General features: G+C 36.8%; 3 protein-coding genes and 3 long non-coding RNA genes across 7 annotated transcripts; 4 read left to right on the top strand and 2 right to left on the bottom strand.

Annotated features, from left to right (window-relative positions):
* Nucleotides 1-59,369: 59,369 nt before the first annotated feature.
* On the bottom strand, nucleotides 59,370-79,816 carry LOC140163653 (uncharacterized). The gene is made up of 11 exons (XM_072186968.1): nucleotides 79,624-79,816; nucleotides 74,334-74,460; nucleotides 73,496-73,622; nucleotides 70,781-71,090; nucleotides 70,336-70,539; nucleotides 69,824-69,974; nucleotides 69,374-69,697; nucleotides 68,482-68,671; nucleotides 67,827-67,898; nucleotides 66,534-66,755; nucleotides 59,370-59,780 (listed from the first exon to the last, which is right to left on the bottom strand). The coding sequence occupies exons 1-10, from the start codon at nucleotides 79,662-79,664 to the stop codon at nucleotides 66,553-66,555; spliced, it is 1,749 nt and encodes a 582-aa protein (XP_072043069.1). The 5' UTR covers nucleotides 79,665-79,816; the 3' UTR covers nucleotides 59,370-59,780; nucleotides 66,534-66,552.
* Nucleotides 79,817-88,666: 8,850 nt separating this feature from the next.
* Nucleotides 88,667-98,857, top strand: LOC140164788 (uncharacterized). The gene is made up of 3 exons (XR_011860579.1): nucleotides 88,667-89,078; nucleotides 94,903-95,041; nucleotides 98,808-98,857. It is a non-coding gene; the product is annotated as an uncharacterized lncRNA (long non-coding RNA).
* Nucleotides 98,858-112,039: 13,182 nt separating this feature from the next.
* On the top strand, nucleotides 112,040-113,641 carry LOC140163652 (V(D)J recombination-activating protein 1-like). The gene has a single exon (XM_072186967.1). The coding sequence runs from the start codon at nucleotides 112,040-112,042 to the stop codon at nucleotides 113,639-113,641; it is 1,602 nt and encodes a 533-aa protein (XP_072043068.1).
* A 53-nt stretch (nucleotides 113,642-113,694) lies between these two features.
* LOC140164785 (uncharacterized) lies at nucleotides 113,695-120,651 on the bottom strand. Its single transcript, XM_072188151.1, has 3 exons — nucleotides 120,494-120,651; nucleotides 118,598-118,808; nucleotides 113,695-117,837 (listed from the first exon to the last, which is right to left on the bottom strand). Exon 3 carries the CDS (start codon nucleotides 116,110-116,112, stop codon nucleotides 114,658-114,660), a length of 1,455 nt encoding a protein of 484 aa, XP_072044252.1. The 5' UTR covers nucleotides 116,113-117,837; nucleotides 118,598-118,808; nucleotides 120,494-120,651; the 3' UTR covers nucleotides 113,695-114,657.
* Nucleotides 120,652-120,928: 277 nt separating this feature from the next.
* Nucleotides 120,929-127,226, top strand: LOC140164784 (uncharacterized). Of its 2 annotated transcripts, none has more exons than XR_011860578.1 (4): nucleotides 120,929-121,051; nucleotides 123,638-123,822; nucleotides 125,249-125,434; nucleotides 126,332-127,226. It is a non-coding gene; the product is annotated as an uncharacterized lncRNA (long non-coding RNA). The 2 variants fall into 2 exon arrangements; XR_011860577.1 differs by lacking the exon at nucleotides 126,332-127,226 and adding an exon at nucleotides 125,835-125,955.
* A 10,956-nt stretch (nucleotides 127,227-138,182) lies between these two features.
* On the top strand, nucleotides 138,183-140,732 carry LOC140164783 (uncharacterized). The gene is made up of 3 exons (XR_011860576.1): nucleotides 138,183-138,339; nucleotides 139,314-139,432; nucleotides 140,508-140,732. It is a non-coding gene; the product is annotated as an uncharacterized lncRNA (long non-coding RNA).
* Nucleotides 140,733-141,435: the final 703 nt, after the last annotated feature.

The following is a 141,435-nucleotide window of genomic DNA, read 5'->3' as shown; positions in this document are numbered from 1 at the left end:
ATTAGGCATAAAATAATGATTATTGATGAAAATATTGATTTTCAGACCCCCTAACAGACCCCTCTCTCCAAATACTTGTTTTGGCCAGCACCTTCTCATTTTTTGGCCGATTCGGATGAAAAAGGTGTCAAATTGCGCAGGAGATCATGCCACATCAAATAAGCTGGTTCCTTAAGAAATTTGAAACATCACCCTTTTTAAACTTAAGGCTGTTTAACCTACCCCTACTTTTATGCCTTATACTTGTGACAATTTCATTCTAGTACACTAAGTAATAATTTGAATCTACAAAGAATTTCATGTATGGGGACACATGTTTTTAAAACTCAATATGTTATATCTCTAAACACACACACTTTTTTATTTAAATTATCGTATTCAGGATCTTCCTACGATTCAAGAATTAACAATATGGAAGTTGTGTGCCAAATAAATATTCCTGTACATAACTGGATACCAGCACATAAATACGTTATTCTTACCCGATAACGGCAGATCTATGCTGCCCTAATACGAGATGACCTGGATGGGGATTTTATTTTTTAAGTATAAATCCCCGAATCCTGGGAAATTATATGCTTAACATACATGTACATGCTGTTGATTGCATTGCCAACTCACTTGGTTTATGCAAGTTCAGGAAATTGAATACATGAATCCAAAACCCACCCAAGTCCATGGGAAGTGATTTTGAGAAAAAAACTGTATCATTTTAATGCCTTCAGTTAGATTTACCTGGTCAATATGGTAAGTTGTACGTGAAAATGGGTGAGTTAAACTGTATTAGGTATGACGATTAGCATTTCAGGGACTTCGTGGGGTTCATTTTAAATTCTGGACTTCTGGGTGTTTTTTTTTAATCATATACAAAGACAATAATGTTGGAATGAGATTACCACTAGTAAGATAATACAAAATAAAGCACACAGTTATGTATAATGTTGATAAGCATTCTGCCATGTAATATAAACCACACACTTTCCTTGATTAACCCCATTTTTTTTCAAAAGTCACTCTCCAGCAGTGAATGTGTTACAAGTGGGCTTTTATACATACTGGACTTCAATCAGTGTGTTACAAGACTCAAATGATGGACTTGGGCTGATCCTTTCATACATGCTATTTTTCACATGCTCAATAGACACAGAGGATGAATTTGAGTTGTTCTTTCATACATACAGGCCTATGTATAGCAACCATGCTCAACTCAATTTGGCCAAAGTATGGACTTGGGTGGCTTTTGTATTCATATATTCAATTACATAATGTCACAAAATGCTACACACACCAATCGTACCCCTTGTGCACAGCAAACGGTTAATGCATCACAGAGGGCTGGACAGAAAAGTAATTGCACATGGTATTATGCCCGCAAAACTATAATATTTTTGCCAAACATAAATCAATTTTGGGACATTGTCACAAAAGTATCATTTCAAAAATAACTGCTCTCCGTTTAGGTGAAATTTGTAGAAATTTGTAACATTTTCTAAAAATACACATATGTATTTAAAAAGGGGGCACAGTCGCCATTAATATACAAGTGGCCGCGAAAGAGACTTATGAGAAATGGTCATTTGGAACTAGTAGGCCTATGTGGTCTTTGCAGGGGGTTGCGTGGTTGATCCTCTTTAAATGAGTTGGGTTAACTCACCCCCCCCCCAAGAAAATTTCAATTTAACCCCGTAAAGTAACCTCCAAAAATGTAAACCACTGCACCACCGCAGAGTATAAAGTTAACAATTGGCCCGGTAAACACATAATTGTGTGACCCTTAAGGGTATCCGTAGGGAGAACACTTTGTTTTACGGCCAGGTCTGGCCAGGTGCATGTTTGTTCGCAGTCTACAGGTGTAACTAGGTTGTTGTATATTCTATAATTTTCCTGGTGTGTTAACTGTGATTACATCTAGACACCAGTTTATTTTTTATTTGAACGGGACCCTAATTTAATGAGAAAAACGCCGAAAAAGAGAGGCCCGGCAAAAGCCGATTTGCAGACAATTTTGTAGCTACAGACAGCTCGTATTCCATATAACAACTACGGAAACCAATCAGTGCCAGAAGTGTTGATTTATATTTCATCCACTTAGGTTTGGCTTAACCCACTAAAAGGTAAAACTTTAAGGCTGATCATTTTAATTATAAATGTAGTGTGTGTGTAAAAGTATATTTCTCAAAATGGAGGAGAGCGCCTATGACTATTGTCCGTTCTGTCTACATGGTCTATGATAATTATTTTCTTACCGAAATATATTCACTTAACACAGACCACGGTTGCCAAACAAATGAGGGCAAACCGCGGGTCAAATCATTGAAAAGTCGCCCAATATTTTTTTATCAACCGTTGGTTTCTATGAGATAAAAAACTACCAGAAGTCGCGTAAGCCAATGTTGAGAAGTCATGCAATATTTTTCTTAACCATCAATTGGTGTCTATAGGACAGGAAATTGTCGCGAGGAAAATCTTCAAAACTCATCCTATTGACCTAGGCCTATTACATCGCGGGTTTGGCAACCCTGCAATATATACAGTTATATAACATCGCACCGCATTGTGAGGTGAACGAACTGAATGTTGACATTGTATTCAGGATTTAAAACAAGAACTGTCTTTAACCAGACAATGCGGTTGGTATAAAACATAGCGTGTGATATCATGATATCAACTTCAAAATCTAAAAACAAAAGTAAAGAAATAATTTAGGGCGAAATAAATAAACAGCGTACAGCAGGTGCTATCTTGTCAATAATGATAAGAGGAACATGAAAAAAACCAGCAGAGAGCATGCACCCCAGTAAAGAGTTAAATAAAGCAAGGAAAAATCATAATGTGCAGAAGGCCTACTTTTCGGATGATATTCACAGAAACAAAAATAAAGAACTAAAGATCTAAAAACAAAAGTAAAGAAAATGAGGGCGAAATAAATAAACAGCGTACAGCATGTGATGATAATTATACACTTCGACCAAAAATTAAAAAATACTTAACAAGCGACATAAATAAACAGCCATCTATCAAGAATGACAAGAGGAACATGAAAAAAAAACACCTAATATATGAGAGCATGCACCCCAATAAAGAATTGCTTTAAAATAAAACAATGAAAAATCATGACATGTGAAATGTATGTTGATACACTTATAAATAATACTCAAGAGTAAAAAAAAAAACACCTTATCTACCGATATTTCCACAGTTAAACAAACTCAGTGATCACTTGTACTAAAACAAAAATAAAGAAATACTTCACAAATGATAAGAGGAACACATAAAAATAAATAAGCGAGCATGTCCCAAAAAAAATTAGTAAAAGATAAAATAATGATAAAACGTACAAGTAGTGGCAAAATATTTGTCGCAAAACTTATTAAATGCTCATTTGCTCTAAGATATTTAATGTTTGCAATTTACTCCTAGTTTATCATTTATTTATTATTTATCTGGGCTTATATGGTCGAATCCAACGAAAAGTGTACACGGCATGTTCAGGGCCATAACTTAAAAGTATTAATCAATTGGCATTCATTTTTGTATTGTGTTTATTCGTTTGATCATACGCTTCGCGCCATATATAATAAGACCCCTTCTGTGAAAAACTTAGACACAGAGACCCCAAAACATGCTATTTTTACCCATTTTTTCAAAATATTTCTTAAAGTATTTTTAAAAACGTCTAAATCAGTTATGAAAAGAAGTCATTGGATTGAATCTAAATTGATTTCCTGAAAGGCGTGTATTCAAAGATTGCCTGTTCAATTTTTCACATATTTGTACATAATTATGAATTTTTGTGATCATTTTTTGAGTGGTATTTTTTACATTACCTACGAATACAATTTTTCATAGCACTAGATATATCTTTAAAAATGGAAATCACTAATAAATGCGCAATTGATACAAGCTTTGATATGTCCAATACTGAAATGCATTGCATTCACGCATCTTCATTATTGTGTTTAGCTGCCAGAAATTCTAAATGGCACAAAGGTAGGTTTGGTAAAAAATATGCATTACCTCCGAATACATGTTAAAAGCTGTGTCATTTCCACAAAGTGAGAGAATAGTAAACAATAGTTAAGCAATAGGTGCAGGGTAATACACTCTTTATTTCTACCAAGTTTCAATAGCCTGCGTTTAAATATTTCTGAGATGTCAACAATAAAAGCAAGTATTCGTAGGTAAATTTCGGTAACCGAATGTTACCTACGAATACAATTTGACATCATGACAGTATTGTGAAACACCGCCATTCATGCCAATGCCCATATTGGTACATAACGAAGGCCTGTATGTTTGCTATCAAATCATATGTCAATGAAAGTTGCGAATTCACATGCATGCCCACCATGCAAAACTGAATACGGCTTAATTGTTGAAAAATATGTACTGAAATAGACGACGGTCTGCTCATTTGAAAGAAAATCAGATTCAAAGAAGATTAGAAGGGATAAATACTTGGATTTGTCAACTGTCATGTGTGCTTCATTTTAAATGTTTACCGTCCTTCTGGTGTCTGAGTAATTTGTGTCCAAATTGATTTATTCGAAGGTAACTTTTGACGTTTTCGCTAAGGTTACCTACGAATACCATGGAAAAACGACTGTTCTCATTGTCTCATGATCTAGACAACATAATGATGGACCCTGGTATAAAGCTAATTGTAGTTGCCCTCAAACGAAAGGCCACAAGACGTAACTGACTCCAAGATGGACTTCACAAGACTGCAATAACGGTTTTAAGCGAGTTGTGTGCAATTAAGCAAATTAAAGTCACTTTAGTGCCTTTGTTTCTTACTTCAATACTCTTTCAACCGCTGTGAACCGACATTATTAATACATGATAGGGTCTAAAGTATCAATAAACGCACATAAAGAAAATGATACATTCAAAGTGCTTTATAAAATGAAGTTTTGATTGGGATATCCACCAAAAGTCTAATTCTTACCTACAAATACTGAAATGTTACTTACGAATACAGCATAATACATGACATGTGTAATGAAGTGTCGCTACCAATGGAAATTAATTGTCAAAACTTTAAGCGGTACCCCAGGACACTATTATTACCCATATACGGATTCATTCAACAATTATTTATTATGTAAAATTGCTGATTAACTACTTGTATATCAAAATGAAGTGGTCAAAATCTTGCTAAAAGCATCAAAAAATTTTGATCTAAGGTAATAGCATTTATTCATTTGGACGTACCATCTGAAAGAGATCTAAAAACTACCATTTTATTAATTCATTACCATAATAGCAAACTTTAAACCTCTAAACTCAATATAGATATTGTTAAATCGCTCATGTTACCTACGAATACCCGGGTTTGTTCACCTTTTCATTGTATAAAGCGTTAGGTGTATGCTTATAATTCCTAATATTCTTGAAAACATGATCCTACTCGTTCTTATACAATGTGTAAATTGATTTATACTCATTTGATAAATAAAATACAGAAACTGACCTAAACTTCATTTTCAAAAATAAACTAGCATAAATTGACTAAGATCATATTGATCGCGTTATAAAAATAAAAACAAATATTTTCTGGTTGAGCTAGCATTTTCCTGACACCCTGTGGTCTACATTACACGAAAAAAGCGTTAATGGGAATATTCCATTTGTTTTAGGTTGATTAGTATTGCGATAGTGAAAGCATCCTAGTGGTATTCGTAGGTAACATTGGGTTTTGATATCACATTTACTATCACACGTCCTGGATTTATTTTTCAAGATTAGTAATGGCACTTTTGGTTCCTATAAGGCCAATATGTCATCAATCAATGGGCAAAAGGAAAAAATTGTGGAGACATTTTTATTTCGGACTTTTATTTTTGGCCCGTGGACACTTTTGGTTGGATTCGACCATATATCTTTTATTTATTTATCTATTAATTTATCTATTTATCAATTTATTTCAATATCATTATTATTAAGTGCCTATTTATAATGATATTTAAATCTATCAACATTATGCTTACGTCATCCAGGAGTTATTATCCCACTTGAAATCGCCATATAAACACAAATTAATAAAGAAATACCCAATGGGTGAAATAAAAAGCATGATCTATCTTTTCAAGAATGAAAAGAGGATATAAAAATATAACAGAGCATGTCCTATAAACATGATAAAGAATTATTTAAAATCGTACAAATGTGAAACATGTAATATGACATATACTTTAAGGGATCTGGAATGAGCGTTTTGAGCGTTTCGACAGTATTTTTTGTGGGAAATGAGAGCACATCAGACATATCGAATTGCATTCTGAATACGAAGAATGTCTTTCTCATATCAAAAATTTTCATTTTTTGAAATTCACGATATAATGCAAATTTTATGACAAATTATTAAAATTTGATATTTTTCAAATTTTTGATATATAACAGTCCTCGAAGTAAATTTTATAAATCTAATGACATATTCTTAAAGTGTATGTAGCTGGGAGGAAAAGCCGACGATCAATTGAAAATTTTGACCTTTCATATTGAAGATATGGATTTTATTTCCCAAAAGACCTTTTTTTTTTTTGGGGAAATCCATATCTTCAATACGAAAGGTCAAAATTTTCAATTGATCGTCATCCTTTCCTCCCAGCTACATATACTTAAAGAATGTATCATTAAATTTATAAAATTTACTTCGAGGACTGTTATATATCAAAAATATCAATTTTAATGATTTGTCATAAAATGTGTATTACATTGCGAATTTCAAAAAATCAAAATTATTTGATATCAGGACATTCTTAGTATTCAGAATGCAATTCGATATGTCTGATGTGCTCTAATGTCCTACAATAAATACTGTCCAAACGTTCATACCCCAGCCCTTAACATAAAACAAAATAAAACGGTCATGATAATATGACATTAAGGGCGAACACCACTAATGAAGCGTCTTGGTTGAAATGCACGTGAAAATTAATGTCTTTCTTTGCTCAATTTGAGGCCTTTTTGGCTCTCATAGTTGCCTGATGTACCCCGTTACATTTTATTAAGAAACAAGGTAGTATAGTTTCTCTCCATTGATTTTGCAATAGCGTCTCCAGGAGGGGGGCTCAGAGGGGCTTTCAGATTTATGCGGTGGGGGGGCTTAATGGCTAAAATCGCCAAAACCGCCTGATTTTACATATCCCTCTAGCGTTGGTTGTCAGTAGATTGCAGTCACTCCTCATCAAGTGTTGACAAAGACAACAGTGGTTGTTGAAACGTACACAGTAAGTGCATTTTCTTGGATCAGATACTACGAACTCTGGTTTACTAGTTTACTCTACCGATCCTGATGAATTTGTTCAATCAATAACGATATCTGGGGACCAATCACAAGCCAGATTCATTTAAAGATGCATTACATCATGACCAATTTTAGTTAGGCCAGAAATTGGCCTAACTCTCCATAGAATCCCATGTTAAAAAGTTATCCGCAATCCAAAGTCAGTAGTCCACTTGGGAAGCTAACAAACAGAGGGCGTACGGTGACTGAAAAGATTAGATGTGAAAATCTATCAATTGTGCACAAATAATAATCAGAGTTTTAAGCTTAAATGCAATAGCCAGAAGCACAATTGGCAAGTGGAGTACGGAGAAGTCTAGCTACACCCTGGAAGGAAAAAAAACAGTATTTGAAACGAGGAAATGTGCAATATGACTTAATGTAATACATTAGAAAAGGCTTAAAAGGCAACTATTAGGCCCTGATTCATATTTAATCATCATTTAGGCCTGTAAATTAGATTGTCTGTGTAAATTTAGCAGGATCTGACTTTTTATGACGACTTTCAAAATGTGTTACATTTCAGAAACACCAAGCTGTTTGTGAGGTGGCGTTAGCTGTATGGGTTATAGGTTGAACTTTTTACAATATTTCTGGAAAAAAATCCTGAAATCCATATATTAATTTTTACAATGGATGTCGTCATCTGACCTTCTGCTTGCAGAAAGGGGAAGTTTTGAAGAACTGAGTTGTTTTCCCGGCCCCTGTCTGTACAGAAAGTCAGTGGGGTTATTTACTGGTGTGCACCCTAAAAGGCCCTTGTCATAACCAATGGTGGCGGCATGATTTTTCCCGTGCATGAGGGTTTAGGGAAAATTAAATTATATGTCTAAACTTGAGGTTGCATGTGTAAAACATGGTCTTTTTTTAACGCATGTTTGGGGTATTGAAATGATATTTTTTTGGCTTGCACAATCATGGTAAAGATCCATGTCATACATAAGAGATTCTAGGACATACAATACTTGGTAGGCCTAATGATAATGCGTCAACTTTGTACCTGTTAGGGAACTGAAATCAGACTGAAAACACAAACGTCATTCGAGGCTCTGTCTCACCAGTTGCATTTACAAGGCCCTTGTTATAACCAGTGGTGGCGGATGATTTTTTTCTGGGGGTGGAAGGGTCACACAAGGTTCTGAACAGAAACGTCACATACGGACCAACCCACACTACCGAGAACCGCGAATGCCGAGAACCGCGAAAGCCGAGAACCGCTCTAGTGTTACCTTTATTTTCCGCGCAATTATCAGAGAAACACATGACCAAAATAATGATGACGGATTTTGTCTGCGCCCCCTCATACAAATGACCCTGATACACAACTGAACATGTAAAATACTTGTACCGCATAAAGGATTTTTATCAGGGGCGTAGCAAGAGCTTCGGTGGCCAATGGACAAGGAGCAGTTCGGGGTCCTTTTAACATATCTTCTATCAGCCCTAAGTCCTATCGATGGCCCATCTTAATAGCCCAAGTCCAGCTCAAAGAATAAGGGCTGTATCACTATACAGATATTTTTCAAAATAAATAATACCATCACACAAGAGTCAAGACTTATTCTTCTAACATGTCTAACACAATTATAAAACAAGATTTTCATGTTTGTATTTTTATTATTTCCGTTTTGGTGCTTTGTTTGGAAATACAGCATGACATTTCTAATTCTTATGTTTCCTATTATAGTGCTCCGTTTTGGTGCTTTGTTTGCAAATACGGCATGGGATTTTTTTAATTCTTATGTTATCTATTATATTGCTCCGTTTTGGTGCTTTGTTTGGAAATACAGCATGAAATTTCTAATTCGTATGTTTCCTGTTATAGTGCTCCGTTTTAGTGCTTTGTTTGCAAATACGGCACGGGATTTTTTTAATTCTTATGTTATCTATTATATTGCTCCGTTTTGGTGCTTTGTTTGGAAATACAGCATGACATTTCTAATTCTTATGTTTCCTATTATAGTGCTCCGTTTTGGTGCTTTGTTTGCAAATACGGCATGGAATTTTTAATTCTTATGTTATCTATTATAGTGCTCCGTTTTGGTGCTTTGTTTGCAAATACGGCACGGGATTGTTTTAATTCTTATGTTATCTATTATATTGCTCCGGGTTGGTGCTTTGTTTGGAAATACAGCATGAAATTTCTAATTCTTATGTTTCCTATTATAGTGCTCCGTTTTGGTGCTTTGTTTGCAAATACGGCATGGAATTTTTAATTCTTATGTTATCTATTATATTGCTCCGTTTTGGTGCTTTGTTTGAAATTACAGCATGAAATTTCTAATTCTTATGTTTCCTATTATAGTGCTCCGTTTTGCTGCTTTGTTTGCAAATACGGCATGGGATTTTTTAAAATTCTTATGTTATCTATTATATTGCTCCGTTTTGGTGCTTTGTTTGGAAATACAGCATGAAATTTCTAATTCTTATGTTTCCTATTATAGTGCTCCGTTTTGGTGCTTTGTTTGCAAATACGGCATGGAATTTTTAATTCTTATGTTATCTATTATAGTGCTCCGTTTTGGTGCTTTGTTTGGAAATACAGCATGAAATTTCTAATTCTTATGTTTCCTATTATAGTGCTCCGTTTTGGTGCTTTGTTTGCAAATACGGCATGGAATTTTTAATTCTTATGTTATCTATTATAGTGCTCCGTTTTGGTGCTTTGTTTGCAAATACGGCACGGGATTTTTTTAATTCTTATGTTATCTATTATATTGCTCCGTTTTGGTGCTTTGTTTGGAAATACAGCATGAAATTTCTAATTCTTATGTTTCCTATTATAGTGCTCCGTTTTGGTGCTTTGTTTGCAAATACGGCATGGAATTTTTAATTCTTATGTTATCTATTATAGTGCTCCGTTTTGGTGCTTTGTTTGAAATTACAGCATGAAATTTCTAATTTTATGTTTCCTATTATAGTGCTCCGTTTTGGTGCTTTGTTTGCAAATACGGCATGGGATTTTTTAAATTCTTATGTTATCTATTATATTGCTCCGTTTTGGTGCTTTGTTTGGAAATACAGCATGAAATTTCTAATTCTTATGTTTCCTATTATAGTGCTCCGTTTTGGTGCTTTGTTTGCAAATACGGCATGGAATTTTTAATTCTTATGTTATCTATTATAGTGCTCCGTTTTGGTGCTTTGTTTGAAATTACAGCATGAAATTTCTAATTCTTATGTTTCCTATTATAGTGCTCCGTTTTGGTGCTTTGTTTGCAAATACGGCATGGGATTTTTTAAATTCTTATGTTATCTATTATATTGCTCCGTTTTGGTGCTTTGTTTGGAAATACAGCATGAAATTTCTAATTCTTATGTTTCCTATTATAGTGCTCCGTTTTGGTGCTTTGTTTGCAAATACGGCATGGGATTTTTTTAAATTCTTATGTTATCTATTATATTGCTCCGTTTTGGCGCTTTGTTTGGAAATACAGCATGAAATTTCTAATTCCTATGTTTCCTATTATAGTGCTCCGTTTTGGTGCTTTGTTTGCAAATACGGCATGGAATTTTTAATTCTTATGTTATTTATTATAGTGCTCCGTTTTGGTGCTTTGTTTGGAAATACAGCATGAAATTTCTAATTCGTATGTTTCCTATTATAGTGCTCCGTTTTGGTGCTTTGTTTGCAAATACGGCATGGAATTTTTAATTCTTATGTTATCTATTATATTGCTCCGTTTTGGTGCTTTGTTTGAAAATACAGCATGAAATTTCTAATTCTTATGTTTCCTATTATAGTGCTCCGTTTTGGTGCTTTGTTTGCAAATACGGCATGGAATTTTTAATTCTTATGTTATCTATTATAGTGCTCCGTTTTGGTGCTTTGTTTGCAAATACGGCACGGGATTTTTTAATTCTTATGTTATCTATTATATTGCTCCGTTTTGGTGCTTTGTTTGGAAATACAGCATGAAATTTCTAATTCTTATGTTTCCTATTATAGTGCTCCGTTTTGGTGCTTTGTTTGCAAATACGGAATGGAATTTTTAATTCTTATGTTATCTATTATAGTGCTCCGTTTTGGTGCTTTGTTTGAAATTACAGCATGAAATTTCTAATTCTTATGTTTCCTATTATAGTGCTCCGTTTTGGTGCTTTGTTTGCAAATACGGCATGGGATTTTTTAAATTCTTATGTTATCTATTATATTGCTCCGTTTTGGTGCTTTGTTTGGAAATACAGCATGAAATTTCTAATTCTTATGTTTCCTATTATAGTGCTCCGTTTTGGTGCTTTGTTTGCAAATACGGCATGGGATTTTTTTAAATTCTTATGTTATCTTTTATATTGCTCCGTTTTGGTGCTTTGTTTGGAAATACAGCATGAAATTTCTAATTCCTATGTTTCCTATTATAGTGCTCCGTTTTGGTGCTTTGTTTGCAAATACGGCATGGAATTTTTAATTCTTATGTTATTTATTATAGTGCTCCGTTTTGGTGCTTTGTTTGGAAATACAGCATGAAATTTCTAATTCGTATGTTTCCTATTATAGTGCTCCGTTTTGGTGCTTTGTTTGCAAATACGGCATGGAATTTTTAATTCTTATGTTATTTATTATAGTGCTCCGTTTTGGTGCTTTGTTTCAAAACACAGCACTTTTTCCTCTCCCTAAATCGTGCGGTGTATCCGTTCATTTGTCAAATTTCGTAATTTCGCTTTTCGCAAGTAGCTTTCGTAATTTGTGGTGTGATCAAGCAAAATCAGTATGAAGTCGGACATATACAATATTCAGTTTCAAAGAGGATTGTAAACAGCATTTGCAAAGCCACATTTTGCAGAAAACCCCATTGAATTTGGACAACCAGTTTAAAAGATATGAGCAATTAAAGAGTTTCCAAAAAATAAAAGGAAATACTTTGTTTGGCTACACTGCAAAAAATATCAATGTTGAGTAATTTTTTACTCATTTGTTGAGTTGTGACCAATAATGAGCTCAATGTTGAGTAATTTTTTTATTCAACTGTTGAGCTGTGACCTTTTTACTCAGTTTTTAGTAAAATATTTTTTGCAGAGTATAATCTCCAAACCAATATTTAAGATTTCCGACTGATTTTGCTTGATCACATTGATTTTGATTTGTACACAAAAAATATATCAAGCAAATTCGAGTCCACAATGCGAGGTGTTATTCACATTCCATAATTTAAACCAAAAAAGTTACAAAATATATTAAGGAATCGGATAGCAAAGTTTGCCCAGTATTTTGTGTGACCTGGGAAGTACATCAGACATTCCAAATTGCCATAAAATTTGTATTATATCGCAAATTTAAAAAATCAAAATTATTTGATATCAGAAGCCAAAGGCGTCAATCCGAAGTTGATCGTGGGGTACACAAATTTTGTGAAATGTGATTGCAAAACAGGCCTCTCGTCGCGCTTGAGCAACGCAGTCGATGGAAAATGTTACAAAATGGGCGCCAAATGAGGCCATTTGGTGGACACTTTTTATACTGATATTGTGTAAAATGTTAGTTGGGAAAAATTGAAAAATGTTCAATATTAAAGTTCAATTGAAGCAGTTTGCAATCAAGTTCAATTCTAGTGTCATGCCTGAACTTTTTGTCGAGGGGGTAGGGGGCAAAGAAAACTAAATGGCCTTGACATAAAAAAAAAAAGTGATTACTACTCTAAATGTAAATATATAACCCCATTTCAAACAGTTCTTTGTAGGAATTTTTTGTTCTTACTGATTGTGTTGATACGCAATTCTCTTAACGTAAACGTTAATTGTTGGAAAAGAGTAAAATGACCTTGTATCTTTAAATAACACTCTTAAAAAAATATAATACGATGTGATTATACACAAATTATGCAGTGTTGAGGGCTTAAAAGATCCTAACGTGATCTAATCGACACGTTGACGCCCCTTGTGTCAATGCAAATTATTTATCAGCAGGGCCGTAGCAAGGTTGAAAAATGTGGGGCGGCCATCACAAATGTGGGGCGGCCAAATTACAAATATATGCCCAAATTGAAATAAAGATATAAAGAAAAACATAACAAATGTCTCAAAAAGTGGGGCGGCCATGGCATCCCCGGCCGCCCCGCTTGCTACGGCCCTGTTTATCAGCCAATCGCCACGATCCATTGTGCAATAATATAAAAGCACTTCAAATAGCAGCCTGCTGAGCTGCGCCCTGAAACCGAAGTGCCCCATCATCAAAAGAAGCTCTCCATACACAAACCCAGGACCCGGGCCCAGGACACAAACAAATACAATAGGACAAGGCCAGCACCTACCGTATATGACCTGCTTAGTGCTAGTGACATGGTATTTGAGATCTTTTAAAGCTTAATAGCTTATGACGTCATGTCAAAGGTTCATTATATCCCGTATGTCTATCTAAATTCATTAATATTTCTATACCCATTGTTGTAACAACTTCATGTTTTCCATTGGGCAGAAAGCCAGAATACGTTTGTAAAAATGTAGTTGAAACATCGGTCAAAGCCGATCTTTTTTAAGGCTTTGATATATCATTTTCAAATTTTAGCATTTTCCGAAGTACGATATTGAATTACAGTGGTTGCTTCAAAATGATTTCAAATCAATATAGAGTGCAGTACTCACAACCTGCAACTTGTAAGTTCTTTTTCAAAGCAGCTTTGATTCTTTTTTTATTTGAAAATCCAGCAAGTCCTAATTTTTTGTGTGCCAAAAAAGATATGAAGAAAAATATTTTTAGATAAAATACAATATTTGTTTCTTCAATAAACGTGATTAATACCCAGACGATGGTGGACTACATTATTCACTGTGGCAACAGCCAATATCGTAAACAAAACAGACAATATGACGGCAACACTGCCTGGACATTGGACGCCCCGTGCTGAGTTGTGTTTTTAGCTCTATTGGCCCCGTTACAGAAAAAAAATGCACAAAATATATTTCTCAGTGAATGTATAAATTTTCACATAAAATAAATATTTTTGAATTCAAAATAAATGTGAAAAAAAAAAAATTATAGCCGGGAGTGAGCGGGACTCGATCTCGGGACCCTATGCACCGCAGGCGAGACCAATAACCAAGAGACCACGGGAGGGGTGATACACAAGGGGGGAAATTTTAGGTATATATCATAAACATACCGTGCGTTATTCATACAAAACATTCAAAAAACAGTACTTACAATGAGGTTCACTGGCGAACCTCAACGGATTTAGACTGATAAAATAGTGCTTAATAACATACGTACAGTTTTGGAATAATTTGAGACATTTTTGTGTTTACGTGTAAAACCAATGACAACGTCAAAATTCAGCCAATCTTGGCCGGCCCCCCCTGATTAATACCCTAGCATTGTCGAACGCCCTCATGGCCCCATGTACCATAGCGACGGCCCTGTATCATACGGGTTGGATTTGACACTTACGTTAGAGAGGAGAGGGAGGGATTAGCCTTCTAACGAAAGGACTTTCGCTTATTATAAGACTTCATCGAACTTTAGGGTTGTTCCTTATTGTGCAGATATCTTATGTATTAACAACTGAAATGCCGTGAAAGCAAGACTGAATTAGCAGTCTTATTATTTGGTGTCATACAATAAAGGTTGCAATAATTCGATATAATTGCATTAGACAGTATTCTTCTTACACAATTTGTCATAAACCATCCGTCAATTAAACCTACACCGTGACATGATGTGTTTTAATATGTATACACCACTAAACATCTATTCGGCTTTAATTTTCTTAAGTGGATGAACACAACCAAAGCGGTTAAAAAGAAATAAATAATTAATGAACTACAATTAAATGAGCTAGACAAAATATCAAAGGGTAATTTTGTTAGCCTGTAGGTCCTATACATGGTATTATCTATGTATATATCCTATATCTTATTACGCCTGTTAATAGCAAGCCGTTGAGGTACAACGCTTTTGATAAAGCGACCTTGGTTGCCACCAGGGTATTGCTGCATGTGAATTCAATCTTTTATGAAAAAACAACTGAATTAACTATATACTAAAAACAAAAATTATCTAAAATTGTTTTAGTCTGGTGCCTAAATAAGCCACAAACCTAAAAGTAGCGTCCGCACAATGTTTCATTGTGTTTTCTATACCTCTGAGACGTACCAATTCAGAATCTCATCACTAGTGCAGTTATTGTTAACTACACTAGTGCACCTGCAGCTGTGAGAGCCCTGATGCTGTGAGAGCACTGGCATGATAGCGATACTGTTTGACCCCAGATGACCTTTGACCTCGGATGACCTTGGTGCACTTTTTTCACGCTCCCCTCATACGAAGGATTACACCTGTCAAGTTTAAGCCCAATAGGGCAAAGTTTAAATTTAGCCCCTACATGACCTTTGACCTTGGTTGACCTCAATTTTGTTTTGCGCATATATTCCCCTCGTATCAAGGATTCCACCCACCTAGTTTGAGCCCGATAGGACAAAGTTTGAAATCCATGACCTTTGACCTTTGACCTTGGATGACCTCCATATGTTTTTCATGCTCCCCTCATACGAAGGTTTCGACCCATCAAGTTTGAGCCCGATCGGACAAAGTTTGAAATTTGACCCCTCCGTAATGACCTTTGACCTCGGTTGACCTCGACTTTATTTTGGGCATATATTCCCCTCGTATCAAGGATCCCACCCACCAAGTTTGGGCCCGATCGGACAAAGTTTGAAATTTTGACCTTTGACCTTGACCTCCGATGACCTTCGAAACGACCCGGTAAACAGCGCACGGCCGATACCCATCCATGTCTGAAATATCGGAACGATGCGTCGAAGCGCGGCGAAACGCATAGCCGGACACACAGACACACAGACAGAGCTTATGATTATTATAGTATAGACTAGTGCACCTGCAGCTATGAGAGCCCTGATGCTGTGAGAGCACTGGCATGATAGCATTTCTGTTTGACCCCAGATGACCTTGGTGTATTTTTTTCATGGCCCCCTCATACAAAGGATTCCACCTATCAAGTTTAAGCCCAATAGGGCAAAGTTTAAATTTAGCCCCTACATGACCTTTGACCTTGGTTGACCTCAATGTTATTTTGCGCATATATTCCCCTCGCATCAAGGATTCCACCCACCAATTTTGAGCCCGATAGGACAAAGTTTGAAATCCATGACCTTTGACCTTTGACCTCGGATGACCTCCATATAATGTTTTTCATGCTTCCCTCATACGAAGGTTTCGACCCACCAAGTTTGTGCCCGATCGGACAAAGTTTGAAATTTGACCCCTCCGTAATGACCTTTGACCTCGGTTGACCTTGATTTTATTTCGCGCATTATATTCCCCTCCTATCAAGGATTCCACCCACCAAATTTGGGCCCGATCGGACAAAGTTTGAAATTTTGACCTTTGACCTTGACCTCCGATGACCCTCAAAACCACATGGCCGACATGCTTTTCCCAATACCTACCTATATCCAAAATTTCAGCCCGATGCGTCGAAGTGCGGCGAAACGCATAGCCGGACAGACAGACAGATAGATAGATACACAGATACACAGATACACAGATAGACAGATAGAGACCGCTTATTATTTTATTAGTACTAGTGCACCTGCGGCTATGAGAGCCCAGATGCTGTGAGAGCACTGGCATGATAGCGATACTGTTTGACCCCAGATGACCTTTGAACTTGGATGACCTTGGTGCAATTTTTTTCATGCTCCCCTCAGTCATACGAAGGATTCCACCTATCAAGTGTAAGCCCAATAGGGCAAAGTTAAATGTAGCCCCTACATGACCTTTGACCTCGGTTGACCTCAATTTTGTTTTGCGCATATATTCCCCTCGTATCAAGGATTGCACCCACCAAGTTTGAACCCAATAGGACAAAGTTTGAAATCCATGACCTTTGACCTTTGACCTCGGATGACCTCCATATAATGTTTTTCATGCTCCCCTCATACGAAGGTTGCGACCCACCAAGTTTGAGCCCGATCGGACAAAGTTTGAAATTTGACCCCTCCGTAATGACCTTTGACCTCGGTTGACCTCGATTTTATTTCGGTCATATATTCTTCTTGTATGAAGGATTCCACCCACCAAGTTTGAGCCCGATCGGACAAAGTGTGAAATTTTGACCTTTGACCTTGACCTCCGATGACCTTCAAAACCACATGGCCAACATGCTTTTCCCAATACCTATCTATATCCGAAATTTCAGCGCGATGCGTCGAAGCGCGGGGAAACGCATAGCCGGACAGACAGATAGATAGACAGACAGATAGACAGATAGAGACCGCTATAGCCTACTATGGTGTGGTAACCGCTCTAGTTTACTTTCATGTACCTATACTGCCAAAGCCCCATGGTTCAGCTATGGTGCGGTAACCATACTTTAAAGCCCCATGGTTCAGCTATGGTGCGGTAACCGTACTTTAAAAACTTGTTGCAACTTGGTTGTGCAATATACTGCAAGCCCAATACTGCAGTCAGAGCTATTTATATACTGCAAGCCCATTGCAACTTGGTTGTGCAATATAGGCCTACTGCAAGTTATGGTACTGCAAGGCCAATACTGCTGCAAGCCCAATACTGTAGCTTTGCAGCAATGCATTCTGGGTAGACATTACAGTGCATTTCAATTTGGGCAAACAGCCAGAAGCTGAATGAAACTTGTCCAGAGTTGCCCATTACACATCTTTGTATCCACTTGCTGCTGTTTTTGCTATCCAGTTGGGGTATTTTCCCCCTAGATGACCTTTGACCTCGAGGGGTCCCTTCGAAAACCACCCGGTCAACATGCTTTTCCCATCACCTATCCATATCCGAAATTTCGGCTCGATGCGTCGAAGCACGGCGAAACGCATAGCCGGACAGACAGACAGACAGACAGACAGAGACCGGCTATTATTTTAGTAGTAGAGATAGATAGTATAGATGTATGTACACAACACAGGGGCACTCACATCGGTAATTGACCCGTACTGGTATAGTGCTGTGCTGTGGGTATAGGGGATGAACTAGTTAGCCTCGTCATATATCAAAAAGTATAAAAGCTATGATTTTAGTACTTGCTCTATGTTTCAATTACTTATTCTTTTCAAAATATCTGAATTTTTAATCCGGTACAAGCTTTAATAATGGGGACCATGCATTTGTATGAGAAAGGAAATCAACCATCTTATCCAAACTCCCGTGTTAATCCAATGCACATTTTGCTTCACCGGGCCGACTTGGTCGTGTTTGGAAGAGGGGTGCCACCAAACCGTAATAGGTATAAATTTAGTACTTTCTGTCAATCAAGTATTGTTTATTTTCTACATGTCAATCTTTAAATTATTAGCATAGTTCTTATAATAACGGTGGACCGCCTTGATGAGTAAATGATAGCAAACCAGTGAAAAATCCCCAAAACTCAGTCAGTGGAGCTCCGCCCGTACATGTCAATGGCGTCATTATCGATTGAATTAGTCGACCGTAGCGGACAATTCGATCGCTCATTGGATTAATATTATCACGTGGTAAGAAATGTGCATTGGACAATCGATTACTAGTATAATGGTTTAGTACTGCATATTTCGGTTTAATCTTCACTATTAAAGCGGGTTTATGGCTGAAAAGGTCATGGTTAATTTGCCGTGGACAAAACTGCACTATGTGATGAGCATTTTTGAAATAAATTTCGATTTGAAATAAAGTCCTATAAACGAAAGTCCTTTCGTTAGGGAGGGAGAGGGTCAAAAATTGGAAGTGTTCAAATATCACTTCAAAGTATATCAAATTATTCGTCTAGGCCCAAGGCCACATGTCATGGAGCAATTTCTAGTTTGCATATAGGGGTCATAGTTTTCCGATTTTCGTGAACTTGATGCAAAATTGTTTGGCTACCAAAAGGAATTCAAAAACATAATAGTTTACATTAGCGCCGATATGTCTAGTTCATGAGTTACGGAGACAAATATTGCATAGGTCAATAATCGCAATAGGATCAAATGGCAAACTATACGCCGTAGAAGTGACGTAGTTAATCGGATTAACTACCATAGCAATAGATGAATACAATTTTGACTATACCGCCCTGCACTACAACTTTCACGCGGTACCGATGCATTGAACCATAGATGTCAAAGAAAGGCTGATCACTCGCACCTGTATGATAGGTATTTTTGAAAAGAGTGGTATTGTATTCATTCTGTTTGCTGACATACACAGGTGATTAGTGCCATCTGTTTGTAGTGCAGGGCGGTCTATTCAAAAATTGTATTCATCTATTGCTATGGTAGTTAATCCGATTATGACGTCACTTCTACGGCGTATAGAGGCCCTGCATGCTTTTACGGGCTCCAAACAAAGGATTTGAACCAGTGTCCTTCACCGTAATCATAGCGCAGTGCAGTCCATGCAATCAAAATGTTGTCATCAACCTATTTGATCGTAGTGCATTTGTAATGTGTGTGTGAGACGAACTGTCGCGGTAGATTGCAAGCATGCTTTTGTTGAATACATTTGAGTAGTCCGCCATATTTACGGTATGATACGTCATATGCACAACTCTATGGTGTTTGACCTTTGTTATCGTCTATCTTGATAACAATACATTGTAGATAGTGCAAACTATTATGTTTCTGAATTCCTTTTGGTAGACGAACAGTTCGCTACAACTTTCACGAAAATTGGAGCAACTTTAATTTTTGACCCCTATGCAAACTGGAAATTGACCCTTGACCTGTTGCGGGACATAACTTCTGAACCGAAGGTCGTATTGAGAAAATAATTACATATTTGTGATCCTTGGGCCTAGACAAATATTTTGATATACAAGGTGTTAAATTATGAGTGCAAGATGACAAGGGTGTCAAGAGTGCCTAACCATCAAAATATCGCACAACGAAAGTTGAACACAAGCACGACTTTTTCTTTATTAATTTTCATGGTTCTCTTAAGGGCTGGGGTATGAACGTTTGGACAGTATTTATTTTGGGACATTAGAGCACATCACACATATCGAATTGCATTCTGAATACGAAGAATGTCACTCTGACATCAAATAATTTTGATTTTTTGAAATTCGCAATTTAATACACATTTTATGGCAAATCATTAAAATTGATATTTTTGATATTTAACAGTACTTGAAGTAAACTTTATAAATCTGATGATTTATACTTAAAGTGAATGTAGGTGGGATGAAAAGCCGACGATCAATTGAAAATTTTGACCTTTCGTATTGAAGATATGGATTTTTTTTTTTCCAAAACACCAAAAAAATTAGGTCTTTTGGGAAAAAAAATCCATATCTTCAATATGAAAGGTCAAAATTTTCAATTGACCGTCGGCTTTTTCCTTCCTGCTACATACACTTTAAGAATATATCATTAGATTTACATAATTTACTTAGAGGACTGTTATATATCAAAAATTTGAAAAATATCAAATTTTTATAATTTGTCATAAAATTTGTATTATATTGTGATTTTCAAAAATGAAAATTATTTGATATCAGAAAGACATGCTTCGTATTCAGAATGCAATTCGATAGGTCTGAGGTGCTCTCATGTCCCACAAAAAATACTGTCGAAACGCAAAAAAACGATCATTTTAAATCCCTTAAAGGTCATATATATTGCTCGGACAACATCATATAATTGGCAAGCTAATTATGAGGACAATGAAAATGACTCTTTTTTTTGGAATTGATATTCCGCAAAAACACAACTTAATTAAGCGATAAGTTCCTTCGAACGAGACAGATTTTACTAGAACTAAAGGCTGTGTCTTCTTTTACTTATAATAAAAACACCATTACCAATCCTACTGAGACTGCGCAAATTGTTACCTCCCGTTTTCAAGACAACTTCACCGTGGATCAGTCTGTTTATGACCCAAATGATGTGATTGACAACTACTGACCATCCTGGTATGTTATTACTATCGACCATGAGTACGGACGGTGCACAGATGCTTGAAATTCTTTCCAAACTTGATATTTCGAAGTCTCCAGGCCCTGATGGCATCAGTTCTAGACTGCTGAAATTATCTGCTCCTGTAATTGGTAACATTCTTGCTAGAATATTCAATATTTCTGTGGCCTTGGGAACTTTTCCCGAGGATGTGGAAAGATAAAAAAAAAACTTTCCCCGAGGACTGGAAAAAGGCGAATGTTGTGCCTATTTACAAAAAGGGGTCCAAGGATGATTTTAGAAACAACCGGCCCATATCTCTGTGCTCTACAGTTGGAAAAGTTATGGAGAGGATTGTTGCCAATAGACTGCAGTCGCACCTGATACTGCATGGTCTTGTCGTAAAAGGTCAGCACGGTTTCTGTCCAGGAAGATCGTGTGCTACTCAGCTTGTCACCATGTACGAACGCTCTCCTCCGAGAATTGATGCTGTGTTCCTTGATTGGTCCAAAGCCTTTGACAAGGTCAACCATATAGCTAAGCTTCATGGATATGGGGTATGTGGTCAAATGCTTAAATGGTTCACCTCGTACCTCTATAATACCTCTATCCAAAGGGTGCAATACCCCCGGTCCCCGCACTCCGTGCATCCGCGGGTATTCATGCTTGTCGGTGAACTTTAAAAACACCCCCTTTTGCATCTCATTTCGCGAAGTTTTTAGGGAAAAGCACCCCTTTTTTAGCGATTTCGCGAATTATTTGCCCTTCGATAATACCCCTATTTTCTCTAAAACGCGAACGATATTTCTAATATACCCTTTTCTGGCAGAAACACGTAGGCTGCTCGAGGAAAATACCCTTTTTTTCAATTTCGCGAACATGCCGAAAAAAACACCCCTTATTTTGTGTGTTTCGCGAATCGCGTTTCTTCATCTGAAAACACCCCTTATTTCGCGAAATTTTCGACGAGCATGAATACCCGCGGATGCACGGAGTGCGGGGACCGGGGCAATACCTTGGTAAATTCTCCGATTGGATTCGTTAACAATTTGTTAACAATTCCCAACACATCGTCCACATAGCGTTTCCATAACCTGGGTTTAATGTCAGGGGGGGCTGTGACGAGCGCTTCTTGTTCAAGCTAAGTTCGCGACAATCGGGCTGACCGGCGAACCCATAGCTATGCCAAAACGTTGTTGATTTATTTGGCCCCGGAAAGAAAAATAAGTGGTGGTAAGAGCGAAGCCAAGAACTTCCATAATATCATCTATAGATAGCTTAGTCCGTTCTTTCAATGTGTTATCACCTTAATCTAGCCTCTTCTTAATGATCTTTAAAGAATCGCTGACCGGGGTGTTGGTGAAGAGGGACACTACATCGTGTGACATAAACTCCTCACCTTCGTCAATTAAAATCTCACCCAGACCCTCCGCTATATGTCTTCTGAGTTCTCTACGTGGTGTTGGGTCTGGCCTACCAAAGGACCTCAAATACGAGCAAGTTCTTTTGAGGTATCGTACATGATAGAGCCACAATAGTCGGCAATAGAGGGTTCCGGGTTTATGTATTTTAGGTGTACAATACATACGAGGCGTGTTTCCCGCAGTGGGGTACAATTTTCAGTACTCGCTATAACCGTGATTTCTTTCTCCATTGTTCATTTCTTTAACATAACAAGGAGCTTATCCTTATATTTGGTTGGATCTGATTTCAGTTTTTAATGTTTTCTCATCGCTCTAAGACCACTGTGGATTTGCCTTTATTTGCTAGTAAAATTTGCTAGATATTGTCATCTTTCTTGAGATCTAACAATGTCTGTTTTTCTTCTTTAGACAAGTTGGATTTTATGTTATTAGACGATTTTAAGGTTTTAGAACCTTGTAAATAATAAGCTATATACATGGCGTACCGTGGCCACCCCAACCCCGGGGGGCTGAAGAAAATTCAATTTTGCCGCCCCTTCCTCAACAGCCCGAAAAGGTTGACCCAATTTTTTCTCGGTCGTTTGCCGCCCCTGTTTTGGCCGCCCTTCATTTTGGCCGCCCCTGCTTTTTACCCGGAAGCTGGCGCCCCAAAGCCCCCAAAAAAAAAAAATACGCGCATGATATAAGCGTCAATCCCTCAATCGTCGCCTTACTGACATTTTTTTAAATCTTTGTAAAGCAATGTACGATGGAGTAGTGTCTTTTATAGATTGGATCAATTAAAATGTCATGAAGGCGTTGAATTAAAAACTCATCAAGAAGAGATTTGCGATAATTAACCGCTCGCGCGGATTGTAACAATCATTAAACAACTTTGGAGGTGTTTAAATCACCGTGGATAAAGTCAAAAAGACTGGTAGAGTATGATTTGATGAACATGTCATATCAATTAAATAAGTCCAACTTGATGTTATTATATATAGCTTGGACTTTTTCTAATAACAAGTTTTCCATATAATGTTTAAGGCTTCCATTCTCATCTGTAGGTTTAAGCGGGAAGAGAAATGCATATGGCCACACGATGTGAATTAAGTATAAGAAAATGCGGAGGCGTTAAATTTTTCACTTTTCTGTATTCTTTTAAATGAATATATTGAAGGAGATCCGTATGATGTTGCTCTTATTTTAAAGGTAATTTATCAGGCTTCAACTGAGACAAGATTTACTTTTCACTATTAACTTTTAATTTTTCATTTAATACAATTTGAATGAAGTAGTTTCGGAACGGTGGGTCCTACACTTTAAAAAAATAAATATTCTAAGGGAGTGTTCAGAAATACTTTGGTGGGGGGGCTGGTAAAAAGTTTTGGTCCTTAAAAGAGGGGGGGACCAAAAAGTTTTAGGTGGTAGGAAAGGGGGGCCAAAAACGTTTTCGGCTTTAAAACCCACAATTTTCGCGCGCTTCGCGCGCATTGAGACCATCTATAACACTTACCATGGGCAAGTTTGGGTTTTCAATGCTTTTGTTTGAAAAAATGATGGCACTTAGTATAGGCCTACACATATCTATTAATTAATATAACATTAAAGATGATCAGCAACATCTGGGTTGTCTAAGAAATACTGCCACTTTTTATTATAGAATTTTATATCTCTTCAAAATAGGCTACAAACATGATTATGTACCAATCTGATCAAAATACAACTAAATCAAGAAAATATTGCAAATAAATTGGATTTCTTAGCACGTAAACTGCACACTTCAGTTTACTCTTTCTCATTGCGAAATTATTTTGTACACATATGCCCATGGGTAGATTTACCATAGGGCAGAGTGGGCACAGGCCCAGGTCTTTGGGGGCCAAAACTGATACCTGTGTACATTTGCGTGACCAAATTAATCTCATATTTGACCATTTTAGCTTTTTGCATAAATTAGTTCCAATTTTACCAATATTTGACCATTCAAGCTTCAATATGACCAAATTTTTTTGCACCGTTCGCACGCATTTGTACTATCATAATAGCCACGGATCCAAATTATGCTGATGTGCCTGATGAACCTCCAAATAATCCTCTATTTCATTTATCCCTGTAAAATCAGATAAACACCCTGATTTGGGACAAATCTAAATTAAGTATAAAATGAAAATTTCCTTGTTGTATTTCATGCGCAATTGTCCCGGGAATGTTTCAAACATTTACCTCCCTCAATGACATGTGACCCAGATATCACACCACTGGAAACAACACTATTAAGTATAATGTTTGTTATACGATAATGGGGGGGGGGTCAAAAACTTTTGTCTGTCAAAAGAGGGGGGTCAAAAAACTTTTGCGGTCCATCGAGGGGGGTCAAAAAGTTTTCGAGCGCAAAATTTGAGGAAGGCCAGCCCCCCTACCAAAGTATTAATGAACACTCCCTAAATAGAACCTTTTTTGTCCTCTCAGGAGAACCCTCCCTCTTGAAACTCTCAAAAAAGGTTCTTTAATTTTGGAGAACCCTTAAAGGTTCTCTAAAGAACCGAAAACGATTCTGTATCACATTTTGGGCCATTTTCGACAGTTTTGGAACCATTTTGGTTCTTTAGAAAACCTCTAATAGTTCTCCTGAGAGAACAGAACCTTTATTTCTTAGAGTGTACGGAGCAGGCATGTGTATTAGGATTAGCGGTACCTTTATAATCCGATATATTGAGATGTAAAGATTTCACAAAAAGTAAGGCAACATGTGAAAAATACGCCTATAGCTTATTAGCGTCAGAACTATTAATAGAACTATTACATGGAATGTGTTTTATGTACGCCTACCGTATTTTGATACACCGTTCGCATGCGCGTATTTTTTTGGGGGGGCTTTGGGGCGCCAGCCCCAGGGTCAAAGTAGGGGCGGCAAAAACGAAGGGGCGGCGGAAGAAGAAGGGGCGGCAAAAACAGGGGCGGCAAAAACGAAGGGGGCGACAAAACGAATTAGCAAAGAATAAAGGGCGCCAAAAATGAAAAAGCATAAAAAAATTTGAAAAACGGTTGCTTTTGGGACGCTAGCGCCTAAAATCCTTTTTTTTTTTCTTTTTTTTTTTGGCTCTTCACTTTATAAAACGACCGTGAAAAAAATTGGGTCAACCTTTTCGGGCTGTTAAGGAAGGGGCGGCAAAATTGTTTCTTCTTCAGCCCCCCGGGGTTGGGGCGGCCACGGTACGCCACTGGTTCGCCTATTTCGTTCAATATTATTTTAAATAGAAAAACTCATTAGGCTAATGGAACTCGATTGTTAGTTTCCTATTGACCTCCTGCATCACTTTTTCAATTTGACCAAAACTTTCATTATTTTCATAAAAAAGTCAATGATCTGAAAATTGAAATGGAAATAATCAAAATTGAAACTCTCAAAATGTCTGACATCCCCTGCTGATCATAATCAGCAGTTTTTCTTAGTTGTAGGGGTAGAGGATGTAGTAAATAATGGAAATTTAAGGATTACCTCATCATGTTTCTAGTGATTACAAAAATTGCACATTTCTTTTCATTTCAATGAAAACAAATTCAAATCTTTTCTCAATCTGTTGCAAAATATCTGTAAAGACGATCTAAGCATTAATACCGGTTTTGAGATGGTATTTCATCAACAATATATACTTTTGGTACTAAAATTCGGAGAAAGCTGTTCATAAAACCATTGATTTGTTGACATAATGGATAATGAAAAGAGACCGAATAATGAATAATGAAATAGCGACCTCGTCCTTTTTTTCAAACATCCAATCGGAAACTAATAATCGAGTTCCATTGGCCTTAAACGCACACAACGTGACATTATTCGCGCTGACTTCAAATCAATACAATTTACTGTTACTTTTGAATTCCTTTTTTTTTCTTTAAAAAATACTACTGCCATGTGTCCGACAAGTTGAGACCCCCAAAGTTGGCGGCGTGACATTTTTCTTGAAAAAATGAAATGATAATGATATTTTCAAAAAGAAGATGAATACTTTTAAGTTAAAACACCCTTCGTATCAGTATAATTACGATATAGGGGGCCTACCATTGCCCCCTGGGGCTAGATCATATGTCGCGTCTTGACCTTTGACACGACATCTAAATAAACAATTAAAGTTCTCTTTATCACAATTTTATCCGGGAATTTTATGTGGGCTGGTCAGGGGCGTAGCCAGCCCTCTTTGCCAGAGTGGGCAAGGCTCCAAAAATTTCTCCCAAGTTAATAAATGGTTAGAGTGAAGCGAGCGTAGCGAGCCGCGTAGAGATCACTGGCGTGGGGTCCGGGGACCCGCCTTCGGCCCCTGGTGGGGGTCCAGGGGGCAAAGCCACTAGAAGCTAATGGGTTTTGGGAATTTTTATACCATGAGGAGAAGCCTTTGCATACATTTGTAATGCTTTAATGTGAACATTTTACCATGTAAAAAATGTTTTTGATTTTTAATTTTAGAATTATCAGAAAGGAAACAAAAATTCATTTACAATGTAAAAACAATATACAATAAAATAAAACTGATATTCTTTATTTGAAGTTGTATTCATTGTCTTCTTTCTCTCATTCCTTCCCCCTTCCTTTAAATTACTTCCCCCTAAACTACTCTTCAGTATCTTCCCCCAGAGATATTCCCCTTTCTCTCATTCCTGCCCCCTTCCATTATAGGCCTACTCACTTCCCCTCAAATCACTTTCTGTTCCCTACCTTAAATTCCCTGTCCTTCGCATTTTTTAATTTCTTCCCCTTTTTTATACTCCTTCCCCCTGTGCATGAATTGCTTTCCCACAATAAACATGCAAGGTGTTTTTTACCTCTTCCCTGGCAAAACATGCTCCGATCTTGCTGATATTTCAGCACAAATAGTAGTACATACCCTGGTAAAGTTCTCACAGAGTTCCAACTCGATCAGAGATAAAAAGTGTTTTTTTTGCCACACCCTAGCGTATAGAGGCCCCTGGCACTCAGTTTTCCCTTCAATTTTAAAAATATATATATAATTTCATATTATTTGTCAGGTTCCTGCTCATCCGTCCATATCTCCTGGTGCCATGATGTTGATTGATATCTATTAGCTTCTATTGTCATTTCTGTCGACGATTAATAATATGGTTCTTTTGTGTTCAAGTTTGCCTGGATATTAGCGATTTAATATGCAATAATGAGCTATAATGAATCATTTATTATGAAGAATTATTAAATCCAGGTATTGTTGGCTTGTATTAATATTACACAGTTTAGTCAGATAGACAGGCAAACAAGTTGCCTATAAAATATTCATGAAACAGACTTGAGTAAAAGGTTTGGATATATAGGCGCCATCGGTGTTTTGCTAAATTAGAAAATTTATAAATAATTCATAATCCAATTTTCGCATTTTAGTAAATGCTAAATTATATCAGCCTAATATTGACAAGGCCTAAAAAATGGTATTGCCTTCCGGCTGGTCTATCAGTACCGGTACCGGTAATGTATGTTCCCAAAATATTAGTTTTGTTTCAAAGCTTAGTTTTTCATTTTAATTTCGCACCAAAACCAGGATTTTCCATTGATACTCATTAAAATGATCAATTCTAACGAACTTGTGAGATGGTGGATTGGCAGACACGGATTGGCGGACACGGATCGGCGGACACGGTACCATAGAAAGTCTACGGAAAAAGCCCATAGCAGTTTGATGACATACTTTTTGCCCTTTTATCTTGAGTTGAAAACTAAAATCCATTGTTATTTCGTAGGGCTACCAATTTGATGTCATTAATTGTAGCAACTAAATAATTATGAACTTTGGGTAATTTCATCTCATTAATTAGACTAATGAGCACGTGAAATATGTTTTATATCGCCAATTTCAAAAAAATCAAAATTACTTGATATCATCAGGACATTTCTCGTATTCAGAATGCAATTCGATGTCTGATGTGCACTCATGTCCCACAAAAAATATTGTGAAAACGTTGATATCAAAAAAATAACGATAAATGTGCAGAACAAGAACGTTTCGATTCATCTTTTATCAACTTGTTACTAAATTTTTCAGCAAAACTAATGTTGCCAAGTAACTTAAAAATCATTTTCATGTTCCTGTAGTAAAGGTGATGATGCCATGTTTTAATAGTAGTAGAATTTTGTGGCTAAACATCAACATAATAATAAAGTTTTTGTTTGGACCACCCCATAGGCGTAGATCCCGGGTAACCCCCCCCTCAATATTTTGTCAGGGGATGGTCCATACAATCATCCCCAAATTTGAACGCCTATGTGTGGGTTTCTGGCCAAATTAAATTCATATTTTGCCATTTTAGCCCCCCCAAATGCACATTATTCAAACGCGACTTTGTTCCACTTTTTATCAACTTGTTACTAAATTTTTCAGCAAAACTAATGTTGCCAAGTAACTTAAAAATCATTTTCATGTTCCTGTAGTAAAGGTGATGATGCCATGTTTTAATAGTAGTAGAATTTTGTGGCTAAACATCAACATAATAATAAAGTTTTTGTTTGGACCACCCCATAGGCGTAGATCCCGGGGTAACCCCCCCCCTCAATATTTTGTCAGGGGGATGGTCCATACAATCATCCCCAAATTTGAACGCCTATGTGTGGGTTTCTGGCCAAATTAAATTCATATTTTGCCATTTTAGCCCCCCCCCCCCCCCCAAATGCACATTATTCAAACGCGACTTTGTTCCACTTTTTATCAACTTGTTACTAAATTTTTCAGCAAAACTAATGTTGCCAAGTAACTTAAAATCATTTTCATGTTCCTGTAGTAAAGGTGATGATGCCATGTTTTAATAGTAGTAGAATTTTGTGGCTAAACATCAACATAATAATAAAGTTTTTGTTTGGACCACCCCATAGGCGTAGATCCCGGGTAACCCCCCCCTCAATATTTTGTCAGGGGATGGTCCATACAATCATCCCCAAATTTGAACGCCTATGTGTGGGTTTCTGGCCAAATTAAATTCATATTTTGCCATTTTAGCCCCCCCAAATGCACATTATTCAAACGCGACTTTGTTCCACTTTTGCACCATTTTTCATCAATTTAGCTTCAATGTGTCCAAAATTTTGGTTTTTCACATTTGTACCATAAACTTATTCTGTGTGCCAAAAGGGGCTGGATTCACTATGCTTCAAGAAAAATAATTTTTTTTTTTTCCAACCCCATCCCCCCAATGTCAAACAGAAATCTACGCCACTGGACCACCCCGTATATAGGGCCCTAAACTTCTTTTACATAAAAACAAAACAAACCAATCCATAAACCTCATACATATATCAATATGACCGGGATGACTAGGCCTACTCCTAGTATCCAACCTCTGTACCAAACCAAAGTCAAGAAAGTGAAAAGAACTCACCGACACTAGCAAGTGAACACGGCATCAAAAGGAACGGTATCGAAAATGTTAGCCAATCCATCCCTCTCCATCTATTATAACTCCAGATCTCCCGCCGCCGCAAACCAGTGCGTAAAATAAGCTCAATAAATGCGAAAGTGAGCGTCAAAATGATAAATATTATAATTGAGCTTCAATATCAAAAGCAATGAATAATATATTACTTGAAAAGCCTGTATTCCAATAGCTTAATGGATCGCTACGCTGCCTCATCAACAGTCATAGGGCCTACGATATGTATAATGAGCTAGTTCTGGTGATAGCCTATATGAAAACGTTGATAATTTTTGGAACAACTCATCCCATTCGTGCGCATGACAACTATATAGATTGTCGAAATTGACACTTTTTTTAATTAATTGCATTAATTCTTACAAATGAGGAAAAAATGCAATTTCATTCACTTGTTTGTACACTCCACTGATAGCAGTGCGGACAGCGAGTCGATGCGCACGTTCATTTTGGAACACACAAAGCGCTGAATAAGGTCGACTTACCAGCCGCCGGAGTGGCTTGGCACATGCAAAATACGAGGGTCATTCAAAAAGTTCTGCCTCCATCATCACATCTCTGTTATCTTACGTGCCAGGATATTGAAATTACACATGTTTGTACTCTTAAATCTTGGCTACAAAATAAAAGTTATGTGATAAAAATGTGATTTATTGTTGTTACGATGTGTTGGTATATAAGCTAATATAGATTTGGTACGTCGGAAACGGTCTGAAAAGAAAGGCTAATTTTGATTAAAAGGTCGCCAACATCTATATGGAAATCATTACAGATTTATTTCTGAATTTTGTTAAAATAATTCAATCAATATATAATGCTTGCAGATAGTTAAGTTTTACTGGGTATCGTGAATTTTGCACAACAAAACCGATACATGTTCAGAACAGCCCACGAATTGACCCTTTTCCATAGGTTGTTGACTTCGATTGGGTCATGCAGCACTTGTTGGTTCAAGTTATATTAATTGGTTCATAAGTTAATATCAAATAAGTCTTATGCACAGTTTTTGTATTTTGTAATCATATACAAGGTTATTAACAAACTGTTCATCTTTTTTCCACGTAATGCATCCATTCCTTAAAATAGGACGTAATTACGAATTACCCTTAAATGTGATCTAGTCCTAATCTGGCACATTTCACTAACCTGCTGAACCCTTTCATGTTTTCTTGTCATATAAAACATGTTTCATTTTGTTTTGAAGTCTCAAAGTATGTCAGGAGCTCAAAATATTTATCCTGAGTAAGCAGTTAAACAACTACATCTTGAAAACATTTTTATGGACATTGTCCAAAGCTACTTGAGGCTTACTAAACGTTTGGCTTCAGTTTTTAACCGTTTTCGATGTACCAAATCGGTATTCCCTTTAACCGACATATCTTAACAAACAAAAATCACATTTTCATCAAATAACTTTTATTTTGTAGCCTAGATTTAAGAGTATTAGTATAGGTAATTTCAATTGGCTGGCAAGTAAGATACCGGTAACAGAGATATGATGATGGAGATGGAACTTTTTGAATGACCGTCGTATTGCAAAAACTTTTATTACCGGTAATTTTTGTGACCTTTTAGCCTCCTGATATAGAGTAACGTATAGAGGGAGATTCGATCTGAGAAATAGCTTAAGGTGGACCGCAGGATCACTCAAAGTGGGAAAGTTTAGACATTGTTTTGTATTGCATCTTTATTTTTGAATTTTTTCTTCGTTTTGAAAATATACCTCAAATTTTGGTCAAAATTATCTTTTTTACCCATTATTTTTAAAACGAAGAAAAAATTCAAAAATTTATGAAAACATTTTCTACACTGTAAATGAGGTGTTTTGATGCTAAACACAAAGCTAAACACCATCTTGTACACACTTTCTAAACATATTTAATTGCTAAACATGTTTAGATAATTAGGTGTTTTGATGCTAAACACAAAGCTAAACATATTTAATTTCTAAACATGTTTAGATAATTAACATCTAACCATCCGTTTTAATACCTAAACACAAGGCTAAACACTATCTTGGACACACTTTCTAAACATGTTTAATGCTAAAACATGTTTAGTATCATCCAAAATGTTTAGCACTTAAACATGTTCATCAAATCAATGTTTTAAATGTGAACATGTTCATATATAATTGAGATTTTAATAGTTTAGCTGGTGCAAATATACGCATGTTATAGTCAAATGAGGTGATTTATTCAAGTGCAGGTTAAATCCATTTGGATTAACTTCAAAGGCTACACTCCCTGTAGGTTCATGACAAAGAGCCAAACAATTCTGCAAAGCGAAACACAATTACAAACAGCAAAACATGCACAAATATTTTCCTGCAATAAAATTTTATTTAACAAATTGATAAAACACAAAATTGATAAAACACGAATTGAATTACATTCATAACTTGGTCAAATTCAAATTGCATTATTAATGGCTATTATTTACTAAAAGATCCATTTACTAGTAATTGCTTATACAGGGGCATCAAAATAGTACCCAGGTATTTTGGCATTTCCAAACAATATTATTAGTACATGTATTAAAGGAGTGTATCCTGATCGACAGCCTCATCCCAAATTTTTTCTATGAAAATTGAGTTTTTGGTATGAGAAGAAAGCTTATATTTTCCCCAGAACTAATTTTTTAGCCCTAAAACTGTTATGAACAAATATGTCTGAAACAGTGGTCGACCACTATAACCAAACCATTTTGGTCCAATACCACTTGGTCCAATTTCCATTTTGGCCATTAAGGCATTTTGTCCAAAATCCATTTCTTATTGGCAGGGACAGGCGATTTGCGCGGAAAAAAATAGCAAATTGCGCGGAACTCTTTTTTCAGTGCAAATCATGTATCCCTGCCCATAGGAAAAGAAATAGCCAATTGCTTGAATTGCGCGGAAAAAAGTTCAGCGCAAATCGCCTGTCCCTGCTTATTGGTCATCCGTTCACTGTGATGCAATATCTTGAGATCAGATGAATAATCGCTACAAATAATCAGGTGGGAATTTCCCACACTTACATTAGGCTAAACAATAATAGTTTGTTTCTGGTTCAACTTCTTCTTGAAACATGTTTGAGACTTAACACATATAAAGCACCAAGAGGAGTTTCAGTTTGGGACACCAAAGTCAAATTGTCATTGAAACACTGTAGCATTAGGGGTCAATGAACTTTCCAACTGAAGATTTGTGTGGTGTTTTATGGCAAAATTGGGGAGTGCATTTTTATCAGTAAAACATTTGAACACCAAACTGAAATTTCTCATGTAAGCTTTTATTGACCTGACATCTTTCATACCTAAAGCATTTAATAGCTTCCATGTCTTGATGTCAGTTTTCAGGGGCCAAATTAATGTCAGGCTAACTTTTTGCAAACTTTGTACATTATGTAATCTTTTAGTTTTAAAGACTTTAATTTCACTGCAAAATATTAAGTGTGGGTAGACTACAACCTCAAAAATGTTTATCTAAAAACCACTCAAAGTTCAAATGTCAAACTGCATATATTGATGTTCTGTTTCTGATATCAACTTGCCGGTAACTCAGCCAAAGATACTTTTGCACACACGTGTGTAAATGACACTTTTATGGAAGGAATCAATGTTCATCCAGCAACACATGTTGTTGCACAAATCCAAGGAGGTTGTATGCTTTGGGGTATGTCTTATCTTGACCATATTGGTAATGTTGTCTCCCACGATTCTGATTGGTTTAACCTTTTTCAGCACTAAGTATCCTTCGTAAGTCCCTGTTGAATGGTTGATGATTATCAAATGAGGAGCATCCCCAAACTCCATCTTAGATTGGATAGATTGAAACTCCCTGGGCTGAAAATGAAATGAAACATTGGGAAAAAAGAAAGAAACAAAAAATCATTAACAACAGTGCAAAGGGCAAAAATAACAATGCATTGTGTCATGCAGTTCAGGATCCTGAAGTAGTGTATTGATTTTCATTGCTACAACATGTTATCAGCTTCAAACCTCATTCAGAAATATTACAATAAATCTGTTTCTTGCCATTATTTCATGTCAGGGATGGCATTAACTCAAGTTTGGGGTGAATCACTCACCACAATTACATTTTCAAGCTTTTTCTCTCATAAACAGAGTCCTAACATTACGCCGCATGTTGAACCGTAAAATTGTGCATATTTTCTACAGAATGACGCAGCACCTTTAAACGAGTCGTAACATTACGCGGCATGTTGAACCGTAAAATTGTGCGTATTTTCTACAGGATGACGCAGCACCCTTAAACGAGTCGTAACATTACGCGGCATGTTAGACCGTAAAATTTCGAGTATTTTCTACAGAATGACGCAGCACCTTTAAGAGTCGTAACATTACGCGGCATGTTGAACCGTAAAATTGTGCGTATTTTCTACAGAATGACGCAGCACCCTTAAACGAGTCGTAACATTACGCGGCATGTTAGACCGTAAAATTGTGAGTATTTTCTACAGAATGACGCAGCACCTTTAAAAGAGTCGTAACATTACGCGGCATGTTGAACCGTAAAATTGTGCGTATTTTCTACAGAATGACGCAGCACCCTTAAACGAGTCGTAACATTACGCGGCATGTTAGACCGTAAAATTGCGAGTATTTTCTACAGAATGACGCAGCACCTTTAAAAGAGTCGTAACATTACGCGGCATGTTGAACCGTAAAATTGTGCGTATTTTCTACAGAATGTCGCAGCACCTTTAAACGAGTCGTAACATTACGCGGCATGTTGAACCGTAAAATTGTGCGTATTTTCTACAGGATGAGGCAGCACCCTTAAACGAGTCGTAACATTACGCGGCATGTTAGACCGTAAAATTTCGCGTATTTTCTACAGAATGACGCAGCACCTTTAAAAGAGTCGTAACATTACGCGGCATGTTGAACCGTGGTATTGTGCGTATTTTCTACAGAATGACGCAGCACCCTTAAACGAAGTCGTAACATTACGCGCATGTTAGACCGTAAAATTTTGTGTATTTGCTACCGAATGACGCAGCACCTTTAAAAGAGTCGTAACATTACGCGCATGTTGAACCGTAAAATTGTGCGTATTTTCTACAGAATGACGTAGCACCCTTAAACGAGTCGTAACATTACGCGGCATGTTAGACCGTAAAATTGCGAGTATTTTCTACATAATGACGCAGCACCTTTAAAAGAGTCGTAACATTACGCGGCATGTTGAACCGTAAAATTGTGCGTATTTTCTACAGAATGACGCAGCACCTTTGAACGAGTCGCAACATTACACGGCATGTTGAGCAGTAAAATTGTGTGTGTTTTCTACAGAATGACGCAGCACCTTTTTTGAGTCGCAACATTACGCGCAGCATGTTGAACCCTTAAATTGTGCGTATTTAGCAGATATGCTTATTATGCACTTACTCGATTTCACATTGCTATGGCAAGCTATTATTCATCTAACATGTCTAAATTATAGCATTTATAAGGGGGGGGTCAGAAACCTATAAGCTTACCAAATATTTGTGTTCAGCCCTGTCATACCCCTACACGATCCTAGTTTATAATACTCACATGCCTATAGCAGACTTCCAAATGTCCGTAAATCAATCATGAACATGGAATTAAACAGGCTTTTATAATGGTTATCCTATCTGATATCACGTCCATGTTCATACACTTTGTCATGGAGCTGAATTCGGCAGCCGCGACCTCCACAATTCTGTAATTAATGTCCATTATAAAATATTTCTCACCTGAAAATATCATAGCTGTCTCTCCCCAAAGTGCTTTCTAACCACCGCTGCGACCTCCTGCACTGATGCGTTGCGTTTGAAGCCAACAAATGGATTTTTTGAGTCCATTGCGATTGCGAACTGATATCTCGGGGTCGATCGTTTGCGAGCTGCATCGTGCAAAAAAGTTTGGGGTTGACATCTCGTCCAATGAAAATTGAGTTACGAATCACGTGTCATACAAAAGTGTTTCATTCCTAAACATCCGTGTTTACAAGTGTTTCCCGTTTAGCAATTAAATATTATTCTCAATTGAATGTGATGTTTAATTGCTAAACGAAAGCGCCTGTAATGTTTAGCAAGTGTTTAGCTCAGCAATTGGTAACATTACCGCTTAGAAATTTAACATGTTTAGAAAGCCTTGAATGTGTTATTGTAAAACACACAATTTTAGAGTATAGATATTAAATACAAGTGTCGAGCCATAAAACGTGTTTAGATAATTGCATGTGTGTAATTACAAAACACTGCATTTACAGTGTAGATGCGTGTCTTTAGAACACAAATATGCAATTTTCATCCATTTTGATATTTTGGGTAAGTTGTTATGGCGGACCGAAAAAAATTGGCATGAAAAATCAATTTTGGTGCTTTTCTCAAAAACTGCTCATTTTTGCAGAAATCTGCCGTGCTAGTTGGAATCCTTGTGTCATTTCCTAGCTGAAAATGTATACTTTTATGTACATATCATCATTACTTTTAAAGATACAAAATAATGTTTAAAATTGCCGACTGAGTGATCCTGCGTGCCCCCTTAACGACAAATAGCATAATTAATTTTAAATAGGAGGCTTGAGCAAATTATATTCAGGATACGACTCAAGAGATGGAAAACACGGCGGTATTGCCCAATCTCCACGCCCAACCTTAATTAATAATGGAATCAACAATAAAAGCATTTTGAGACCTGACAATAGAACTTTTGTACTAAAATTAGCTTTCAATAACTGTTCTGCCTGCACAATGTTTTCGCAAACAATGCAATTCGCTTGGAAAGTATTAAGGGTACATGCCCATGAGTTTTATTCAGGGGCGTGTTTGTAAAACGGCACAGCGCATTAGTAAAAGGAATAAAAAATACTAAAATTTTCACCGGGGTTCGAACCACTGCCAATTTCACTGAATGCTAAAGATGCCTATGCTGTGCCACGGTGACTGTGGTTAACATTCGGCGATTTTCAAAGATATACATATCAACACGTTTCTAGTGTATTGAAAATCATTTTGATTTTGATTTTGGTAGGAATACGGTCATAGAAAGACATATGACTCTACTTGTCTGTTTGTTTTTCATTTAATACAAATTAATTTTGATGAATTGAACTGGTACAACTCTTAGCACTCGTGATAAACGACGATTAATTTAGTAATAATAAAATGAAAACGCTGGGTCATTCACGACGTCATTTGTAATTTATGTCAAAACCTGGGGAGGACCACACACATCCGCGCTGCATGTATACGTGCTCAATCGATACTCAATGATCCAGACAATAGCGTTTGAATATACCGCCCTGCTTGACACATGTCACTTGCGGGAAGATATACTATAGGCCTACCCTAATAGCTTACAATAGATACCCCACCGTAAATAGCTCTGTTCGTTATTTCGCTGTGCTAGTTTATACACGCAGCGTACGGACTTTTGAACCATATTTTGTTCAAAAATGATAGGAAGGGACTGTTTTCAGCTAAAATGTTGGTTATCAGCAGATGCTTAATGATACCGGGAAGGTTGCAGAAAGGTAAGCGTACTCTTTATTTATTCAAAATATGTATATCAATAAATTTAAATTTGAAATCCAAAAAGTAAATGTCAGGTCAAAATTCTCACCTTAGAATTATTGTGAAATAAAATCAAACCAAATTTAGGCTCCGCAAACAACGTCCAATTATTCCCATTGGTGTTTGCTACACGTGCATATAATAAATTATGATTTGGGGCTATAAATTTGAGAAGAGTTAATGCCTCGAGTTTCAAAATACACCGAGTGATGTTTTTTTTTTTTTTTTATCGACAATTCAAGACTCTGTAAAAAGAATCAAGAATTTTCTGGGATAATTGCAACTAAGTGCAATGAAAGTTATGATCTAAGCTACCAGATGCATCATTAATTTCCTGACTATGATATTTAGTTGTGGGAAAAGATTACTTTAATGTTTTGGCGGGATTATTTCCCGCCAAAAATTTCAACCAAAAAGAGCATGTAGTCTTAATAACGTGGATGTACTTTTTGCACTCTCATAACACATTTTTCAGCGTGTTTTCACAACAAAGAGAGACGCGTTCTTCCTCTTTCACTCATTAAATTAAACAGATTAACCTGCTACTTACTGTGGACGCTATCAATGTTGTTTATCTTTATTCAACCTGTTAAAAGGTTACCGGTACTTTATTCAAGGTCTGTTAAAAGGTTACTCTTCGCTACAACTAGAAATTCGCAAACAGCGAGTCAGTGCTCCTCTTAGATGCAACAAAATTTTCATGTTAAAAAAAAAGCGCAATGAGTTATAGTGCGCTACGCACAGGCACAACGCCTAGACGTTGATCCACAAGCCTCAGCACACTTTACAGGTTGTCAGTGACCACTATGGTCCCACATCATTCCATGAACCATTTAACAATTCAGGGACATTGGTGCTACAAGAGCGCACGCCCTAGACATTCCACAAATAACATTCGCAACCAGGATCAGCTCCCCGAGTTTCGTACGGGTTACAATTAGCAGGAAGTTCCTTGTCCAGGGGAATTTCAAGCTAACTCAATTTTTCCACGAGAGCGTACTAGGCACCCCCAGGGTTCGAGCCCGCAACCTTTCGCATCTTAGTCGAATGCCTTATCGATTGAGTTAACTTGACTTGACTGTTAGATACACACCACAATATAATTAAGGGATCAGATAGCGGCGACGTTTGCACAGTATTTTTGTGGGACATGAGAGCATAGGGGAGAGCGGGGAGTGTTCGCCCTATTTTTTTCTGACCAGCCTAGCGATGTCAATTTTAAGGTTAGGGATGACCTGATTAGCCCATGTGAAAGCCCTATGTCTTAGCTATATACGGCCACAATCCCAGAACAATAGGCCTTACAATAGCAACAGGATAGAGCAAACAAAAACGTTTTGCAAAGTGGCGAACTTGCCCCATATTGGGGCAGGTTCGCCCATATGGTGGGGTAAGTTCACCCTAATCACAAAAAAGGTTTAAACTTTACATAACAATAACATATTAGATGCAAACATTTAGCACGAGTATACAGGGTATTGATTCTCTTCTGGGGAGTCCCTAAATTTGTTGCAAGGGTCGGGTCAGGGTAAAATGTATAGGGGTCCAAAGTGAGCTTAAACGTATTATGTTTACAACTTCGGAGAGATTATGGATTAGGACAAAAACGGTGGTATGAGTAATACTGATACCATATAACTTTAAAAAACATGCTTTTCAGTAGTTTTACCTTGTTTAATGGTATAATTAACAATATTTTGCATAATACGCTGATGGGGCAGGTCCGCCCTCCAGTTTGGGGTAAGTCCGCCCGGGGAAGAAATAGGGCGAACATGCCCCATCCTCAAAAGGGCGAACGTGCCCCTTGTGCACATTTTTGTATTTTCTTTAGGGTATGCAAAATACAAATCGAATAAGGAGTTTATAACTGCATTAAATCTTTGACAATTCCCATATGTTCCCAATACAGATTTCCATTAAAACCATCTGTATTTATGTATCAATGATAATAAAACATTACGAATGCAAGAAAAAATTACGTTTTGGTGTAATTTTTTGTTTTGCTGCAGTTCGATGAACACGTCCCTATATGTCGCGTAGCTAATATGAGAAGTTTATAATGACCTACGTCAACTAATTTTGCCATCACCAAATTCCCCGATAGCTGTAGTGCTGAGAAACAAGGGGTGGGCGAACCTGCCCCTAGGGCGAACACTCCCCGCTCTCCCCTACCGTAAAATGGGGTAACTTCGGTCAGCGGGGTAACTTTGGTCGGTCAAATATATTTTCGTAGAGCAATATTGTTTTTAGTCATATTTGGTGTCAATGTGTTAAGAAATATATTTGGAAGAAATAATAGGCGCTCATGTCCAATTTCCTCAAAATTTACGATCTTTGACCAAAATGAGCATTTTTTCAGAAAAAAATCGATATTTGTGAGCAAGGATGTGTGCTTGATTAATTTTACAAGGGGTCAAATGTCATAAAAAACAACAACTTGCCCAAATACAGCGAAGATCATTTTTTTTTCTTCATGAAATGTAATACCCTGACCAAAGTTTCCCCAAATGTGGGGTAACTTTAACCCCTAGGGCACCCTTCAAAATTATTAAAAAATCTTTTTAAACTTCAAGATGTTGAAGGGAATCCTAATGTCATAAAAAGTGATAATTATAAATATAATTGGTTTTGTTTGGAAGCAGTGGTTTAAAAACTCTGAAAAGTGCCCAAAGTTACCCCCATTTTACGGTATATCAGACACACCAAATTGCATTCTAAATACGAGGAATTTCATTCTTTTTTTACTTTTTTGAAATTCGATATATTAGTATAGGGCCCTAATACAAATTTTATGGCAAATTATTATGGCGAATTATTTATATTTTTGACATTTTAACAGTACTTAATCTAATCTAATGATACTTACTTATTTATTGAGCTGGGCAGAAAAGCCAACCATCATTTAGAAAGTTTAGAAAGTTTAGAAATACCTACAAATTTGTACTAATATCGCGAATTAAAAAATAATCCAACAATTATTTGATATCAGGACATTCCTCGTATTCAGAAGGAATTTGCGTGGCTGGTGTGCTCCCATGTCCCACCAAAAATATACTGTGCAAACGTCCCCAGCAAACAAAACATTTTCGACATCCGCAAAAGGTTAGAAAAGGTTGCCAGAACACGTTTAAATGTCGGCTTATATAAAGGGTTATAAAAGGGAATAAAATGCTTTCATAGCATAGCATTCAAAACATTTTTTGATAATCAAATGCAAATATTCTAACATAATTTTATATAAGTGTTGACAAAATATTTGGCATAAAATGTGTACGAAAATTATTTTACAATAACATTTTGAAAACATTTTTAAAATATTGTTGTCGTGCACTTTCATACAAAACCTTTAAAATCGTTTTCATGACCTTTATATAACCCGACATTTAATGTTATTAAAACGTTTTTATCTAAACCAACACCCAAAATATAACCCGTGTTTAAAACGTTCTGAAAACGTTTTTGTGTTAGCTGAGCGTCGCTATCCGAATAATTAGAACGTGCGCTTTATAATCGCCGCCGCATATTGCCGAATAGCATCCAACCATAAGACCAGCCGCGCGCAGGACGACGAAAAACCGTGTTTGTTTTGTTGTCGATCTAAGCGAACCGCTAAACCACGTTGTTAGATATGGACGGTTTATAGTTAAACGTTATTCGGCATTTTGCAAATAATGTAATTTATATACGCTACACACTTCCATATTACAACTACAAAACACAATCAATACTTTTTTTCTTTTATTAAAATTCAAGCACACGGTATACCGTATAGCACCGCGTTGGGTGGTATAAGTTAAGAGGTTTGCCCAATACAGCTTCGATCTAAAGACTGCAGAAAAAGTAACGCACCTGTTATAAATACACCTGTAGCTTCAGAACTAATCATTGTTTTCAAAATACTTTAACATATAAGGACGATTTATTTATGCGTATTTTGATACCCCATTTGTCCATTTTCACTTTAACATCACAGCAACTTTTAAAATTTTGGCATTTTTCTTTAAAAGCATGTGTTGAACGACAATGGACAATGGGATACAGCAAACTTCTTTCTATGTTGAAATATTGTGAACGTTCTGAAGCTATAGGCGTATTTGTAACAGCTGCGTAACTTTTCGTGCAGACTTTTTTTCAACTTTTGCAGTGTGTTACACTCTTATATATTATTCTGAAATGAAAGCTACGAAGCTTGGGAGTTTTATTCGAATACATCTTGCAAAGTTAGTTATTTAGTTTATTTAAAAGCGTGATTGCATCGTTTCAAATCGCAGAAAACAACAACCAACGCGTAGGCTCCATTTTAAATTTGGACATTCTGTAGTACTCCCCAAGAATTCTTCTTCTTCCTTATTAGTACCTCCCTCATATGTATGAGTACCGGTATTATCGCACTGTACAGACAAGCTGTACTTTATTTTTTACTCTGGAACTAGAGTAGATGAGTGTATTTTTGAAGTACAGTCAACAGTACCAGGATGATCCCCTGCTCTTTTCGAATAGCCTGTGACGTTCTTTAATGTGCACATTAATGTCAGAAATACATGTACACGGGACCGACGGCTTAAAGTGCGTCCGAAGCACTAAAGCAAGTAAAGTGAAGTGCCTTGCTCAAGGACACAAAGAGCCAGCCGTCACAAATTCACAGAAAAATGTCTCAGAGTGAATAACTACCAATAATTCTGGTTAGGCCTACTTCATGACCTTTGTCTACATAGACTGAAAGCCTACAGATGTTCGCAGAGCATGATTAAAACTGGTCTTGAAGAGATGCCTTTGTAGAATTTAAGCTTCTGGAAATTGTGCTTATTTAAAGGGGCATTTCGTGATCCACAGCCTCATCCCCCACTTTTCTCAAAAAAAGTTGAGATTTTTATATCACTGGAAACCTCTGGCTACATAATGTTTATGTACAAAATATTTCTTGCAGATTAGGGAGCGATCGTTACATACCTGCCAACTTTTGAAAACTAGAAATAGGGACACTTGCGAAGCGTTCGCGACTACGGCCGGGGGTCCAGGTGGGGGTGCTTAAGGCCAGAGGGTTTCTACACATTTTACACTACAGGAGACACCATTTCTGAGGGGAAATTACATTTAAATGGATTAAAAAATAAGGTTATTTTGACAAAACAAGCCTAGATAACAGCCTTGAAGAATATCTATTATATGCAATCTTCTTCAAGGCTGTTATCTTGACTTGTTTTCTCAAGATTATACCGTAAAATATGCAAATTAGGTACCTAAGCCCAGGCAATGTTAGCAGATTTAGCACCCCAAAAGACCACTTTTGACATAAAAACCTGTTTTAAAAAAAAAAAAAAAATGCTTCCTTCATCCTAAAAAAGTGGTTTCAAATGTTCAGTTTCCTATACTTTTGTACATGAGAGACATTCTTCAAAGTTCTTTTTTTGCCTAATAACATGGCCTACATGTCTGAAATTGATATATATAATGCGCAATATAAAAATGATGATTCATCAAATTTTTGACCCCTCTCCCTCTTTTTTTTTTTTTTAATTTTCAAAAAATATTTTTGGCCAAAAAAGCAAGTTATAGGCCCTAAATTACTTGCTATTCAAGGTTGGAAACCAGAGAAATATTGAAAAAAAAAAAAAATTGCCAATTTATTTTTACAACATTGATAAAGTTGTACATGTTAATTACTTTTGCTTCTATTGAACAGCTAGCAATGTATACTAATTCAATGTGTCCCTGACTGTTCAATAGAAGCAAAAGTAATCAAAATGTACAACTTTATCCAACTTTGTAAAAAAAAATTGGCATTTAAAAAAAAAAAAGTAGCAGTATTTCTATGGTTTCCAACCTTCAATAACAAGTAATTTAGGGCCTATAACTCGATATTTTGGCAAAAAAATATTTTTTGAAAATTAAAAAAAAAAAAATTTTTTATTTTTTAGAAAATCAGGACTTCCTGATTTTATGACGTTTTCGGGGTTCTAAAATCGGGATGTCCCGCCAAAATCGGGACACTTGGCAGGTATGTCGTTATTTATGGCAGGGGGTTATGGGTAAATTTAGGGGGGAACATGAAATTTTTTTTGTGTCTTGAGGGGAGAACCTGAAATTTTTAGTTGAACGAGGAGGGGGGATTGGTAAATTTTAAATGGAGAAAATTGGGAAAACAAGGGGGAACGCGAAAATGTTGAGCGGACGCGAGGGGGGAACGCGAAATTTTTTGTCGATATATTTACCAAAACACCCATCCCCCTGCCGTAAATAACGATCGCCCCTTAGTTCGTTTTGCAAAGATATCGTGAAATTTGAATTTCGTTCTGGTGCACCAGAACGAAATTACAACGCATTGTCTATGGAGCAGTGTAATACACATAATCATGCATAACTCGCAAACGCAAAATCGGAATCAACTGAAATTTTGGGAATAGGCTTTTTTCGTGGATATGTACTGAAAAATTTCATAAAAAGAGGATACTGTCAAAACGCTCATACCCCTTCCCTTAAGCATCAAGCGGTAAGTTCGAGTAAAAGCTGGCAACCCGATTATTATTAATTGTGGTTAATTCGGATACTTATGAATTCGAAACTTTTGTCTGGCAAGCTTTATTTCATCCCCCCATGACCCTAAAAAAAGACTCCCAAAACCCCCTACATGATCATACTGGGGGAAAAAATAAACAAGCTCCAAAATCACTAAAAAGCATGTCAAATTATTAGTCTGGGCTAAGGATCACAAAAAATGTAAGAAAATTGTAGCTTTTTACGTTTCTACATATGTCTCTTTTTTCCACATTGCGGTAATAAATATCAAACAGTCATAATTGGCGGCCATTTTCAAATCATCCCCAAGCCAACGAGTTTCAGGAATGTCCTCTGTTAATTGTTGGTTATACATACCTAGACAAAATAGAATGCTTTATAACCACCACTTGAACAGGATTTATCCAAAGCAAACAAAGACCAAAGCTATTCCAAGGTAGAAGCTTATTATCCTCTTCAACAATAGATTGATTGGTTTAAAAATGAGATACATGTCGCGCCAACTTGAGGTACCTATGAATACGACCTTCATGCACATTTTACACTGTAACTCAGAATACAATTTAGGCCATTTCCACCTCATTCGTGCTGTACCGTCACATGTTATGAGACTCAACAAGTCCAACTCCAAGGTCAATTTGCACGATGTACAGGGGTAAAAAATTAAAGGTGCTCCGATTTTCGTAAAAACGGATGCAAACTACTCAAGTTCAAAGGATTCAGGATAGTTTATACTATCTGCAATGTGAAGGCCAGATAGACGATAAATAAATACCATTACCATTGAATTCGGTGGAATCCTACATATCCGTTTAACTCTTTGCTGTGTAACAAGATAACTAGACAGTGCAAACTATTCTTTTTCTTAAACCTCAAAGCTAAGCGAACAATTTGCCTTAATTTTTCCCAAAATTGGAGCAACTTTGACTTTTGACCTATACACAATAAGCAAATCGACCTTAAAGCATTACATTTCTGGGATCTGTGGGGCCAGACGCATAATTTGACATATTTGAAAGTGTTTTTGGAATCAAATAATTTTTCCCCTATACAATCCTATTGGGTCATAGCTTTCTTGATACTCATGCACAGAATTTAGGACTTGCAACACAAAACTCCTTCCAAATTGATACACTGCATCTGTTAGGGTACAAGTATTCATTTACAAATGCTACATTTTAATTAACTGGTGACAGCAGATAAGTCGGCAGATCAAAGTCTCTCGTTTATTTATATGTGATGCGATCAAGCAGAATCAGTCGTAACTCGGAAATATTGATTCTGAGATATAGCCAAACAAAGGAAATATTTCCTTTTGTTTCCTCTTGTTTTGGAAACTCGACAATTGCTCATATCTTTGGAATTGGTTGTTTAATTTCAATGGGGTTTTCTGCAAGATGCAGCTTTGTAAATGCTGTTTACCATCATATAAGAAACTGACAATTTAATATTTCCGAGTTCCGCCTGATTTTGCTTGATCGCATCACATATGTGGATCAATGCTGTTCTTGCTGCTCCTGATTGCATATTTACTCCTGACTACTTTGAAAAGTCTTATATAGTGAGCAAGGTCATTGTTTTTGGACAGTTATTGAGGAGGATTAATTAAATGGGTTACAAGCCACAAAACATCACTTTTTTAGACAGAAATCAGAAATAAAGCCTCTAAATTTGGGATGCCCTTGGACACCGCTGAAGTATTAAATTGTTGCTGATCAATTATAAGTTAAAGACCCATTTAGTGATCCCAGCGCAAGTGTACAAAAACATTTAAGTTGTTTATAAATTGCTTTAAACTGAAGGATAAGTTATTCAAATTGTCATTTGGTAGTTTGGAATGAAAAATTTGGCAAAAAACAAAGAAAACAGCAGTATTGACAAAGTTAAAGCCCCATTCAAATACATGTAGCTAATTTATATAACTGTCAGTACCGTATATAAATTACAGATTCATGTAAATGCCATATTTTGTCTTGAATACACAGCTTTATGCTGAACTACTAGCAGCTATGTTAGCACATCTATGACAATGATTAAAGGTACCAAACTCTGAATTTTGATGATTTTTACGATCGTCCGGTTGAGTAAATCACTGAATGGGCCTTTACAACTGATAACACAAGACAAACAAGTAATCAATGCACATGTGTCAGGATGTCGATGCATCTTCTCTAATCTAACGCAGTCCCAATAAAACAATTATCAACAATCGGCGTTATTGACAGCGTTAGTGAAGAAAACCTGTTTTTAATTTTGTTTCATCAATAAGCTATTCCAGTTGATATTCATACACCCCCTATGGATGCCTTCATCTTCCACACAGGGAATATGAATTTCAAATAGAGTTACCTGAATGGGCGACTCCATTTGAAATGTACATCCCCTGTGTAAAAGTAATATTCAGATTTCCTTTTGACAGCATAACCATCGCGTATACGCGCGCGACGTCAAGCACGTGCATTGGACCTTGTGCAAAATAATACGCGCTGGACGGCTAGCAGTACGCTTAATTTGTAAAAGGAAATCTGAATATTACTTTAGGAGATTAAGGCCATGTCTTCCATAGAGTTGTATGGGATTCAACTGGAATATCTTGATGTCACTGGTATGATAATAATTGCTACTAAATTGTACAAAATGTCGGGAAATACAATCATATTATCAACATTCATTTGGGTCCATCTATGGTTGATTTAGCAATGTCTTAGGGTATATGAGCTCCTGCCTCAGAAAATCCCAACAAAAACGTGCTCATATGTGACCGTACACCACGAATGAGCCGTAAATGTCCTCAATTGTATTCTGAGTTACAGTGTAAAATGGGCATGCAGGTCGTATTCATAGGTACCTCAATTTGGTGCTACGTGTACCTCATTTAATGAGATACACGTAGCACCAAATTGAAATACCTATGAATATGACCTTCATGCCCATTTTACACTGTAACTCAGAATACAATTGAGGACATTTACGGCTCATTCGTGGTGTACGGTCACATATATGCTGTTGGAAATTTTTATGGGCGGGCACTTTTTGTTTGTGCCTAAAATTCCAGTTGTTCCAAGGCACCCACCCAGTTGCGGCACCAGGATTTTTTTTTTCGGGGAATGGGGAAAAGTGAATTTCAGGGGGAATCAACCAATTTTGCGCTAAATTGCTGCAGAATGTGGACATTTAAGTCATTTGGGGCTTTTACGGGGGAAACAGGGGGAATGTGTTCTGACTGTTCCCCCCATGTCCCCCTCCTGGTACCGCCACTGCACCCACCCATATTGCCCATTGGCAACTTATTACGGTATACATGCAGAACAGCAACCTGTGTTCCCTCCTTTTGAGCTTGCAGCTATTGTGTCCCAAACTGGGCCCAAATGAACCCCCGGAATGAACCACAAAATTACAAATTAACTTAATTTTCTTCAAATTCTTCTTGGCCAATTTCTCAACTTGCCATATTGAGCACCATATTATGAGAACAGAGGGAGCGCCATATGAGAACAGAGGGAGCACCATATGAGAACAGAGGGAACACTGCTCTTAAGGGGACTCGATCTTTTGTGCGTAATTATAGAGGGCCAGGGGATTCACTCTATCATTAAAAAATTATTTGAAGTCAAAGAGCCCTAGGAATAAAAACTGGTGTAATTCACGCCAGATACAATTTCTTTATACGACAAGAATTAATTTTTGTAATCGATCAAAAAACAAACGTTTTATATCAATTTTAAATTTAGCCTGAATCCATAAATATGGTACCTCTCGCCCTTTTTAGGTCAAGGCTATTTTTACCATTACAGGCTGAGTCAAAAAGAAGTAAACTCATGTTTGAGGGCCTGTAACTCGAGATCTGCAAGGAATCTGCTAAAAATAAAAGTACCACTGAAAAGCGCAAATTCTACCTGTTTAAATAATAAAAAGAATTGTTGCAATTGCTCACAGCAAACTAAAGTTATACTCATTTGAATACAACCACCCATTTTTGAAGCTGCACACGGCTGATTGATTTCCATCCATTTCAATTTCGACGAATCAGCAAAGTGCTAACGGGATTTATTGTTGAAAAGACAACTTTTGTTTTTAATTAATATTCTTAATATTCAACAAAGTCCATGACGGTACTATAGTTTGTAGGGATACCAATGCATGTCTTTACGAACGATCCGGCAGAAGCTTGATCGGGGAATGTTGGGTAAAGGATTGAGCTGTTCTTTGGTCTTGCTGTAACGCATGTCTATAACTCTAGCAATGTTTACTTGTGATCTAGCAGTTCGTGGTCTGCCTGAAGCTTCCTGTTGTATGTTCCTTAGTGTCCCATGCACATTGAGCTTGTTCACATTCTTATATACTGCTCCCTTACATGAAATCCGGTTAGCTGTAGGAAATTGGAGACGAAAAAGACGCTGGACTTCAGTGGAACTCTTAGTTTCATGATACTTCGTCGACAGAAATGTGCGCTCCCGTGCGGTAAATTGTGGTGCCATGTTGTCATTTGGCCCGTTTTATTATAATGTAGTGCAATGAGGTAAAATTCATATTGCAAAGAGCCCTTTAACATGTAGGAATTATTGATCGAAACCACACCTCCCACAGAACTTTATTTGCATTTGAATATTGCGCCTTACCAATCAATAAAATAGGTAGGCCCTACTTGGGAAGTGAAACCGTGTGCAGCTACAAAAATGGGTGGTTGTATTCAAATGAGTATAACTTGAGTTTGCTGTGAGAAATTGCAACAATTTATTTTTATTTAGACAGGCAGAATTTGCTCTTTTCAGTGGTATTTTCATTTTGTGCAGATTCCTTACAGATCTCGAGTTACAGTCCCTCAAACATGAGTTTACTTCTTTTTGACTCAGCCTGTATGCAGCGAACCATTGTTGAAGCTATTTCACATACATGTACAAAACATTCTAGAGAAAGAATGAGGACATATAGTGTTGAAATATCTTTTGTTGATTTCGAATGATGTCATGAAGTCGTAAATTTTAAGGTCAAATTCCTAAAACCAAAACAAAACATTGCGACGCAGATAATTCCCGACTTACGCAATTTCATCATCACATCAGTGTCTTTATTATTTGTTTGAAACCTTTCCCAAACGTTTGTGCTGTTTATGCCTAAATCGGCTAATCTATCTTTACAAAACGCGTTTTTTTTTAACAAAAGGCTAAAGATGGCATTATGAGATTTATCTTTTATCATCCGCTCAACTGCCACGGTGGCCGAGCGGTAAAGCGCTAGACACGTAATCGAAGGAAGTTTAGAATCGTTGGTTCGAGTCCCAACGAAGCCTGTGGAAAATTTTTTTCTTCAAAATTCATGATCGCATTCCGAAATGAGTCACTTGTCGGTAAATCATGTATCGTATCCTTTATAAAGAGGGGTTTTTGAAAATATTGAAGGTGGAATGATCAAAATAAAAACCTTCCTTCAATCTCCCTGAACAAACTCCCTGGTCCATGTGAGAGAGAACAGGTTCTGAAATGAAATGGCTCTTTCTGGAATCATTTTGTCAAAACAAATCTGAACACACTGAATTTCATTACAATAAGCTAAATAAATGAGGAAGGTTCCATTTATTCAACACGACTTAGCAAAACTAAATGTCAAGAAGTGGGCCAAGTAATTAAGCACTATAGTATTTATCTCTGTAAATTTGAGACACATCAAATTGGGTCACACTCACACATTTGGGTCTCTACCACTGCTCATATTCAAATTCTACAAATTGATTTCCTTACCTTAGCCAGTGGGTACTTAAAGCCATATATTGTAACATTTGCTGAGCCGATGTTGAAAAGTCAGACTTTTCGATTACCGTATTCGTCCGAGTATAGTTAGTCCCACCCTGATTTAGGTGAAAAATTTTCAAAATTGGGATTATACTCCAACTTAAAAAAATATAATATAATTTTTTTTCCGGTTCTGGAGTGTCCCTGGACCTAGAGGTAAATGCTAAGATAATTCAAGGTTGACTTGGATACAAATATCAATGCATTTTGAAATTATTAAGAGTATGATATGAATACAAATTATCACTTTGCATATTAAAAACACAAACAATTCTTTTTGTAATAAGCGGGGTAATAAGTCAACCACGAATGATCCTAGCATTTAGCTCTAATTCCAGGGACACTCCAGAACCGAATTTCTGGAATTTTTAGAAAAATGTGGGGGGGGGACTAAACTTGAACACTGGACTATAATCGGACGAATTGACCCATAATTCAGGCTGATTATTTTTTTTCTTTGCAACCCTGTGCGTATCACATGCAATACTGAGCTTTTGAAATTACAGAATATTCTGACCTATTTCAGTTTTGAATTAAAAGTTTGTAAATGGTGCCTTGAATAGCAACTGGAACCTTTATTTATCACAAATAATAAACACACCTATATATAATGCACCAGAAAACTGACCTTTGACTCTCTGTGGGACTGAAATAAATGGTATAATTTTGTTATGGGATAGAAGAAATCATGACAAATGTTATAGTCACATTTTCATGCAATTCACTGCACTACATCTTTTTAAAAAGATATTATTATTCAAATTTATCTACACAACATTTAATTAAAAAGCCAGTTTCACCGAACATGTATGGAAACATGTTGGGGACAGTTTGTTGTCCAACAACAGAAAACAAAGTATATAAACCTGGAACTGACAGAATTATGCAAACGGGAAAAAAGGCTTTTAAAAATTGGGAAATAATCAAAGTTAAAACAATAAAAAGTGTACAAAAAAATCAAAAATCAATAACTCTATACATGTATTCCTATCATTGTAAAAGCCAAACAAATAGTGCTTTAATAGGGATTGACCTGTAAACTTATATAGCATGATTTCACTGAAGTTACTTTTTAGTGACTTGACCCCACTTTCAATCCATCTTGAAAAGTGGGTGGGAAGCATATGGCTTGAATTGTCAAAATGGCTGAAAAGAGCAAACAATGGGTCATTTGGCCAAAAGTGGGGGGCACATCCTATGTTCCTCCCCCCCACCATGATATCTTGCTTGTCTTGAAAATGGAAAATAGAAAATTATAAATCTGTCCTTTATTGGATTGATTAAATGCATTGTGCAAAAAGTACCAATTGAAGTTAAAAAAGCAAGAAAAAAGGGAGAAAAAGTATTGAATAAAAAGGATTAAAAAACATCACTGTCATTCTGTCAGTTCCAATTTGAATCTGTTGTGAAAACAGAGGCAGGTACCAGAAATTTTTGGTTTGGGACTTGCCTGGTTTTACCATGTTTTCCACAAGGAGGTAGGGTAAAGCATGATGATTTGCAGCGTTCTCCTTTATAAACCTTTGAGAAATAGAAAATAAATTACAACTACTTTAGAACAAAGAAATTGTTGGTTTGTTAGTTAGATATCGACGCCACTCAAGTTTTGTGCAGGTAAAACCTGTATAATCATACATTTGATAACCACTGTTAGAAACAAGTGAAGTGTAATATCTAACCTACCGCTAATTACAGTACACATATCACATTCATACATATGATATAGCAATCTATAGTATGCACACAAGATATGAGTGTTGTATAATACTTATAGATGCACTTTTAATGCCTGCTTGCATGCCAATACACATACATGACAGATATTCATAACCTCCTTAATGTATGCGATATGTTTAATCCAATCACAGATAACAACTTTTAAAATCGCGGATGCACATGCAGGTCATTGAAAAAGTATGATGACAGCGTCTCGTGACGTAGCTAAAAGTACACTTTACTGCGTTGCCTGACATGTTATGCATTTGAACAATTTACGCAGATGCTGGCCACCGTATTTGGACATTGCATGATTGCGTGCAAATTTAAAGGAAGAAAATGTGACATGAATCAAATTAAATCAGCGAAAAGTGACGGTTATTAATGAGGTTAATGACTTATATAATCAAGTTATTTTTTGGGTATTGTGAAATATCATTAACATTGTCCTTTTGACCTCGGTTCCAAAGCTTGGTTCCAAAGCACAATGTTTAGATATTTCACAAAACCATCAAAAAACAAAAACCTGCGCAGTCATTAACTTCTAAACGCTGTCAGGCAGATAACATTTCCAAAGAATGTTCCATCCTATCTAAGAATACGCAAAATAAGCCTATTGTCAAGACTTCATTGATGGGTTATACAGCTTTATTCCATACACTGTATAATCCCTGTCTTGATACAAGGCAAACTCGAGTACATACTTTACTATACCCAAAGTACCCGACCGTTGTGGTTAACATTTCAGAACAGTGATAACAATTCAAATGACATAGCTGGAAATTTTGAATTCAAGTCAGCAACTTATTGGGATTACCAGCTTGATAGGAAAGTTAAAAAAGCATAGCCCTGTTTGGGTCCCGGAGGGGGTTCTCCCTGGTTGAAGGTATACGGGGATGTGCCACGGTTTTGGGGTACCTTTTTCAGCAATTTTGGTATATCGATGGGTGGGTTTTCAGTGGAGACCAATGCCCATTCGGCGCATTTGGAAAAAAGTGCCCTAAAAGCACCCAATTAGGGTGCTTTTTGTGAAAAATTGGTATACTGATGGGTGGCAAAAACAGCAAAAAGTAGGTATAGAGAAAGTCAGCATCCGAAAGTCTGCGTGGCACATCCCCGTAATTTTTTTTCAAAGAAACCCCCCCCCCCCCGGGTTTGGGTGGTGTCAGAGAGATGGTGTGCATGTCACACTTTCTTTGTGACACTTATGTTATTTCAGATTTCGCTAACACCTCCCTAAAACAACCACCTCTCTTCCAGATATCCCCTGATTTAGGTTACAGATGAAATTAGAGTGGATTAATTAATGGACGATATTTACATGCAAGAAGGACATGCGCAAAAAAAAAAAGATTGTCCTAGATTTCAGTCATCATTATCAGTATCACTATAACTTATTAGTTGTCAAGTTGTAGGCAAAGTAAAGCCAAAAACTCCCCAATTAGCGCTTAGCGCTACGCGTTGGCCGTAAACAAATTTTCCCCAGAAATTTTCAGTATTGTATCGCGATCCAATTTTGTCTTTTTTTGCAGTTTGGTTGTTGCTTTTTTATACACATTTCGCCATGAATGTAAAAGAGACAAACAAAACTATTCATTGTGTATGTATGATTTCTGTTTTGAATATAAAAAAGTACATAAACATTGTGCCTTGACTGTAAAAAAAAATCGCACATCGCACGTCTCATTTTCTCAACAAAAAAACCATAGCACTTAGCTTTTTTACCAAATGTGTCTGAGACAGACTTTCTTTTCTTTTTTTGCCCAAGAGTTGGATATTTTGTCTCGCATACAGTTATTCTGCCATCACGTTGCCTGTTTTTCATGCCTGTGTTCACATTTGAGTAATTACATGTTAATTCAATGGCGACGTCAAAATGGCCATATCGCATCCGACACTCCCACTGTTATGACCCATTAACTAATAAGTAAGACTGACTGGTTGAATTTTTTTACGGGAATACCAACTTTAAAGGCTTATAACTCAACATGTCTGGCAACTTGTTCCGGGTTTTGTTGGAGCTGGTCACATATATCTTACATAAAAGGGTTTTATTATTTTTTGTGGAAGCCATCATGTCCTCAAAAGGATGTGAGTGGCAAACACATAACATGGTCCTTTGTTGAATAGGTCAGTAATGTTTGATTATTGAGGGGGGTATAAGAAGATCGCATACATTGAAACAGTATTCTAAGATCTGCTCAAGTGAGGGACTCTCAATGTTTCTCAAAATGCCAATATCGTACATTTCTAAAATAACTTGCGATAAACCAAGTCCCACAGTGCTGTATTTGTGGCAAAAATCTGAGATCAATCCCAGGTATTTGCCGACTGTTGACTTTCACTATGGCAGGCGCTAGTATACAAATATATACTGCCATGAGAGGTTCTGGTTAAAACTATGGGCCCGAGGTGAAATCAATTAATACTATTTTCCTGAGGGCGAGCCCCGAAGGAAAATAGTATTAATTGATCTCAACAAGGACCATAGTTTTAACCAGAACTTCGAATAAAGGCAGTATATATTTGTTTTATATACTTCATTAATATGTTCTTTGTTCATTGATTGGTTAAAAGAAAATTATTTGATGTTTTGACTATCCAGCTTCTATCCTGAGTGAGCAGCACGACCAATTTAAGCACAACCTATATTTTGCCCTTCAAAAAAAATCGAATAGGCTAAAATCGGGCTAACCAATTACAGCAGCACGAAATCACGCTATGTCAGTTTCGCGTGCGTGAACTGTTCCGTCGCATCAAATGCGCGCACGCGGAAGGCATGGTGAAAAGTACTATTTACGGCTTGGAGGTACTATTTACGGCTCATCCGGGACATTGCAAATACTATTTACGGCTTAGAGATACTATTTACGGATAGGAGTACTGATGGTAGAACTATTTTTGATCATGTGATCCACTTTTAACCAATCAATGAACAAGAATATATTAATGAAGTATATAATATACAAATATTGACTGCTATGAAGGGCATGGTTAATATTATAGGCCCAAGGTGATCTCAAAACCATGATATGACCCGAGGCGCAGCCGAGGGTCATAGCATGGTTTTGAGATCACCGCTGGCCTATAATATTAACCATGTCCCTAATAAAGCAGTCAATATTTGTTTTATATACCAATTAATATAGATTTTTGTCATCTGATTGGTTAAAAGGCCTATTTTATTGTTCATAGGCCATGGTAAAATTTACAAAGAAAGTTTTTCGTTATGAACCGATCAAGCGTCGCCAAGAACTGGCAGGCATCGCGTTGGCACCGCGTCGCGTAATGCGAACACGCCATCGAAGCGTAATGCGAACACGCCATCGCGAAGCGCCGATGATGTGAAAATGACTATTCCCGGGAATAGTCTTTTAAAAGACTATTGCCGGGAATAGTTCAGTTTTTACGTAATTCTTAAAAAGGAGGGCATAGCTAATTCAATGACTGCACTTTTAACCAATCAGATGACAGGAATCTATATATGAGGTATATAAAATGAAATATTGACTGCTATGAGGGGCATGGTTAAGAATAGGCCCAAGGTGATCTCAAAACCATGCTATGACACGAGGCGCAGCCGAGGGTCATAGCAGAGATCACCACAGGCCTATAATCTTAACCATGTCCCGAATATAAAGCAGTCAATATTTGTTTTATATACCGAATGGAAATGTGGATGTTGCGATTGCACAATTTGATCGGGACGCACATGACCGGTACATAGTTCATTTCCATGACCAGTCCATAGTTCATTTTGCGGGCATAGTTAATTCAATGACTGCACTTTCAACCAGGGTCTTAGCTAGCCACCCGTCTGGCCGTCATTTTAGACGGCCAGTTTGCTCCTGGGACGGGCAAAATTAATGCCTTTGGCAGATGCTATTTTTGAGAAGCTAATTGCCCTTTTTAGTAGACCCAATTTGTAGAACAAGGCCATATCAGCACATATTTGACCTCTTTGAACCCCCAATGGGCTATAGATGTCTGGTAAATGTTTTTAAAGGTCCAATTAGGACAGGGAATTCTATTCAAATGACGGGCAACCCTCAATTTCTAGCTAAGACCCTGCTTTCAACCAATCAGATGACAGGAATCTATATATGAGGTATGTAATGAAAACTAATATCATTTTAACATGTCTTGTACAAAATTTGTCAGAAATCTTACCAATAGGGTGGAGGCGCCCTATTTAACGTTAGCTTTGGACATTTGATTATATTATTGATTTTCACCCGAGTAAGCCGGGTGGAAAATAAATTAATTAATTAAAAGAATTAAATATCCAAAGCTAACGCTAAATGAGGCATCTCAGTCTAATGATTATTGCTTTTTATTGGCCTTGCTTAAGTCAACTTCTTTGAACAGTACATTTTTGAGTAGTCAGTCCTTGAAAATAAACATGAAAGTTTCATCAAACACACACACTACACACAAACACAAATTTCTTCATTCCTGATGACCATACACTAACTTAAGGGTCCGACTCTTGTGTGATTATGTTTTCTAAAAAATGCAAAGTTCGACTTACTTCTGGTTCAATTTTCTGGAAGAAATTCAAAAGTGTCATGATTTATCGGTAAATATGGCAAACTTGCATGTGATTTACTTCTTTGAATGACAATTGTACTATAATATTTAATTTGACCCAAGAGTGACACACATTTCTCGCGGTATTCTGTCAATTTGAAAGCTTACCTCACGATTTTTTGAAAAGTGTAAAGGACATCAAAAAATACACAAAAATGCAATTGGTGTCAAAAATAAAAATAATGATGCAATCGTGCAAGAGTCCAACCCTTAACTAATTTTTAAAGCTAAATTCTCATAGCATGGTAGAACAGTTTGATAATGCAGCCTAATTCAATCAAAATTTGTGTTGGCAATAAATGCAATTGACATGCTGAAATGTATCAGATCTCATCACGATTTAGACCAAAGTAAGAAAACTTTCAGAAATAATATACAGGAGATATTATGCAAATTACCCCTCCCTCTCTGGCTATAATCAACTAAATTGAACAGTGATTATATTGTTATGTAAATTAATTCGGAAATAAATCACACAGAAAATAATTAAATAAAGACAAATTAAAATTAAGACAAAAGGCCTGTTTCACCAAACATGTGTGGAAACATGTTGGGGACAATGTTTTGTCCAACAACAGAGAGCAAAGTACATGAATCTGTTGTGAAAACAACGGCACCAGAAAAGTTTTGTGAGGACTTGCCTGGCACTAACCATGTTTTCCACCGAAAGTATGCACGCCAACACCATAATCGGCACAAGTGTATGCCACCTTTTGAGAACAAATAGATATAAAATGCACAAATTTAAATAATTTTCAATAACTTAGAAAAAAAATTGTAAATGAACTCTATGCAAAATATAGTTAACTTTATATTCGTGCAACAATTAATTATCAACCAATTTGTCCATTCTCCCAGTTCAATAGAACCAGTGTCTAAATAACATCATATTTGGTCTGTCTGTCTTACGGCAAATTTCCCAACTAAAAGTTATTTACACACTGATGGTAAATGTCATTATGGAGAAGAGGGCTTTTTTGCAGTTAGTTGCACATGCAAATGTTCAGTGTGGTAGTGTAAATGTTGCACTTATGGAACAATATGGAAATTAAATGAAACAAAATTATTCACAGGTCCAACTGAATTTTTCTAGAGTTGTTTCGTGGAGTTAAAAATAACATTTCAAGTTTATTCTTTAACAGATAAAAAAAAAAAAAAAAAAAGGAAGGTCTGTAGACCCATGATTTATTGAGATAAAATACCATAGAATTCCATCTACAAGCATATTTTGCCTCTAAATGAGTGATATGAAAGGCAGACACCCTCCACAAAACATTACAATAAATTGGGCATACAATAATACATGTTTGTACAGCCACCTGTATAATATAGCTGCTCAAACTTCAAATGTTTTGTGGACGGTGTCTGCTTTACATCTCTTTCCTCACTCATTGCGTGACGAATATGTTTGTAGATGGAATTCTACGGTAGATCAATGACAATCATGATAATTCTGTTCATTTTGGGTGACAGAGTTTGTCAAAACTTCAAGACCAAACACTCAACTGGAATTGATGATACATACGTTCAGAATTGAATATGGGCTAACTGTTGATAACTGATTATTAGAATTTATATTTGAAAACTGAACTACAAGCATAATATGGACTACACAATTTGTTTCACTAGATAAATACAAGTACACACTCACCGTAGACCCACCTTTGAAAATGTAAACACCAACCACTTCTTTTAGGTGCTTTTCCAACATTTTTATTGGTATTTCACAAGCATTGTACAGAATTTAACTCAAAAATTATCAACTTTTAATACACATACAGTCAATTTTAATTACGTATAAACTACACAACACAAACCTGCATTTAAAGAACCTTTATCAATCAATATCTTACCATTTGAAGGTAGAACCAGATCACTCAAACAGAACATACAGATTCCTTTTAGTTTATTACAATTCATGACAAACTTAAGATATTAAAACAAAAGATATTCGAACAAACCTGGTCACGACTTCACTTGTCAGAAAAGTGTTCAATTTGTAAAAATTAAATTGTCATTATTATATTGTTAGAAATTTAAGAGTATACAATTTCAGTAGAGCACTTGTTACTTTATACGCAATTACAAATGTGGCAAGGAAAAAATCAATTACAGATAAACTAAAAACATAAAAGGAAAATTTCACATTTCATATATGGCTAAAAGAGAAATCCCAAAGCTTGCCCTAATCAAGATCAAATTGGTATTTTATGCGCTTGTGGTTTTTATATGTTACATTTACAGCTCAGTATGTAGCAGCCTCCTTAATTAATCACATTTATTAAAGAAATATCATATTACATAATTAGATGTGCACATTTCAGAGAAAAATTTAAACAAGCACCTCTCTGAAAAAAACATCACACACCATGATAATACTGTAACACTTTAAAAAACCCACCTGAAAGTTGGAGCCATAAAGAAACTTAACATCAGAAAGTTTATTCAGATGAAGCAGTGTTCGGCCGACAGCATTTTTATCAGAAATATTTTACATTTCGTCATCTTATTGACTTATATGGATCAAACACTTCCTTGTAAATCATAGCGCTACTTCTGATGAAAATATGTCACACAGGCACATCGAAAATCAAGGTTAGCTGACATGTCTCTGTGTGCCAAAAGTCAGTTTAAACTTTTGTGACTACAGTGGAAACTCTTTAATACGAAATTTGTGGGCCACAAAATGTAGTTTGTCTTATCAGGATTTTGTCTTATCCATCACATATTATATAGGGATTCAGTGCCAGAGGCCTGAAAATCAAGCTTGTCTTATCAGGTTTTTTGTATTATCAGAGCTTGGTATAACGAGTTTCCACTGTAGCTTGTACAAGTGTTAATTTTTTACTTGGACTAACCTTTACATCTCCGTACCTGTTACAACTCTCAGGGTATTAAACCTACCTACAAACCTGATCCATATGACCACACTTAGTCATCTCAAAACAAATTTTCAGCTATTATGTCTTATTATACCACAAAAACATTAAAAACATGCATGGAATTGATTAAGAAATGTTATAACACTTATAGTGTGCTGTAATTGCAATATGAAAAATAATAATGAATCATTGAAATAATTATCTTTCATTCAAAGTTTAAAAGTTGCAGATTTTCCACTTATTTATTAATTAATCGACCATATTATACGAAAGCACACTTTACTCTACCTGTTGGATAAATGCTTTATCACCAGTGAACAGGCACAGCCACTTCTCATTTATTTCCGACTGTGCACACAAATTATTTCAATTTCTGTATGATATCTACCAAATGGGTGTGTGTATAATGTCCACACTGAGCTTGTGCTCCGTGTCCTTTATTGATTTTATCTGATATGGCACATGCAGTTTTAACACTATAATGGGCTAGTCCAGTTGAAATCCGTACACCCTCTATGGAAGACTTGACCTTGATTTCCCCACACAGGAAGTGTGAATTTCAAATGGAGTTACCTGAATGGTTGACTCCCTGTGTAGGAGATTTAGGTCATGTCTTCCATATGGGATGTATGGATTTCAACTGGAATAGCGCAATGGTACAACATACACAATCCTCTCATCATTTTTTCAGAACATGGTGAAATAAAACACTTGCCTGCGGGCGGAGGGAGGATCTTTATATAGTACGTAGGTTCTATCTCCGTAAACCCAACTTGAGAAAAGATACAAATCTGTGAAAATGGTACAGGTTAAAAACAAACCAGATTACGATACAAATCAAGACTACCTAGCACTTACTTAGATAGTGAACTAACTATAGAAGCATTGTGACAATCCTAATGATTTCAACGTTCATTTTCCGATGCACTGTACATGTAGATAAGATGCCAGAAATAAGCATCCATGGAGGAAAGAAAGTGACTGTTATCTACTAATATTACAGTTATAACATTGGGTGCTATATGGTCATTTTCACAGTAAAGGGTGTAACTTTTGATTTTTTGGGTCAAAATTTCAAACCACTTAAATATGTTTCTGTTTACTGAAATCATGCATAGAAGCAACTTAAATTCCAGTAAAATAATGTTTCAAGGCTTAAACCTTTTGATTTCTAATAAAAAATTGACATTTCCATAACATTTTGGTTAAAATCTAAGAAAAATGTATTTTACATAACCTCAGAAAATTATGACATGAAAGCTGGAATACATGTGAAATCCCATTCCAAAGTAAGTCAACAGATATAAGTTAAATTTTATACCATGTTTTGCTATGTTTGTAATTGCAGTTTTGAAAATTTTTAACATCAAGTGTCATTTACAATGGAAATTTCCAAACCTTAAACATATTTTTTAAGTTTTAATTGGGTTCCTAAAATAATTTGAATGTCTAACTTCATGTACAAATACTACTTGATGAAAGGAACCTCCCAGCCAAGTTTCACAGAAATTGGAGTTATTTTTTAGAATTGGCAATTCAAGCGATTTGTGTTTCGGAGGCTTCAGTTAACAACACAGGTGATCATAAAAGTGAAATATTTGGCTAACCACTACAAGTTGACATAAAAAAATAGGTAAAAAATATCACAATTACCAATTTTCATGCTTTGCTTCTAAGTATTGAATTTCAGTTGTGACAAAAATTAAATTATCACAGCAAGTCATTTTTTTTTTGTTTCGAGGCTTCATGTTAACAATTGTTAAACATTGCAGAAGTAGTTTTTTGAAAACAACAGTGTTGGGATCATCTAAGCTGTTATTTTCTTGTGTATATTGAATCAATGATTCTATGCGGCAGATATTGTAGATTTATCACATGTTAATTTTTTCACCCATTTGTTAAGTATGGTGTTTTTTGCATGTGAAGCCTCCGAAACAGGCTTTTTTGGATATTCAGTATATTTTTCAAACATTAACCATAATGTCAAAAATTTTTTAAATTTATGACATTCTGCACATATCAAGTAATAATTACAATGCAGATATCAGTATGAAACACACCAATTTAGATATGCATAGATGATAATTAATCTTATTGTTGTTTCGGAGGCTTCAATTGTTAACGGAAAGTTTGTATTGGGTCCCATTTTCAAACGGCGATATATATCTCCACGATTTAAAAACATGTGACTTGGGGATCTACTTTGCTACATTTTGATAAATAGATTTGATGAGCTCTTTTATTTATATTTGCACAAGCTTGCGAACAGTTTGTTTCGGAGGCTTCAAAAAAGTTAACGGAAAAACGGCTCTTTGAAGTCAAGATTTTATAAAAATTTTAAAAGCTTGCAAATCGACTAATTTTTGTTACCCATTTCAAGTTAAGATAACAACTGTTATGAATCAAGAAGAAGTGAAGAAATAACCAAGAATTATGAACCAAAGCTACACCCACAAAGTTTGTTAACAATTGTTAACGGAAAATGAAGCCTCCGAAACGACAAATATCAAGTCCGGTTCTCAAAAATACAGGGCTGTTCACAATTAAATCTAATGTGGCAGTGTTTACTGAACATATGACTGTACTTTCAAAATAAGAAAAATTATCCATGAACTAACTGAAGAAAACACAGGGTTTTACAAAAATGTTACTGTTTTTATAGTTTTTCAAAATGGCAATATTAAGTACATTTAAGCCTGCTAAAACTGAACGCAGTAACTCCCAAAGCTGATTATGCTACCCAAGGTAGCTGCTAACTAGATGACTTATGTGGCCAAAAATCATGGAATTCTGTGGCTTTATTAGAACACTACGGATTAAAATGTTAAAAATCCAAAGTTACACCCTTTACTGTGAAAATGACCATATATTATAGGAGAATGAAGTTATAACTTTACATAATGTGTTATTTACTGCTCACTTTATAGTTCTAAGAGATATGCAGTCATTTCATTTCAACATCTAAAATATAAGACCATCTCATCGATTATTTGATAGATTATGTAAGAACTTTGTGATTATAAAAAACCTGACCCTGTTACTGTTGAACTCAAAACTGATTTTTTTTTCATATATTTTAGTAAAATAGAACACATTCAATTGTGCCTTTAGTATCGGGGTGGCAATTCCTTGTTTTGAACATTGTTCAACCTTTCTCCTTTCTCCTTGAATTGTATTTGTGAAACTTTTGGTGTAAAGGATTAGTTTTCATTTAATATGTGGATAAAGTTAAAAAGCGAGCAGTTGGCAATTAAAGGATGTCAAAATTGGAATCTATTTTGATTGGTAAAATGACTGTATATCCCTCCTTTTACGCATTCCAGATGGATAAACATTACTCAAAATATTTAAAGGATCAGAATCTCACAATCCTGGTTTTCATTCTTTCTTTCCTGTTCTCATATGGTGCTGAACAAAGTGTTTTTCAGTGTACTGAGAATTCAGTACTTGGTAGTACAAGTGTCTGTTGTTTGAATATTAATTAATGAAATTCTACTCATCTGATTGCTGTTTTTGAACAAAGAAACAAATCTGATCCTTTAAATTTTTTAAGTAATGGGTCAGTCCATGTCAAAACAGACTGAGTGTACACCCACCCTCTTGGATTATGCTCTCCTTTGGCTCAGGGGTACCTTTCATGGACCCCTAGGTGAGGTCACAAGAAAAAATTCAAATTCAATTTCGTTTCCGAATGGCGGGCCATCAAAGTTTGGCGACCTTGACCAAAATTGGGAATTTAAGGTGTCCAAATGACAAAGCGCTCTCTTTGAGAGGCATTTTCTTCTTAATTAAATCAGTTGTGACCCTCTTTTTGAATGTGGTCACTCACTGGCTGTGTCTGAAATGCCTAATGCCAAAAAAGATTGATTTGAATTTAGTTGGGATTTCAGAGGGGTCAAAATCAGCACTTCATACTGTTCAATCAAATTATCTTTGATTTTGAAGGACCCATGATAATGCCACAGTGCACTTATAGGTCCTAATTATGTTCAGAATGGATTAACCATGTGCCAATGTCTATGAGCAATTCAAAAAAGAGAAATTTCTAGACCCCTACAGAATTTTAGGCCCCCTAAAGTGGTTCAGCCACAAATGGCGCTTAAAATCGGCAAATTTTGACACCTAATAACTTTAGGTGTACACCAGATATGAATTTCTAGTCTTTTGCATCTGAAAGAATGTAGTCTTATGTTACTAGGAACATAAGATTTGTTTTGTATTTTTTGTGCTTTGATACTTTCAAAAAGGTCGTTGACCTATGAACATTTTTCGTCATAGCGCCCTCCTGAAAGGTCTGACACATAACAAACTATACATTTTTTGGAATCCTCGTGACCATACGAGTAATTTGATATATTACTTGACATAATTGGGAGCATTCTGAAAATTTGACCCCCATAACCTGTACTTTGCATGTGCATCGTTGCCAGGAAGTGCATTTTTGACCCCCTTAAAAATCCATACAGAGGATTAGAAAGTAGTTTTTTCTTATTACTTGACTCAAGAGCAACTTGAAATATCAGGATAAATAATACAAATGGCTATAAAGTGATCAAAAATATAAAAAATATCATACTAAAATTGGCATTTTGTACCGTATCCTGTATGCATGGTATGTTAGGCAAAATGACTATTTTTGAAAGCGCCAACTTAATACTAAAACACAAAAAATACAAAACAAATCTTATGTTCCTAGTAACATTAAACTACATTCTTTCAGATGCAAAAGACTAGAAATTCATATCTGGTGTACACCTAAAGTTATTAGGGGTCAAAATTTGCCGACTTTTTAAGTGCCATTTGTGGCTGAACCACTTTAGGGGTGGCCTAAAATTCTGTAGGGGTCTAGAAATTTCTTTTTTTTTAATTGCTCATAGACATTGGCATATGGTTAATCCATTCTGAACATAATTAGGACCTATAAGTGCACTGTGACATTATCATGGGTCCTTCAAAATCAAGATAATTTGATTGAACAGTACGGCGTGCTGATTTTGACCCCCTCTGAAATCCCAAACGAAATTCAAATCTATCTTTTTTGGCATTAGGTATTTCAGACACAGCCTGTGAGTGACCACATTCAAAAAGAGGATCACAACTGATTAAATTAAGAAGAAAGTGCCCTTCAAAGAGAGCACTTTGTCATTTGGACCCCTTAAATTCACAATTTTGGTCGAGGTCGCCAAACTTTGATTGCCCGCCATTCGCAAACTAAATGGAATTTGAATTTTTTCTTTGTGACCTCACCTAGGGATCAATGAAAGGTACCCCTGAGCCAAAGGAGAGCAAAATCCAAGAGGGTGGGTGTACACTCAATCTGTTTCGACATGGACTGACCCTAATGTATGTATTAGCCAAGTATCATGTCAATTGTTAACAGGTTCAGCTTACATGGACTTCTTAATGTAGAGAAAAGAACATTCAATACATCCTAGCCCAATGATGGTATCTTTATCATGTCTTATGCACCTCTGTACGCCGTGTACGGTCACGTTTTTGAGTGGAAAAGCTTACATGACCTAGAATCGATTTTATTAACAGTTGCAACCCATCGTTAAAATCCATCACATGATCACAATTTAAATGTGTACATCAAATGGAAAAGTTACAATGCATTTAGCTCTTACGATAGAGTTTCGGACTTAACAATGGAGTTTCTGTAAGTGACATTGAAATGAACCCATTTCTGTCTACATTAAAATAAATGCATCATGCCTCCTCAAAACCGCAGCCTTTTTGGCTTCCTTTTGTGGTGTCTTACATTTTCTTAGTAATAACTTGTTAAAAGAAGTTTTATAGCATTGGCATTGTCTATAAGCGTAAGACACTGAAAAAGACACCATTGTTATCATAAGGCAGGTAAAATCATGCTAAACTAAGTTGAAATGGCCACTTTGCAATCAAAACCTACCTTATGCTGAAGAATAAACCTTTGTCATTTAGTATACTTAGTAAACGTAAACCAAAAAGAAAGCTTCCAGGTTTATTATTTGATGGATTGAATACAGGCCCAATCATTATAGTTCACAGAAGTTCTATGTCACTGACATGGTTCTGTTAATTTGTTAACCTGCCATTTTTTGCACGACTTGTGGGCATTTAAAAAGACAAAACCACACGATTATGGTATTCTCCTCAAACGCTGAACATTTCAAGAGCAAGTGAAAAATTATGTCTTTTAGACATGTTAGTTATATAGTTTGACTAAAAGCTCTTCCCCGGGAGCTCTTCAGACACACAAAACCTAATGCACAATGCATTTTTTCCTGAATTCTTTATCTTTGGGCTTGGGACAAGTTTGCCCAAAAAAATGTTGAGCACAAAAACATGCCTTTTACCACCCAATGAAGAATGGGTCAATTTTTTGGATTTTTTTTAAACAAACAAGAAATGTGTATCGACTTGCAAAGGTATTCATTTCAATAATTTAACAAACAAAAAAGAGGGGGGAAGCATAGTGCGCACGGTTTTACTAACACGCACACAAGCTTTAAATGGAGCTCTTTTAATTAAGATGGCCTTACCACGGCTTCCAGAAGTGTGAATCTTTCTCGCAAGTCATTTACAATATATAAAATTAAAAAATCAACTAGTATTCGCTTCCCACCCTAGCAGCTAATATTTGCAATACCAGCTGTTCACTTTCTTTTTGGTTTATGACATCATCATATTAGGAAAAACCGAAATTAGTATTACGAGTATATCACAAGAAAGTAAAAGTGGGTGACCCGATGAGAGCCACATCCCAGACTTAACCGCCCCCCCCACCAAATATCAAAATCATGATTTTGGCATCTTAAGAAAGCTCATTGAGTTATTGAAGTTGAAATCCACACATCCCTTGATGGAAGACATGACCTTAACCTCCCAAACAGAGGGTGTAGATTTCAAATGGAGCCACCGATTCAGGTAACCCCAGATGAAATGCAAACTCCTTGTGTGGAAGATGAAGATCGCATCTTCCATAGGGGGTGTATGTATTTCAACCGAAATAGCCCATTTTTTCTTATACCCTGCCTAAATTCTAGGCCAGAGAGAAAGTTTCACTTTGATGGTATGAACAAAAAAATAATAGCCTGACTAGCCTCGCCCCAAGGGTTCTATGGGCCCATTGCGTTACACAATGTTGCTTCTAATATCCAAAGAGCAAGAGCATTTTAACTCCAATCTAGAATCAAGATTGTTTCACTGATTAGATGGTACAAAACACCATGTGAAAACAACTGATCACCCACCTTCATATCAACTTTTGAAACAAACCAAACGGATGGAATTTGTGTATCATGTAACAAAAAACAATTTTAATCAAAATTGTTAAGTATTTTTACAATATGTTTTACATACTGCACAAACAAAAATAAATTTGAATTTACAAAGCCAAAATATCCAAATTTATCTAAACACCCCCCCCCCCACTTTAAAAATAATATTCCTTTCCTGAAATTTCCAAGGATCGTCAATTGAGAATCGTCATCATTAATATATACAAGCAAAATCTACAAGACTACAGTTTACAGACTATACACATTAGGTTGAGCCCCAACCTTTTTTCAAGAGCCATGATTAGTATCGTCCTCCCTGCATCATTGGTGGTCGTCCGTCTCCCATCTGAGGGGGCATCCTCTGTGGCATCCCTCCCATCATTCCTGGGTGGGGACCCCCTGGGTAGTTCATACCAGGCATGCCATGGTGAGGGGGCATACCATATCCAGGCATCTGACCCATCTGGAACTGAGGCATTCTTTGCCCGTTCATTTGCATTGCACCTGTGTGGGAGAGAAAACAAAGAGGCTATATCAGTAAGGAGGTTTTGCACTTCAAAGTGGAGCCGGCTTTGTTCACGATAAGAATAAAGTAGTGAAACTGTTCAGGCACTGGCCATCTTTTAACTACTGTTTTTTCCTTGCATCTCAAGTCCTGTTTGATGTAGGTAAAACTTATAACCCCCCCCCCCCCACACACACACACACACCCCCCACTTGCGTAGGCAGGAAAACGAGGACCTCATTTTTTTATTTAAAACATACTAACCGAGGACTCACACATCCGTTCTTAATCGCCATACCGTGGACCTCACTCTCACACACCAGACCACTTGCTATCCAACCGTGGGTTCGGCCCTGTACCACCCATAGGTGGACCCATTTTAAATGCATTTTTACGTTATTTGCGATGTCCTGGATATATTTAAAAGACAGAGGACGTCCACGGTCACCGGGTGTCCTCATTTGTCATGTGTGTATCCTTGTGTGTGTCCTCGTTTGCCTGCCTACGTAAACGCACACACCCAAGTTGTATGAAAAGTGGAATGCTAAGGTGTGGATCTTAAAAAAACATTCAAGTCATTCTGAACTTTGAATTTTGAACAGTGATGGCTTTATGGTGTAAATGATTTTGGCGGCGTGCAAATGACAAAAACCAATCCACTTGCCCTTTAATTTTTTCCCATCACAATGCACTCCCCTTTAGTGGGTTGTGTATTCACATGCATTGATTTTTGTCATTTGCAATACAACACAATCATATTCAGTCATTAGCTTCTAACAGGGTGTGATCTGTGAGTGACCTCCTTATTGAAAAAAGAGACACTTTGTTCAAAAAAGAGGAAAAGCACTCAAATATGCTCAAAATGGGCTGAAAATGAAAGAAAAAGCTAAAATTCTGCCTCAAAGAAATTGCCAAAAAAGAGGAATTCAGCTTGAAAGAGGAGATTTCACACCCCTGCTCTAATTAGCCTATGATAGTGGAGAAAATGATTGCCGATGACATGGATGACAAATTTTTCTTTTTTCCCATTTTTTCTTTAAAAAGTATGCTGCCAGAAGCCTTGTTCTCACCTTGAGCAGCCATGCCCATTCTCTGCCCCATTTGTCCTTGCATTTGTCCCTGCATCTGCATACCCATTCCACCTGAAAGGGAAACACAGTTTTCCAATAACAAATTAGAATCCCAGCTGACTTTTACAGCAAGTAAAAATTAAAGTTTAAACAAACTTTCAGTTTTCAAATTGCCAAAAAAGAATTTCACTACTTGGTTAGCAGTTGAACATACCATATTCTCTCCAATTAATGTTTAGACTTTTCAAAGGCATTGATTAAAGGTAATTTATACAATGATAATTCCCTTTAAAAACATCACTAGCACCGTCTGGCAGTGCTGCGGTGCTCCACAAACAATAAGGAATTTATACAAAATACTGTAATAACAATGGATGCACACATGGATATCGTGCAAGCGGTGAGGTTCGCATGTTCATAAATATGGGTACTCTATGGTATTTTTATCATTTATGGAACAGTTTTGTTGAAAAAATTAATGAACTGCAATAAAATGTACATCTTAAAAACTATATGCAGTCTTCTGAGACAAACCTTTTTGTAGGGCCTTAAACCCCATGTCTTCCATCACAGTACTCTCTGACCTAACAGGTTGCGATGGTCTGCTGACCACGCCCCTCCATTGGCTATGCCACTGATCTATTTCATGTCTTACCTTGTTGTTGAGGCATGCGACCAGGAGGCCCCATACCTTGCATACCAGCCATCATGTTACCTGCCATTCTAGGCTGTACCTGAGGCTGCTGCTGCTGTTGCTGCATTCTAGGGGCTTGTGATACACCTGGTATGGTACTGGATGAGGGAGGAGCTTTCTTGTATTTAGACATGCTGGCTCGCAGTTCCTCCTATTTATATTTGATAAGAGTTAGAGTAGAAAAAACAAAATGGTTGACCATAAACAACAGACTCACATTTTTCTCCACAAAGCACCGTACTGAAAAGAATTGTTTCGAGAACAAGAGAGGCAATGCAGAGCTACATGTGCCATGAACAAATGAACCACACTGTAAAATGTATTTTTTAATACTTCCGTGGTCCGGGTATGTGATGGTGATGATTGATACCATACAAGAGGCGAGGTCTCCATGCCTTCTACTAGCCAATGATGAATGGGTCAACTGCCTTGTTATCAAGAGTGTTAATCAGCCGGTATGATTGTTATCACTTCTGTGTTTATGCTCGCGTACTCTCGATGCACAGCATAGACCACGGAAGTATTAAAAAATTTACTATGTTATGTATACATATTGGAATTGACTAAACTGTAATACAGAATTGCAAAGACTTGTGAGCCAAATTTAGTTTTCACTTGGCCCAAATCATAATATACGACCTCTTGAGTACTGGCTGCCACTCATTTCATGTCTTTCAAAAAATAAAATGGTTTCTAAAAAAAGTCAGCATTTTGAATCTGTTTAAACTTGAAAATAATATTCATTGGCAAAAGTGTCGACGAAACAAGTCACTTACTTGCACCATGACACTTACCGTATTTTTCCTGTCAGATTTTGATTCCAGAACACAAAACAAGGTTAGAGATAACTTACCAGTGACATCTCTTCATCAGGATGTATTATCTTACTAGTTGATGATGTTGACGGACCCGATTTGATGCTTGACGTTACCGTGCTTGACCCCGACTTCGTCGCCGATGACGTCGACCCCGAATCTCCTCCAGCGCTTGTTGGTTTTGACGCTGCCGAGGCGGCAGCGGAGGTAGTAGTCGGTGCTGCTGAGTAGGCAGCTGCTGGGAATGTAGGTTTGACAGGGCCGATGGAATGGTCGCCTGGGACACCTGGACCTGCCGTTCTGGCTTGAGATGCAAGAGGTCTAAAATCAGCCCCTACTGGACCTGATGACGCTGTGGATGGCTGCAATTTCATTTAATAACAAGACATTAAGTGAAAATTTCCTCTAATGATTCGCACCATAATGAAATTTTGCACAACAGAAAATGTATATATATGAAACCTGCAAAAATTGATGTCAAGGTTTACATGCTCTAACAATGCAAGGACAAAGGAGAGTTGATGTAATTGCAAGACATGAACATCAACCGAAATACCTTTTTCTAGGTTGGACACACAAGAGTACTTACTTGAAATCAAATTGAGGCCTGCGATATGGTATATCTGGTTCTCATAAAATCTGCACATAATTTGTAAATAGGTACACATTATTTCTAGATCTTGAATCAGTTTTATATACTAGTTACAGACCTGAAACAGGGTCTTTACAAAAAAAGAGGAAAAAAGCTAAAAATGCTCAACAAAAAAAACGCTGAAAAACAGCGTAAAATTGGGCTGAAAATAAAAGAAAACGCGTAAATTTCAGGAACAAAAAAAGAGGAAATCAGCTGAAAAGAGGAAAAGTTTCAGGTCTGTAGTTAGTTACTTGCTTCAAGACAATAACACTGTCGCTGAGTCAAGCTTCCTTCTTTTGAACAATATCGACAAATTTGATAATTTATTGAAATTATTTCAGTCATCACGTGCAATGAAATACTTACCGGTGCTGCACTTGGGAACAATGGCTTTGGCATTTGAGCTGGGCCGGCCGGCCTTGGAGCCCTTGCTGCTGCTGCTGCAAATGGTTGACTTGCAGCTGCACTGGTTGCCGGCGTCTGTGTTCTCTGTGCTGTTGTGGTTGGCATACCTGGCATACCCGGCATACCAGGCCTGGGTGGGAACATACCTGGGGCATCGGTGGCATGCTGAAATTAACAAGAGGTAAAATCAATGAATGTCAAAGTGTTCTCCCTATACTTCAATTTGTTTCACCTTGAGTTTAGTAGTGACTGCACAATTTTCAGGGATGCAAGTACACCTGTTTGAAAAAATAAAATATCTCTGCATACTACTAGCATATTTATTTTAGGGTTTATGACCACTGAAGACCAGCACCAATTTCATTTACTTTTACTTATGACTAATAACAATTTTAGTAACACTTACCCCGGCATTCCCATAGGCGGCATCGGGAAAGGTGGCATACCGGGCGGTACTGGCATCCCAGGAGGCATGGGCATGCCCGGCATCATCGGTGGCATACCCGGGAAGCCTGGCATCCCTGGAGCTCCCGAAGGCATACCGGGCATTCTCTGTTGCATTCCCGGTTGCATTCCCCGAGGCATTCCTGGTGCTCCCGGGGGCATACCCATTGGGGGCATTCCTGGTGGAACATTCATGGGAGGCATGCCGGTTGATGGGCCTTGGTCGTCTGATGCACCACCTTGCTCCATCTCCTTTTCTTTTCTTTTTTGTTCTGTAAGGAAAGAGAAGACATTGACATTCGCTGGAGTGATGGAAGATTTGCCTCTCCCGGTTTTTTTGGGGGGGTGGGGAGGAAGCAGCCATACAAAAGTTGTTTTTTTTTCCGGTTTTGTAGTGTCCCTGGACCTAGACCTAAATGGTTGACCTAAAAAAAATAATTGATAATTTGTATTCATGTATACTCTATTAGTATTAATGATATCAAAATGCATTGAATTTGAATCTGCCCGGTAATAGGATTCTCGGCAGGACTCAATTCCCAGGACTCACTCACACCCTTACCTGGTTTACCTACAGGTACAAAACTCCATGACATTTAGCTACTATATGAACATGTACAATCAAATGCAAATTCTCTTAGACACTAGTTCATATTTTGTGCAAAGGGGTACGGTACTGTTAAAGAAACCTGTGAAGTTCACCATTTGACATTTTAATTGTATAGATTCCAACCCATTTCTAATCCCCTTCTGTCCCCCACCAATGTTGGTATATGCACATCGCAACCCGTTTTGCAACCCGACCAGACTGTACAAATATTTTCTCATAAATGAGCTTAAAAGGTCCATATAGTGAATGGTTTGAGTAGTAAGTTACTTGGATATGCCAGAAAATGAAACTCGGGCTGGAAAATCAGGTCAAACTCAGTTGTAATGGTTGTCAAATTCTGCTACCATGCGGTACAGAAATAGATTTTCGTGGTAGAAATGAATATTTTAAAAGCGAGAAAAGCACTTTAAAGACCCTTATAAATCACGTTCAACTGAAAACCTGTCACACAGGCCAGTTCAGGACATCGTAAAGACAGGTCAGCCATGTAGCCATTGACAACAGGCCAAACAGGCCAGCCAGACCACCGTACAACAGGCCCACCGTGATTCTAGCTGGCAATGGCCCCCAGACCTGCGCCAAATTCGAGCCCTGTGTGGGTACATAATTTGCAATTTTGTGCACCACCCACTAGTCATGAAAAGCTGACTACGCTACTGCCATCAGGCCTAGAAATCCGTGGCAGTGCGGGCGAATGCATTCGAATTTTGCGAAAATCTTTGATTCAACTCCCCCTCCCGCTGAACAACAATTGAAAAAATCAGTCTGAATTAGTCATCCAAGATGGCCGGTTTGGAGAACGAAAGATCGACACACAGCCGATGGCTGTTTGTGCTGTTAAAATGCCCTCTCAAATCAGTATTATTGTTCAAATTATTAATGATTGAAGTAAATTATACCATAATTCACCATTTTGGGGTTCAGTTGCTTAAAAATTAAGAATAAATAGTTAAGGGATCTGGAATGAGCGTTTTGAGCGTTTCGACAGTATTTTTTGTGGGACATGAGAGCACCTCAGACGTATCGAATTGCATTCTGAATACGAAGCATGTCTTTCTGATTGTGAATACTCTCAATCATCTGGGAATCATACAATGAGGGAATAAGTTCAATCTATTCAACCAGATTCAACTTATTCCTCATGTCTTTCTGATATCAAATAATTTTAATTTTTGAAATTACGATATAATACAAATTTTATGACAAATTATTAAAATTTGATATTTTTCAAATTTTTGATATATAACAGTCCTCGAAGTAGGCCTACATTTTATAAATCTAATGATATATTCTCAAAGTGTATGTAGCCGGGAGGAAAAGCCGACGATCAATTGAAAATTTTGACCTTTCATATTGAAGATATGGATTTTTTTGCTGTTTTGGGGAAAAAAATCCATATCTTCAATACGAAAGGTCCAAATTTTCAATTGATCATCGGCTTTCCATCCCACCTACATACACTTTAAGTATAAATCATCAGATTTATAAAGTTTACTTCGACTACTGTTAAATATCAAAAATATCAATTTTTAATGATTTGCCATAAAATGTGTATTACATTGCGAATTTCAAAAAATCAAAATGATTTGATATCAGAAGGACATTCTTCGTATTCAGAATGCAATTCGATATGTCTGATGTGCTCTGATGTCCCACAATAAATACTGTCCAAACATTCGCACTCTTCCCTTAAATCAGGGAGTAAAACTTGGTACATCTTTATTTCTTTCTGTAAGCTTTCAATGTTTAGGCAAATCCACATCCAATCGATTTCTGAGCCTGACCATATGGTTTGATTCATTTATCGGTTTATGGTCTGTATATTATGAATATGTCAATAAACTAGACCCATACAAAAACAGCGGAACAAAATGCTACTCAATTTTGATCACTTTGCTACACAATTTTGGAAATGTGTAGCAATTTTCTGCCATAGACTTAAACTGTGAACTGTGCAAATGGAACAAAAATCAAGTAGTGCAAGCTGATAATGCTACGCATAAAAAATGTCTTATATGTCCGACGCTGTACAAAAATCTTCAACAGAAAATATGTCTCTGCTCTTACCATTTGCTTTTGCCGCATGTTCCTGAAGGTCCTTGTCAGGTATTCCTTCCATGCCATAAATTTCTATCTCTATGTCATGCCTTCCAGGGAGTGCATTAGGAACCTTGTCTATATTTTCTTTGTGAACCTGCATGATGAAGGAGAAAAATCAAACAAGATGACATTTATAATGTTTCACTGAAAAAAACAATATGTTTTCTCTTGGGGACAGCAGATATGCCGCCCTCTCTCTCTCTCTCTATTTGTTCATTGTATCATATAACCTAGAGAACTATGTACAAGTACGGTATAATATTTTCACATCTTGCCGTGGAAATAATAACTTCTGTTTACATTTTCCATTCTTTCGATTGCGAATCGGCAGCCATGTATGTTTACACTGGATTGCTTCTAAAGACATGTTTTTTATAATTTTTTTAGTCCTGATTTTCGCAGAAAGTATAGCTTTTTATTAAAGCAAATTTATGGGAACTCACGCTTTTAATTTTTATTGTAATTATTTTTGGCAGGGCATATTTATCACAAGCTCAGCGTGGCATGATTCTGAAAGCCACTCTTGCCGCTCAGCACCGCTCCAAAATCGTATTTTGTTCTCGTACGTCAGAGCAGCACCGCTTTGAGTTGATTTGAATTAAACTCCCAGCAGTGTTGCCACTGTGGCAAAACGGTGGAGTGATCGATATATCGGCTTGCCGCTGGTCACTGCTAACGTTTTTGGTGAGATTGGGCAGTGAAGTAAAATCATCTACGGAGCGGCAAAGCGGCAGGAAAGTATGAAACCAGCATCAGGTTTTAGCTATTGGGATTCTTGCAATACAACTACAAAATCCACACTTACCTGCATACAATGAATGGCTAATCCTGGCCCTGTGTATAACTTCTTGTGACATATATGACATTTGAAATGTTTTGCTTTCTGATGTTGTATTAAAATCTTCTCATCATCAAATTCTCTGTTACAATACCTGCAATCAAAAATTGTTAAGGAAAATTCTGCACTCTTAAGGTTATTGCGAGCTTAACTGAATTCAGAAGCTTTTATTGTAAATGAAATAGCGCTGTCAAAGACCCAAGTAAAAAGAATATTTTAACGGGTTCACCTACCAGGTTTTGAGCTACCAATTGAAAGGCAACAATGCTAACTACTATGACATGCAAGTGTTGGTTACTGATTTTTGCATTTTAAGGTGGTACTACACGGTAAAATTTGAATTTTCATAATTTGGTATAAAATACAAAAATTTTGTGGAAAGGACAATAATTCTAGGCCTTATCAACAAGAGTACTGTACTGACAGCAGTCTCAACTGAATTAAACATTCACAAATGGTAATTGCAATATTTGTTTGAATATGTACATCCATATCAAAAGCGATGCACTTGTGGCTGCTACATAATGTCTCATTTCACATAATAGCTAGAATAAATACCAGACTCATATCAAGTGTAGGTCACTTCAAATCATCCCCAAGTCAAATTGTATAAGGAATGTTCTCTGTATTCCTAAATCATGTGACTTGGGATGATCTGAAGTGACCTCCACTTCAGAGATGGAGTCTGGTATTTATTCCTAGCTATTATGTGAAATGAGACACATGTAGCAGCCGACAAGTGCATCGTTTTGATATGGATGTACACATATGTAAAGGTTGCAATGACTGTAGGCCTATATGTAAATTAATTAATTTTTATTTTACTTGGCTCAACACTTGGATGCAATGGAAAAAGCCCGGGGGGGGGGGGCACTCAAATATAATGATGTAAGCATGCGTGACCAAAAAAACGCATGAAAAGGGGCGTTTTTTTCTTGGTTGAGCACGTTACGCACGTGACTCGTTATTAAGGAGACAAAAAACTGTGATTTTGATGAAAAGGGGTAGTTTTAAAATCATTTGTAATGCATTTAGGGTACCATTTTAATCCGCTTTAAATACAAATCCGATTCCGAAAAAAAGTTTATTCCAGTGCCGGAATTCCCTGTTCGTAGAAATGTTTACAGCATACTCCAAACCTACTACTAGCCTATAGTGTCACCGTCACTGTGTTATGCAAATATATTTCATGTGTTGCATGTGATTTAACCATGGCCTCGTACTTCTATGTAAAATACCGTTTGGATTTTTAAAAAACATGTTAATTAATGACGTCATATAATTTATAAATGTTGCTTGAATTATGATGGGTATATAATCAGTGGACAAACGGGGAGACGAAAATATCATGTAGGCCTATTTCAAAAAGATTTTCAGGACTTATAACATGTATAATAGATTCCTCACATTATTTACTAGGTCATGTGTCTTATGGTGGAACCCCAAAATACCTGGTGGTGTTACATTTTTCTCTCCTCTCTCTGATTTAACTTGTTGTCACAAAGCTATTCTTGGTCCATTTGCATGAAGTTTGGGCTCATTATACAGCTTGATTAATTCTAATTTTCAAATATGTTTCACAATTTGAAATTCAAATTTGTTTAATTAGTGATAAATATTAAAATGTTAACGATGATAAACCTGGTGGATAAGTAGAGGATAAGTGGTAGAGGAGTATGTACAATCTCTATGGCAAATGCTTTGAAGACATGACATCTATTTGAATTTTAAATTATATCACTGTCAAATTGTGTGCTATACATGCAAATCATACCTCAAATGAAAGCTTTATCATTCATAATTCATATTCAGGTATTAATTTTATCTAATTATGTTTACAAGTATTCGCTGAGAACCGCAAGTCACAAGAACCGCAATTTTTTCCTATTCACTTACACACAAATACCAAAATTTTCAGTCACAACATGCGTTTTGGCTTTCAATTGTTGTATCTTTAGAACTATACACCCCAAGACAGGGTGGAATTTCATGGAGTCCGAGAGTCGACTCTAGAGACTCCGTAAAAGTATATTGCGAGAGTCCATGTGGACTCTCGCTGGAAATGATCGGCTCAGTGAACTTACGCTTTAAGTTCAACACGCCTTAAAACTCAAAGCCTTCAAAATATAAAGGAAAAGTCACCAAAGATGCAATGACATATATGGAAGTGAGAGTATGATGACACATATTAGGTATGCTAGGTGAATTCAAATTTGCCATCAAACTGCATCATTTTATATACCGGTATCAAATCAAAGCCCTTGAGTAAACAAAGCCAAAACTGAAAACCATTTTTTCATAGCACTTTCCGTAGCAAAGTTACATCTTGTCAAAGATTGACTTTCATCAAAAAGTTTCAGCTAGCAAAATTCCCCAAAACGGCATTTCGGGGGTGTTTCTAGATCTTAGTCTCATTATGATAGCAGCTTTTTTTAATGGAACTGCTATCCAAATCCCTCTAAAATTCCATGTGCGAGTGACTTATCACCATAAAAAATCATATATTTGGGTCAAGTGAAGTATAGAAAACATATTTATGTATCGCTTCTTCTTCGCCAGTTGTTTTAAATTTCTATGTAAATATGCATTGACATTTTCGGCGAATTTGGCTGACTAGCAAATGTGTTAACTAAGGTTTGCCTGGGTTACCTACACATATATTAAAAACTTAACTTTGTTAGTTTATTTGTTAGTTTGTTTGTTTGAATGCATTTTACGTAGGCCTACATATAATACCTTTTGGACTCCTGCAAGATTGTACAACGAGAATCCATTTACGGAATCCATGGACTCTCTCGCAAAACTCTCTTCGAGAATCCACTTGGACTCCTGTGGCACTTTACGAAATTCCACCCCTGCCAAGATAGGAAAAGTATACATTTTTGGAAAGCTTTTTACCCCAGGAATCTAAATATGCAGTTAAAATAAATGTAGGATACACTCTAAAGAAAATATTTTCAAAAATGTAATCAACATTTGGTGCATGAAGTTACGTATATTTTCACACCCTGTATTACCACTTTGGTCAATCATAACATAGCAAAAGTATACATTTTATTAAAGCTCATTATAGTGGCCTGTCACAAAATTAGATTTCATTTGAGGTATTCCATATCAGTAGCAAATGCAATAAATTTTCTAGAAAAATTAAAAATTTTCATGATACCACCCTATATATTTTCTTACACACCCTGTATACCAACTGAACTTCAATTTTGCATAGTTGGATTCCTTGGAACATAAGCTTTCCAAAAATGTATAGTTTTGCTGGTGTGAGATGTATAGTTTTAGATATATGTATCAATTGTAGTGAAAAGGGAGACAAATGATCAAAATCAGTGCTTGTAACGCAAATGTGCCCCACCATATGACACACGACCACTACGATTTGTGAGTTTCCCCGGGGAAAAAGTTGTCATGAGGATTTGGAAATCGGCCATTTTGCCGACGACCCGCACATGAATATTAAAATGTAGTGCCGCACATGCGCAGTCAGTGACAGTGGCGATGAAAAACAATAAAAATAAAATGACAATTTGAATTCGCACAATCGATTCTGCATGTTCTGCATGCTGCAATTAACTCGACAAGGTCGATTTTCTTCACTTAAAATCAGCATTTGCAAAAACCATGTATCCAAAATAATAAAATAAATATATTTTGTAAGCCTGAATTCTGAGTGAAATTTTGTAGAATTTTGTTGCCTGACTCGCAAAAGCCAAAACAATTTTCAAGTTCAACATGTTCAAACCCGCAGGAAACTGACATTGCCTGGCATGGCTAGCCCTAGAACTCTGGCCATAGTATCCGTTTTTACTTCCACTAGGGCCAGAGGCACTTACATTGAAAAAATTGTTGGAGATGGTTGAACGCAACAGAACAAATAAATGATGAAAATTGACCTTTTCATTGTGTTCGTGGGTCACCGCAAGAGCTGTAAAATTCCATTTGAAAAACATATTTTTCATATTTATGCACACTTTCCCTACCTATTTAAATGAACCTCAATATTGACCATCATATTGTACCCATTTGTGTTACCTTCAATTCGGCGATCCCTGTTGATTTGCCGTGAAAACGCTTGCATTTACTTGGAGGGAATTGTTCGGTTCTTCCGTTATTTACATCATTGGCATCATTTGACCTCTTGACCTGATGCGAAATCTTCCCTATAATTGAAGACCGAATTGAAAAGACTAGTTTGCGTATGACGTCCTGTCAACCAGACCAAAAATGCCGTACTCGCGCAGGTCAGTAACCAATCACGTCGCGCCTTTGCCCTGACGTCAGACGCAAACTAGTCTTTTTAATTCGGTCTTCAATTATACCATCATGCAACCGCATCTGACCTCGCCACATCTCGGGGTCGTCATGTCCATTTTACTTGTGGGGTGGATAAATGACGGAGTAGTGGACTAGAAATAGTAAATTAACATGAAACGTAAAACACCTGTATAAAACGAGAATAACTCACGCATGTCCGACCGGCCGGCCGCCCGTTGGAATAAAAAATACACGCTGGATTGTCTTGGAACTCCAAATGCTTTAGTTACAAACAGAGATTGCGCTAGTAAAAAATGCATTTCAGCCCCTGCCAAAGTTCATTTTCGGACTCCCCCGTAAAGTAGAATAGTCCAGATTATCGTAACCTTTGACATTGCCAATATCACACAAATGTCGTCTATTTCATACCGTAAAGAAGTATGAGCAAGTTTCTGAAGAATATTGGTAAGTTTAAAGGCCAGATATCAGGCTAACGAATATGATCTGCATATATAGAAAGATCCGATCGTTGTCCTAACGTCAAAATTTGATAAATGTCAATGGTACAATTCCAAGCACGTGAAAGTCGTGAGGTCATTTCTCAACACAATACCTGTCAGAGGATAATTTACATAGGCACAAAAGACCGTGTTCAATGTAGGGTTACTCAGCCAAACATGGCAGAGTAGGTCCCGGATGGTCGTACATGGGCCTATCTCCACAACGTTATACCTTTCCAACAAGGAAAGAGATACAAAAGGCGAACGTCTAGGCATGGCCGGCCGAGGTCTCAGTCTAGTAATTTTGTTAATTTTTTTTTTTGCACTTTTAAATGACATCACCTATATTATAGTAAAGAGACTATTTATTTTAATAATTTAATTGCACGAGTGTATTATGTATCGTACTCTCACTACCAAGTCTGCCGAATTCAACCACCTTCGTAGTTAAAATTGTGCAGATGTAAAAAACACGTATTTTATACAAAGGATACCAGCACCATGGCTTCATAGGCTTCTTCTTCTTTCGACCCATTTTGTAGACTAGATAAAATACTCTTTTAAGAGTCAATCACAGATGTCACCTGCTGTACAAAGGGGTTATTTTAGACATTGAAATAAACCCCCTAACGGGAAACAACAAAACGACGCTTTCTTGGTTCACGTTATATTTATAATGCAGTCAGTGTTGCCAGAATGCAGTGTAGAGAATTTTGAACAGTCGCCCAATTCTTTTGCTCTGGACTGGTTGATATTAAATGGTCAAGATAAAAGGCCCCGGGATAAGGCCCTACACAATTAATTCTTAGTTTCCTGTTTCATGGTTGAAAACCAGGGATGAGGCGACTTTTAATTATTAATTATTAATTATCTTTTATTTTCTTTATTTTAAAATATGTGGTCGCAACCTACATCAAGCCATTTTGACAAGGAGCATGCATTTAATTACCTAGCTGGGGGGTTTACACCTAGACTAAATCCTCCAGTCTCGAATATACGCACGGCCGCTACACTGTGCTGTATCTCGAACGAGCCGCCGCCATGTTTGTCCGCCATTTTGCGAGTGAGAGGCCAGGGACTCAGGCTAGGTTTACACCCCCCAGCTAGGTATTGTAATCGTTCGGGTTCTTCCGCTGGAAACAAACCACTGTAATCTTCCCGTTTTCTTCCGCTGGCAACTAAGTGAAAATGCACATGTTGTTTTTTTGTTACCCTTTGAGTATGAAACCCTGACTTGATGCTATGTAAGAATTATTTGACTAGTGAAGATATGGTTTGGTCTTTTTGAATCATTGTTTTTCTAAAGGAATGAATGTGTTTGTTAGTTTGTTACTGTAATTTGTTATTTAACCTAAGGCACTTAATTAGTTGAAAAGGTAATTAATGACCTGTTGTTTCTGCAAGCCCAGGGAATATATGTGTGGGAGGATTGATGGCTAATATGATTTTGGATGTAGTTAGTTGGAATTGAAAGGTTGTTGCAGAAAACTTGGATAATAGTGACAGTAGTTTGTGTAGGAAGCAATAGTTGAAATAATGGCATATGGGCACATGAACAAAGTGAATAACTTTAGGTGATTGCAAAGCCAAAGGTTTTCTTTAAGGTTGAATGTCAATGCAGTGGAAATAAGCAGTAATGGCATATTTATATAGGTTTTTTAATAGAAATTTGATTTTTGATATGAACCATGCAGGTGTGTTAAAGGCATTCCTTAACAGTAATTGTAGTATAAATTTATGGGTTTAATATTATGTTTACTATTAAAAGTACTAGTATTAGGCTCTGGCTTATCTTTTGATTTTGATTTTGCACCCGTATTTTACAGACTTTGGTGGTATGTTTGGAAACAGGGGATTAATGAGCCAGGCTTTAAAATGTTTAGCATTTATTTCTGTATGGTTATGTCCGACCTCTTTCTTTGTAGTAATGAAAGTGTTCTCTGGCCTCTTTCTTTGCAATGAATGTGTTTTTGGCTTGATTAGTAATTCCAATGTTAGTACCGGTATATGAAACTATCAGATGTGTTTCCTTTGCAGTAGGAACTTTAATTCTTTCAGTGCCATTATCATGGCAGTTAATATCAAACTCGCTAGCATTTGTTTACAGGCTCTATGTTTTGCTTAAGTAAATGATTGTTGGGGATTTTCTTGTCTTCTGATGTTAGGGTTTTTTGTTTTATACTTATATCTTAGAGTATGTATCTTATTTTGTTTGATTAAAACATCTTGCATTAATATATATTTGAATCCCAGTTCCTAATTAACAATTGGTGTTCTTGTATTTTACAGGGAAATTAAACATGGTTTAAGATTATGCGCAACACAAAAATAGCTTGCAAATGGAATAGACCTACATGAATGCGGGACATGAATTCATTTGTTTTCCCTACCTTTTTTGTTTGTTTATGAAGTTGGGGAAAATAGTATAAAAGCCTTTAAAAGTCTAGTAATTGGTAACTGTAAAAGAAGTACAGGAACCCTTCATGATACCTCATGAGTCCACTGGGTATTATCCGGCAGCACTATTGCGGTGCCACATTACATTTGATGTAGTATATATGTCATGGACTGTAACATTTGAGCTGTTTAAGGGGTCAAAGGGTATACAAGTAATATTGTAAATAATTTTTATTGCACAACCTTATGCCCTACAACAAGTTAAAACTGCATTTCTAAAAGGTTTCAGTGTTAGATGAATTGGCCAGTGCATCGTGGTATGATAAAATTCCTTCTATAATCTGAGGATAAATGTTTATAATCTGTGAGTTAATGGTACCAGTACATGTTATTGTTATCATGGTTATCACCCATTTGCTGTTTTCTGTAATCATGGTGATCTTGAATGAGAAATACTAGCTAGTACTAACAAGGTAAGACTGATCATAGTTTAATTAATTTAATTCTATAGTGATAGTTACAGGACTATTCATGGGTATTGGAATAATTCTGGTAGACCCTGCGCACAAGTATAACCCTAAAACCCTAACCCTAAGCAACCCCAATTATAACCCTAACCCTAATCCTCACCGTTTATAAACCTAACCCTAATCCTAACCCTAATTTAAATTTAAATTATAAGGGGGCTGTCATTTTCTTTGGAAGGGGGTCATGAATATACTGGGGAGTGGGGGTCATAGAATTTTTAGACCAATTATAGGGGGTTATAATTTTCAACACCCAAAATAGGGGTATAGAATTATTAAGGGCTGGTGACTCAAACTTTTCGCGCGCTGTGCATGTATTCTTGCACACAATCTTTCATTATATAATGCAGATATTTTGCGCATATAGCGCGCCTTCTTTACACACACAATTAAATTTTAACGCACTCCACACACTTTCTTTGCTCTAAAGTTTTGATGCGCTCCTCGCCTTTGTTCCGGCAATGAATAATTTGTCTAGGTGGAAGTGGGTGGGGGGGGGTCATAAAAATTTCGACCCAAGATAGGGGGTCTAAAAAAATTGTTACTCCGTTCCCCGCCCCCCCCCCCCCCCCACCCGACGAAGAAAATGACATCCCCCTAACCAAACCCTAAAACACAGGGTGCACAGGGTAAACCAGAATTATACCTGGGTAATAATAATAATTCCTATTCATGTTTTAGTCCAAGACACAATCCCAGCAAACACAAAATGTTTTCGACATCATTCGCAAAAGGTTATAAAAGGTTGTCAGAAAACGTTTAAATGTCGGGTTATATAAAGGGTATATTAAGGTTATAAAACGTTTTCATAACCTTAAAAAACATTTTATGATATTCTACTGCTCAGCAAACAAAAATGTTTTACAAAAAACATTTAAATGTCGGGTTATATAAAGGGTATAAAAACATTTTAATAACATTCCAAAAACATTCTTGAAAACTTGATACAAAACATTCTAAACAGAATGTTATTTTGGGGAGTTGAAAAATATTTTGCGAAAATGTTTGCCCAAAATATTTTCAAAAACGTTTTAAAAACATTTTCATGACCTTTATATAACGGCACCCGACATTTAAATGTTATTGAAAGGTTTTGAAAAAACATTTGAAGAACATTTTTGTGTTTCCTGGGTTCAAATATTTTAACATAATGTTATTTTAGTATTGACACAATATTTGGCAAAATGTTTGCAAAAATAGTTTACAATAACATTTTTTGAAAACATTTAAAAATATTGTTGTAGTGTGTTTTCATACAAAACGTTTTAAAACGTTATCATGACCTTTATATAACCCGACATTTTAATGTTATTAAAACGTTTTTACCTAAACCAAAAGCCAAAATATAACTTATTTAAAACGTTTTTAAAACGTTTTTGTGTTTGCTGGGATGTTTATCATCACCGTTCAACATCTTTATTAACCACTCCCGTTTACTAACTGCTCCTGTTTACTCTACTAGCTCCCGCTAGTTTTGAATAAAATAAACACACTATCTGTGGTCATCTTGTGACTCCCTACATTTTGGTCATCAAAAGTATTATGCCCCCCCGTATTTTTCTTTCCGAAAATTTATGAGCCCTGTATATTTGGGATCCTCCTTCCAAAGAAAATAATAGCCCCCTAAGGGGTATTTATGGGGCTCAAACTCAGTGACAACAAACCTCACAACCAGGGGGACATTTTGCAGGGGTCATGTCAAATCTTAGAATTGCTGCATTTTCTGGCAATATGTAGGGGGTACGGAGTTCAAACTCAGTGACAATAAACTTGATGAGAAGAGTAACATTTTGGAATATTTTGCATGGATCAGGTCAAAGGTCAGCTGGGGTCAAATCTTCGAAATTCAATATCTGGACATCTGTAAGGGTACGGGGCTCAATCTCGGCGACAACCTCATGACCAGGGGAACATGTTGGAACATTTTGCAGGGGGAAGGTCAAAGGTCAGCTGGGGTCAAATCTTCGAATTTCAATATCTGGACATCTGTGAGGGGTACGGGGCTCAATCTCGGGGACAACCTCATGACCTGGGGAACATATTGGAACATTTAACGCGGGTCAGCTCAAAAGACATCATTCTGGGGCCAAATCTTAGAATTGCGTTATCTGGACATCTGTAAGAGGTACAGGGCTCAAACTCGGTGACAACTCATGACCAGGGGTGAATTATGGAACATCTTGCAGGTGTCTGGTCAAAGGTCATCTGGGTCAAATCTTAGAATTGCATTTTCTGGACATCTGTGAGGAGTACAGGACTCAAAACTCGGTGACAACAAACCTCATCACAGGGGAACATTTTTGGAACATTTTGCAGGGGTCAGATACCTCCACAACACCAACATGCCCCAGCTAGGTTTGTGGTCTATGACCACCATTTGCCTCTAGTTATTTTACTACTATGTTTGATTTTATACATAAGTAATGATACAATTAGGTTCTATATTTATTCATCATTATAGATGATATGGTCAAAGTCAGAAAGTAGCAAATGGTAGTCATTAAAAGATATTTTTAAAGAGAAAATCCAAAATATAAATAAAATAATTAAATATTTTGCAATTCTCTACTTTGGATGCGGGCGGGAAACAGGAAACTAAGAATCAAGGCCTAAAGGGGTGGGGTATGAACGTTTGGACAGTATTTATTGTGGGACATTAGAACACATCAGACATATCGAATTGCATTCTAAATACGAAGAATGTCCTACTGATATCAAATAATTTTCATTTCGTGAAATTCACGATATAAATACAAATTTTATGACAAATTATTAAAATTTGATATTTTTCACATTTTTGATATATAGGGCCTACCGTAACAGTTCTCGAAGTAAATTTTATAAATCTAATGATATATTCTTTAAAAAATAGGTCTTTTTGGGGAAAAAATCCATTTCTTCAATATGAAAGGTCAAAATTTTCAATTGATTGTCGGCTTTTCATCCCACCTACATACACTTCAAGTATAAATCATCAGATTTATAAAGTTTACTTCGAGTACTGTTAAATATCAAAAATATCAATTTTTAATGATTTGCCATAAAATGTGTATTAGCCCACATTGCGAATTTCAAAAAAATCAAAATTATTTGATATCAGAAGGACATTCTTCGTATTCAGAATGTAATTCGATATGTCTGATGTGCTCTAATGTCAATAAATACTGTCCACACGTTCCCTTAAGAGGATGCGCAATTTTGTCAGGTCAAAGGCAAGGAGAGAAAAAAAACTAGTTTTGAGATCTCTGAAAAACCGTTCGCCAGAATTTTATATGGGGGGGGGGGGGAGATGGCGGCTGATAAAGAGGGCCTTTTTTGGGAATTTCTTCCCTAAATTTTGGACTTTTTTGACAAAGTATGGCCCATATTTAAAAAAAAAAACCAATTTTTTCACTAGCTGCGATCACAAAATGGGCTAATTTTAACCTTTTCGACCATAAAAGCCTAAAAACACGGGGTGGGGAAGTCAACGTTTAGTGAAGTGCCGGTATGTGCCCCGGGCCGGGGGCACGCAACTTAAGAAGTGACGGGTATATGCCCATTGGAGTCGCGAAGTATAGGGGCCTATCGGGTACAAAACGTTATGTAAGGGGGGTCGATCATTGGGTAGGCCCTACAAACAAAATAAAAAAGGGGGTCATTGGGTATAATACTTTGAAAAAAGGGAGTCATTGGGTATTTCAAAAAAGGTCATTTTTGTAGAAATTTTTTGCAAAAATATACATGTAGCAAAATTCTATTTTCTTGTTTCAAATTTTCCATATTTCTTGAATACAAATAAGAGAATTTGAAAGTTTCGGCATTATTTTGTGGCATTTGTAAGTTGATGATGCTATTCTAGAAAAAGGGGGTCAATGGGTAAGCCGCAAGCAAAAAAGGGGGGGCATTGGGGTAGCCGCAACAAGGGGGGTCATCGGGTATGACTTTTAAAAAAAAAGGGGTCCGATAGTATAGTTGACTTCAGGGCCTAGTGACAAGCACATACCGTCACTTGCCCCCCCCCGCGTATGTGCCTGCCAGAGCTTGTCAGGCCCCGTCTTTTTAAAGTCAAATAGGCCTATTCGCCTACCCGATGAACCCCCTTTAATGTCATACCGATGAACCCCCTTTTTTTTAGGTCCGGCTACCCAATGACCCCCTTTTTTCTAAAATCATATCATCAAAATGCCAATCGGCATGTGTGAGAGTTGTCTTTTTGTTCCATGTAGGCCTACGGTCCTTTTATCGTGTTGTATATCGGATTGAAAAGTTGAATAAAACACATGAAGACAAAAAAAATGCCAATGAGAATTTCAGCAAGGACAAGCAACTCGAAAAATAAAAACACAAAACTAAACCCGGAAAACATCCCGATCAGTGTTACAAAATTATTCCAACTTTTTGACAGCTGTCGGAATTCCAGAATTCGGACACCCGTCGGAATTCTAGAATTACGACAGTTCCAAAATTTTGACGCATTGCTTCATCCCGATACCGTCCAATCCCCCCGCCAATCCCAGCTAATCCCGCGCGGTCCAATCATGATGCAGTTTCTATTGCACCAGCTAGTTGGCCTACTTTTGGGCGTCAAATCCACATTGGTTACAATTCACGCACAGCACCGCCACACACGAGCTCGATTTAAAGAGTTATAGCAGGCCGTTGCAACTCATATGCTAGCGCAATACAAAAAGGTGGCGACAGCGTCGGCTTTCCCTGTGTATTACCCTGCACTAACATGGCGTCCAATGGCGTCTCCCGGGCGGGGCCATTTTGGAAAAGTAAAGAAAAATGCTGCTGCCACCACGATAGTACTAAAATCTACGTAAAAAAATATGCGTAGTGCTGTGGAGACTTAACTTACATGACGTCACGAATATGCTAATTAAAGAAAAATGCTGCTGCCATCTACGGCCACATGTTGCAAGCGTGACGATCGCCTGGCCTCACGTCGACGAACGGAGTTTCAATTCCATCGCACTACGTGCTCTATATACTTATTCCATGGTTATAGTCAACACACTGTGCTCAAGGAGCGCTTGACTTTCCATAGGCTAAATCCGTCAGTCTCCTAACCTATGCGCACGGCCGCTTCTCTGTGCCGGTTCGGAGACTGACAAAAATATAGCGCATAGAGCTAGACTCGATCCTCCAGTCCTCTAATACTCACGCACGGCCGCTCCACAAAGGCGCCGCCATTAGAGGCCAGAAGGATTCAGGCTAGATTTTGCCAGGCCGGTCTGGATCGGACAATGACGTAGAAAAACATAGATCGCTGAGCTCGAGCTGGTACGTTGCCGTTTCATTGACAATCACACACTGAATAAGCCATTGTGAAATGAAGGGACCTAACAAAATCAGCATCAAATACAACTAAAATGGAAACTGAATTTACTCTAGCATGTATGGATTAATAAAATTAAATAAATTACTTGTTTTAGCATATTCAACTTTACTGTGTACCATTTTTTTATCAAAAAATTGCTGAATAATAAAGGCAAGCACGCTCCTAAATCTAGTTCATTCGCCCGTTGCCATGCAGCGCTACAGGAACGGCGACTGAAGGCGAAATTTCGTAAAGTGGTAGAGTTGTTTAGCGTGGCAACACTGATGAAATAGGGTGAAATACCAGATTCAGGCGTGTTTGCCTTTATAATTTAGCACTTTTTTGATAAAGACAATGGTATACTGGGAAATTTAATGCGTTTTAATACATGATTTGTTCAACTTTGTGATCTATACAGCACCCAAACCGGGACCCAAACCTGCTTCACAGATTCGGCGAGCAGGGCACTCTATCCTTTCTACCTCATTGGGATCGGAAAAACTTTGGTAAAAACGCCGCCATTTTGTCATCGGAAAACACAGTTTTTAAATTCCAAAAAAAGTCAACATTGCCTGATGTTCATGACTTAAAACTTCGTGTATGTAAAGATTTTCGGACTTAGATCATAATGGGCACACCGCAACTCTTTGATTTTGAGAGATTTTGCCCATAAAAGGTCGCCAAATCACTGCAGAAAGCGAACCGGCAACTGACAATTTTCGTATGCAACACACGCAACATGCATGCACTGTCGAGCTGTCATGCATGCAAACCATTACATTGGCAATCATTGCGTGGATTGCAATGGTGACTTTCCATTTCCAGTCCGGTATAGCATAATTATCGACATACTTTTAAAGTATGATGTTTTGCATAGACTTTTTGTATCGAGTTTGGTGATAAATTACGTGTTCGTAACTATAAAAATATTTGTCAACTTGTGAATCAAATGTGAATTAAGAAATATATTGCATTATATCCTAACAATTTTGATTAACCTTTTATGGTTCGCAAATAATTTTAAGAATTTTTGCAATTTTTAGGAAATATCCCACCCAGTTATGTATCACCACGTGGTCATTTTAATTCAAGGGCTTATACCACTAAATCAGACTTCTGCCAGCTTCTGCCCAAGTTTATCAGTCATATAGTGCCATCTTTACATTCAAAATGTGACAAATTGATATAATATTAGCAATTTTAGTGTTCAAAATCGTGTTTAAATACAATTTCTTATTGTGAATGTCACACAGGTTAAAAAGAAACGGAATATTCGGGCAATATTTAAGACTATCTCATGCATGAATACACAAGGGAAAAATGTAGTTAGCAGTCGTCAAATCGGTCTTTTTATGTATCGCTGATTTTCTCAACAAGTAGCCGAGCAATGTTAAAGCTAATGCATACCATGGTATGCAAAATGTTCTTCTCTAAGATGATATACATAATTTATACTTTAAAACTGGGAAAATATCTACTTTTGCACATAAACGTGAACTCTACTTTCATAACTTTGCGTGTATAAAATCAATGCGAAGAAGGTTTTTGTGGTGTGTTCTCTTTATCATCACACAGCTTGTCTCCCTTCGCAATGATGAAAAATTTCCACACGACGGTGTCGCTATTACGCTCGAAAACATTTCATTTTCTCAAAATTTTTGAGAATCTATTACAGTCAAGCCAGAGAAGTAATTGGTGTGGTTGATGCATTCCTAGCCAGGTAAGCGTTTGAGTTTCTTTGCAAATTAGCTATTTTAAGCTCAGTATCATGTCATGCAATGCATGACATGGTACATTGTGTACAGCTATGTACATGTACAGTACACCCATCGTATGGCTCGACATTACACAATTGTCACACTATGTCAGGCTGACGAGGCTGTGTCAGTGTTCATTCAATTGAAAATGTATCCTTGCTCGAGAAGTCAAGTCACAAATTTGTGCACCGCAGTGACCGATGAGCTTCACATTCGAGGCTACACTGGATTTCAGAAAACAACGTCAACGGCAATACCTTGCTCAGATTGGTGCGAGCGCCCTGTTAATGGTCGACGTCGCGAACTTTGTGTTCACTTCAAGGCGCCGATCTGCAATGAGTAACGATATGATGCACAATCAGCTAATCAGATTATCTGTCTGTTGATACGATTCAGCCAATCAGTACCCCACCTCCGTAAATACATGTACTCAAGACTGTGCACACGCTCTCAAAATGTAAACAAGTGACATTCATACATTTGTGCTATATAACAGCAGCGCTGATTGGTCAAGAGCCGGGCATATTCAGCGTTCATACATTCACACTATGTAACGCAGTAGCGTGATTGGTGTCCCGGATGTGCGATCGCCAGGTAGGAAAAATAAGGAAAATCATGATTTTTGATATACGGTAATGTTGCTTATGTACGTTTTTGTTATTATTTTTATGAAATAAGAATCACAAAATGTACTGGTATGTATGAACTGGGTTCATTCATATATTTTCATGCCTAAAAACCATTTAGTCATGAAAATATATGAATGAACCCCTAATTCATGCCCGGCTACTTCAGCGTGATGATTTCGGTATAATAGAAAAGAATGCAAGAAAATCGCGTTAAGAATCTTACATCTTATTTTTTGTTATTATTTGATGAAAAACAATCACTGAATGTTTGGGAATGTATGAAAGGGGCTTATTCATATGCCTCAGGCATAAACAATCAATCATGCGGGCCCTCAATTTCATGAATGAACCCCTAATTCTTCTCTGACAAAAACTTTACGAGACCATGCATTTGAAATCTAAGCATGAATGCCATGTACATGTACATTGTACTAAGCGACAGTTCAAAATAGCCAATTCTCTCGGTCAGGGTTGTTCCATCCATTGCACTTATTAAGCGATTCTGTCGGTCAACATGATGTCACTTTTGCCATGATTGGGCTATTCCATCTTGCCCCTAGTGTGACACAAAGGGGACACTTACCGTTGCACTCAATGGGGAAATCACAAAACATGCAACAAATAAATACTCTTGATGAAATAATTTTAAGCTCGATTTCTTATCAGGAAATCAACTTTTAAATAAATTACCATACTAAATTAATTGGTATTTTCTGTGCTGAGAAAATTTTCTTGAACTGAAAGGCCCTGTACAAACCAATAGGGATTTCGTGAGGGTGTCCGCTTTGACATACATGGGAAGAAGTACATACTTTTACTAAATTCCAAAAGTACGATATGTGTTTTTGTATACAATTTACAAAATTTATGTACATAAAAGTAGGCCTACATACTTTTGCAACATACTTCCATGTGTGTACGTAGTCGTTCTCCTGCATGCAATTTTACATACAGTAACCACCAGGTATAAGCCCACCCCATTTTTTAAGTGAAATCTGCCATATAGGGGGGTGGGCTTATACTCGTGTGGTTACGGTATATGCAAAAATGCATACGGTACTTTGTATAATTCAAGTATATACATTTGTATATTATGTCATTATTGACTGAAAACTACCTCATGTGCTGTGTGCAAAACTACAATGTACATAGTATTTAATACATACCCGGACTTTGGCAAAAGTATGTGGTTTTGCATATGTATGCAAAAGTATACAGTACTTTTGCAAAATTCATAATATATATAGGCTTATACGCCATATAATGCAATTTCTACATACATGTACCGTATAAGCACCCAGGGCACTTAACAAAGTCATTTTGGGTGGACAGTTATTTTTAACCTGGTTTACCTACATGTAATCTTTTACAAGGCGTTTATTAGAGGCAATTACGTATGTTATAGGTCCTGAGACGTTCTAGTAGCTTTTCTGGTGCAGAAAATGCATTGCAAGTTTACACTAGACTTGTAGTCCTCCAACTATTTCACTGTATTGACGACTTGACGTCTAACTGTCACTTCAACATTACATGTAATGTTACCCTTAATTGAAAATACCCTACATGTAGGTGGGTGCTTATTGGGGCATGGGAGCTTATTGGAACAAATTTATACGGTTTATGCAAAAATACATGCTAGTTTTTTTTTGTTTAGCCAGGGCTGAGTATCCCCATTTTGAAGGACTTTTTTTTTTTGCACCAATTTTCGCTCAAATTTTGGGACTTCAGGCAGAAATATGCCTGTACAGTGTTATGGGGAAAATTTTCAAGTTGATAAAAAATGTTTATGTCAGATTCAGTTTCTACACAAAATTTCACCCTAGAAAATGTTCCTTTTTAATTAGGATATCTTTCACTTAAGTTTCCACCATTCTGGCTGCCAAGCGTATAGTCAAAGCTTGAATGCTGTTTTATGAATATTAATTACGGTACAAATCAATGCATCAACCAAAAACACGATGGCAATGGACTCTAGCATCGAAAGCGTAACTATGTGCCAATTTGAAGATTCCACAGTTCACAAGTAACTCAGTTCAGGTCACGAAGGCGAAGCCCCGGGGGCGAAGCATATCAGTAATGCTAAGTGCACCTGTAGTCGTTCTTCTATATAGCCACACCACATGCAATCTATTCAAAAATGCATACTGTGCAAAGTATTCAAAACTGCCTTATATCTGCATACAAAACCATGTACAGTTTGATGTACAATGTACTCACTACTAGCCTGTATTTATTTCATATTTTTTGCTCAGGTACACCTGAGTGAATATATACATTCAGTTTAGACCTTGACCTTTGAACCTAAGTAGCTCCAAGTCAGGCTTCTTCTGCAAATGCTTTTGCTTTGTCTTCACTAGAAATATTTTATAGTATAATATTTGATAGGATAATGCCTGGTAATGGAAATGCAGACTATAAATGCTAGCTACTAAATTAACCTCACTCCCTATGACATAGTTCATAATATATATGCAGCAGTGAGATATCTAACTTGAGGTGGACATAGAATATTAGCCTCATTTCCCATGAAATTATTTATAAAACTGTGTTCTGTAGCCCATAGTGAAGGGGGTTTTTAACCTGGGGATGATATTAATCATAGGTGTTGACAGATTGATAGTGGTCTGGAAGTTCAAGTTAGTAAATTACATACTGCTCATGAACTTATCAGATTTTGTTTGCCAGCTAGGTCAGTGTACATGGCCAATACAATGTACAATACCAAATACCCATGAACTTCTTACTTAAATTTGCATTGAGAGGTAAGAAGGCTTGTTCTGACCAGGGTATGGATTTGATATAATCAGTCCAGCATTTAACAACATTATTAACAACATTGAATTTTAAGGCCAAATGTTTACCTTCTCCATTACATTGCACACAGTATTTTGATGCATTACCTGAATAGGTTTAGTTTCATTATTACCTTCAACTTTTACTTTTACTCTCTAGTTGAAAGTGGCACTAATGAGGTTTTCAGCATTTTAATAGATCCAGTTTTAAACCTTTAACTTTTACCTCATATCCCTGCTTTAACCCTCTTTCAAGTTGAAGTCCAGTGCATAATGAATATCATCAAAATGTCTTCTAGATATTATATTCATACATATTCTAAGCTAACTGTATTCTAATTCAATATTTTCTAAAATAACACATTGCCTTTTGATTTATTCTAAAGACTATGGTAAGTTCTGATGTTAAAGCCACAATGTACCATCTTATACATGTAATATGAAATTGGTTAATATTTTTCAAACCTGACTTTTTTTTGGCATATTTGTAATGTTTACACATGTCACAACTTGCACCTAAATGGAATCAGCCAAATTGGTTGTGTTTGTAGGTCAACAGAACAAAGTTTGACATAATGTCATTTATATAATTCAAAGAATTGTGACATTATGTCCTCCTATAGAACTGCGTGTTAAATGGCCAAAATAACTAACCAGCAGGGTTTCTTTCATTTTACCTTGTTATTTCAGCTCAAAATGGACAGAAACCCTTCCGATAATTATTACTAGCAGTATTTCAGCATTTTGAGTATAAAACAAATTTAAAATTTGAAGGAAATCATCTTTAATTAAAGCCTTGTTGTTTTCATACAATTTTAATTGAGTTTGTATTAAATTATACAAGTTTTTGGTTATTTCATGATCCCTCCAGCTTAATCATAATTTTGCACTTCCCTACCAAAAACAAAACAAAAATACCAAAAACAGACTAAGGGATATTCTTATCATTTTGGACAATGCTATAATCAGCCTTCTGGACCGTTAAAATTTTACTGTATTTCCTAAAACTATTTATGAATCATCCAAATCATAAGAAACCTTATCATTATCTATCACACATCATATCCTATATACATATCCCAACAGACTCTACATTAGTAGATATGCAGTCTCTAAATATTGAAGAGCTAATCACCTAGAGGAACGTATTTACCCTTTTAATCAAAATGCTTAGGATCTTCACAATCTGATATCTTAATCTTATGTAGGCCTACATATAAAACAATATCATTAGCCCTAATTATAAGAAACGCGACATTATTCAACACCAACGACCTACATTGCACAACCATGTGTTCCAATCATGCCTGAGCAAAGCCCTTTTAAAGGGGTTTTTATTATACGATATACATGTATGTACAATTACTTTTCCAAAAGTATGTGGTTTTGCATAAGTGTGCAAAAGTACATACTTTTAATACAAAATAGGCATATTCCTTTCCGATAGCCAAAACCCATGATTAGCGTTAGGGTTAGTAGGCCTACATTTTCCTTCATTGGGGCATGCTTAACTCTATAAAATCTTACAAAGAAAACCACTGCACATGTATGCATTGTCATACCCAGGGAATCAATGGCTGATGGGCCAGTGACACCACCGTAGCTACAAGTGGGTGTCTAAGGTTCGAATCCCAGGTTGCCAAGTGAAAAATTTGTTCATCTTCTCCTTTTTTCATTCCTCTTCTCCTTTAATTTCTGATAGCCAAAACCCATATTTAGCATTAGGGTTTATATTCATAAATATGCCAATAGTATATGATGCAAAACTATACAGCACATCGGGCCACCATGCATGTATACTATCGCAATATACCAAGAATGAAGTTGATTGGTTGTTGCGATGTTGTGTTAAATCTGCAGAGTGGATTATTAATGAAAATGTGGGTAAAATATGCAATAAAAGCTGCTGAGTAGATTTATGAAAATGTAGGCAAAATATGCAAATTAGCTTATTAATATTCATAAATATGCAAATAAAACATGACATAGAACTATAATACAGCAGATTAGACCACTATGTCCTATCACCATACCAAGTTTGAAGTTTAAGCTGCAGAGTAGATTAATGGTTTTGCTTCCGCCCGGACAAGCCAAAACAAACAACCATTTGGATGATAACACAAGCTCCACATATGTGTGGAGCGCGCTCGAGGCCAAAAATTCTAATATGGAGTCAACAGGTTTACAGAGAGAAACTCCTATCCTATAGCTAGGCAAATCAAACAGTCCGCTGCTGCTCAGAGATAAAATCAAACATGTATGAATATAGTTAAAGGCAAAAAAAATGAATGGAAGACTACAAACTGTGGATGGTAACATAAATATATGAGAAGTTCTTCTTCAACCTATTTTTTTTTCTTTTCCAGATTTTGCTTGCTAAATATGTGAAAGGAGATTACAACAAGAGTGCTGTAACAGTTGCAAAAATACTTTTCTGTTCTCTCTGCGAACCCCACAAGAGCTGCAATCAGACAATGTTGTACATTTTACAGGTGTTTGGCTCAGGTAAGGTGTTCATCTAAACACCTCAAATAAAGAAAGTCCGAGTCATGTAACCCGTCCTACACCAAACCCTAATCTTGTTATGACAATTTGATTGATAAGGTCGTGTGCAGAATCTTGTTAGCTGCAATTTGGTACCAAATTTGCTACGAAATCTCTAAATTCATAGAGATTGATAGCAGTATATGAAATTTGGTGCATTTTCAAAAGTTGCAAATTAAAAACAGACCACGCGAACCTGTAGAGGTGAATGGCAGAAACACGACCATTGACATATTGACATAGCCCAAACAACCGCTAGGTCATATCGATCACATCGTGCTCTAGTATTCATCAGTAAATCACTGTAGCCATCCATGCGTTTTAAACTGACAATTGAATAAAGCGCGCATTTGGGATAGTCGACAGGGGCCCATCGTGGGCAAGCAAGGTTGACCATATTGCCACGCTAAGCCATTTCGACCGCATGCTTCGCTTTTGATTTGCAACTTTTGAAAATGCACCAAATGCCATAAACTGGTATCAACCTTTGTCACTTTTGAGTGTTTGGTAGCAAATTGGGTATCAAATTGGAGCTAACAAGATTCTGCATACGACCGTATCAATCAAATTGTCATAACAAGATCAGGTTTTTGGTGTAGGATGGGTTGTATGACTCATGGACTTTCTTTATTTGAGCAGTTTAGCTCTATGAGCAGGGCTGCAAGCGGTCCTATATTTCCTATATTTTTAAGATTTTCCTATATTTCCCTAGAAAGTTTAAAAAAGCCCTATAATCCCTATATTTTCATATTTGGAATATTTTTTGCTGAAGGTCTTTGTATTAAATATAAATGCCTCCCTGGACCCCACCAATCAGGTTTATTTGTATCCATTTCTATAATTCCAGGTTGCATTTTTGCCCTGCAATTTCAGTTAATTCTCTAACTTCTTGGGGCTTTGCCATATGAACCTACACTAGACCTTTTCACAGTTCATGTTGAGATTTTGCATATAAAATAGAGATAATCAGTGTGGTGTTGAATGCTGACATCTTGTGGGTACACGCTCTGCGATGGCCGTTAAATCGTTCGATCTCCATGAGTGAACAGCAAAATCACCGTGTTGATGTGTGGTCGTGCGTCTTGAACTCGCCACTCAAAAAAAGGTGGCAATGTCAAATTAAATGATGATATCTCTGCCAAGCAAGAAGTTATTGTCACGCTTGTGGTCTCATTTTATTGCTAAATAAAATGCACTTTCAACCCAGTAAAAAGAATTCTGTTAGCCTTTTAATACTGACACTGCTTCATAGAATTCAGAATGGGCAGAGTGGCGGAGGTGGGGGATGTGGAGGTGGGGATGTGGCACACACAAACTCTATGGGATTGATATTTTTAGTGCATAATCTGCTTCTGTAAAGACTGTAAATTGGATTTTTACTCTATTTAGTATCTAAAAGACTCATGAACTTACAGCTAAACAATTCTACTTATTGGTTTAGTCTAGAAAATACAAACCTTTCCATACAAAACTACCCGTTTTCATATCAAACACTGTAGGGTGTCTTCAAAATCTAAAAGTTGCTGTAAAATTTTAATTACCCGTACTGATGCCAGTATAGTCCCACCCCGTTTTGGGTGAACATTTTTCAAAATTGGGGGTGGGACTATACTCAATTCAAAAAAATTTTAAGTTTTTTATTTTTTCGGTTTTGTAGTGTCCCTGGACCTAGACCTAAATGGTAGGATCATTCATGGTTGACCTAAAAAAAAAAAAAAAAAAATTCAAGATGTTTTGTATTTTTAATATGAAAATTGATAATTTGTATTCATGTCATAGTCTATTAATGATTTCAAAATGCATTGAATTTGAATGCATTTTGAAATTAGAATTCAAATTAGAATATCTCCAAAGCTATCAACCCTAAACTAGCAAAAGTATACATTTTTGGAAAGCTGGAGGCAAAAGCAATTTAAATATACACATTTCAACTCATTGTACAGGGTGACCTTGAAGTTATACAGGGTGGAATAAAAAAAATCCAAATAAAAATGGGTCACTTAATGTATTGCTTATTACTAACTTGCAGTTATAAACTGAAAGTAAACAACATTGATTTGGTTAGAGGTTCGGAGGAGCGTCATGACTTTGGTAGAAAACAAATCACAGCTGTTTGGTAATCTTGGAATACAGGGTGTCCCAAAATATGTTCAAATTTTTTACAATTCAACATATTTTGAACTGAAACATTTTACCCTAACCCATACAAAAAAAAGTAAGTCCATAATTAGATTCCTCATCAAATTTCCTCTCAGAAAATGTAAACTATGACTATGATAGGATAAGTAATTAAAAATTTAGGGCAACTTTTAGATTTTGAAGACATCCGCATTGCTTACTACAGTGTTTAGTATGAAAACAGGTAGTTTTGCACATAAAAGTTTGCATTTCATAGACTAAACCAATCATAAAGAGTTCAAAATTATTAAAAACAATTAGCAGAATAAATAATTTTTCAAAAGAGCTCTTAACCATGTCTGTAGCCCATATGGATGCAAAGATATGATCAGTTGATTCAACACGCACACACAAAATCTTTATTTCCCATAGACTTTGCAAATACCGCCACCGCCTCATCCGCCACCGCCTCATCCCCCACCTCGGTCATTCTGAACTCAAACAACTCTAACTCCACTATCTTAGCTGATAAACAATAATATTATTCTCTTTTGGAGGTCTGTTAGGGCACACATTTAGCTACAACATGACACCAAACACACTTCAATACCTGTTTAAGCAGAGATATAACAATTTGAAGGAGTCTCAATTTGGAAAAGCGTAACAAAACCACCATTTTTTGGGTGGCGAGTTCAAAAGCAGCGTGGCCATAAATACTATTCATCTGCCAAATATGACAACTGTAACATGATTTGCACGATTGTAGTGCATGTAAACTGAAATCTCATTGCACTATTTCATGTTCTAAACCATAATACCCCGAAGCTGTAAATAAAGTTTTAGCTCATTTTGGACTTAGCGTACATTATTCTCTTCCAATTTATTTAATATGGATTCCCGGAAGTAAATGACTGCCCAATTTACCCTTTACTAAACGTTTGTTTTATAGTTATTGTTATATGCAGTATTTTTAACTTTTTATGGCCCCACTGAGCCCACCATATGCATATGGGTGACCCTGCCCCGCTTCACAAATTTGTTTGTCTCCTTTACTATTGTAAGGCTTGCAGTCCTGAGATTAGGTTTGTATGTAGCCAAGACACATGGCTTTCATATGGCTCAGTCAGGTCCCTTCTAACCTTAAAATTGACATCCCTAGACTAGTCAGAAAAAAGGGCAAACACTGCTCGGTCACCCCTATTGCACTATTTGAAGTTGCTTTGTCCAATAAAGCCTTGAAATTATTGTATTATTCTTATTCCAGTTATATTAGCAATTCTGTAAACAATATTATCCAGATCATAACACAAATATTCTTATGCATGTCATTTTAAGTGTCCATGTGCCATTTTCGAAAAACTAGGTGAATGTAATACAAAAGCAACCCGGTTCCAAATGCTTTTGAACTATGTTTATTCAAACAAAAGAAAGGAATTCCACTATTGCTGGAGTGTGGCTAACATGCAGTACAAGCAGATCAGGAAATAAAGTTACATTAATTATAACTGTTCCAAAATGCTAATAACACATTCATGAGTATCCACAGTCAATTGTACAAATGTATGTATTTCTTACTATCTTCTCTTTCTGTGACTCTTTTTATCCATAGAATCATTTGATGCCCTCGTTGATGCTACAAGGGAACAAGTGACAACATCCATAGCGACACAGTCAGTCATGTTAGCAGAGGGAAACTTTCTCAATCGTCAACATCCACAGATATGCGTATAAAATGAATGATACAAGCTGCATAAATATGATGAACAAATACATTCACTTTATCTATTTAGAAATGAAAGGCTTTTAAGACCAGCACATTTACATGGATTTGTTTCAGTGAGTGGTCATTTCATATTACCAGTGTTAGCAGAACTCATTGTAAAGCTGACAATGTGGCTATAAATTCAAGTCAAATCCCTACCTTATTAGAATGAGAAGCATGTTCTTAAAACATATGGAAACTATATTTGGCAAATAATGTGAACTATAATATAACCTTTCTTAAGATTTTGTGAATGATTAGCAGTGTTCAAATATGCCTCAAAAAGTTACAGGCCAGCCGGGCTTGACCTTAAAGGTTACCGGCCAGCCGGGCGCAACTAGATGCCAGTCAGAAAAGTTACCGGCCAGGCCAAAAAGTTACAGGCCAATGGCCTGCTGACTGGCCCTATTTCAATGCTGATGATTAGCCAAGTCAAGTCCAGACAAGTCAAGTAATACTTTATTATACTATTCAGCAAATTACTTCAGCGGTGTCGATGTCCTTCTGCTTTGTCTGATTATCACATAAAAAACTACAATCTTAGAAATAATTATTCGAACACTTTTAAGGGCTTATTGGAAATGGTCGCCTCTCTACCCCTGTATAATGTTTGCATGCCCAATATGCTCATCTTCACCATATCCTTGGGCCGCGCCGGGGTTTGAACCCGGGACCTCAGTGGTGCAAAGCGAGGGAACTACCGCTGCGCTAACTCGCCCTCCCTCAATCATAGTGCCAAGATATTTATATGAGGACACATGCTCCACATTACTACCCTTCACCACTAGGGTTTGGAGTTGTACTTGACGTCCTAAAATCAATTATCATTTCCTTAGTTTTGGAAACGTCTCAAGCTATGCAATGTTATTTTGCGTATGTATACAACATGTCACATTATCCAATTGAATACATGAATACAAAAGCCACCTAAGTCCATGGGAAGTGATTTTGAGAGAAAAACCTGTGTATCATTTTAATTCCTTCAGTTAGATTTACCTGGTCAATATGGTAAGTTTTACGTGCAAATGAGTGGATTAACCTGTATTAGGTATGACGATTAGCATTTCAGGGACTTCGTGGGGTTCATTTTAAATTTTGGACTTAGGTGGTTGTTTGAATCATATACAAAGACAACAATGTTAGAATGAGATTACCACTAGTAAGATAATACAAAATAAAGCGCACAGGTATGTATAATGTTGATAAGCATTCTGCCATGTAATATAAACCACACACTTTCCTTTATTAAACCCATTTTTTTCAAAAGTCACTCTCTAGCAATGAATGTGTTACAAGTGGACTTTTATACATACTGGATTTTAATCAATGTGTTACAAGACTCAAATCATGGAATTGGGTGATTCTTTCATACATGCTATTTTTCACATGCTCAATAGACACAGAGGATGAATTTGAGTTGTTCTTTCATACAAAGAACAGGCCTATGTAAAGGAACACTTTCCCATGCTTAACTCAATTTGGTTTAAGTATGGACTTAGGTGGTTTTTGTATTCATATATTCAATTCATTCCAAGGCATAGGTTTTTAAACCTTTAGACACATCTGCTTCTGCTTGAGAACATATTACTGCAGCACTGAGTAATTCAATTTGATCATTTATCTTACAATTTAAAGCTACTTCATGAAAGTTAGAATTCCCTTTACCGTGTAATCACAGTAAACAAAGTCAGGACTATTTATGTACTGAATCCCCTAGAATGTAAAGTGGATATTACATCATTTTGGAAATTCCCAGGAAGTGGTGTAATATGAAAGGTTAATGTTTAAAATTAGTCTTGGGAAGTTCAGACTACATCTTATTTTGTAAAAGAGTGCTATAGAACGGGACATTTATTTATGTTTATGTATCAGAAGATTATCATGTTTTACTTTTATTTATTCAGATACTGTTAACTTTTCAAACAGTGTGTTTTCTTGTGCACTCTGAAGTGAATTTGGGTGAAAGGTGTGTTTGGCCTTGACGACTCGGTAACAATATTTGACTCACGTTGCTGTTGAATCGCACCTGCTGTCCCAAATCTACAGAGTGTATACACATTATACACACATACAGATAATACAACTTCTTTTGAATAAATTAATGTAGTTTTAGCCGACAGAAAAAGCATAATATAAAAAACATGTTGTGCATCTTCAGTGTTTTAAGGAAATCCATTCTGATTTCATGCCATTGCAACTCAAGTTTTCAAATTTTTGTTAACTGCTCTGAAACATGGGAAGCATCATTACATAAAGGGTTCACAAAAAATAACTCCCCCCCCCCCTTAAAATTACAAAACATTTCTTTGCTTAACTTGACATACATTTCGTTGATTTGAAAAATTTAAAAACATGTGAATAAAGGAATTATTTTCCTACCCTCCCAAAGTTCTTTTTAATAAAAATCTGTTTGTTTTGGCCACAAATAATCACATTTTCAAAAATGATGCTTTCAGAAAAAGTTGCACTTTTCCACATCCTATACATGTAATGTACAAAACATTCTCGATATCAATGTTTTGATTGATTTAATGGTGTTTTTGTGTTCTTTCATTTTATGTATACGATAACCCAGTCACCCATACAATCATCTTGCAATTTAAAACAATGATTTATTGACATGTACGGGTATTTCTAGAAGCTTTTGAGCCGGTGTGTCAAAAATGGTAAAATCAATTACAAAACATTTCTTAGCATAACTTGACATTCATTTTGTTGATTTGAAAAATGTATAAATCTGTGAATAAAGCAATCTTTTTGCTACCCTACTAAAGTTATCCCTTCTCAAATTCCTTCTTTTTTTTAGTAAAAATAATCACATTTTCAAAAATAATGCTTTAAAAAATTGCACTTTTCAACATCCCATACATGTAATGTACAAAACTTTCTCGATTTCAATGTTTAATTGTTTTGATTTCCTTTACCTTTCTGTCTCTGATCCCTTAATCACCCATGTAACCATCGTTTAGTGCAAAGTAATGATTCGTTGAAGCTAATTTTGACATAAATGAGTATGTTGAAAAGTGCAACTTTTTCTAAAAGCATCAATTTTGGAAAATGTGATTATTTTTGGCCAAAACAAAAATATTTTTAAAAGAAAAAACATTGGGAGGGTAGAAAAACGATTCCTTTATTCACAGTTTTAAATTTTTCAAATCAACGAAATACATGCCAAGTTATGCAAAGAAGTGTTTTGTAATTTTAGGGGGAGTTATTTTTTTGTGAACCCTTTATTTAACACTGAAGATGCCCAACATGCCACAATTACCATGATTACATAATCGGTTGAAAAAACATTTATGAGGGGAAACTGTTAAAAGTTGTGTTACCTGTATGTACAATGGCACTTCGTGAATACACATAATCTTGGGCCATGTAAAATCACGGACGTCACTTCATTACCAAATACAAGGGGAAACAAAGTATTATTGTGATTTTTTGTCACATTGTGTCGATCAACAGTGATTTGAGAAATACAAGTTATTAAAACATAATGTTATTTGTGAAGTGTTTACTTGTGTGATTCAATGAGTAACATTACAGCAGAGCATACAAGCTACCAGTTCCTGGTTATTTGAATACTGTTCTACTTGTCAGTGCTTTGAAAGAAATGAATAATATAGCTGGCTTAAATCTTTCAAGTGGAAAAATGCACAAGGAACATAATTTGTGAGAAGTGCAACTATGGATTAGCTCCCACAGATTTATTTGGTGTTTGTTTAGGCTAAAAAAACGGCAGATTCATTCTTTTAAACTTTTTGCTTACACAAACGAATATATAAGACCCCATTTTTGCCAAAACCATGCAAAATTACATACTTTTCCAAAAGTGTGTGCTTTTGCTTATACAACTTAGTATATACTATATTAATAAACGTATATAAGACCCAATGTCTTACAGTACATTATGCTTTCGGTGGTGGTTTATGCACCGCTTTTTACCCCATTTTGCCAAAACCACATACTTTTGCAGAATATGTCATTTTGCATGATTATGCAAAATTACATACTTTTCAAAATTGTGTGCTTTTGCTTATGCAACTAAGTATATACTATATTAATAAACGTACAAGACCTAATGTCTTAGTACATTGTATTTCTGGCGGTTGTTTATGCCACCTCCCCCAAAAAAAAAAAAAAAAAAAAAAAAAAAAAAAAACTACATACTTTTTCAAAATATGTCATTTTGCAGGGTCATAATGGTTATACAAAATTACATACTTTTCCAAAAAGTGTGTGCATTTGCTTATGCAACTTAGTATATTCTATATTATTGAATGTATATAAGACCTAATGTCATATAGAACATTATACCCGCATGCGAAGCATGAACGGGTATATTGCCATTCTATGGTTTCTTCTCCTTCTCCTCCTCTTCCTTCTCCATCAAACACAACATTCTGTCAAGGCTAGCGCTAAAACTACAAAGTCCACAGGACCCATATGTGGTACACTTATGGGCCCTACCCCGTAGATTTATCCTTTGCCCATCTTGGCCCCAGAGGTCAAAGGTCACGGGCCCCAGGGGCCCAAATGTAAAAATACAAAGTATGCCGTTTCTCATCAAATGAAGCAGCCTCAGGGCCCTGAGTTGGTACACTGATAGCCCCAGGGGTACTCTATATATACAAGTATACATGAGCCCCATATGTCATATATTATGGGCCCCAGGGCCCCAAATGTTAAAATAAGGGGCAACAGATTGACAGGGCTAGCGCTAAATCTACAAGGGCCCCAGGGCCCATATGTGGTACACTTATGGGCCCTACCCCATAGATTTATCCTTTGCACATCTTGGCCCCAGAGGTCAAAGGTCACGGGCCCCAGGGGCCCAAATGTAAAAATACAAAGCATGCTGTTTCTCATTAAATGAAGCAACCTCAGGGTCCTGAGTTGGTATACTGATAGATCCAGGGGTACTCTATATATACAAGTATACATGAGCCCCACATGTCATATATTATTATGGGCCCCAGGGCCCCAAATGTTAAAATAAGGGGCAACAGATTGACAAGGCTAGCTAAAACACTACAAGGGCACTAGGGCTCATATGTGGCACATGTATGGGCCCTAAGTTGTAAATGTGCCTTTTGCCCATTTTGGCCCCAGATGGTTTAGGCTAGGGCCCCAGAGGCCCAAATGTTAAAACAAAGGGCCCGTCGTTTCTCAGTAAATAAAGTAGCTACAGGGTTTAGATTTGGTACACTAATAGGTCTTCAGCATTATATTATTATATGTATACATGAACCCCACGTGTCACATAATATGGGCCCCAGGGCCTCAAACGCTAAAACATAGGGCCGGCCGTTACTCAGTAAATAAAGCAGCTACAATGTCCAGCTTGAGTCTGCTGATAGCACTTGAGAATTATATTTCAACATATGCACATGAGCCCCATAAGTCAAATATTATGGGCCCCAGGGCCCCAAATGTTAAAGCAAAGGGCCGGCCGTTTTTCATCAAATAAAGCAGCTCTAAAGCTCAGAGTTTGTACACAGATTGCACCTGAGAAATATTGTTATATGTACATACGAGACCCATATGTCACAAAATATGGGCCCCAGGGCCCCAAACGCTAACACATAGGGCCGGCCGTTACTCAGTAAATAAAGCAGCTACAGTGCCCAGCTTAAGTCTACTGATAGCACTTGAGAATTATACTTCAACATGTGTACATGAGCCTCATAAGTCAAATATTATGGGCCCAGGGCCCCAAATGTTAAAAGGGTCGTCCGTTTATCATCAAATAAAGCAGCTTCAGGGCTCAGAGTTTGTACACAGATTACACCTGAGAATTATATTGTTAATAACACCCACCCCACCCCATTCACAGAAACAATAGCGTAATTATAATAATATAGATGACAGAAACGTTAAGGCTGTTCCAGTTAAATTACATACCCATTGGCTGTTCTATTTAATTTACATACTCCCTCTGAACTGGCCACAAAATAGGCTGTTCCATTTAATTTACATACTCCCTCTGAAATGGCTGTTCCATTTAATTTACATACTACTTCTGGAATAGCTTTCCCTTAATCAAATTGCATTATTATAGATGATGATAATTGGAAATACCACGTGTGAAGCGTTAAGGCTGTTCCATTCAAATAACATACCTTTGGCTGTTCCATTTAATTTACATACTCCTCTGAAATGATTCCAAAATAGCTGTTCCATTTAATTTACATACTCCCTCTGGAATAGCTTTCCCCTAATCAAATTGCATATTGTGAATTTCAATCTATCAAATTGCATAGCTTCACTGAATTAGAGAGACTGACAACAGCAACCTAAGTCCTCAGCAAATAAGGACTGTAAGTTTGTGTAAATCGATAACATGCGGGTATAGCCGTATTTGTGTACAAATATATAGCCTTCTAGTTATACTTCTGGTGGTGGTTTATGCCCCCCCCCCCCCCGTTTTTGCCAAAACCACATACCTTTGCAAAATATGTCATTTTGCGTGGTTATACTAAAATTACATACTTTTCCAAAAGTGAAAAGTGTGTGCTTTTGCTTATGCAACTTAATATATACCCCCCCATTTTTGCCAAAAACACATGGGCTACTTTTTGCAAAATATGTCATTTTGCATGGTTATACAAAATTACATACTTTTCCAAAAGTGTGTGCTTTTGCTAATGCAACTTAGTATATACTATATTAATAATAATAATAATAAACGTATTATAAGACCTTTCTTACACATTATATTTCTGTTGGGGTTTATACACCGATTTTACCCCCCCGTTTTTTGCCCAAACCATGTACTTTTGTAAAATATGTCATTTTGCATGAATATGCAAAATTACATACTTTTAAAGTGTGCTATCTGCATATATTATATGCAACTTAGAATATAATATATTAATAAATGTATAATAAGACCTTATGTCTTATAGTACATTACATTTCCGGTGGCTGTTTATGCAGCACTTTTCCCCCTAATTATGCCAAAACTTAATATATCGTACTAAATTGCAAGATATGTCATTTTGCATGATTAGGTCTATGTAAATTTAACATATTTTTCCAAAAGTGTGCTTTGCATATGCAACTTGGTATAAAGGCCTACTTTATTAATAAACGTATCTTTGGCCTATAATAGTACATCATCGTGGTTTATGCACCCCCAACGTTTTTGCCCCGATAGTTTTTTACCCGTAGTCTTTCACACAGCGTGCCAAATCTAATTAGTAAAATTGGAATGAGAAAAGTATTACATGTGTAGCCAAATCTCAGTTTGGAAGGGATATAAGCGAGAGATGAGACTGTTTTGAATCGTTTCAAACACCAAATTGCCTGGAATACCCCCGGCTACCTGCAAAAAGCTCCGTGAAATGAATGGTAACGGCGCATTATTAAGTGGCGTGCTCCCGCTTTGGTAGTATGCGCCCTGATTCCCTATAGCCAGCCCGTGTGCTTTCTATACAAAACATCTATTTTTGTATCGTACTGTAAAGTACGGTAAAGTATGAAGTTTTGCATATGCAAAACTACATGTTTTTCGTAAGTACTCATGATGTGTTTTTGCATATGCAAAAGTACATACTTTTATAAAGTATGTAGTTTTGCATATGCAAAACATCATATTTTGCGTAAGTATCTGCTTTTGCACGCAGCACCGGTTTACGTTTACGTCGATACCCAGTAGGATCCTTTCAGGACGTAATGCCGGCCAAGGGTGCAGAAATGTACACATTATTTTATGCCATGGATTGTGTGTAAAGTTAAAGTTGAGATAACTGCAAGAGTTCATGTCCCGGGGTGGGCACTCAACTTTGGAAGTGACGGTATGTGCCTGTCAATAGGCCCCCTCTTTTGAAGTCGACTATACCCGATGACCCCCTTTTTTTAAAAGCCATACCCGATGACCCCCTTTTTTTTTTAGTTGCGGCTACCCAATGACCCCCTTTTTTGGTTGCGGCTACCCAATGACCCCTTTTTCTAGAATAGCATCATCAAAGTGCAACAAAAAATGCCGAAACTGTCAAATTTTTTTCCATATTTTCAAAATTATGCCGAAATTTTCAAAATTTTGCTCCATTTTTTTTTTTTTTCTACCCGATGACCCTTTTAAAAAAATCTTATACTCGATGACCCCTTTTTTCAAAATATTGTACCCGATGACCCCCTTTTTTATTTTGTTTGTACCCAATGACCCCCTTTTTTAAAATAACGCTTTGTACCCGATACACATCGATAACTTCCACTATAAAAACATTTGTGAATGGGAGTGACCATCAGCCAATCAGAACGCAGCAATTCACATGACGCGCGTGACGTCATGACTAATTAATATTCATGATTTTTCTGTGAATTTTCCGTTGCAAACCATATTGAACGGTGCAAGACTTTGTTGAAGTCTATCGTGTAATCTGCAGGGGTACGCATGCGTATTGACCTTACAAACAACAGCAGCCATCTTAAGCTGAAAGGTAAAAAAAAATTCGTAGCGATTGAGTTTTTCTTTCCAAAGTTATTCAATTTTGAAAATAGCCCTTATTATTTGACCAATTCTGACCGGTAAATCGGCATTTTGAGGTTGGAATTTTCAAGATAAAATTAGATTTAAATGGCAGTTTTTAGAGAAAACACGACAGTTTTGTAACACTGTCGACATCTTTATCTGGCCGATGCAATGGTTCTTACTGTGTGTGCGTTAGGTTTACATATGTGTGCGTTTGGCTGAAGTTGTTGTTTTTACCGATAATGTTTCACAATTTTGACAGCGCTAAGTTATCTCGGGCCATCGGTATTAAATAACGAATACATTTTTGGACTTATAAAGCTTTTAAATTGGTAAATCTGTATTTTAATGTAGTCGAGAATACTGGTATACTATAGTATCGGTAATTTTACGAGCTGCTTCTGTTCTGTTTCCTGGTTCAATGGATGAAATGGACTGACCCCATCAGAGGGAGTAAGGGTGAAAAAGGTAAATACCGAATATTGTACATGCTGACGATATTTACGTGTGTGCGTGTGCAGGGTCATTGAGGTCACCGTACTTATGGCTGTTACTTCTGCTGTACTTACACCTTCATCAAGAAAGGAATATTATGGTGGGGCATGTAATATCAGGTGTTCATAGTCATAGAATTAATTTTCATCTGTATGATTGTTTGTATTTTTTTCTTAATTGACAGCAAGTATAGTATAAAATATTACAGCACAATCCTCTAGGCCTGCTTACTGAGTGAAGGAGTGAATCAACTCAAAATAGACTCAAGGTATAACATATTATAGTTGCTGCGCTGTTAGAATTCCGCTCGCTAGCTGCATGCTGCAGCCGCCTTGATGCTATTCACTGCATAATTATTTACAAAATTATATTACATTATTATAATAAGCCCTTTCGCAATTTCAGAAAATTGCAAGTGCGCATGCTCAAACATCGTCACACAGTTCTTCAGCGAGAGATAAACACGAGGAGGCTGCAGTGCGTTTGCAATGGTAGCGAACTTTACACTTCCTTCAAAAGCATATTTTTGTAACCGCCGACAAAACACTAAAACAGTCAGCGAAATTCCAGTATGAAACGTTTTTATGCAAATGTCAAAGTTCACCCCATTGAAAATGTACAGTATCCTCATTGTGTTTATCTCCAATTTTATCGGCAAATATTACCCATGATGCACCATGATCTGAAATTGCGAAAGGGCTTATAGGCCTAGCTAACTCGCTAGGTTCTACCTAGTAGTACATGATTTTTAATCGTCATTGTGTTAAATGCTAAAAAAACCCAAGTGCGATGCTATACATGCTATCGATCGCCATCGCGCTTCTATATATTTTATGCATTGTTTTTTTTTTGATTTCTGTATTTTAAGGCAGCAAGATCCCCCAAAAAAACCTGTTCAAAAAATGTTCGATTCGTGTTCTACTGAGGGCGTATAAACCGCGACACAGATTTTCAATTTTTGAATTCTTTTTGCTGTATGCACAAGATCAAGATAGCAAGGAAATTGTACGTTTCAGGAGAAATTAGGGGGCATATATTTAATTAAACTTGTCAAAAAGACTGGTGGTGTAGGGGCGTTTAATAAAAGAAATATGGTATGCAGGCCTACATATCTTGCGAATACACTTAAAGGCCATTTTGGCATGTTGCGCATTATAAGCTGTAGGGCGTGGGCGTGGTTAGTGCAAGAAAGTCGTATCTACATTTTTGTCATTCTGCAGGAGAGGCATTTTTGTGTTTCAAAGTTTTTCTTATTTTGTTTTTAAACTTTAATTATTTTTAAAATTAAAAATTGAATTAATTGCTTTTGACTAAATATAATACTATCTTAACACACATGTGCATTTTCTTATGTGATCAAGCAAAAACAGTCTGAATTCGGTGATTTTCAATTTCTTATTGGATAGTAAATTTTTTTGCTTGATCACATGATTGATATAATTAATCCATTAATACAGTACTAAAACTAAATGTTGCTCAAAATGCAGTTAAGACTTTCTTGCTCTGACCTGTTGGAGTGGCATGTTATTTTAATATTATTTCATGTTATTTGCAATTTAATTATAGTGGAAACTCATTATAACGCAGTTGTAAGGGGCAGAGAAATTAGTTCTTTATACCGTATCCTAATTTTGTTATATCAGGGTTGTAAAAACAATAAATAACAAAAGAATTTTGTATCTTGGTTCTGGAAAAACACTTCTTTATAACAGGGTTTTTCTTGTATCAGATTTCGTTATAATGAGGTTTTACTGTACAATTAATTTAAAATTACTGTAAGACAATAATTTGTTCTTTGTTAACTTTAATTCTTTTGTTCTTTTTTTTTCATTTGGAATTAGATGCCGCATGATGGCGTGTCGTCTGGGATCTTGAACTGTGGACAGCTTGACCGTTGCACCGCATGACCAGGACCAGGAACAGCATCATCGTCGCTGTCTTCTTCTGCATCTTTGTTGTTGTGTGTTGTGCATGGGCGTTGACCAGCATCTTCGTCTTCGACAATTGCCTCTAACTTTATGTTTTATGCATGGGCGTGAATTTACTTGTCACTGCTATTACATTGAGATTTTGGCATTTGTCTACCATCTAATACATCGTGCTGCAGCAATTTACTTAATCAGCAGTTTCCACCTTAATGACGATGGATGAAGTGCAATTGGGTTGAATGAGTATCATCTTAACTTGTGAAATCCTCTTTTAAATAAATCAATTAAACAGTGCTCATACAATTTTCTTTTTGACAGCCATGGTGTTACTGCCTTTGGTTTATTGAAAAAACATTATACAACAAAAAACAAACATTGCTGATTTGTGTTCATACAATATTGTTGACTACACATCAATGTACAATTATAATCTTCTTTTATTTGTGCTTCTGCTCAAGACCGATTGAAATTTGAATTTCAAAAATGAGCGTTTTCCAAAAAGGATGCATATCACCATTACCTACTAACTTTACTTCCAAAAATATGTTAATATGCTTGAGAATTACAAACAAATTCATGTGAATATTCAGTGTAGGCCTATTACTTCAAGACAAATACAATCGGCCACTATTACACTGTCAAAGTAGTTCAATTTTATAAATATAAAAAAATAACATGAAAATCTTAAAATGTGAATTTTTCTCATTTGTCATTGTATAGGATGTCAGGATTGATATTCCATCGGGACAACCTTCAAAAAGAGTGCCGGATATGTGGCGGCAACTTCCGCAGGCCCGGATCAAAAGCAGCAACTGTCAGCTACGATTGCAATGGTATAGACAAAAAGACAAGTGTTAAATGGTCTGTTCTCCTACACAAATATTGCGACCTAGATATCTCATCTGACAATAATAATGTGCACCCTCCAAGATTTTGCCACAATTGTCGTTCATATATGAAATCTTGCGCCCAGAAAGAGGCATGTGGCAAATCGTGGGCGAGTAAGCGATGTGCTAAGACCTGGCTACCCCACCATGCAAATAGCCAGTGTGCTTTGTGCAAAAGGCACACCCCAGGATCAGCGGGTGGGTTGAAAAAAAAAGTGAAAACTGGTCGCCCAAAGCGATCACTACCCCTGTAACAATAAATGTACACTGTGATTCTGAAGAACCATCGGCATCATTAACAGAAAATACTAGTAACCATGAACCTGCACCCCATCATGTTCCATCATTTGTACTTGACCCCGCTGCTGCTCTGGAAAGACAATATGTACCATGTAGCAGGTATGACAAAGACCTTGTAGCATCTCAGATTTCTCCAGCGTACCTTTGTCCAATTTGTTCTCAATTAATTGACAATCCAATATCAACTCAGTGTGAACATGTGTTTTGCGGTGCTTGTATTCACGCCTGGGTAGATGTATGCCAGTTTTGCCCTCAGTGTAGGGAACCTCTAAAGGATGCACCCACTATGTTTAAGCCATGTCACAGAAAAGTCTCCGAGTTCATGGCAGATGTGAAAATGATGTGTCAGTGTCAGTGGAGCATTCAAAACAAAGGTATTCCACTTCCAGAATGGTTCAACCATTTAGCGACATGCACATCTGAGGATCAATCTGTAGAACAATGGAAAACTGAAACTATTGCATTATGGCATAAAAAAGTAGACGCTGAAACGCAAACCGACATGTGGGATGAAACTGGTAATGAGCGTGAAACACAGCAAATGTTTTTGGATATCACTACTGCTGAGGAAGATGAGGGTGACATGTGCAGTGCAGACAATGACACAAGTGCTGATGACGATTTCTGTGACACATCACAAGATGATGGGGTACCAAAAGCCAAGAGGAAACGGGCTTCAGGAGGTGGAAGGCCTAAGAATGACATGATGGTGATTAAACAGCAGTCACAAAATCTTAGGCTTGCTCTTATAAAAAAACAAATTAGTGATTTTGCAAAGGAGAATGCAGAAGACATTCACAGCGTTTATTTTGCATTGCTCCACAACTACCTCAGGTCAATTCAAAATTTTCTCTAGCAACAGACATCGTCAAGCTATACGAGACTGGCTCCTTATCAATGACACCAGATGCCTGTTTGGCTCTGCGTGTCAATACATTTTCTTCTTGTCAGCAGTACAAGAAAATATATAGAACTGTAAATGTATCATGTGGAAGCATGATTTTTGTGCCCCTGAATAAGTTGACTGAGTCAGAAATCAAATTTCTCCCAGGTAATGTTGACTACACCCTCAACCCACCACCCTTCATTGGAAGAACCCAATCAGGCGCTATTGATGTTTTGAATGAATATCCTATTGTACCAGAGATGGACCCTCCCAATGTATCTGGGTACCGCTATTATTATGACGAAGCTTTAGCTGCAGCATTAAAGGACATAGAGGGCCATTTGATAGAGGGTCTGAATAAACTGGAAGGCAATTATCGCAATAGAGTCAAAAATCTAAAAGTGTACGTCAAAGATGGTGGTGATGGGTTGGGCGATATGAAGGAAATGCGGAATCGAGGCACACTTTACCCATCCAAAGTTGTTCGGATGGCTTTTACAATTCTCTCTGTCACTGCTGTCTTAGATGACAATCAGGAAATAAAGATATTTGTGGAGGAAAAGCCCAACTCTGAAATGTGCTGTAGACCCCTTGTAGTTGCTCTTGCAGATGAACAGGACAAACGGTCATTGGCCATCATGTGCAAGCCCCTCATGTTTGAACGTGAAGCACTGCAGTCGACCACAATGACCATTGGTTCTTTATCCTTCACATTTTCAATATATGGCACCATGTATGATGAGAAAATGCTCAGAATGGGTGAAGGGATGCTCTCATCAGGCAGCAAATACTTCTGCACCCTATGTACAAAGCTGCGCACTGCTCCCATTGATGATGTCATGGATATTACAAGAACGCATGAAAACTGTATATATAACTTTGAAGCCTATGAAAGAAATGCACAACATTTAACTAGGGAAAACCTTTTAAAAGAGTCAACTGGAATAGCAAGTAAACCATTTTTATCATCGGACCCCATGATTGATGCAACGCATGCAGACATACACTGGGGTGAAAAAGTGTTCGAAATGTATGCAAGGGAAATAGCACAGGTGTATGATCCAAATAAAGAACTCACACAAGAGGATAAGGCTCTGGTCAAAGATGGGGCAGTTCGTTTAAAAAAGTTCTGCAGAGAAGAACTGGGACTTAAAAAGGAACTAATGATGGTCGGAAATTTTGCCAGGGAAATGTTAAAGCCCAAAACTGTCCAAACTCTTTGCGATATGCTCCTACCACCACAACGTCACAATGCTGTGAAACAGTATATAGCACTGCTATCACAAATGAGAACAATATACAGAGCAACAAACCCAGAAATTGGATCCGTAGACACATACAGGGAGTTGTCAAGCACATTCAAGACTCTATTAACCAATGAATTCAAATATGCATTTCCACTTTCAAATTACCAACATAAAGTACTTGATCATGTACCAGATCTCATAATTCAATTTGGATCTGTTGGGAAATTTTCAACTGAACCAGTAGAAGCGGGTAACAAACTTTGTAGGAGATTTCGGAAATGCAACGCATATAAATCTCCAACTATGGAGATGCTGCACATCTTGAAATACCATTGGTTATATACCATGAAGTCTTTGCAGATGCTAGTGAGAGACAAAGCTAACTTTCACTGTGGATTTTGTAGAGAGTTGGGTCACACAGCCAGAACATGTGCTAAGAAAACAAACTCATCTTTGAGTAATTAGCCCATGGAATGATATTGTGACAGTGTACCACAAAACAGAACTAGTTATGTGTATAATACTGTAAAAGTCAATATTTTCGCGATTTTGAAGATTTTATCAATTGCGCGAGAATTAAATTTCGCAGTTTTGATATTGATACAATAGAAACCTAATTCAAAAGGTTATTTTCGCGAGTTTTTATTTTCGCGATTTTATGTCCACTCGCGAAATTCGGAAAATAAAAACCTCGCGAAAATTTCCACTTTTACAGTAATATAAAACAAATAATTTCTGAACAGGTTGACATTCCTAAGAAGCAATATGGACATGCAATATATTATTTGTGAAGCTCATTGTGAAGAGAAAATTATTTTGCATGCTCAATATCTCAAGAGAAAATGCAGAATTTACAGTCCATTTGTGGTAGACAGTTACAAATTATGAAAATTGCATATAGGAGTACTTTGTTTATCAACTGTGTACACCAAATTTTGGTTGTTTACAAGATATTTCACATATATATGTAAGAAGCGATCAAGCAAAATCAGTTGGAACTCGGAAATATTAAATTTTCAGCTTCTTATAGAACAGTAAAAAGCATAATTTACAAAAGTGAAATTGAACAACCAGTTCCAAAGATATGAGCAATTAAAGAGTTTCCAAAACAATGGGAAACAAAAGGAAATATTTTCTTTGTTACGCTATATCTCAAAATATTTCCGAGTTTCGATTGCTTTTGCTTGAATTCTTTACAAGACGCACCCATTGAATAAGAATGTATGTTAAAATAATTCAAAATTGTCAAAATAAAAACCTCAGATACATGTTTGTTACCTATTGTCCCAACACTGCCCTTATGAAATAGCAATTTTTCTGCTGTGAATTGAAGGTCACTTAATATAGAAACTGAACAACCAGATAAAGAGATGCAGGTAACTAATGTTGTGAAAGCGGTGTACACGTAGGACGCAAAGTATTTGTACAATTACATGTAGCCATGCAAAATGTGTTTTTGTTTGACTTGACAATGCCAATACTCATTGACCTTTTTGACATGACACACAAGTGTGCCTCACCTTACTACTTGCGGCTAGCTGGCGTTTAGACAGTTTAATTCCAGCGCAAATACAATGAAATATTTTTAAGCATTGTACACATCGCACTGTTTCCTGAAGTTTACCTTCAGTGCGACAATTGTCATGTTCACATTTGGTAAAGCATGATTGGCATTGGCAAGTCATTACATTGAAATCATGTATTTCAAATCCCTCTAAATACACACATTTTGCATGAAACCAACGGCTACACAAATCACACTTAGCGTAACTGAGCTTCTGTCGCCGTTCTTCTGGTAAGTTGTTGAGGTCACACCCATCTTGATTACACATCCAATCCTCCTCTTCATCACTACTTCCACTCTCACTTCTTTCACCAAATCCCAGCAAAGTGGAAAGAGGAACATCCTCATCATCTTCAAATTCCTGTGATGATGTGATGTCCTGCTCAGTATCTACCTCTGCTTCTTCCTCTTCCATCTCCGCTTCCTGGGCAGCTTCCACAACATCAGGTACCTGAACCTCTTGATTTGCTTGTGCAATTTCACCTGTCTCCAAATCAAGTTTGAAAACATCATCAGAAGTGCATAACATTAAATTTGATCCGCTTACTCCTCCAAAACACCCCCTTCCGCCTAAATTATGACTAGATATGACTTCACTCTGAAAATTGTCTGAGGTTTTTATTTTGATAAGTTTGTTATTACTGGCAACTATAATCTCATTAGTAGTAACATCCTTGAAAGCAACAGAGTTTCCAAGCTTATGTGGGAATGGAACAGTATGAACATGATATGTTTCTAGGTTTATAATGTCCAAATGTTCAAATTTTTTTTCCAGATCATCACCATAAGAACCACCAAAAATAACTAAATCATTCCCCACTACCTCAGCATTGTGGAAGGCTCTTGATTGGATTCCATTTAGCCACACTTTCCTCCAAGTTGATGAATTAATATCAAATAAAAATAAATGGGGTTCCACAGCGGATGTTCTGTAACTGTAGCTTGAATACGTTAAGCCACCAAAAACAGCCACTGCATTTTTGCTGGCAATGAATGTTGTTGTGTGGCCGAAACACTTTTGGGGTTGTTGACCATTGCCAATAACTTTTTCAAATCTAAAATTACTGTTATTAGCATTAACGGTCAACTTCAACATGTCTTGACATGCATCCTGCAAGTATGTTTGACCACCAAATACAAAGACAGTATTGGTGTCAGGGACAGGGCAAAACTTGGTTGCATACCGGGCAGAGGGGTAAATAGAATCTCTTGTGTAGGAGCGTACTGACTTAATGACTCCTTCTGTGGTAATGGTAAGCATGCCTGTGTCACTGGCAGGATTTTTTGTATCTGTCCAGACAACTAGGCTGCCATTCCTTCCAAAAGCTGGACATGATGTTACTCCAAACTGGTATCTTGATAATCTCTCCATTCTTCTTAAGTCAGTACGCTCCTACACAATAGATTCTATTAACCCCTAGGCCCCTCTGCTTATATATGTATGAGTATTATCGCACTGCCTACAGACAGGCTGTACTTATTTTTACTCTGGAACCTAAAGTAGATGAGTGTATTTTTAAAGTACAGTCAACAGTACAAAATCTTGAAAACGTAAGCGTTCAAATGTTACAAGATTTGAATATAGAAACACCTAATATTGTAAAACGTTTTCCAAAATAAAAAAAATTACCCTTGGGCAATGTTTTGGACCCCTTCAGCGGAAAAGTTCGCAATTGAAAAGGTCCAAAAAATTTCAACAGTACCGGGATCAGCAGGCCTTGCCGTCTAGATTTTAAAGGCGAGCGGTTAATCACTCGGTAGCATGATGCTAGGCGAGTGGTCGAATTTTCACAAATATCGCTTATTTGGGTATAATCAAGTAAAGCTTTGGTCTTAAAACGGTATATCTATGTATTTATGTTGAAATGCGCGCGAAGCGAGCTAAAATTTTTGACTTTTTCCGCTTGGAGGGGGCACAAAATCGATTAAATGCTGAATTGGTTGATTCGATGGTAGATTTTGGGAGATTCGCGGCGAGTGATATTAAATGTCTATGGCGAGTGGAAAATCGCTCGCTAGAAATCGAGTTTGGGCGAGTGGAAAATCGCTCCCTAGAAATCGAGTTTGGGCGAGCGGTGGCGAGCGAGAGCGATCGCTCGCCTCAAACGGCAAGGCCTGGATCAGGGTTTACTTTAACGCACAAAACATGTGTATTTACGCATTCACTCACTTTGCAGACCCCTTCAAATCCACAGTTCAAAGTCCAACACGTACAAAATCTTGAAAACGTATGCTTTCAAATATAGAAACACCCAATATTGTTAAAAACGTTTTCCAATATAAAAAATACTCCTTGGGCAATGTTTTGGACCCCTTCAGCGGAAAAGTTCACAACTGAAAAGGTCAAAAAAATTTCAACAGTACCGGGATCAGGGTTTACTTTAACGCACAACGCATTCACTCACTTTGCAAACCCCTTCAAATCCAAAGTTCAAAGTCCAACGCGTACAAAATCTTGAAAAGGTACGCTTTCAAATTTTACAAGATTTGAATATAGTGAGGAGGACGACCTCACTGATTTTTTTTTAATTATTTTTTTTACACGATTATATTGTACTTTTATTAAACCAATAAACCCTGCAGAATCAAGACTCTAGGTGTTGTAGTTTTGTCAAAATCCAAGATTTGCATTAATATCAGAAATACATGTACACATCTAGTCCGAATAATCAGACTCAGAACAAAATATTAATTTCTGACATGACCCTGTTCTGTGTCTGAACTGTTAAATCTTGATGGCAAAGTGGACAAAAGAAGCACATGGTCCTACTTCAGTTTTTTAATCCCCTATTCATGTTGCGTGAATCACTCTATTGTGGACCATCCTTTTGATACTTGAGTATTTGGACAAGCGGAACAGTTTTGACAGACTACCTCTCTGTTTGTAAACAAACGAGGACTCGCCGAATAGGAAAGTCAGCGTAATAGTACGGCACTGGTAAACATCAGGATCTGTATCTGTATCTGTGTAGCAGTCCTTGGCACAGTGCAGTGCACAGGTGATGATTTGATAGCAATTGATCTGGATGAGAGTGCCGAGATTCACAGTCCAACTCGGGAGTCCAACACCTTAACCGCTAGGCCACACTCAAGCTACCTGCACAAATGAAATGAATGAAATGTATGATAAAGTGGTGTCAATAAGGTACTACTACTAGTAGAATATTTTTCAAAGACCTTTCATACTGACCGACCGATTGCGTAAAAAGGATTAGGTCACACTCAGTGTTCGATTTACCTGGATTAGCGTAGCAAAATGCTACACACATTTTTGTGATTGCTACTCAAATCTGAAAGTGAGTAGCAGTTTTTGCTACACAAAAAATAGATGAAAAATGAGCCCTGTGAACACCTGCTTTGATTGAAAAGTCTATCCTCAATTTAGGCCACTGTTCATACAAGGATAGAGCTCAACATTGAAAAGGTCCAAAAAATTTCAAAAGTACCAGGATCAGCAGGCCTTGCCGTCTAGATTTTTAAAGGCGAGTGGTTAATCGCTCGCTAGCATGATGCTAGGCGAGTGGTCGAATTTTCACAAATATCACTTATTTGGGTATAATCAAGTAAAGCTTTGGTCTTAAAACGGTATCTATGTATTTATGTTGAAATGCGCGCAAAGCGAGCTAACTTTTTCCGCTTTGAGGGGGCACAAAATCGATTAAATGCTGAATTGGTTGATTCGATGGTAGATTTTGGGAGATTCGCGGCGAGTGATATTAAATGTCTATGGCGAGTAGAAAATCGCTCGCTAGAAATTGAGTTTGGGCGAGCGAGAGCGATCGCTCGCCTCAAACGGCAAGGCCTGGATCAAGGTTTACTTTAACGCACAAAACATGTGTATAAACGCATTCACTCACTTTGCAGACCCCTTCAAATCCACTTTCCGAATAGGAAAGTCAGCATAACAGTATGGCACTGGTATACATCAGGATCTGTATCTGTATCTGTGTAGCAGTCCTTGGCACAGTGCACAGGTGATGATTTGATAGCAATTGATCTGGATGAGAGTGCCGAGATTCACAGTCCAACCCAGAAGTCCAACACCAAAACCACTAGGCCACGCTCAAGCTACATGCACAAATGAAATGTATGATAAAGTGATGTCAATAAGGTACTACTACTAGTAGAATATTTTTCAAAGACCTTTCATACTGACCAACCGATTGCGTAAAAAGGATTAGGCCACTGTTCATACAAGGATAGAGCTCAACATGCATCATCAGAATCAGTGAAACATGACATCATTAAATTATAAAGCAATGGAAATTTGGGAGTAAATAAAGCCGGTCACAGCAAGTATAATACCCAAAAGAGCTGCTCAAAATGCATCTCATGATACTCCAGCCCCACACAGTGACTATATTGTGCCGTAAACAGTTCCAAATCGGGCAGCGTGAAAGGTCTTTGCAAATGGGTGTAGTGACATGGTCAAGATAAGAAATACAAGACAAGTATTTATAGGCCACAATTAAATGAATGAATGCGAGCGTGTACACAAAACATGTGACACGCACACTATTCATGTTTTCCATCCATGTAGCAATTTTATTTAACATGCACAATTCAAAACATGTGAGACTACACGTGTCACACACGTACACGTGTTGGGAAATACAAGGATTAATTTACACTGGGTTTCAGAGAAGAATGGCAGTCCCTTGCTCAGTTTGACGTTCTCTAGAACTAGTAGAAGAGCACCGAACTGCGCTGACCAACGTTTTGACGTGTAATCAGCCATTTAGATTATCGGTCTGTTGTTATAATTATTATGATTGTCGGACAATTGAATCACGACCCCACTTCTGTGTGTTTACGCTCTGAAAATTTTTATAACTGCCATTTTTTTCTCTAACAACAACTGTATATTTGTATTAAAATCATGACAATTTACATGCCTATTGCCCTATATGGCAAGCCAAATAAATGCACACTACTGTAACTGTACATGTATATATAAACAAACCCATCATAGTAGTGATAGTCACTCAGTGATAGTTGAATTTGAAACTAGTGTGCAGAATGAGTATCCATACTAGTCACGATTATCGCACTTTCAGTTTCCCACGCGTTTGAACGGGAATTGGATTGCCTACTTTTTCGATGTCTAGTGAGCAAATTTTTTTATTTTTTTGAGAAAATGATGTCAAATTTTCTATTCTGTATTGTTTGGTAATAATGTCTTTTGCCAATAGTATGTTTAAAGTTGTAATTTTGTGTTTTGATCGCAAAGATCGGATATTTTCGTTCGATTCAATTCTGAACCCTTCGCAAGGGTGCCGATTTCGCAGAACTTTGACGATAATTTTGCCTTTTGGACACTAAAATGCTTTCGATCCTTAATTTTGTTTCAACCGAGTCTTAAATTAGCAAGCACAATACGGTTGGTACCACTTTTATATACATTGATAAAATTTTAAAGATTTTTTTCAAGTTTTTAACCGGTATAAGCGTTAAGTGTGTATTTCCATTGACATCCAAAATGGGAAATACGAGTCTGATGGACATAGGAACGGCGTCCATGAGACTCAGCGAGTCTAATCCATACATGCATGGAATTGATATGTCATGTATGTGTTTATAAGTCATCATCACATATGGAAATTGTAAGCTTGCAAATTATTAATTGCAATTGCATGCCTGTTTGTATGTACCGTTTGTACGTGTGAATAGTCATGATAGTATACATGAAAACTGTGATTTTTTAGCATCATGGCATAGTGATAGTCATGCACGCGAGTGCAATGTTTACGTACCTTTCGAGCGAAAATCCGACTTACGTCTACCTTTGCGCACTCACACCCTCTTCGTGTGATTCCTTGTGGAACGTTGAAGAGTATTTCAAAGAAGAAGAAGAAGAATGTTGATCATGAAACGCAATGTTTTGCCACTGGTTTTTGCAGAAAAGCTTACGGTGAACAAAACAGCTGGGTGTAGCATGGGTGTAGACGCTCGATGTACTCATTGCCAAATGTAACCGGTTGAAGATTTGTTTAAAATTCAATTTTAGTCGCTAATAATTATATCTGTTGTTATTATTGATAATAATAAATAAATTCGTTTGTTATAATGTCAATTTTGAATGGAATTATTATTTTTTTTGTACTTTGCTTGATATATTCAACTCTGTTATGAATACACAATGCGACATCATCTGTCCGTTACGTATTTTACGAATCCAACTAAAGGCAGCGTAAGAGTGAATGACGTCACTCTCCAAATATGGTCAACACACTTCAGCGGGGTCTTCAACTTTGTTTACAAATATTGAACAGCGTACTTTGGCGATGCCGTGTTGTGTGCCTGGTTGTGTGGTGAGTATGATAGCAATAACTTTCCACGTAATTTGTGTGTTAATTTATGACCAAAGTCGCCAGATTGCTACGGATTTGTGTTGTCAGTTCTGGTAAGATCAAGAAGATCGTAGTACTTTTGTTTACCAATGTTTACGAACTGAACTTATTTAGACAGCGTGTGAGTGAGTATTAAAGCACGGTAAGCTTAAGCTTACTCAACTCAATACAATTTGTGTATACACATTAACATTGTACACGTGAAAATTCAATGGTTTGGTGCCCACAGTCATGCAGTAATTCCGAAAGTACTGCTTTTTAATCAATTCTATGACTTTTATAAAATCTAGAGTGGTAAAATCCTAAAGTACATGCATATGCATATCTACCAAAAAACGTTTCAAAACGTAAAAGCGGCCAAAGTTTAAAAAATCTTTCCTGTGTGGCTTTTCACCCTTTTTTAAACTTGGTCCCATTTAGTAAAGTAGTAATAACATGAAGAATGAGTCCTAATTTTTACATGTTTTTATTATATTGCGTGATCATAAAGAGTAGTAGAGTATTATATATACTTAGCAAATTGACTGTGTGTCAACCTGCTACATATAGGCCCTACATCTGTACATAAGGCGCAGAATCGCACATGACGATGAAGAATTAAACAAAGTGTGAATATTTGCTACAAAATACATTATAACGCCTATACGGAAAAAAACTTCAATTACGCATACGAACATTAATTCATTTGCTCTACAAAAAAAACACTGACAACTAAGAACACCAACAAGTAGCCTATAGATGACTTCATTATGGGTCTTTAGAAACTTTCATAAATGGGACCAAGTTTTAAAAAGGGTGAAAAGCCACACAGGAAAGATTTTTAAACTTTGGCGCTTTTTACGCTTTTGAAACGTTTTTGGTAGATATTAATTCTTTTTTGAGGTAAAAAAATATTGCGCGCTAAGTGGTTCTTTGTAGCCATGCGAGGTGAACTAGTTGGATATCCATATTTCGCGGTTAATGGTGCTTTGTAGCCCTGCAAGGGGCAAACTAGTTGGATATCCATATTTCGGGTGAGTGGTTTTTGAAGCTCCGAGGGCAAACTAGTTGGATATCCATATTTCGCGGTTAGCGGTTCTTTTGTAACCCTGCGGGCAAACTAGTTGGATATCCATATTTCAGGCGGTTAGTGGTTTTAACGACCGTAACCACCCCAATCAGCTGCATACCGCATCCAGCTATTTTATTTATCAAAATACTAGTTTTTTAATGCTATGGGGTTAACAGAATTATTAAAAAATTAATAGCTGAACCCAATAGTTCAGCCAAGGACTGGAAACGACATATTGATGACTTTATATAGAGTGTATTCAATAAACCCAAGGCGGAACGAGAGTTGCAAAGTAACCGCTATCCGAACCATAAACACACATGCATGATCAGACAACGAGTATTCAATTTCCTCATAGCATCCCACGTTGTTCACACGTCAGTCTAATTTGGCGGTGTTGGCTTGTTAGCCCTCCAAGTTATAACATCGTTCACTTTGTGTTGAACATTGTACAGTATGTGAGCCTCGCTGTAATAACATAAAGATCAGTCTGATCAGTGTGATATCACAGAGCAGACCCTTGAGAGGGCACTTGGCTCATTTGCATGGCAGTCGGACTCTCCATTGTATTTGATCATTTGTGTATGGAGTGCAATGGCGACCCGTCATTGTATTTGTTCATGTGTGTATGGAGAGCCACTCTTGGAGCCCATGGGACTTAGGCTAGGTCCTCAGGTAGAGTCAGACGCTGTATGTACTAGAAACGCCCATTCTTGATTCTGCGTTCATTCAATGTTAGCATTAAATTTGTATTGCCCGGCGACTTTGTCCACCCTATCCACCCGCTTGCTACGCCCCTGCAAATAACTCAATTGAGAATGAACACATACATGTATGAATGGCATAAGGACCTTCTTGGAAAAAACTGCATTAAGGGGGTACTACACCCCTGGCCAATTTTGTGCCTATTTTTGCATTTTTCTCAAAAATTATATCGCATTGGTGACAAGTAAGATATGTATTTTATATGGGCAAAGACTACAACTAGTGCACTGAAAATTCAGCAACTCAAGGCAAGTAGTTATTGATTTATTGATCAAATATTGATCATTTTTGACTGTAACCCCACAAATGTTGTCTGTACTGAAATAAAATTTCCAGTGCAGTAGTTGTAGTCCTTGCCCCTATATACATATCTTACTTGTCACCAATGCACTATAATTTATGAGAAAAATGCAAAATAGGCACAAAATTGTGCAGGGATGTAGTACCCTCTTAACATAATCATAAATCCATTTCTTTCTATTAACCACTAAACCAAATTCAAACAAATTTCGGAACAAATTGGGCTACATATTATTTTTTTAATTGTGTGATTTTAATATTGACTTTTAGAGTACAAAATAAAGCATCATTTTATTTTTTATTGGGACACATTGTGTATTTGTGTGGCAATGTTTGTACTTTGTTGAGGTTAAGAAATTCTATGATATATTGCATTTGTATTTTTCTTATTTTGACAAAATGAAATGGTGTTTTGTTTTTATCTGCCCTAGGAAGTTGACTCTTTCCAATTAGAGATGTTATTTCTCTTAACCTGGACATGGATAAGAATAGCTTCATGGTGCTGATATGAGTGGATGACTGTGTGTGGAAGTTGTTCACAAGATGAAAAATTAATATATAGGCCTACATGTGGAGGTTGAAAATACTAATGTTCTTCCAGGCAGAGTGAAAGGAGGTAGGCTATCTTTGTTTGACTTATTTTGGTTTTACCTCATTTGGTAGTGATATCAGAGAGCTTGAGAGTGCTTACATGGCAAGTGCTATCGCCCTTTTACCTATCTTTGCTGTAAGAGTGTAGGTAGCACACACAATTTAGTACTGTGACAGCACACCTAAGAGTGAAAACCATTATTAAGAGGAATCTATGATACCCTTGTATGATAAATCATTGTGTTTCAAAAGAGGGAAAATGCCATGGAACTTAAAGTACGGCAATGCATTAGAAAAGGCTGAAAACCCAACTATTAGGCCCTGAATCATATTTAATCCTCATTTAAGCCTAGGAATTAGATTGTCTATGAAAAATGAGCATGATCTGACTTTTTATGAAGATTTGGCTAAGCTTTCAAAATGTGTGACATTTCAGAAATGAGAAACATCATGCTATTTTCAATCTTATGTAAGCTGTATGGCATATAGGGCGATCTAGTCGGCAATATCCTGCAAAAAAGTCACTGGACTCTCTGTTTCCTCTGCACAAGCTGTCTTTATCTGACCTTCAGCTTGCAGAAAGTGTAAGTTTTAAAGAGCTGAGTCGCTCTCATGTCAAGAAAATTATTTTTCCCGGACCCTGTTTGTACAGAATGCCAATGGAGACTATTTACCAATGTGCACCCCTCTTGTAGTAGGCAGGAATTATTTGTTTTTTGTAATGTTGTGTGTTTAGCGCATGCAATACATAGTGCACTTTGTGTTGGTGCTGTATGTACATCATGCTATTCTATATCAATCCACAATGTTATAAGTCTTGACTATTACCAGCTGAACAAAGTATACCAAATTGTAAGGTGAAACAAATCAAATGATATTGAGAACTTTGTGGTTGTGAAATCAGTAGCTTCAGTAAATTATACATAGTTATATTTCCCCTGAAGAAAGCCAGTAGGGTATGATGAAGGCATGTGTTAAGGTATGAGGAAGACATGATTCAAGCAGAATAGATAGCTGTACTTGTCACATATGCATATGTATGGAGGAATCCTGTGGTTGCCTGCTCTTCAGCCTAAGGATGTCAACTTGTAAAATAGGCTGAAAAATAAAATAATATTCAAATCCAATTGTAATCATTATCAAGTGTGTGAAAATATTGTATCAAACACAAAATAATGATAAAATTGGATGCTTTACGCCCAATATTTATTGATCTCGTTATGAGTTTTAATTTTAAAATATTAGATTCGACTACGTCTCGTCAATATTCTAAAACTCGCTCGACCAATAAATATGGGCTCAAATGATCCAATTTTATATCAAACCTGGGCATAGCTGCACTATATAATATAGGGTGCTCACTATTTATATCTTTGGATGACCTATTTTGGATATGCTGTCCCAATTTTTTTTAAATCGTCAACAACGAGTGTTCCTTTTTCTTCTTGCAGCTGTGACTGCCTACTTGGATTGAATGAGGAATTGTAGCCAGTTGGTAAAGACAAAGGAGAGGGCAAATAATGAAGAGCCAAATTTCCAATGGAAAAAAGCTTTAAAAACAAGAAATCCAACCTACTTCCAGTTCGAATCCAAGATGATGGTGTCTACAACAAGAGTTGACAAGCAGCAAGTCATCGGTAAATACTACATCATTTATGCAAGAATGTGATTCTACTATAATTTGGCAATGGACTGGATGGAAATTGAAGTTTTGTCCATGTAATTTAGCATTATCAAATACATTGTATGCGGCAAATGCCAGTTTTAAGCTTGTTCTCATGACATGGCATGTAAATATTTGCATTTCGGTCACTTTTTCAGGGACAAAATTATGGGGGGTATTTTAGAGCTGATGGGATATTTATTAGGAACAAGACAGTATTTATAAGAAACAAGACTTAATTGGATGGAGGTTACTGTATGGGATAAGGAAACATAAGGAATCATCAATTTTTGTCTTTTAAAGCAAAATATCTAAAGAAAAATTGGTAACAATTGATGAACAAAATAAGATTGAATAAATTCTTTTTATTACAGTAAGCCTTTTGAGAGCATTGATCATGAATCTGGATCTGGATTGGTATATCCCAGCACTGATGATAATAGTGGTTCTACAACATCTGCTACTGATCCCAATGAAGTTCAAATGGGAAATGGAGAGAGTAAATTGAAAGATGTTTGTCAACCCAGTTTAACATGAAAAAGTGGTCATATTTGTAAATTTGGACCTTGTAGGATATTGTTATCATTGGGGAGAGGGTGCATTTTTAGTCTAGTCATGCTTTCTGTAACACTCATGTTAGATACTGTTTTCTGCCCACCAACGTTTTTTATAGTTTTTTACGGTTATTAACGCTTCAGAGACACACATTCACAAAACAATATTTAAAATCCATATAAAAAAATTTGACTGCTTAACTAAGAGATATTACAAGCATGCAATTAAATAATGCATACATTTGATGTGTATTCCAATTAGACCATTGGCATTTGTTCAGTTACATTCACTCAGTTTCGTCTTTTATTCTCTACAGTGGAGAAGAATCAGTAACACAAATGGAAGGACAGGAATGCTGAGGCATTCATTATGTGGTTGGATGTGTTGCTGTGAAAAAGGTCCTAACTGTGAAACATGGACTTGCATGCTATGGAGCATGAAAAAAACCTGCCGTAAATCACAAAATTTGCCGCATATATGGGGATCGCCATTGGGGTGCCGAGAACCACCAGCAAAGCAACATTTGCTGCTTAACTAAAAGATATTACATCGCATCACAAGCACCCTGACTTTGTGTCGGCAACAGGTACAGTACACGTTCATGGAGTCACGGTCATGATGAAGATGCCTGAATAGACATTTCCAAGTCTTATATACTAGAATCAGCAGGACATAATTGAGAGCAGTAAACAGTATTTTCTTTGTATTCTTGGAACTTCAGGTTATGCATATATACATGCATACAAAGCATACAACTTACTGCCTACTGAAGAGAGCAAATCATACAACCTGTACTATTGATAGCAATGCATTACTTTTAATACTGTCTACTGTAGATAGCAATGCATACAACTTACTGTCTACTGTAGAAAGCAATGCATGCAACTTACTGTCTACTATAGATAGCAATGCATACAACATGTGCTGTAGATAGCAATAAATAAATAAAATAAATTCTGGTGTTTTATATAGCCTCTTTTCCCAGATCTCAGAGGATCAAAGCGCTGTAAGTTCGCTGCCATGGTTAATCATCACAATCAGATCGCATCAATTAGGCTGGTTGCAGCTGAACTTGGCGCAAACCTATCCGCACTTGAACTGTAACATCCACCAATTATCTATGCAGCTCCCCAAATTCCATTGGGTGAAGGAAGTTTTTGATAACCAAGCAACTAATCACCGATTTTGAAAGCAGGAGGAAACCAGAGATCCTGGTGAAAACCTCGAGAGCAAGCATGGAATCGGGATAAACCAAGTGCACATGAGTCCTTGGGCTGCGCAGGAGCTTGAACCAGGACCTTAGTGGTGCAAGGTGAGGGAATAACCGCTGTTCCAACTTGCAATGCATACAACTTGAACTTACTGTCTACTGTAGATACCAATGCATACAACTTGCTGTCTACTGAAGATAGCAATGCATACAACTTGCTGTCTGCTTTATTCAACTTACTGTCTACTGTGGATAGCAATGCATAGAACCTGCAGTCTACTGTAGATAACAATGCATACAACTTTCTGTGTACTGAAGACAGCAATGCATACTTCTTGCTGTCTACTGTATACAACTTACTCTCTACTGTAGATAGCAGTACAGACAACTTGCTGTCTACTGTAGATAGCAATGCATACAAATTGATGTCTACTGTATACAACTTATTGTGCAACGTATACAACTGTCTACTGAAGATAGCAATGTATACAACCTACTCTCTACTGTAGATACCAATGCATACAACTTGCTGTCTACTGTAGATAGCAATGCATACAACTTACTGTCTACTGAAGATAACAATGTATACAACTTGCTGTGTACTGTAGATAGCAATGTATACAATCTACTGTCTACTGAAGATAGCAATGTATACAACTTGCTGTGTACTGTAGATAGCAATGTATACAATCTACTGTCTACTGAAGATAGCAATGTATACAACTTGCTGTCTACTGTATAGCATTGTATATATCCTACTGTCTACTGAAGATAGCAATGTATGCAACCTACTGTCTACTGAAGATAGCAATGTACATAACCTACTGTCTACTGTAGATAGCAATACATACAATTTACTGTCTACTGAAGATAACAATGTATACAACTTGCTGGGTACTGTAGATAGTGATGTATACAATCTACTGTCTACTGAAGATAGCAATGTATGCAACCTACTGTCTACTATAGATAGCAATACATACAATTTACTGTCTACTGTAGATCTAGTGTTGGTCTACTGTATATAGCATTGTATACAACCTACTGTCTACTGTAGATAGCAATGTATACAACCTTCTGTCTACAGAAGATAGCAATGTATGCAACCTACTGTCAACTGAAGATAGCAATGTACATAACCTACTGTCTACTATAGATAGCAATATATACAATTTACTGTCTACTGTAGATAGTAATGCATACAACCCACTGTCTACTGTTGATAGCAATGTATACAACTTGCTGTCTACTGTAGATAGCAATGTACACAACTTACTGTCTACTGTAGATATCAATACAACTTGTTGTCTACTGTAGATAGCAATGTATACAACCTACTGGCTACTGAAGATAACAATGTATACAACCTACTGTCTACTGTAAATAGCAATACATACAATTTACAGTCTACTGTAGATAGCAATGCATACAACCTACTGTCTACTGAAGATAGTAGTGTATACAACTTGCTGTCTACTGGAGATATCAATGTACACAACCTGCTGTCTATTATAGATAGCAATACATACAATTTATTGTCTACTGTAGATAGCAATGCATACAAATTGATGTCTACTGTATACAACTTACTGTCTGCTAAAGATAGCAATGTATACAACCTACTGTCTACTGAAGATAGCAATGTACATAACCTATTGTCTACTATAGATAGCAATACATACAACTTGTTGTCTACTGTAGATAGCAATGCATACAAATTGATGTATACTGTATACAACTTACTGTCTACTGTAGATAGCAATGTATACAACTTACTGTCAACTGTAGATAGCAATACAGACAACTTACTGTCTACTGTAGATAGCAATGCATACAACTTACTGCCTACTGTAGATATGAATGCATACGACTTGCTGTCTCCTGTATATAGCAATACATACAACTTGCTGTCTACTGCATACAACTTACTGCCTACTATAGATAGCAATGCATAGAAACTGCTGTCTACTGTAGATAGCAATGCATACAACTTACTGTCTACTGAAGATAGCAATGCATACAACTTACTGTCTACTGAAGATAGCAATGTATACAACTTGCTGTGTACTGAAGATAGCAATGTATGCAACCTACTGTCTACTATAGATAGCAATACATACAATTTACTGTCTACTGTAGATCTAGTGTTGGTCTACTGTATATAGCATTGTATACAACCTACTGTCTACTGTAGATAGTATACAAATATATACTGCCATGAGAAGTTCTGGTTAAAACTATGGGCCCTCGGTGAGATCAATAGTAGCCCCGAAGGAAAATAGTATTAATTGATCTCAACGAGGGACCATAGTTTTAACCAGAACTTCGAATAAAGGCAGTATATATTTGTTTTATATACTTCATTAATATGTTCTTTGTTCATTGATTTGTTAAAAGAAAATCATTTGACGTTTTGACTCTCCCGCTTCTATCTTGAGTGAACAGCACGACCAATTTAAGCACAACCTACCCTTCAAAAAATCGAATAGCCTAAAATCGGGCTAACCAATTACAGCAGCGCTTGAAATGACGCTTATGGCAGTTTCAAGCGTGCGTGAACTGTTCCGTCGCATCGAATGCGCCGCACGCCGAAGGCATGGTCAAAAGTACTATTTACGGCTTGGAGGTACTATTTACGGCTCATCCGGGACATTAAAAATACTATTTACGGCTTAGAGGTACTATTTACGGATAGCAGTACTGATGGTAGAACTATTTTTGGTCATGTGATCCGCTTTTAACCAATCAATGAACAAGAATATATTAATGAAGTATATAACAATGTATACAACCTTCTGTCTACAGAAGATAGCAATGTATACAGCCTACTGTCAACTGAAGATAGCAATGTACATAACCTACTGTCTACTATAGATAGCAATATATACAATTTACTGTCTACTGTAGATAGTAATGCATACAACCCACTGTCTACTGTTGATATCAATGTATACAACTTGCTGTCTACTGTAGATAGCAATGTACACAACTTACTGTCTACTGTAGATATCAATACAACTTGTTGTCTACTGTATGTAGATAGCAATGTATACAACCTACTAGCTACTGAAGATAGCAATGTATACAACCTACTGTCTACTGTAAATAGCAATACATACAATTTACAGTCTACTGTAGATAGCAATGCATACAACCTACTGTCTACTCAAAGATAGTAGTGTATACAACTTGCTGTCTACTGGAGATATCAATGTAGACAACCTGCCCTCTAAGCGTGTCTACTATAGATAGCAATATATACAATTTACTGTCTACTGTTGATATTAATGCATGCAACCTACTGTCTGCTGTTGATAGCAATGTATACAACTTGCTGTCTACTGTATATATCAATACTACTGTAGATAGCAATGCATACAACCTGTCTACTGTAGATAGCAATGTATACAACTTGTTGTCTACTGTAGATAGCAATGTATACAACCTACTGTCTACTGTAGATAGCAATGTATACAACCTACTGTCTACTGAAGATAACAATGTACACAACCTACTGTAGATAGCAATACATTCCAACCTCTTTTATTCCAAGCACTGTCCGGATAAGTGAAAATCTGGATAAGTGAATTGCATGTAATTCTGCATTGACTGGCCCAAGTACTGAAATTGTGACAACAAAAGATTGTTTTAACATGGAGGAAACTAATAAACACTAAAAGATGGCTTTAGAGTGCTCTATGCAACATAGATGTCATTCAAAAATTCGTGAAAAACATGTTTTCCTGTGAAGATTTCACAGCCAGATAACAGATAGATCCATATAAAAGAGATCCGGATAAGAGAGGTTGGACTATACATACAAACTACTGTCTACTGAAGATAGCAACGATACAACCAACTGTTTACTGGAGATAGCAATGCATAGAATTGGCTGTTTACTGTAGATAGCAATGTATATAACTTGCTGTCTACTGTATACAACTTGCTGTCTGCTGTAGATAGCAATACATACAGCTTGCTGTCTACTGTAGATACAAAATGCATGCAACTTGCTGTCTAGTGTACTACCATATATGTCAACACTTTTATAGGTCATTTGCAAGTTCATTTGAAGTCATATAACATATACCATATTTTAAATTCATTTTTTACTGAGCAAAGGGTTTGTGGGTGATGCAAGGTAATACGCAATAATGATCACAGTGGATCGGGTGAAGTGGGATACTGGGTATGGGTGACCATTTATTGTGTGATACTGGAATTCACTTAAATTGAGGCAAGTAGTGTATGCGATCCAAATCTGACCCGGGTGGGGAAAGTCATTAAGGTAACCACACAAAAGATAATCTCCGGCCCCTCCTCACATGTCTGAGGGTAGGGGTCATAATTGAGCTCCCTTATAGTGCAACATAATGCATAAATGAATACTCTATGTTCTGTACCATTTAATGATCACAATTAATACCCCTACCCTCAGAGAAATGAGGAGGAGGCTGGGTGGTCATCTTTTGTATGGTTACATTAATGACTTTCTCCACCCCCAATGTGTGACTTGACCTTGACGTTGGTGACGTTTGAAAAATGGCTTCAAAATAGAAATTTTGCCTCCATTTTCCTCCCTCCCTTCACGATGTGGGTGATGGCAGAAATTTGTAATCAGTGAATTTTGTATGCAGCTTAGGGAACAAGTGATGTAATGAAAGATCAAGCACAATTATCAATAATAATATCATCATATCCAATGTTTTCAAAAATGCGCTGATATGCATCTGATGCTTTAATTCTTTTGAGGAGTATATTTCACGATCAGAGGGAAGGGCAGTCACAGGACTAATTCCCCATTTTCTTATTCAGATGGTATTAGAAGAAAGATCATACTTTTCTCATTACCCCAGTAAAATTGAACATCTGAGATATGTTTTGTTTAGATGATGTGAACAAAAATATGGTGGATTGTGGTTGAAGTATGTATGGTGCATTGGTATACATATTTTTGCTTGTTTGGAAACATCGTTTTAATGGTAGGCATCATATCATGTATGATAGAAAACATAACATAAAAAATCAAACCTTGCCCCTTTAAAGTCATAAGGGGTGAAATATTGGATTCTCATGAAACTAGGATGTATATATGTGCTCCCAAGTTTTTGAAGTCGGATATCTGAGGTCAAATAAGGCTATTTTTTTTAAATGGAACTATATAGCATGGGGAGTTAGCGCTTGGCGGTAGTTCCCTCGCTTTGCACCACTTAGGTCCCGGGTTCAAGCTCCGGCGTGGCCCAAGGACTCATGTGCACTTGGTTTATTCCGATTCCATGCTCGCTCTACGCAGGTTTTCTCCGGGATCCCCGGTTTCTCGTGCTTTCAAAAAATTGGTGATATTTGTTTGGTTATCAAAACTTCCTTCACCCAATGGAATTTGTGCAGCCGGAATAGCGCAAACCTATCCGCACTTAGATTGTAACATCCACCATTGTGCAGCCGGAATAGCGCAAACCTATCCGCACTTAGATTGTAACATCCACCATTGTGCAGCTAGCGCAATATCCGCGCAAACAGCTATCCGCACTTAGATTGTAACATCCACCATTTATCTGTGCAGCTCCCCAATGCCTAGTTGATGCAATCTGATTGTGATGATTTACAGTGGCAGCGAAATTACAGCGCTTTGCACACTCCGTGATCTGTGGTAAGGCGCTATATAAATACCGAAATTTATTTTATTTATTTATAGCAGAAATTATTGTAGAAATTTTGTTAGGGTATGTTTTTTATAGAAATCTTGCTAGGGGTATGTTTTTATAGAAATGTGGTCCCTCTAGACAGTAGGGGTTACCTCCAGGAACCCCAAATCTAGCATGGCTCTCCAGAAAATCTTTGTAGACTAGAAGAGGTGAATTTGATATCCAAGGGAATGCTAAATTTGTGTTGACCAGTTTTTGTAATTTTATAGGAATGTGTTGACTACCCTGAGTGACCCAACACATAAAAATTTGTTTTCTTGTTAAAGCCATTTTGTAACAATTCCATGAAAATATATTAGTATTTCTTTTCTATAAAATGTTAGCTTTTACTGTCAGATATATGTCCTTTTAATTTTGAGCCGAACAACTGAGGTGATCAAAGCAAAGAATCTTCCATTTTGACAAAACTGCAACACCTAAAGTCTTGAATTTTGCATGGTAGGTTAGTTTACAAAAGTACATTACAATCGTATAAAAAACAGAATTAAAAAAAAAATATTGAGGGCATCCTCAGCAACTGTTACAATATGGCTGCAATTATGTGGGCTGCCAATACTACTTGGCTAAACCAAAAAGATGGGATTTACTTGGTTGTCAATTGCTTAATTTTGCAGGAGAAAATATTGAAAAAGCTAGGCCAGTTAATTTTTACTGGGCCAGTAGCTTTATAATCTCACTGGCCCAGAGGGATAGTATAATACAGAAATCAAAGTCATTTTGTAAATATTTAATTTAAGATATTACTCTTGCCTGTATTTCTTGTTTTCTGAAATTCTGACCAATTGTCGGTACCAAGGTGTAGAACATTGCGTTGTCAGAAAAGCCCTCTGGTGTACATGGCCAATATGTGGAATAAAAAGACTCCTAGTTTTTAGCTTTTTAATTATTTTACAAGGCTATTGGCATTTTCACTCCCATCTCCACCAAATTTTATAAACATTATTATGTGCAATATATTTTCTGTTTCTCTCATTTAATATGATCTTAATATGCTAAGTAATTCATTTATGAAAGTATGTGTGTGCCGAGAAGGAGTTTGAGTATGTAGTCACTAGTGCATGAGTAGAAAAAGAGTTTGAATAAGTGGTGTGTAAGGTCAGTGGGTGTGATCTTGTGGTAGTGATAGTTTATGAGTGGATATGGGATGCAGAGGTGTGTGGGGGGGTGTACATGTGGATGAATGGGTGAAAATGAATGTGTGGATGTTTTACTATGTAATTTGCCTTTTTCTTCATGTTTTTGCTGTATTTATATGTACATTGTATTTTAGCATTTATACTTATGTATTTTAATATTTTATATGTGTGTACTTTTGTAAAATTGTTGCATTTCAGTTTTATACTGCTATGACAATTGTGTATTTTTTTCAATTCGCTGTAAGCATGTTATATCAATTCTCTGTTTGTTGGACAAAAGTGGAAACTAAAATTACTGTATAAATGTAAAATTAGCTGTTTTGGTCAAAATGTAGATTTGTCTAAAAATGAAAAATGTGTGAAGTAAATTACCAATGAATTGCACTTTATTTAATGATTTTTGTGATTTTCAGAGAAAGGAAATAAATCACTTGACTGACCCTCCATACTTGAAGGGTTTGTTTGTTTGCCTGTAGAACAGGTTTTTTCCATCACCTGATGGTATCGTTATTTTTTTTTTTTTTTTGGATTTGTTTGCAATGAAATAAAAGCTCGGTTTGGGCATGAAATGCAAAAAACAGACCCTGGTTTTCAGTTTATTATACTTTTAAAATGGACAATAAGTGTGTTTTTTCATCAATTAATCGTGAAACAGGCTAATTACTTGTAGTTCACAAATTTCATTCAGTATTTTAGCCAACCTTATGGCATGGGGAAGTGCTTTTATCTGGGAAGATTAACTTGCATTGAATTTTATTTGTTTTTAAATTATGTGTGTAATATGGGGTACGTGGTTCGAATCAACATGATGATATAAACTGAAAATGTTCAAACAGTAAAGATGCACATATCATTTGCAATGAACAAGAAATTTTGTTTGGGGAAAAAAGTATAACAAACTTTCAATCGGCTGAAAACAAGAAAATCGAAATTGAGTGGAAATTGATGTAGCATCATACAATATAAAGCAATAAGAGTTCAGAAGCAAGCACAGCGGATTGTGGCAGGTTAAATGTAATCATTCCTCTCTCTTTCCCCCACATTAGAGGGGAACCTCCCGCCCCCTCCCCTGCCATCATTTATCATCTGTCGTTATAGACGAATCCAATTTCACGCATTCCTGCTCCTCAATGGCAGCCATTAGCATAACGGGTACCCAACTATCCCACCTAGAATGTGGGATGATGCGGCCTTGAAGGGTATTATAAACCGCATTCTATCACCGTGTTACACGTAGACAAAAGAATGATGACAGTTTACAACACAAAAGAATCCAACATTGAATTTTAAGCGGTTTAATCCACCCAATTGGGTACTCACAACGCCTGTTTGGTGCATGCGGGTATATGGCTGACCAAATCCTGACCATGACTTGGGTTGTTGGATTCGCGTCTATTTGATAACGATGTCAGCAACAGTAAACCTAGGCCTCATGCTAAACAAGCCTGACTATATATGATTGACAAAATTGTCAGATTTTATTTTATATCTGTCACTAGTTTGCAGTGCAAACTTAAACAAATCAGGCAAAACAGGTGTGTCATTTATCGGTATGACATTTTCATTTATATTGATACTACCATATTTTAAAGCCATAATGTGTGATTTGCATACAGAATAGGATTCCTATTTAAATGTTAGTTTTCACTGATCACATTGTCCCCTTTAATTTATAGCCAAACAAATGAGGTAAAACGAAGAAAATTGCTATTTTCCAGCGCCTTCAATGCGTGTATTAGCTCGCTGATTGAATTATTATCATGAATATTGGCATAGCTTCACACAGCTAGGACGAACAAGCAAATAGTGATATGCACACAGTTTATACGTCAAGATGTAAGACTTAATAGCGATATGCAAACAGTTTATAAGATTCAATACACATGCAAGCGATATGTTTAGCCACCACTGATTGGTGAACTCTAAATAAATCTCCGGTTTTATATTATAAAAACTTATTCATAACCTCATTAATATACGCAGCAAAGTGTGATCCAATCACAGAGAATAATTTTTAAATACGCGGACGCAAATGAAAATAAGTGAAAAAGTATAATGACCGCGTCTTGTGACGTAGCTAAAAGTACGCTTACAATGACCGCGTATACGTGATGTGTTACGCGTTCAACAATTTACACTGGCTGCCGATTTGGACTAGACTAATTCCAATCAGCCGCCTACACTTCGCATGTACTGTCATGCTTCGTAGTGACGACTGATTATCTTACAGCCCAAATCATGACGGACTTCTGAAAACTATTCAATGCGACTTTGGTTATGCACCGTAGCGCGACTGACTAGCGGCGCCCGTGTACTGCGTCGCTGTACCGCGCCGCTGTGACAAGATCGCGCTCTGAACTTCTAAAAACAACAAACTCGGTCAAAAGGTCAATTTGGACACAACTCATAAGACGCTCTATGCCACAGGAATCCTGTTGCAAAATCCGTCACTTTTTTTCCACGTAGTTTTCTCAGTCGTCAATCCAGACGGTTGACGACTGAGGGCAGCAGTCTATATTTGGACATCGCATGATTGTGTGCTAGTATGATTGGTCGCTAGCCGTATTTCCTTAATGAGCTAATCGATATTTTACAGGGAAAACGACAGATAAAGTTAAGAGTTCTGTTTTCAAATTAAAAGAAGAAAATGCGACGTAAATTGATTAAAAAAAAGTGAAAAGTGTCGTTGCTTATTACTAACTTGCAGTAATAAACTGAAAGTAAACAACATCTATTTAGTTAGAGGATGATAGGGGAGCCTACAGACTTTGGAAGAAAAAAAATCACAGCTGTTTGGTAATCTCGGAATACAGGGTGTCCCAAAGTATGTTAGAATTTTTTACAATTCGTCATATTTTGAACTGAAACATTTCATTTTCCAACCTTTTTTAGTGACAATTTTGTTATAAAAATTGCAAAATTAACAGGAGTTTTTTCTCGTGTATAAAATAGGTTAATAATGCGTATCACTTGGTGTTAGAGAAATTGTACAAAATAAAGTACTTGTACTGAGATGTTGATGCATCTAATGCAATCTCTCCTTCAGGGCGAGTGTATCATAGATGCATCAATATCTCAGTATGTGTGCATTATTTTGTACAATTTCACTCCCAACAAGTGAAACATGTTTATTATTATTATTAACCTATAATTCACATCTGTAGCAGTCAGAACAAGGAAATCTTTTTCTACAATTAATTGCAAATTACACATTTGTAATTATTTTTAACCACAAAATATGATTTGAAAACACAGTAGGTAAGCAATGTATGAATATATGGTCGGATAGTTCAAACAGGTTTTCATATTCATGTAAACTAATATTTAACAGTTTGCATTGGAGACACCCTATGGCTCTTTCTACAACTTGAGAACAAGTGCTTAAACATTCGAAATTTAGCTAAATTTGTAGTTTACTACAATGCAACTGGCAAGGTATTCCCGGTACGCGGTATACGGTAGGTGGTATGGTGCAATTCATTACTTGGGGACTGTGTCACGAACCCGTGCCATTTCTCGTAGAGTGATGAGATTTGTAGGATTGCAACTGTTTACAATAATTGATTAGAAATATAAGTTCCACGTTATATCAATTTTGACAATACTTTTATGTGCTCAGCACTGCATTATTCACTGAAATGTTCCTTGTTTACAAACAACTGTATCTCCCGGCAAATGACAAGTGACGGACAGCCCGTATGCTGCATGCTACATTTGCAGCTCGTATCAACTCTGACCATATTTGGAAATGACGTCATTCACTCTTACGCTGCCTTTAGTTGGATTCGTATTTTACTGACGGGCGCAACCACACCACCTCAATGCCTTCGGCAAAATATTTCCCTAAGTTCAGGTGTGCCATTTGCGCATGCGCGAAAGTAGTTTGATTGACAGATTTCACCTCTGACCTCGATCAGCTGTTTTTGCGACAGTCATAACACTGACAGAAGTATCCAGTTGCGAAAATCGAATTATTTGCCTCATTTTAGCGACGTGCTTGGACTAGTTTGCAATAGTAATATTAGTATTCAATTCACTGAATATTTAGAGAAGCAAATTTGTCCCACTGGCATCGTCAGAGCACCTCGGACTACACGAAAGCATGACGAGATTTGTCCCATTCACCACTGCATCACACAGATCTGTTGTTCATGCACTGTCATGACTGTACATTCATGATCATTGCAATACAGTGCAGTGTATGTCGTGTATGTGTATACCGTTCTCCTGGCTGAGTATGTTGGGTGTGTTGTTTGTACCTCGACTCTGCAAGGTGAGTTTCTTTTTATAACTCATTAATTTTTTTAATGCACAAGTAAAACTAAATGACACAACATTAATTTTAACTGGCAGTGAGGATTCGCTATAGTATAGACGAATCCAACGAGCCAAGTCATGGTCAGGATTTGGTCGTGCCATTAGGCCAAGTAAAATAAAAAACATGTTTCACGTCCGGTTTTCAAAAAAAGGAGGAAGAGGGTCTTTTTATTTTCTATTTTTTATCGCAAAATTGATGTACATACCCATACTTGAGCTTTTTTAGCGTACAAACAATAATGCCTGGAAAAAGGAGGAGAGTTACACCCCTCAAATGATCACAAAACCTTCCTAACGTGTTTCTTGTATCTTAACAAGGCTATAGAAAGCATCCTAAATTCCTAGACATATATTTTGAAAAGTTATAACCGAATTTCAAAAATTAAAAATATATTTGAAGAAACCTCAAAAAGGAAGCGGGAGGGACGTGAAACATGTTTATTTTTTTTTTTTTTTTTATTAGGGTCCCTGCATGCACCAAACAGGTGTTGTGAGTGCCCAATTGGGTGGATTAACCCGCTTAAAATTTGATGTGAGATTCTTTTGTGTTGTAAACTGTCATCATTCTTTTGTCTCGTGTAACACGGGTGGTAGAATGCAGTTTAAAATATCCTTCAAGGGCGCATCAGTTCACATTTTGGGGGAGACAGTTTGGTCCCAGTCGCGGCTATGGCCGCCATTAAGGTGCAGGAATGCGTGAAATTTGATTCCTCTATAGGAAAATATGATTTTGACTTCATCTTCAGTCTCAATCCCAACCCACAGCAAGTGAGCAAACATAAAGTCTTGATTTTTGCAGAGTATGTAGGCCTACTATATGTTTACAAAGCAATCGTGTAAAAACAGAATTTTGAAAAATATTCAGGGCTTTCCCCTTAGCAAATGTTACAATGGCTTTAATTACAATGTCATACTGTATTGTCTTTCCAGAAACTGGCACACGAAAGGTCCATTCAGCAAGGCATATCTTCCAAAAATCTGAACTATAAACACACGCTGAAGCAAAGCACCTGCAACCGAACAGCACAGCTTTCCTTATTGAGGAGGATGTAAGTAATTTCATTTACAAAGTTGTAGCCAAGGGGGTGCAGCACACCACACAAAATGCCCTATGTGTTCCTATATTTAATTCTCAGGCACGACAGGTATATATGAAATGAAAGTGCCCCTCTGACAAAAAATAAAAGAGAAAATCAGAAGGGCAAAAGAAAAGAAAAGGACAAGGAACCCTTTTCTACCAAATTAACCTGATCATGACCGAAAATAGTGTAAAATACTGAAATTTTTTATGTACTACGTCCCAATAAAGCCTTTTTTAGAAGCTCAAAGACATACAACCTCTCTATGTATAATTGTATGATGCAACTTTTTTTGCAATGCAGAGTTTTTTTTGTGTACCACCTAAGTTTTATTTTGCCCTCCTTACTAAAAAAGATGGCTATGCCCATGAAACTATTCACGACTAATAGACTTAGTAAATTACAGATTAGTGCTTTAAATCTGTCTCCGCTCTCACAGTTCATAAAAAAAATTAAAATTGCAAAATGATTGCAAGTGACTACTTTTGACTTTATGACCTTTGACCTCACACCTATTGAAATAGCATATCATGACTCTGCTACAATAATTTATCATTTTGGAAGGAAAATCTAAAAATTTAAAAAGATAGTACATTAAGGCTTTAACGGAGTACTACACCCCTAGTTGGCCAATTTTGTGCTTATTTTTGCATTTTTCGCAAAAATTATAGCACATTGGTGACAAGTAAGATATGTATAGGGGCAAGGACTCCCAACTACTGTACTGAAAATTCAGCAACTCAAAGCAAGTAGTTATTGATTTTTGATCAAATATTGGTTTTCCCTCAGTTTTGACTGTAACTCCACAACTATTGTCTGTGCTGAAATAAAATTTCCAGTGCAGTAGTTGTAGTCCTTCCCCCTATAATATACATATCTTGTCCCCAATGCGCTATAATTTTTGAGAAAAATGCAAAAATAGGCACAAAATTGGGCACGGGTGTAGTACCCCTTAAGGCACACAAACAGCCTAGATACCATAATCCTGATAATAATGTGTAATAATTAATCATTGGCTATTATTTTATTTTATTCCAATTTCCAGGTGCAGCAGTACTACTGAGGATACTGGTTTCGTGAAAGACAAAGAGGATGATGGTTTGGAAGTCAACAGCTGGCATCTGTTATCTGTCGCATCACTCGCTAGCCGTACTATAGGGCTTTTTAAACACACTATATCCGAGAACTGCTAAAACCCACTAACCGCTCCACCCAAAAGGGGGAATTAGCAGTCTGGGTTTAGCAGTTCTCTGGATATAGCCAGGTTGTACGATATAGCATGGTATTGGACCACCACAGTCAAAAGGCCGTAGTAGGGCTATCACTCGCATGCATTGAAAACTTTCCCAACATTATGTCAACAATTAAATTTTTTTTAGAAAATCTTTTCTGGAGGGTGAACATTTGATGAGAACTTAAATACTTGCATAGTAATTTATGTGGTGCATAAACTAACTAGTAAATGTTTGCTCCAATTCTTAAAATAATAAGGACCTCAACAAATGACTCTGACATCATGTGATGTAATCGTAATGCATAGTTCCTTACAGGCTGTAAAAGTTGCATGGAATTATTGGAAATGTTCTAGGCACTTTTCTTTGGTTTGCCTCAAATTCAGCAGTGACGTCAATGTCTTTTCATGGCTGCGCCACACGAACCACCTTTTTTGCTACACAATTAACTATACGCTTTACGATTCAATCGGCGCCCACTAAAATATGCACCTCGTCACTACTGAACTTGAGGGGAACCAATGTATAGCCAAGGTTCCCTAGTCCAAAAATACGGATCGCTAGTCCGAAAAAATAGGAAATGGTTCACAAGTCCAAAAATAAATAAGGTTTACAAGACCTTAGCAATGGAAAATCTGCAGCCATTAGGACTAGCGACCATTTTTTTCTTGGACTAGTGACATTTATGACTAGCGCACCTTAGGATTAGCGGATGCAGGATAGAGTAATTGTAGACCAAAT

This window comes from Amphiura filiformis, chromosome 11 (assembly GCF_039555335.1).
Source record: "Amphiura filiformis chromosome 11, Afil_fr2py, whole genome shotgun sequence".
NCBI lineage: Eukaryota > Metazoa > Echinodermata > Ophiuroidea > Amphilepidida > Amphiuridae > Amphiura > Amphiura filiformis.
This window is presented reverse-complemented; position numbering and strand designations above follow the sequence as displayed.

Coding starts and splice junctions, on each gene's coding strand:
- LOC140163652 (XM_072186967.1), top strand. CDS start 112,040: ATGATTTTTGTGCCCCTGAATAAGTTGACTGAGTCAGAAATCAAATTT.
- LOC140163653 (XM_072186968.1), bottom strand. CDS start 79,664: ATGGGTCGAAAGAAGAAGAAGCCTATGAAGCCATGGTGCTG. Junction 67,899..68,481: donor TCGCATGCCTCAACAACAAG/GTAAGACATGAA, acceptor TTTCCCTTTCAG/GTGGAATGGGTATGCAGATG. Junction 66,756..67,826: donor AATGGGCATGGCTGCTCAAG/GTGAGAACAAGG, acceptor TCTCCCACACAG/GTGCAATGCAAATGAACGGG.
- LOC140164785 (XM_072188151.1), bottom strand. CDS start 116,112: ATGGAGAGATTATCAAGATACCAGTTTGGAGTAACATCATGTCCAGCT.